The sequence below is a fragment of the Arvicanthis niloticus genome, chromosome 6 (assembly GCF_011762505.2).
Source record: "Arvicanthis niloticus isolate mArvNil1 chromosome 6, mArvNil1.pat.X, whole genome shotgun sequence".
Lineage (NCBI taxonomy): Eukaryota > Metazoa > Chordata > Mammalia > Rodentia > Muridae > Arvicanthis > Arvicanthis niloticus.
Window position 1 is genome coordinate 16,882,198 of NC_047663.1, and position 103,864 is coordinate 16,986,061.

The window sequence follows — 103,864 nt, forward strand, 5'->3', positions numbered from 1 at the left end:
AGGGATGGGTACTTGGTTCCCACCCAAAAGGCTGGGGGTGGTGCTATGTGTAGGGCCAGGCCCCACCCAAGTCACCCCCCCTCACCCCCGACTATTATGTTTATCCCAGACCCTTCCTCCTTTAATTTGAACACTGTGTCTCAATCACTAGAAGCCATTTTTAGGGGACATGTCACATATGTACTTTATAGCATAGTGACCTCTACCATATCTATATGACTGAGACGAGACCACGCCTGGTCCTCCCCTAGGCCCTTAAACCTGAAGAACCAATCTTTATGGACGTGGTCATGTGTACTTTGCAAAAGAGTTTTGATGAAGTCACGCCTAAAGCTTTGTTGTGCGCCTGGTAGTGAGGTCAGTATTACCAGGAAACTTCCCCCAGAAACACTGTACTTTACTTAAACATGTCTAAAATAAACTGCCCAGGGTCGGACTCTAGAGGGCTAAACCACGCTGGCTACTAAGTCATGTTCAACCAGATTTCGTTTTTGACTCTCTCAGATCATTACTCTGCTGGCCGTGGAGTTTGCAGGGACTCCTCTCTCTCTCTCTCTCTCTCTCTCTCTCTCTCTCTCTCTCTCTCTCTCTCACACACACACACACACACACACACACACACACACACACAAGTTCTTAAACCTATAAAAACAAAGAAGCAAATCCTGACTCTTCAATGACCTACAAAGCATTCTACTTGTATTTGTGTGTGTGAATGTTTGTGTGCAATGTGTGTGTCTGTGTGTGTGCAGTGTGTGTGTGTGTCTGTGTGTGCAGTGTGTGTGTGTGTGTGTGTGTGCAGTGTATCTGTGTGTACAGTGTGTGTGTTTGTGTGTCTGTGTCTCTGTATGTGTCTATGTGTGCAATGTGTGTGTGTGTCTGTGTGTCTATGTCTGTGTGTGCATGTGCTGGTGCATGTGTGAACACGTGTATGCTCACACATGTGAAGGCCATAGGCAGATGTTAAGTTTCTTCCTCTATCACACTTCCACCTTATCTTTCAAGACAGAGTATCTTACTGAACCCAGAGTTCAGAGCTTGGCTAGCCTAGGTGGCCAGTGAGTTCTGGGGATCCACGTTTCCCCAAACCCTACCCACATCCTCCCACATTCCAATTATGCTGTGTTACAGATGCATGTTATTACACCCAGCTTTGGACATGAATGCTAGGATCCTAACTCAGGCCCTCATGTTGTGTGCTTGTGCAAGCTGCAGTTCGACAACTGAGCCATCTCTCTACCCAGCTCTCCCCCCCCCCATCATAATGACATTAATATGTCTGCTTTTAATGGATGACATTAACAGATTGCCACAATGGCATCCCTGTCTAATGAAACATGACTCTAGGGTGAATGCAGAATGTCACCACGGGCTACAACGTACTCAGTCATTAGCTAGTTGTAAGAATTATTCAGGGGCTGGTAAGATGGTTTAGCTGGCTAAGTCACCACACCTGATGACCCAACTTTGATCCCTGGGACCCACACGATGGAGGAAGAGAACCACCTCCTTCAAGTTGTCCTCCAGTCTCCATACGTGGTACTCGCTCTCCACCACACACAAAATAACAAAAAGTATTTTAATTTTTAAAAAATTGATCAGATAAATTCCCAAGGAATTCTGAAGGCCTACCATGCCCACATTCCCCTACTCGGGAAAGCTACCAAAAGGCTTCCTTTCCTTGCTTAGTTTTTAAATTGTAATTAAATTTTATTTATCTTTATCTGTGTGTATGCATGCCACACATTTGTGGGTGCCCTTATAGGCAGAAGATGGTGTCAGATACCTGGTGTGGGAGTTACAGAGTTGTGGGCTGCCCGACATGAGTATCTAGAATTGAACTGGGGTCTTCTGAAAAAGCATTGAGTACTCTTAACCACTGACCCATCTCTCCAAGCCCCTGTTGGTTTGCTTTTTGAGATAGGGTCTCATGTAGCCCAGGCTGGCCATGAGTCTCACAATCTTCCTGCTTCCACCTCCAGAGATCTGGGATTACAAGATGCACCACCACACCCAGGGTAGAATGATTTTAACAAACAGGCAAGGTTCATGCCAGGCATGAGTGAAGGCAACACAATGACCTCCGATGATAAGAACAGGAACTCATTAGTCATGAAAGACTCAAGGCAAAATGACCCTGTCTAAGCTGTTTCGAGGGAGGCCACTAGGCACAAAGCTCTGTGGCCTGTAGAAGCTCCTGATTGTACTCTAACAAGGACCTAATTAGTTAGTAATCTGGGTTCCCTTCCTTCCCTCCCTCACTTCTTTTCTTCCCTCCCCCTCCCTCCCTCCTTCCTTCCCCTCCTCTGTCTCTCTGTCTCTCTGTCTCTCTGTCTCTCTCTGTCTGTCTCTCTCCCTCTCTCTTTCTCTCGTGTGTGTGTGTGTGTGTGTGTGTGTGTGTGTGTGTGTGTGTGTTAGCATTGGCTGTTTCAACACCATTGAAGTCCTGTGCCAAGTCCCCATGAACATCTCAGCCTCCTCACTCCTGACAGTTCACATTTTGCTCTTTATTTTGTTGTTTTTAAAACTTCACAGGCTTCACCTGAAATGCTCCACTTCAGTTTGCCCTTTGCAAAACTCTTAGATTCAAGTAAAGAATTTCCTGTGGCTTATTTGCAAATGCAAGTCAGCTCGGTGAGTAGAACCCATGCCTACTTAGGCTCCTTTCTTCTCATTTACCAGAGGCACTGTGAAGAAAGTCATGGTGATTAGGATGCTTCCTTCCATGGAAGCTGTTTCTTCTACTCAGGCTTCCACGGTTTTCCTTGGCCGCACTTGCTTTTTAGCACTGGAGCTGACCTGCTTTGTAATTTACATGTCAAGGTTAAGTTTACTCCTGAAAAGCTGACATCTGAATTGCTCTGTAGCTTCTTTATGAGCTGATCTTTGCCGTTGCCATTTTCTCTCAAGGGCAGGATGCTTTCCGTTCATCCAACTTAACTTTGAAAAACCACAAGAGAAGGTAGAAGGGACCAGGTGTGTTGGCGCCTGTAACCCCAGCACTGGGGAGGCAAAGGTGGGATGACCATGAATCTGAGGTCAGCCTGAATAACGCAGTCTTGATCTGCCCCCTCCCCCGAAAAAAAACCCCACAAAATAACAACAAAAACAAAACCCAATAAGTACTTGAAGTGTAGGAAAGTTTCATGCTGAGACGAGTAACTTCTCCAAGTCCTGTACTTTGTGTTATAGTAGTAAATTGTGCCTTGGAAATCGAAACTACCAGTTAATGTTTTGTCTTCTATCATCTTATTTAAACCCCACAGCAGACTTTTGGGGGTGAAACTTACATTTTTCCCCTTTAGCTCTTTAAATAGAAAATTAACGCCAGGCAGTGGTGGCGCACTCCTTTAATCCCAGCACTTGGGAGGCAGAGGCAGGCGGATTTCTGAGTTCGAGGCCAGCCTGGTTTACAGAGTGAGTTCCAGGACAGCCAGGGCTACACAGAGAAACCCTGCCTCGAAAAACAAAAACAAAAACAAAAAAAAAGAAAGAAAGAAAGAAAGAAAAGAAAATTAAGCATCCACGTCTAATACGTGCCAGTATGTTTGGGTTTTTTTGCTCTTTTTTCTTGCTAGTGAGCAACATCAAGCTGTTGGGAATGGGATTTTTACATCTGAGCTCTGGGTCCATTCCTTGTCAGGAGTCCTTGGTTGTGTCATCTCTGTTCAACTATCTCCCTTGAGCCTCAATATCCTCCTCTGTTAATCAGTAATAATTATCACTAATGACCATTACTGTTACCATTTTTGAGGTAGGTCCTTCGTCTCTAAGAACAAGCTTCCTACCTATCATTTTACTACTAGAGTTGCAATCCCGACAACACCCCCTCTCCCCAAACACACACACACAGAGTCTCTGACGGCATGAGACAGTTTCCCTAGGCCTTCACTTCCTCTAAGAACTGGGATTTCAGGTACACATCATCACATCCACTTTATGTGATGCTAAGGATCAAACCCAGAGCCTCATGCCAGACAGGCACCGAACTACATTCCTAGAAAGTGTCCCAAGCTTGGGGTCCTTAATCATATCCCTTCAAAAGGCAAAGACCACAGAAAGAGGGTCCATGCTATGTCCTTACCAGTTAGTGGTTTTCATAGGGAATCTTTGTTAGCCAGCTGAGAACAAGAATAGATTGTTGTATTGCAAGATGGCTCAGCAGGTAAAAGTACCTGCCACCGAGCCTGACAGCCTGGGTTTGGTCACTGGGAGCCACACTGTAGGAGAGAACAGACTCCAGCCAATTGACCTCCCCTTCCATGCACTGGGGCATGCTTACCCTCTCACACAGCCAATAAAAATAAGACGTAATAAAAATCTTTTTTAAAATACTAATAATAGAAAATGGGTTGGAAATGGAGAGCAGTGAAGGTCAGATGAGAAAGAGCCCGAAACAAAGACTTCCCCAAGGCATATTTTGTCTAGATTCTGTGTTGCTCAAGATATGCCTTAGAAGTTGGTGTGAAGGTGAGAAGGGGGGTTTGGGATGTACTAGAGCCCCAACTGGCCAGGGGCAACTCAAGGACAACACCAAGAAAGCAAGTCCAGGGGAACAAAGAAGGGCAGTCACGGTCCAGAGTCTGGGGCTCGTTTCTTAGGCAGTGCCATGTCTGAGAAAGTCTTGTTGGTGATTAAGACATGGGACCTAGGCTGCTTATGTGGCACTGGGAGAGGTGGGCCTGGGGTACAGCCAACAGGGGCTCAGAGTGTCCTTGCAACGTCTGTACATTAATCCAGTTCAGATACCATGGAGTCCTAAATTAGGGGCGGTGGTGATAAGAATAGAAAAGCTGACATACTGCCAACACAAAGCCACCACCTGATAGTGGCTTACAGGGTGCATAGAAGTCTCCTGGATCCCAGACATACGGAGACTCTGGGACACTGGTGAAAGTTCCACCAATTTCTATTGTCTATCTTCATTGCTCTCCACCCAGTCTAAAAGTCCTTAGGTGGCATCAGCCAGCAAGGTTCTGAGTACCTAAATATGCAAAAGAAATAGAAGACTGGAGGCTGCCTATTAGCGCATCAGTGAGAAATAAACAGCCTAGGAACAGGATGTGAACCAAGGACCTGGTGGGCACTGGTCTAGCCCTCCAAGCTCCTCTCTCCGGGAGAAGCCGGTAATGACCACTGCTAACTAAGGCTAGTCTCTGTTCTGAAGCTGATCGGGTGCCTCCCTCAATCGTTTAATTCTTCTCTGAGATTGGATCAGAACATTTTGCTTGAAGATCCCTGTACAACAACCATCTCAAGAAGTGCATGCAGGATCTTTTCTTCTTTCTATTTATTCCCTTTACTGTTTTATTTAATTTTTTTTCCTCTCCCATTTTCTAATCTCCATCTTATAAGAAACAACACTGAGTCTGGGCGTGAACACAGACAAAATCAGTGTCTATTCCTAGAGCATCTCTTCCAAGCCAGCCGCCATCACTGCTTTCCTTTCCCAACTGCATCCCTTCTCGTTCCCACGGCAACCGGAGGGGCCGCCCACGTGTGGACTCAGGACCCCCGGGCTGCAGCACTGCCCCACCCCCACGATCCACGTTCCCTCGCGACTAGCGGCACCGGCACCGCGCGAGGAGGGAGGCCCGGTTGCCAAGGAAACGGGAGGACGCCAGGCAGCCGCCCCCACCGTCTCCACCCCGAGAAAGGCCGGAGGCCGCGGCTGACAGCTGCCTCCCGGGAGGAGAAGGAAGAGGGGCCGCTAGAGGGAGGGAAGACGTGAGGCGTCAGGGAGGAAGAGGAGCCCAGGACCGGCCCCACGCACGATTGATGGGCGGCTCTTCTGCTGTGGGCCTGCCCACCCGCTCCGCCCCGCGGCCCCTTTAGCCCCTTGTGAGGGGCGAAAGTGCTGATCCCCAAGGTAACGGGCGCCCACCCCAGCCTTCCCAGAACTGAAGATCAACTTTACCTTTAAAACTTAAAAGATTCTGAAGGGAAATGAGATCTCTTAGCTCCCTCTTTTCTTCTGGCTGACCCCAGCTGCAGTTTGTTTCTACCTCAAAGGAACAGATTTAACAGGAGTCTAGTCGTTTTTTTGCACACTGGTAGCTCCCCCGACCCCCAGCCCCGCACAGCTACCTTGGTCTGCAAGACCAGGAAACAGCTTTTGAGTGTGGAAACGGTGGTATTATTAATGGTAGAACCCAATCGCTTGTCAAACTTGTGATGTTCTTTTCATTTTTCCAATTACACAGTCTCTGCTCTGGGCTTAATAGTCTGTGTATGTTAGCTGGGTCTCTCATACAACCCTCTACCCCAACCTTAATTTCCTACGTTAAATTGGAACAGTCTCTCTCTCTCTCTCTCTCTCTCTCTCTCTCTCTCTCTCTCTCTCTCTCTCTCTCTCTTTCTCTCTCTCTCTCTCTCTGCCACCCTGCCTCAAGCCCTCAGCCTCTGAAGTATAAAACGGGCCTAAGTCACTAAACTTATATTCAGAACAAGTTTATAAAGTGAGATTTAAAAAAAAAAATTCAAACTAAAATTGAAACAAGTCCTGTAATTCTTGTCATTACAAATTAATTCATTGTGGAAAAGGTTGGATTAAAATCTTCTGGAACCCTTCTTCCAAGCACCCAATCGTGGAAATGGAGGGGTTTCCAAACCTGAATGTCAGGTGGCAACACAGATACTTACATCTTGCTTCAAAGGAAGCTTCAGTATAAGGAGGTTAAATTTACATTTTGCTTATTTGCCAAAATCAAGACAGTATAGTTTCAACGATATTTCACAGAGAGAGCATAGAGAGAAAATGGTAAGATAGCTTATTTTAAAAGCACTTCTTTCGGGTCAGATTTTTTTTTTTTTTTTTGACAAATATAGTCACAGAAAAGGAGACGGCATGTACACAGGCGTGTACATGTGCATCTGTATGTACACACGTGTGATACGTTTAGAGAATGGAAACAAACGTATTCTGTCCTTATTCCTGTTCTTAGTCAGGGTGCCTCAGTCTGAATTCCCTGGAAATTTATGCTAGAGAGGAATTCAAGTGTCACAGAGTTCTTAGAATATTCCTCATTGAAATTTCACAGATGCGTGGAATTTTGAGGCCCGGCAGAATCACTTCCTTCCTCCCCCTGCCTCACATCCCTCCTCATCCCTGGCCCTTTCCCTCTCCTTAGCATGGCATCGCACACTGATCTGTAAAACACAAACTTGATCCAGTGCTTTGTCACCAGAGGCTTCCAGCAGGCGTACACATGATCATGCGTGATTTCCAGACCGAGAAACAGTTCAAAGGTGAGAACAGAAGACAGCACGGGTTGCGATCTCAGAATCACGCCATGCCCACGTTTTATTTTCTGCCCCCACACAGCACTCTAGCACCTGCCTTGGCTTCAAAGGGCCAGCTGGTTGAGTAGGCCCACAAAAAGGCACTCTAAGGATTAAGCATTTTCTCTGGATTTATTCCTATATAGTTCTTTCTATTTCTCATTCATTCTGGTCAGTTTTTCAAACTTATAGTGCAGCCTAAAATTCAAGTTCATCTGGAGATTGTTTAATCTCATAGGGTCTTGATACAGTTAAATAAGATACTACATGTGGCACCGTGGTGTTTCAACTGTTTTATTTTACAGTGAAATGGTGGGTGGGGGAGAGTCTCTCATGGACAATGTTAAAGTTCTTTGTTTTGCAGATGATTGTGAAGTCAGGAAGACTTAGCAAGTCTTTCAGTGGTACTGTTTTCTGCCTCTTGACTAAGAACCTTCCTTAAATTATACCACCCTGGGGGCACGATAGATTAACTGGCTTTACTGGGTTAACTTTGTACCTACAATGTTTCATCCAACTGGACTGTGGGCTGTGCCCTTCGTGGCCGTTAACATAGCTTCCTTATGAATCCTGATGTTCTCTGCCTGATTAATATTCAGACGGGCTTCTCTTCCCAACAGGAGCAGCAGGGGGTCCATCTTTCTGTTTTTAACCCCATCGGTTTTTTTTACTGAAAAAAGGGGGAACAGACTTCATTCTATGCAGGTACATATTTATATGAAAAGTTAAGTATGATCTTTGAAAATATGGTCCATGAGTGTCTGCTGAAATGTGCTCTCTCTCTCTCTCTCTCTCTCTCTCTCTCTCTCTCTCTCTCTCTGTCTCTCTCTCTCTCTCTCTCTCACACACACACACACACACACACACACACACAGAGAGAGAGAGAGAGAGAGAGAGAGAGAGAGAGAGAGAGACTTTAGTGTGTCTTTACTTGCCTCAAGTACCTGTTACAGTCATGGAAGTCTGACCAACACATTTGCTGATAAATATAAGAAATAACAGGCAATGAGGACAGAGCCACATGCCTTTGAAAGGGCAAGATGGGGAACCGCTCACCCAACCATCCCGAGTCCAAATGAAAGCAAGTCCAAACTGCCCTGAAGCATTCAAGAGAACATAGCAAAGCATGGTGTGTGGGGTGGTGGAAGAGTTCCACAGAGCCAGATCAGGTTGGGTCTTACAGGACAAAGATTGGTGTGTCAACTTGATTCTTATCTTGGGGAGAATTATTGGCTAGCTTTAATCGGGAGGAAGCATGATCCTATTTAGAAGTTTTATAAACTATGGAACTATCTTTGAGACCCTAAGTCTCAAAGATTCACTGTCTATCTTAAATAAAAATAATCCCCCTGGGGACCAGGAAACTCTCCATGTTGCTCAGGGGTAGATGATAAACCTTGCAAGATTTCATAACTCCCAGACACTGATGGGTCACCATGAGTCAGGCACAGGCTGACTGTCAATATCTACTCACACCAAATAAAGCAGAGGAGGGCAGGAACACCGCAGAGCACACACACCTGAGGGCTTGGTTGGCAACTGTCTCTCCTGCCAATCCTGAGGAGCTGAAAGAGCGCTATAGTTAGTCATTAAAATGTGTAGCAAGCCATGAAAGCTCCAGTGAATCATAAGCAGGAATTGGAGGTGGGTTTCCATGATCCTCTTGATGCGGTCTGGTGGTCTCAGTACGAACTGGGCTGTTTCACACTGTGAGCTGTGTTATATTATCGTCACAAATTAGAGCACACCAAGCAACGCCTACTGTCTTGAAATCAAGACACGTCTTCGCCAGCTGTTCATACAGCTAGTATAATGTAACTTCAGCCCCGTGGCCCAAAAATTGCCCTTGCTAGGGCTATTAACAGCCTCCTCCTGGAAATGCCTCTTCGGCATCAATGACCCAATACCCACTGGGTTTCCCTCCTGCCCCCTGGGGTCCTTTACAGAGCTTCTATTCACCCATCTTTTCCTTACATCTTGTGTTAATGGTTTTGTCCCCTGTCCAGCACCCACTCTGCTTGTACTTCACTTGTTACCCATACGCCAGCACTGGCCAGATCTTTACCTGTCCAGTCAGCTCGAAGCCTGCGTCTAACTGCTGCAGGCTTGACATCTCTATTTGCAGTGCTGTAGACATGTCAAACTCCACATTGTTCTCTTACAAAGCTATCCTTCCTGATTTCAGGTAGACAAAGCATTACCTCAGAGGTAACTGATGAAAGGCTCAATCTTATCTTAGCTGTGTCTCCTGATGGTCAGGATGCCCCCTTTTTGGTTAAACATTCTTGAAGATGTGGTTAGGTTATCCTCCTGTATCAGAAATGACAGTGTCTGCCTTACAACGTGATGTTATGAAGGTGAACTACATGGCTGCTCAGAGCAGCGCCTGGCCCACCCACAGGCTGGTCTGTGGGAGCTTGGACCCCCAGCCCCACCCTGTTTCCAATGTCCTGACATATTTGCTGCCTGAGCCTTGTTACCATCTCATCTCCTGTCCCAGTGGTGGTCACAACTGTGGACACCCAGTGGTGTCCATGTTTTATCCCCACCTCGTCCTCCACACTGCAACTTTAGGAGCCTTTTTTTCACACAAGTGTAAAGGGTTGGGAGATGGCTCAGTTAGTAAACATTAGGACTTGAGTTCAGGCTGTTCCCTCATAACCCACTTAAAAAGCTTGAGCAAGAAGAGACAGAAGGATCCCTGAGACTTTCTGGTCAGCTATTCTTGCAAAATCAGTAAGTTCTAGGCTCAAAAGATACCATCTCTCAAAAAAATAAATAAATAAAAATAAAAGGAAGAGTGACTAAGGAGAAAAATGCCCGATGTCAAACACTGGCCTACACACACACACACACACACACACACACACACACACCACCACCACCACCACCACCACCACAGACATACACACATAGACATACACAGACACACAGACACACACACACACATATGCACGTACATGTACGCACCCACAACCACACATGCACACATACATGCAAGCACACACACAACATGCAAGCGTTCATTTCCCAGGTGAGAACCTATCAGTAGCTCCACGTGTCTTCTCACTGTGACAAGGCTCCATATGAGCTGATGCCTGCTAACCCCCATCATTCTGCAGCTCTCCCCACCATCTGCCCCAGTCACCCTGCCCTCTTTCCATTTCTCACTTGCTCTTTCATGCTCTGAACCACCTTCTGTCCTCTCCCAACTCTTGCCTGACTCACAATTTATCAAGCCCAATGACAATGCTGACCCCTTGCCTGACTCGTGACTATCAAACCCAGTGTCCTGGCCTGACCCCTCCAGACAGAGTCTGCTTCCCTACAATGCCGTTCTTTGAAAGAACCCACACCCGGCTCTGAACTGGCAGTTAGGGTTGAATTGTCTAGCATTGGTTCTCCATCCTAGACTGTAGGCAATACAAAGGTGGGGCCGTGTCTGCCTGACTGGCTGCTTACCCAGCAGCTGCCAGTGTCTGGGAGCACAATAGTCATATACATGAATTTAAGCAACCCAGGGCTTACATGTTTGGTCACTGCAGATCTGTCTAGGCTCTTGGTTTTCTTCTCTGCCATGCATTAGAACTGTTTCTCAATCAGGTGTCTGTCAACATAACTCCCTCTGAATAACCAGGATAGGATCACTGAAGCCAGCTGATGAATGTCACTGTATTATTTATGCTTGAAACAGAAAGGATATAAGGACTTAGACACTAATTTTAAAGGGGGGGGGATGTCTATACCTTCCAAACAATGGTGGAATAGATTAATAAAAGAACACACGCAATTATACCCAAATAAATCCAAATATGGTGACTCATAAAAGCGTCTGTCACAGTAATGCTTATCTCCCTCTCATGCATAGATCAGGAACTAAGAACCATGTTGCATGAAGCGAGGGACAGGCAGAAGTTCGTCAGCGATGTTCAGTATCTACGGGACATGCAGCATAAGGTGGACTCAGAATATCAGGTAATTGCAGAAAACAAGGACTCTCCTGTCTCTTGGAGTAATAGAATTTGGAAGACAGCTTGGGTAAAAACACCACTCCCACCCACAACCCACCACTCACTGATGGACCACGAGAGGCCGTTTATCCCAGTGGTGGTCCCAGTTTCCTGTTTTACCCCACCCCATCCTCCATGCTACAATGTTAGGGGCCAGTGGAAAAAACAACCTAAATGTAGGGGCTAGGAGCTGGCTCAGTCAGAGAAGTACTGCTGAGTACACATGAGCACTTGGGGAGATAGTGCGCGCAGGGGCTGGGGCTGGGGCTGGAGCTGGGGCTGGGGCTGAGGCCCAGTGGATGAGCGCACTTGCTGCATGAACATAAGCTCCTGCAAGCACATGACAAGCTAAGCATGGCCATGCGCATGTTATCCCAGGTTACCCCAAGGGTCTTCAGGCCACAGACAGGGTCACCAGGGTCTGCTGGCCACCAGCCTAGCCCCAGATTAAGTGAATGACCCTGTGTCGAGGAAGGAAGATAAAGAAGACAGCAACACACCCCAATATTTTCCACTGTCCCACACATGTGTGTCTGGATGTGCACACTTGTGTGCACACACGCACATATACGCCATACACATGTTCATGCATCCACACAAATATTTAATGCAGCATTTGACCCACCACCACTCTTGACAAGAAGTGATAGTGGGGTTCATGTTTGACTGACTGAGAAACAAAGAGAGAGACCTTAAAGGGTTAACTGAGTTGCCCTACCATTTACAGAAGAGCATGCCCTTTCTGTTGTCATGGGTGCCAGAGGAAAGGTGGTTAGCACACTCACCAAGCAAACCTCTGGTCTCCGTGGCTACAGTGTTTGCATGCAAAAACAAAACTTATGGGAGCCTGAGGGGTCATGATGTAATTACCTGGGGCTGGCTTAGGACAGATTTGCTGGGCTGGGTTGTGGGACTCTTGGAGCATTTAGGAGATGTCACTCAACTCTCCCCCAACCCCCCTCTGAGAGAAGCTGCTCTGGCCAATCAGGGAGACATATCCTCAGCCTCCATGGAGCTCAGAAAGCTGTTCCTCCCCAAGGAAAACACGGCTCAACTATCAGGTTTTTCTCCTCCTTAGCAATTTCAGATAGAACTGAGCCGTGTGGGTCACCAAGGAAACCAGACCCGTCTCAGTAACCTGACTTCACCTGAACAGCACTCCTCTGCACCGAGGCTAGAAAGGGCCAGCAGTTTCTTCCCCCAGGTGCCTCCACACCCAGGAGGACTACAAAGGGGAGGAAATTTTCAGAAATTGAATAGGAATGTCAACTCACCGACAGATTATTACTCAGGGAATCATCCAATTTCCACAAAGCTGCCTCTGTCCCCCACCCCTACCCCGGCTGGTGAGTGGAAGCACTTGGTTAACACTGTCTCTACAATGAGTGCATAAGGCAATTATCTTGTTGTCAGTGGTCCCCGGTGAAGAAAATTACACAACCATGGTCCTGGGTCCACACTGGTTTTATGATCCAGGCTCACTGAAGCTGTCAGCACTGCCAGTTGTGTTTTGTTTCATTTGGTCATTCAAGCAATATTTAATCCACTAAATGCCTACTATGTGCTGAACAAGGTCCCTGATTTCCCAGCATTCTTCTTCTAAGTTTGGGAGGTAGAAAATGTGCACACAATGTGGCGTTACTTTAGTGACCGCTCTAGGTTGACACTAGAATGTTCCCTCGTGAGCCCGTGTGTTAGAGGCGTGGTTCCCTACTTGCCTACTATGAGGAGATGGGAAACCTTTAAGGGGCGGAGACTAACAAAAGTCTTAGATCTTTGGAGATATGCAGCTTCGGAAGGGATCTATGGGATCCTAGCCCCTTCTGCCCTTTAACTTCCTGGCCACTATGAGGTGAATGGATGCTGTTGCCATGGTGTCCTGTAGCTCCTCAGGCTCAAAGCTACAGGACCATTTCATTATAGCATCTGTCATGATCAAGGCTATGAGCCAAAACAGCTGTCTTTAAGCCGGCCTACCTCAGAAATGTGTTACAGTCATGATAAACTGAGTCAGTGGCTGATAAAATATATGAAAACCAACTGCCGCAGTGTAGTGAGGGGAAGGGGCCAGGCTCCCAGAGACCAGCACTGAGGGAGAGCGGCGTCTGAGCCTGTAAGTGATGGGAAAGAGCTAACCAAGCCATCACAAGCCAAATGTAAAGGCCCTGAGGCAGGATCTGCTTGGAGCCACCAGAAAGTGTCTAACAAGAGGAGAAGAGCTCTGTAGAACCAGCTCAGGCTGGCTCTCACAGGGAGAAGCAGGACATGCCGCCAATAGGAATCTCATCACTGTGAGAACACAGGACAGTTTTCGAGAGAAGAGACATGATCTGGTTTAGATTTTTTTTTAAATCACTTTGGCTTTTGTGAGGGGAAAGGACTGGAAGGGGCAAGAGAAAAAGCAAAAGATTTTGAAAGGAAATGTATGATTGACATTTAAGAAAAAGGTTATGGTGAATTGGCCCAAGTTTGTCGGCATGAAGGCGGCAAGAAGTGGTCCAGCCCAGAAGCTGGAAGCAGAGCAGGCGATGGATGGAGGTGAGCATCGGTGCACAGAGAGCGATGACTCCCGTCCATCAGCTCTTCTGGCCATCCTCTTGATTTAAAGCTTCCCAGTTTTTACCTCTCCACACTTCCAATTTCCTTTCAAACAAAATCCTGAGCCACCAGTGGGGGGCCAGCAGTAGGGGAGGCCTCTCAACCTCTTCCCCTTGAGGCTGAGGCTCGCTTCACAACCTTCCAGACCTCCCATCTCAGAGGCTAGAGTGATCTTTGTCCTGCTTGTGACCAACTGAGACTGTGGCCCAGCCCCTCGGTTGTCAGCCTCTGCCGTCCGTGGGACACTGTTGTCTGTATTTTGACCTCTCTCCCACTATATTGTATTTACTTGTGTATGTATTTATCTATATTCTATATATGAACTACCTACCCGCCATCTTGCTGGAGCTAGGATCCAAGGCTTCCTGCATGCAAGCCCTCTACCAAACGAGTACCCTCAGCCCACCTTCTCTTATTGGCTCAATCTAAATGTGCTGCAGTGTCCACCTTAAGAAACACGGAACAAAGCCTTTTGCCCCACATCAACAGCATCCCTGACTGCTTCCTGTCTGTCTCAGACTCCTGCAGCCAGCCTCATTTCTGCCTCCACTTCCTCCTCAGTTTGTATGTTTGTTTTTTAAGTCTCCTCTTCCTTCTCCCTAACCACTGTTGAGGTCAGGAGCCAAATTCAATGAGACCTTCGCAGTCTTGGTTTCCTGAAGGCTACTTTTCCTGTCCTCTTCTCTGTGGTGTCACGGTCTCCTGACCCACTGTCTCCCTCGTGTTAGTCTCCATTTCCCCTTTCTACTGTCTCCTCTTCTCCCTGCCCTTAATTGCTGATTCACAGAGTCCCATCCTTAGCTCCCCACCCCCACCTTTTCTGACATACAAGGTCCCCATCGGCTGTTGGATCTTCCTGGTTTTATCCATGATTTTATATAAATGTCTTGTACCCAGAAGTCTCCCCAGAGTGCCAGGTTCACGGGCACACCTGCGTATTGGTTATTTTCATCTGGGTATCACATGGGCATCACAAAGCCAACATGTCCACAGGACATCACATGTCCACAGGACATCACATGTCCATCCCCCTCCTAGCTCTCTTCAGATCAACCTCCCCCTCTCCTTCCTCTCTCCCACCCACAAAGCTTTAGCTAACAAACTCTGCCAAGCTCACCTAAGAGCACACCACCTTGTGGTACCCTTTATCTTGTGGCTGCCACCATGGCCCCAAATGCCATAATTTCTGCCCAGGACTGTCACATTATACTTTAGTGTTAGCTGGTCTGCTCCTATCCTGTCTGCTTTGTCATCTGCCTGACTTTTTGTCTTAATCTAAGCAGAGCATCCGCCCATGCTTCTGGAATACGTGAAGACCTTTAGTAGCTTCCCAAAGCCAGGATTCAGATCCGGCAAGGACCTAAGACAGTCTAACCTTAGCAAGAACTACTTCTTAACCCCAACCCTGGCCCCCACCCTCACCTCATCCACATTACTGACGCCCCTACCCCCGCTTTAATTGCATTCTCTGCAAGTACAGTTAGGATCATGATTTTAATTTAGAACTTAGAATCTCTATACTCACATAGTATCAGGATTCATTTTTTGTTTGTTTTTAAGAAATCACGGAGTGGCAATTTTCATAGCATAGAATTCAATCTGTTTTAAGTGTGCTAATGATTTTTGTTAGATTTGCAGCCAGTTTTAGGACACTGCCTTCATCCCCAGCTCCTCAGTACCTTTTTAACACCTGCAGCCGGAATTAGGATTGAACTTGTCATTTTCTTTTCTTTTAGACAGGGTCTCACTATGTAGACATGGCTGGCTGGAACTCACTCTGTAGACCAGGCTGGCCTCTAACTCAGAGATCCACCTACCTCTGCCCTGCCTACTGAGTACTGGCGTTTAATGTGTACACCGCCATGCCTGGCCCCACAATAATTTTAAAATAATATTTAAAAATCTGTCCCTTGCCTTTTTTCCAGAAAGGCTTTAAAGCTGTGACTTAAATAATCATTTGCAGTGCTAGGCATAGAGGCTCATGCTTTTACCTCAGCACTCAGGAGGCAGAAGCAGGCAGATCTCTGAGTTTGAGGCCAACCTGGTCTACAGAATGAGTTTCAGGCCAGCCAGGGCTACACAGAGAAGCTATGTCTCAGTCAATCAATCAATCAAACAAACAAACAAAATCACTTTCAGCTGGGCATGAAAGTGTACTTCTAAACTTCCAGCATTTGAGAAGCAGAAAAAGGGGGACCATGAGATCAACGTTCCCCTGGGCTGGTCTTAAGAGACTCTGTCAAAAAAAAAAAAAGGATTAATTTTATGACTCCAGTAACTAACTGTTCACTAACTTAGTCATCCAGCCACAGTGTATTTAGATCATTTACTAAGGATAGCTGTTGTGTTGGAAGTATAGTCATAACCTAATGGGTTACGTCCAACCCGCCTCGTGTGGCCATGTATAGCTATGGATGCAGGCAACACAAAACCATAAACGTATTTAAACATCGGGAGGTTATTTTAATGATTTTTGGTAACTTGACTGCATGGCTTTTGCATGTGAACTTTGCTGGGACAGCATGTCACATTGTCAGCAGGTTGCATGTGCCTGCTGCGGGTTTGGCCCATTGCACCCTGTGGGAATCCAAACGGTCCCCCTCAGTGCGGCCATCTGCTCAGGACACCTGGGATTTCCCGCTGCAGAATGGATACACACATAGGGGAAGACCTAATCACTACTCGCACCTTCCAAGTCATACACACTTGCCTCACATTCCACCCATTCTTGACTTGTCTTTAATGAACTGGCTCAAATTGAAGCCCTTAGGAACCTCCTAATTTTTTCTAAAGTTATTCCTGCTCTGTCCTAAAATACACCAAAGGGCGGTATGCATTAAATTATCAGGGCCTTTATAGGTCTGTGGGCTAGCTACAAGAAATGGCTAAACCCACCCGTAATTGTCTTGCTTCTGCTCCTTTCAGTGGCTGGGTGGGGCTCTTCTAAGAAAAAAAAAGGAGACAAACATCTATCTGTCATATTACACGCTATTTCAGAATTGGGTAGCCCGTATATAATTATATTCTATCTTAGAATTTGGCTCTGTTCTTCCAAGGGTGTTCATGTTTCTTCTCTCTCTCTCTCTCTCTCTCTCTCTCTCTCTCTCTCTCTCTCTCTCTCCCCCCCCCCACCCCGCTGTCTCCCTCTTCCTCAAATGTATTTATGTAACGGGAGGCAGAATTTAGCCTTAACCATTAATGCCCACTGGAAAAGAAGACAGAAAGATTACACTTGGCATTTCCACACAATTTTCTACAGTCTCTCAAATGTGCTCAAATTGGTTTCATTTCATGTCACTTACCCACCTCAACTCTTTCAAGTGCAGATCAAACAACTAAACAGGACATACAAATGTGTTGAAGGACATGGTGATAGCTTTTATACCTGGTGGCAGCAGGTGGCAGGGGAGAGGGACAGGTTAAGAAGCTCTGATCCGAAAATCTCAAATCTCAAATACTCTAGACTATGAAACTAGTCTAGCACCTAATATGATGCCACACCAGGAAAATTTGTTTCCATTCACAAAATTATTTAAAATATTATATAAAGTGCCCTCAAACTATGGGCTTAAGTTAAGGCACCTGGGTTTTTGTGGGTAGAGCCGGACTCATCTGCCAGAGATCTTGTCCTGTGATATATGCAAATATCCTAATATCTGAAAAAAAATTTAAACCTTTGTTTTGTAAGTGAACTTTAATAATGTCACAGATAATCACTAAAGCCCCCAACTCTGAGTTAGGCACTCCAGACCTAATAAGAGCAACATGGAAGAGCTGAAGGCAGTGTCAGCATGCCCTCCTCACATCACAGAGCTGACAGGCTCAGAGCAGCAGCAACCGAACAGCCGCCATTATTAACTGAGATGTAAAGTTGGGGATACAGTTCAGTTGGTAGAACTTTTGTCTAGTCTCCTAGTTTTCTTTCTGTCTCTGTGATACACAACACAGCTGGAAGCAACTAGGGAAGGAACTGGTTTGTTTCAGTTTACAGCTTACAAACCATCACCCAAGGAAGTCTGGGCAGGAACCTGGAGGCAGGAACTGGTGCGAAGGCCATGGGGGAGCACTGCCTCCTGGATCACTTTCCATGGCTTGTTCAGTTCAGTAACAGTTAATAAAGAAAATGCCCCATAGGCCTGCCCACTGGACAATCTGGGGGAAGTAATTCCTTACGTGAGGGTCTCTCCTAACATATGACTGACTCTAGCTTGTGTCAAGTTGAAAGAAAAAAAAAATCCACCAGCACACCTAGGATGCATAAAGCCTTAGGTTCAGTCCCCATCACTGCATAAAACCATGTGCAAGATTACGGGTAAACCCCATCTAAATCCTCAGCTCTCAGGCAACAGAGGCAGAAGTTTAGTCAAGATCATTCTGGGCTACATAGCAAATTCAAAACCAGCCTGAACTACATGACATCTTTTCTAAAAAAAAAAAAAAAAAAAAAAAAAAAAAAAAAAAAGTAAATAGTAATGGCCATATTTTTTTCTTTTAAAATTTAGGCTATTTTTATGATAGCTGTTTTCATATCAGAAGTAGACATTGCTCCTATGACACATGGCTTCTTGGGTCTTCAGGACCCCCATGACAGCAGGTAATAAAGAACCTCTGATTCTAACTAAGGACACAGAAGTCCCTCAGCTGGCTGGCTGAGTACCCTCGGTCCAGAGACCAGACGTGTCCCTCAGGGCAAGAGTATGCCTCAGGCCCAAACAGGAAGACTCTTTCTTTTGTGACCAAGATCATAGTCACATGCAGAGGCTGAGTTTAGAAATAAGTAAACCAGGAAGTGGGAAAATAACAATTAAAAGCCTGATGATGATGATGGGGGGGGGTGGGGGGACATTGAACCCTCCCCCGAGGCCAGTCACAGCTAAGGTCCTGAGAGATTCTTCTGCTTTCCTAGCCACCTCCCCGCACAGGGACAGACTTTCTGAGGAAGTGGCAATCCATGAAGCCTGCTGGCCAAGGTCTCTGCTAGGATGTGGCAGAGCCCGGGTTGGGTGTGTTTACCAGGATTGGGTTACAGTGAGTCACATAACCCACGCCATCCCCCACAGGCAAACTCTGTGACTTGCTCCCACAGTGGAAGCCTCTGCCTGTGCTGTTGTTAGAGGGCCAAGGTGTGTGGGGGGGGGAAGGCTCAGTCACCACTAAAGGGGAAGAGAAGGGAGCCCCACTGGTTCTCCCCAGAAGTCACCTGAAGCATTTAACTTCAAGACTGGTCTCTGATGCCCTGACCACACGTTCGAGACTCACAGGCATTTCATCCTGACAGGTGGAACACAAGTAGAATAATCCACAAGAAGGACAGTAAATTATTATAGTTTTTTTCCCTCCCCACCCGTAGATTCCACCTTTTCCTGCCACCTGGCCACTTGAGGACCCCAACCACAGAACCATTACCATCAGTGACTATACAAACAAGCAGACCATTCACATTCACAGACAGACAACACATCCTGGGGCAGAGGATGCCTGGGGTTTGACTCTTAGGACTGGACTTCTGGTAGTTCCGTTTCCGCATTCCTTCTCAGCAGAGCTGTAACTTTGACAGGATCAGTGTTTGATTCAAACAGAAAGATTGCTCGGCCATCTCAGGCTGAAAATCATTTTCTGCCCTGCCAAGGCTTATCTGGCCTCCCACTAATCCATGAGAGACAAGGAATCAGAGAGAATTTTTCTCAACACTGCAAAAACCAATCTATCCATGCTCTCCTCCTGATAGAGAAATATTTAAGTCATGTGTGTTCATGAGAAGAATTTTGAATAAGTAAAACCACCCAGCCTACAAGACTTGGGTTCAAAATCTTCCTCGGTCCCACCTGGGTTTGTTCACACTGGCCCCTCCACTTTCTGATCAGCAGCAATGGCCTAAAAACCCACAGGTGAGGTCGCCACTTACACCTGCCACTTTTAGAAACAGACTTTCATGTAAACGTCCCCCACAACAACAGGTGCTCTGATTAGAGGGCACAGTGGGAAGAGCCACACCCAGACAAACAGCTCAGGGCAGGATGGCTTAACTGGAAAGTCTCCTCTTGCTGACAACTTTGGCAGTCTGGGTTCGAGCCCCCGCCCCCAACTCAGACAGTGGAAGGAGAGAACTGACTTGTACCAGATGTCCTGTGACCTCCATATGTGTGTCATGTGTGCACCCCTATAAATAGTAAATCATATTTTAATGTTTTTTTGAAAGCTAGTCTACTTGAATTTCATAAATCTCTTCAGCCAACTTCCTTTAAGTTTACCTGGCCTTTTTTTTTTTTTTTTCCGTTGTTGATCTTATTTTTTGACAGGTACTGTCTAATATTATTTGGGTAACTCTCCTCTCTCTCTCTTTCTAGTGACTGTACCCACATATGTGTGCATGTGCGTGTGTGTGCGTGTGTGTGTGTGTGTGTGTGTGTGTGTGTTCCCCTAGAGCAGAGTTTACTAGTAGTTCTGAGCCACTCAGTGAGTCTAAGTGCTGGGAACTAATTCCAGTCCTCTGTAGGAAGCAAGTGCACTTAAGCCTAGAGTCTCTCCAGCCCCTTCTTTGGGTTTCTTTGCTTACATTATGCCACACACAGGCCCCGGCCTACTTCTCAGTCTCCATTTCAATGACTTAGTAACCGAATTGTTCAAAATAAAACAGACTGAGGGACAGCAGTAAAAACCAAGCCAATCACTTTGGGGTGTTCTCCCTTTCCAAGCCTGGTGGGGTGAGACCTCATCTTTCTCTAGGAATCCAGGAGTTCACCTGCTGCAGGTGACCAGCTGGTGAGCTGGGGGGCAGGGGGTTCACCTACAATTTCTTTGCTAGGCGCAGTGTGACTAACTCCTTCCAGGTGGTTCCAGGCAGCTTCTGTTTTACTACAGTAGTTCACGGCTATTCTTAACCTTGTAGCCTAACTGCTCAGGCTTTCCCCTGGCAGGAAACTGTGAATCCTACTGCATTCAAAAGGAAATGCTTCTTTCTTTCTTTCTTTCTTTCTTTCTTTCTTTCTTTCTTTTTTTTTTTTTTTTTTATAATGGAAGCAGAGAGAAAATGCAAACAGAAATCTTTCCTTTCTTACTAAGTCAGGGAGTGGGGAAATGGCCAGTCTTCTTCAGTAACACCATCTTTGGTCTTTACACCAGACTTCTTTAGTGACTAATTTGACCCTGGTAGGTCACAAATGAGAGAGGGTCACGGGATCTATGAGCATAGAAATGCTCCAAGCAGTTTTGTTATTTGGGAAGGAGGAGCAGGATTTTAAATATCAGTTAAAATCCCTGGTACCCTTGGATCACTTCAGTCCTGATGCAGAGGAAAAGTGTTTAGCACTAGATTTTATTTTAATTTTGCTAAGAAAAATGGTGATTTGCAGAGGGTGGGGCGGTTATTTTATTTTTATTACTTTGCATCTAGAGATTGATATTTTCTGAAGCAAAAGTGTGATTCAAAGCCAGAGTCAAATACAATTTAGATTAAGAATACATGCATACAAGACCAGCACAGTGATCACACTAGTTGTCATGGAAACATGGATGAGGGAAAGTATCACAAGGCCCCATTACTGGATGAAGAGGCATCAATGGCCACCGAGGAAGGGAGAATCCATTTTCTCTACAGATGAACTAACCCCCAGATAGGGAATCCAATCCCAAGTGATCAGCCCTCAGCACAAACACAAGCAGCACTAAATGTAATATATATGTGTGTGTGCGCGCGCGCACGCACACACACACACACACACACATATATCAAAGAAGGAGAGGTCATTCATTAATTTGAGAAGGGATGGGAGGGACTTCGGAGGAATTGGAGTGAAGAGAAATCAGGTGTAAATGAGGTGACTACAGTATACTAAGTATAACATTCACAAACACTATTAACATTTTATATTTTAGTAAACTACTTAAAATTTCTCTATCTATATAAATTTTTGTCATCCCTTATATATATGGGAATATATATATATATATATATATACACACATACACACAAATGGAATGACAAAAAGAGTAAGACAAATATAAGCAAAACACAATGTCGTACATGTCAGAAAATGTGATGATGAAATCCGTTTTTTTTCTGTACCAACTTTAAAATTGACAAAAGAAAAAAAATACAATTCAAGATGATAGAAAATTCGAGAAGTGAGAGGCGATACTTACTCTCTAAATTCTTACTGGCTATCAGGGGGAAAAGGCTGCAAAACAAAACCAATTATGAAGAAATAGGAAAATTATACAATTCAAACTGTGTGGATTAGCTTTGTGTTGATACACAGCAGTGCCCCTCTTTATCACAGGGTGGGGGGGGGGACCTTCCAAGACCACATTACCCCCCCCCGTAGAATCCTGAACCATAAAGGGTTTTAAATGTCACCTTGCCACAACCTAGACTTCCTAGAGAAGAGAATCTCAATTGAGCAATACCTAAATCAGGTGGGAGGGGGCAGTCTGTGAGGGATCGTCCTGATGGTTAATTGAAGTGGGAAGACCCACACTGAGTCTGGATGCCCTGTGTAAGAGTGAAGAAAGCCACCCAAGCAGAAGCAATCAGCAAGCAGGCTGGGATACTGTGTGTTTATTCTCTCTGCTTATGGCTGGATACGATCTAACTGCTGGAGTTCCTACCTTTATCTCCTCTCCCTGATGGACTACAACCTGGAATTGTAAGCAGAAGAAACCCTTGTCCTGTCCCATTAGGCACAGCAAAAGATTAGCAGTGTTACCTCGTCTTAAGAAGGAACAATTCTGGCGATACACTGTAACACAGTTGCCGGTCACTGCTCTTGCCCTTGGGGGCCATCATTAAACAACCCAAGGATTACTCAGCAGCAGTGTTTTGATATGCCACAGCAGAGCTGACAAATGCAGCAGCTATGAAGTGCAGGAGTGCAGCACACAGAGTGTACATATACTGGACAAAGAGACAATTCATGTCCAGGGCAGGAAAGAGTGGGATGGAGTGAGGTTTTTATCACATTATTCAGAATGGTAGGAGATTCAAAACTTATGAATTATTAATTCTTGGAATCTTCCATTTCATGTTTGTGGACCGAAGATGACTGTAGGTAACTGTTGAAGCTACAGATAGAGGCAGGCTACTGTGCACCGCTTCATTCCACTAGCAATTGATTCAGGGAAAGAGATGATGTCACACAGTCAGATCTTAGTGCTCAGCAGGCTGAGCCAAAGGAACCGTATTCTACACAGAGGGGGCTGTATAAAGCAGATGCAAGAAAAGTCTTCTCCTGTAACTAACAGCCTAGCCGGAGATCAGCCCAAGACATGGCAAGACTGGGTGCCACAGAGGGGAGTAAGACTGGATGACGTTGACATGGCTTTTGGAGCACCACCTTCCTTAAACAGGCAGCTGTTTTAGGGGCTGAAGAGATGGCTCCGCAGTCAAGAGGCCCAAAAAGTTCAGCTTCCTAATGCAGTAGGGAGGGTTCATGAACACCTGGGGCCGAAGTGCCAAAGGGACTCCGGGCGTCTCTGACCTCCCCGGACACCTTACATGTGCACATACATGCACATGGATATGTACACACAGACATACATAAAATAAAATCTTTTGGAAAGAAAGAAAAAAAACCTATTCTTTATAAAATGTCCCATAGTGTGTTTGTAGTGTGTTTATTGTTTGTATTTACTAGAGCAGTGGGTGGTGGTTTGAATCCCAGCATTTTGGGTGTTTGGGAGGAGGGAATGACACCTGATCTTTGGAGCTGGTGACAGATATTTCATGAACAGCTGGAGATAAATATCATTTTCCTCATGCCTCTCAAATTGGTCTTAAGCCTGAAATTGCCCAAACTACTCACAGACCCAGAAGAAAGAAGCTGTTTCTCATCGGTGTCGTGTGTTCCCTAGGCTTGTTTGAAACGACAGGAATACAAGAAAGAACCAAATGAGAAGAAACAGGAGCAGCTGTGGGGGAAAGACACAAGTGACAGGTCCCGGTTTTCAAGCGGGTCGTCATGCAAACAGGTACGGAGAATTTAAGTCTTTTGCGCGCGCGCGTGTGTGTGTGTGTGTGTGTGTGTGTGTGTGTGTGTGTGAAAACCAACTCCAAAAGGAACCTATTGGAGCTATGAGTTGGTAAAGAGCTTGCTTCACAAACCTGAGAACCTGAGTTCAATTTCCAAAACCCATTTTTAAAAAAAAAAAAAAAAGCCAATCATGGTAGTGTGTGCTTGGGACCCCAGAGCTGGGGAGCCTGAAACAGGAGGACTCCTGGAGCCCGCTGGCCAGATAGCCTGCCAGAATTGGAAAAACCCCAAGCCAGTGAAAAAGCACCCCTATCTCAAACCCCTGTCCCCCCAAAAAAGTATGTGATACTCAAGGTACAACACCCAAGATGTCTGTACAGCTGGCTACCATATGCCCGAACAGCTGGAGATAAATATCATTTCATACACATGTGAACACACATGGACACAAAAACTAATAAAATAGAAGTTCGTTGCAGAATCCGAAAGGCAAGGGCAAGGAAGACGTGAGCCAGGAGCTCCTATCCTGTCACGCCCAAGCCAAGGCATCCCTTGCTGGTCCCTGCTCTTGTCCCCTAATGGTGAAGGACCTGACATTCCTGGTCTAAGACATACATTGATCTTAGAGTCTGAGGCACTGGGCCTCCTCAAGTTCTGCACCATGTTTGTGGCTTCTGATCTAACCCTTTGCTTTGCTGACTCCAGCTTTAATTTACACGCAGAAAGAGAGCAAAAGGCAATGAAAACTGCATATATAGTAACTGGCAATTGTTTAGGTATTTTCATGTAACATGATAACAATTAAGAACAATGTAGTATTATAGCAATATTATAGTGTTCACAGAAGCCAGTATTCAAGTGTGAATACCATTGCTAATTGTAGTCAGTGTTTCACATGTATAAGCTCATTTCATTCATTTTCATATATATATGTGAATCTACCTATCTAATGTAAGCATATAGTTTTGTTTTTGAGACAGGGTATTATGTGTCTCAGGCTAGCCTCAAAAAGGCTATGTAACCAAGGCTGACCTTGAACTCTTGCTTCTACTTCACAAATGCTAGGATTATAGGCATATGCCATCACATTTGGCTTAGTATATACATATTAAGACATATAAACAGCATGTTGGTACATGCGTATAATCACAGCATGTTGGTACATGCGTATAATCACAGCATGTTGGTACATGCGTATAATCACAGCATGTTGGTACATGCGTATAATCACAGCATGTAAGAGGCAGGAGAATCAGCAGTTTGAGGCTAGCCTGAGCTAACAGCACCCCCACCCCACCCTAGTTTACCTTCTGTTGATATAATAAACACCATGAGCAAAAGCAACTCAGGGAGGAAAGGGTTTGTTTCATCTTACCATCCATCATGAGGGGAAGGTGGGGCAGGAACTAAAGCAGGGCCGATGGAAGGAAGGGTGCTGAGTACTGACTTATTCGATCCAGAGCTCACTCAGTTCCTTTATAGCATCCAGGGCCACCTACCCAGGGGTAGCACCGCCCACATGGTCTGACCCTCACACATCAACCATTAATCAAGAAAATGCTCCCCCCAGACCAATCAGTGGAGGCACTTTCTCAACTGAGGTTTCCCCTTGCCAGATGACTAGCTTGGACCAAGCTGACAAAATGCTAACCAGGGCTCTTTATGAATCCACGCATGAACACACACACACACACACACACACACACACACACACACACACACCCCTTGGCCACATTACAGATGACGGCTTGCTTCAAGTGGTCCTAAGGAGCCTTAGCTACAGTTTCACAGGCAGTTCGAAGTGGAGAGGGCATTCCATCCCAGACGAGCTGACCCCAGAGCAGTGTCTCCTGTTTAAGGTCTTCTCTGTCTAAGTATTTTACTTATTCCGTGTAAGAGCTGAAAGACCACAAACTGCCTCCAACCCTGGCTGTTAGCAAGGCGAATTGATTTAAGGTGAGTAAAATACCCCTTATGAATTCTTATTTAATATTTTATGCCTGAAACAGACTCCAGAGGAGGGATTGTCTCTTTCCTATCAGTGGCATGAATCTCCGAGACAGATCTTGGATACCCAATATCAATCAAGCTCTTGATTCCTTCTTTAATCTATGGTGTTCACACAGTAGTTATTTAATGTTCAAAGGACACCTTAAAAACATCAGTGATTGATGTTTATGGATGTAGCTGTTTCTCTGGGAGAGATATATACTCCCTATTAAGGGATATAAAAGCACACGATAAACTATCCCACCTACAGTCTGAAGGTGAAAGAGACCATCTCACCACATTGGCATCTGCCAGAACGTTTCTCCTGGGTCTCTCCCTGCTGGTCAAGGACTAAATATAAAGCCTGCTGCTGCTGACACCAAGGGAATGAGGTTAATCCAAAAACTAAAGCTGGTTTGGTTAGAGCAACATATTTTTAGTACTAAGATAAATTCTGGCACTTTTACACTTAGAATAAAAAAAAAATCAAGGACAGATACAAAAAAAAAGTGATGTAATTTTAAGGCAGACAGCAGCACTTAGCAGTTCTCCTAGACTGGGATTCCCAAACAAATGGACACCCGAGTCCTGCCGTTTCATACAGAGAGGGTCACATACTAGGTCACAGTCATGATTCACAACAGACAGTGCACACGCCTCTGGACCACTCCAGACTCATCCCTGGTGTTCCTCTCTGCCAGCCACAGGATAAGCTGCTGTCAGATGTCTGTAGCTCTCTCTTCCCCGACATAAAAATCACCCTTTCCACCAAGGTCACACCAGCCCCCAGACCACTTCCAAACAAGGGCATGGCTTCCCTTTAAAAGTAACTATGTAAAAAATGGCTTCTGTTGCCATAGACTACTCAGATCTGATTTTCTGACTCAATTTTATATTTACTTATAACCAACACAAAGTTGACAGCAGACATCACATAGAACTAACCATCTCTATTAAAAGGCCAGGAGGCCAGGCATGGTGCCACACACCTTTAATCCCAGCACTCGGGAGGCAAAGACAAGAGGATCTGAGTGCGCTAGAGGCCTGCTTGTTATACATAGCATGTTCCAGACCAACCAAGGCTACATGATGAGGCTGTGTCAGGAAAAAGGAGGAGGAGGAAGAGGAGGAGGAGGAGGAAGATGGCAAGGACAGGGATTTCCATGTTGCATTATGTCACCACACCTATGAAATAATACTTGCAAATCAATTTTAACTCTTCAAATAATATCTTCAAATGGATAGAATCTGAATTTTCCACAGTGGTTTGCACTTCTGCTTTACTCTCATCATTTGAGACATGGGATACTACAACATTCGACTCTGGACACACACACACACACACAAAAAAAAAAAACAGATGAAGAGCAACATGGGAGATGGAATTATTGATGTATGACGTGTGTGTTTGCATGCCTATCCTGCTCTGCTCAATATCGGAGCTGGGTACAAAAGAGAAAATGGCCCATGGTCCCTTAAGAGACTCAAAGCAGATGCAAGAAAAACTCCAAACTCAGGACCAAGGGTTCGTTTGAGTCATTCCCCAGATTTCTGCAACAGTCCAGTTGTTAGTGCCTCAGCCAGCACTGCAGTATCTCCAACCCCTGAGGGAATGCACGACTTATTAAATAAGCCTCTTTCTGAAAGGCACACAGTGCCAGGGGGTACTGGACCAACTCTTCCAGAGATCTAACATAAGAAAGAAGAAAGCTGGCATCTCCCAAAGGAGAACCAGGCCAGACAGATCCAATTTCCAGAGCCTAGCGTATTAAATGTCACAGCAGGAAAAACATCCTTGGTCAATCAGAAAAGGGCTGGAAAGAGAGACAAGTGAGATTCTGTGGTCCAAACAACCTCTCCCAGGGTGTGTGTGGGGAAGTGCACCCAGTCATTTCCTTCCAGAGATTGCAGAGCCTCGAACAGACACTCTGTTTTGTATCTGATTTGAGAAGCCAGGCATATCCCCTGTGAAAGTCAGTTGTTGAATGCATGGAAAATTTTCCGATGTTCCATTATTCTTTGAAGCCCACTCTGACCAAATTTTGACCCTTGAATCTTGGTTGTCATCACGGGTTCATTTCTTAACCCAGACTCCAGTTGTCGCACTTCTGATGAGCTTGGAACAAAGAGGCGTTTACCATCAAGTAAGGGCTCAGTGTCAAGCTATCATTTCCAGACACCCTCCTTGAGGTGGGCAGATCGTCTCCGAACAGAGTTAAACCCAGCAGCTGCTCCTGGACACACCTCCTCTTCATAACCTAAGGCTCTCTGGGTCTGCAAAGGTGATGTTTAAGTCCAAAGTGAAGCCATCTCTACCAAGCCTGCTGCTGTGATGCTCTTTAGTGAGGCACCTCCCAAGTCCAGAAAACGCAACAGAAGACCGTTCCACCTTTGTCACCCTGTAAGTTTAAGCAAAGTGCCTCAATCCTCCAAGGGGACACTTACTATATTATGCTTATCTTGCAGGACCATCGTGAGAATGACCTTTCTGAGAGATGAGCTAACATTAAATCATGTATGTAAACTTCCTTGTTAGCCAGTTCTACCACAAATGATGCCCCAACAGGCATCAATGAAGAAACAGGTTTTGTGGCTTCTAGAACATTTTTCTTCACCTCTGCCTCATGCCCGACCACATTTCTAAAAGCCAACATGATGTGGTCACTACTCATAAACCTCTCTAGAGGGTCAGAAGACAACATCATGAGCTGTTTTGAACCACTTAGAATTTATCATGGAGATAGACAGTAGCTCTACACACCCATCTAGAAGCTGGATCATTATAGATCAGTGTTCACAGAAGAAGGAGAAGTAGCCCTTCCCTCCACCCGCCCGTCACAGCTGCCATGACTGACCTTCCCTCCACCCGCCCATCACAACTGCTGTGACTGATGGAGTACCGAGATGTATTATTCTCTCTAACCTTAACAGAGACTAGCCATGACCTGATTTCCCCATAGAAGATGAGGGATGAGGCGAGGGGCAGAGCAGGGGGACGCTGAGGGGAGGCAGCAGGCCTGCATGAGGAGACTCAATGTGAGCCTTCCTCATCTTCTGGATCCCGTATTCTTGCTCAAGGACTGGAGACAAGCAGTCTCCATGAATCCTCACTAAGAAGGGCGATGGGGCGGCTGGAGAGACGGCTTAGTGGTTAAGCCCTCTGCCAGAGGACCAGAGTTTTGTTCCCACAGAGTTTTGTTCCCAGTATCCACATCAGGTGGCTCACGACCACTGATCTCTAATTCCCTGATCTGTAGGCACCTGTACGTTCATGGTGCACACATACACACGCACACAGGAATGTGCACATATGCACACGCACACTGAACACATATACAAATAAAAATAAATGAAAAGTGGAAAAAGATAGAATTCAGCTCAGCTTTTCCATGGGCATCCTTCCCTTTGCCGATAGGAACGGGGTTATCATCCTTCAACTCCCAGCAGCAGAACAACCAAATATTTAGATTGCAGGTCACAAAGACCCAGAATTATACTGGAAAATGGTGTAGGCAGTTTAGCTGATACCAAGAAGCAGCTGGTCATGGCCCGGGCCTGCTTTCTGTAATGTTTACTTCAGTGAGGTCACCCAAACCTCCCAGCAAGCAAAATAAGCTTCAGAAGGAAAAGCTGTTACCCAACATAAACACTGTAATTGTTTTGTCCATGAGAATCCATGCAGACTCGGGAGATTAAAAAACAAAGCCTCTTCAAGTAACCTGAAGTATCTTTAAAAGGGGGAAAAAAATCTGTATTGAGGCTGGCTCAGTGCCAACTGGGCAAACGTTCAGATCAGAGGTCGGACCCCAAGCATCCAAGTAAAAGCTGGGCATGATGGCACAGGTCTGTGGAGGAGGGTGGCTCTCCACCACTCCCTCCTCAGCCAGTCTAGCTAACTGGTGTTCTGCAGACTGAAAGACCCTGTCTCCATAAATCTGGTGGATGGGCCCTGTCGTGGTAGCGCACGCCTTTAATCCCAACACTTGGGAGGCAGAGGCAGGTGGATTTCTGAGTTCCAGGACAGCCTGGTCTACAGAGTGAGTTCCAGGACAGCCAAGGCTATACAGAGAAACCTTGTCTCGAAAAACAAAAAAACAAACAAACAAAAAAAACAAACAAAAGAAAAGTGAGATAGAATCAAGAGGATCAACAGTTCGAGGTCATTCTCCTTTATAAATAAGTTCAAGGCCAGCCTAGGCTATCTGAGGTTCTGACTCAAGATAAACAAACAAACAAACATGATAAAAAAAAAAAAAAAGTAGTAGGGCCAGAGAGATAGTTCAGTGGATAAAGGTTGCCTCTGCAAGCCAGGCAACTGGAATTTCTAGCCCTGGCATCTCCATACAGAAGTGTGAAAAGAGAAGAGACTCCAGAGTCCCCTGACTTCCACATCTTGGGGATAGCATGCTCTCATGCACTCACAATAATAAATACAGGTTTTACTTTTAACTGTATATGTGTGTGTGAACACCTCCATGCATGGATGTAAACTACATGTGTACCTGATGCCAAAGGAATCCGGAAGACAGCTTCGGATCCCCTGAAACTAGAGTTACAGATGGTTGTGGGCTGCCCTGTGGGTGCTGGGAACCAAACCTGGGTCCTCACCACTGAACCACCTCTTCAGTCTTTAACTAAAAAAATTCGCGTAATTTAAAAACAAACCTTTTTTTCAAATTGACTTCCACTTGCTCAGCAGCCACTCAGCCAATGCCAGACACAGTGGCTCATGAAGGTAAACAGCATTTCCATTGCGACTGAGAGTCGGACAGGAACACAACTGCCCCAACAAAACAAGACTCTACGGACCAGAAAAGAATCCTGTTTCCCAGAAGAGTCACAGCTGATAGTCCAGGGAAGGCTGGGACACTCTCTCTCTCTCTCTCTCTCTCTCTCTCTCTCTCTCTCTCTCTCTCTGTGTGTACACGCATGCTGTGTGCGCACTCACACGCACGTGAGGCGTATGTGTCACAGGTACTTTGCGCGGTTCCTTTCCTCACCTGTGTATCTAGTCATCCTAACCTTCCTGTGGAACGTTCACTTCTCATCTTTCAAAGGGCTCTCAGGTGGTTGTTCTCTCATTAATCTGTCAATGTCAGCCTGCTGTCACCCTGAGCACAGTCATGAAAGCAGCCACAGCTTAGAATATGACATCTGTGTTCCATGAGTCACACTTTTAATTTTCTCTGAGTTCTGCCTGTCCATTGTCAGGGCTCCTTGAGGGCCAGGCCTTTCTTCCTCCTGGCCCCAGGCCTGTGTGCTGACGACGAGGAGGCAGGCAACACACACACACACACACACACTCACACCACTCACACACACACACACACACACACACACACACACACACACACACACACACACGCTTGGGGCTTTTACATGCTGAAGGGCCCCACCCTGGGAGGCTGAGTCATCTCTGACACCTGGTGTGGTGTTCCTCTCAGCTGCCCTCCCAGCTCTAACACAGATCCCGCACCCTAGACGTGCACCTGGGCAATCAGTGGCTCTGCACACAACTTCTGCAGTTGACATCCCAACTGGTCCCCGCCCACCAACCAGGGTGCGCCACCGGGAGGGAATGTGCATCCCACAGTCTAACAAGCCTGGATCTGAGAGACTTTTCCTGTGAGTTGTTTACAATCTTCGCTGGGTTCATCAGAGTGCCTGAAAGTCCCTCAGTCTCAAGGGCTGGCTGAATGCATCATCTCACCTCAAACTGGTTCCTCTTCCTGAGTTTTTATTTCTATTCCAGCCAGAATTCTGGAAGTTGTCTTAGACCCCGCCCACCCTCTCCTAGCCCCGCCTCCTCACAGGATGCCAAAGCCTACTTGTCTTATCGCCTCTCTAGTATCTGCCTACATAAATTCCCTTGCTGGGCCCTATATTCTTTCTTTCTGTCTGGATTGTTGTAGTAATGGATTCTCTGGCCATCTTGCCTTTCTTTGCCTTCCCAGTCAGTCTAAGAGGCTGACCATAAGAGTGACACTTCTCTAGAAGCCATTGACTTAAAATGGATGACAGCCATTTAAAACCCCTCACTACTTTCCCCACTGTCCTTGGGATCATGATCAAACACCTATATGCTTATTGGCCTGACCCATACAGACATCTCTGCATTGACTGTCTAGGGCACCCGTTCTGGGGAGAATTCCCCAGGTTTTCTGGAGGTCCAGGGACAGCATTTACTCTTGTAAATTCTCAGAGTGCCCTCTGGCTCAGGCTCACCATGGAATAAGACCTGTTTCCTTAGACAGAGAAACAGAAGATACTGTTTATGGTTGTGTGTCTGGTGTCGGTTATGCAGTAGAAGCCTAGGGCTCATTTAACCGCTAATATGTTAGGAATAACCGCACCCTAATGTCAGAGCCATGCTGCTACAACAGCCAGAATGTGAACCCTCAGTTCACATGGACAGGAGAATACCCAGTGAACTGGATTGAAATTAGTGACCGAAGCAAGCCTGTGCCAGTATTCAGTCTTTTTTTCGTGTACCACTTGCAAAGGTTCAGTCACAACACTGCGTAAGTCCCCTTTGTCACAGGCAGGTCAGCACACAGACACAGAAACAGCAGGGTATGAAGCTTGGAGGTCAGAAAAACCTCAGAACAGCTCCCAAAGGGTTCCTCGGGATTCATAGGGACCTGAGTGTTAGCTGGTCCTTTCAGGAAACCAACCAGCCCGAATCGGATGGGCCTCCTGTGCTTAAGTTAGAAACTCTCCCTTTCTGCACACGAACCTGGGGGCTGTAGGTCTTCTGTGGCAGCCACGCAGAAGTGAAGAAGCAGTAACTATATGGTCAGAGGAGCTGGCAGGGTGCCGTTCATCCTTCATTTATGCATTTTGTCACAGTCCCACCAGGTGATTTAAAAATATGGCCTGACATTAAAATGGGGCAACTGTCAGTTTGGGTTGGGATGCCTCTGCAGAGCTGTCCGGCATCTCTCAGAAGATACGCAAATCAGCCTCGCTCTTCTGTGAGGCTGATCCTGCTGTGCAGCCGGCTTGACAGCCACACCAATAGTGATCCCAGCTGAAAGAAATTGTTGGTACCAAGAACTAGTGGCCTCTGACCCAAATAGTTCCCTGTGTTAATTGGACTTCGAGCTCAGAAACTGCAGAGGACATTATGATAAAACATCTTTCCTTCCCCCTGTTTTTAATACTATGTATCTCACTGTACTTCATTTTATTAAAATTATCTGCTTTTTAAAAATGGTTCCAATTAATTCCTGAAACAACAACAAAAATTTGTTAGAAACCAATTAAAATTCAGATATCGAAATCTTAAATTTTTTCAGTTGCAAGAGACAAGTATTCAGATGGGTGCCCACATTAAGTAGATTTTATAACACACAGCATTTCATCCTAAAATAGCCTTTTATTTTGTTTTCATAATGCTTCATTCATTTAAAAAATTAAAATATAATTATTTGCCAATTAAAAATAAAACAAATTTAAATTTTAAAATAATAAACTAAAATGCAGAAATTATAAATCATTTCAGTAGAGCACACTGCGTTAGGTACTAGAGTGCAGAGTAATGAATAAACCATGTCCCTCCCTCAAGTCACCCAGTGTGATTAAACTAAGACACCACAAAAAGCTGTAGCTCAACACAGTACCTGTCCAATCTAATAAAAATCTAGGGGAGCTGGCTGTGGTGGCACACACCTGTAACCCCGGTGCTCAGTGGGTCAACCTAAGCTACATGGTGGGACCATAAATGATTAGATGGATGGATGGATGGATGGATGGATGGATGGATGGATGGATAGGATGGAAAGATGGATGGATGGATGGATGGATGGATGGATGGATGGATGGATGGATGGGTAGATGGATGGATGAAAAGAAGGATGGATGGGAAGATGGATGGATGGGAAGATGGATGGGATGGAAAGATGGATGGATGGGAAGATGGATGGGATGGAAAGATGGATGGGATGGAAAGATGGATGGATGGATGGATGGATGGATGGATGGATGATGGATGGAAAGAAGGATGGATGGATGGAAAGATGGAAAGATAGATGGATGGAAAGATGGACGGATTGATGGGGTAGAAAGATGGATGGATGGATGGATGGATGGATGGATGGATGGATGGATGGAAAGATGGATAGATGGATGGATGGTTGGAAAGATGGATGGATGGGTGATGGATGGATGGTTGGATGGATGGAAAGAAAAGGATGGATGGATGGATGGAAAGAAGGATGGATGGATGGTGGATGGATGGGATAGAAAGATGGATGGATGGATGGATGAATAGATGGATGGATGATGGATGGATGGGATAGAAAAATGGATGGATAGGGTAGAAAGATGGATGGATGGATGGATGGATGGATGGATGGATGGATGGATGGATGGAAAGATGGATGGATGGGTGATGGATGGATGGATGGATGGATGGATGGAAAGATGGATGGATGGGTGATGGATGGATGGATGGATGGATAGATGGATGATGGATGGATGGATGGGATAGAAAGATGGATGGATGGATGGATGGATGGATGGATGGATGATGGATGATGGATGGATGGATGGGATAGAAAGATGGATGGATGGGATGGAAAGATGGATGGATAGATGGAAAGAAGGATGGATGGATGATGAATGGATGGATGGATGGATAGAAAGAAGGATGGATGGATGGATGATGGATGGATGGATGGATGGATAGATGGAAAGAAGGATGGGATGGAAAAATGGATGGATGGGATGGAAAGATGGATGGATAGATGGAAAGAAGGATGGATGGATGGATGGAAAGAAGGATGAATGGATGGATGATGGATGGATGGATAGATGGGATGGAAAGATGGATGGATGGATGGATGGATGGATGGATGGATGGATGGAAAGATGGATGGATGGATGGATGGATGGATGGATGGATGGATGGATGGATGGATGGAAAGATGATGGTATGGAAAGATGTATGGATGGAAAGATGGATGGATGGATGGATGGATGGATGGATGGATGGATAGATGAATGGAAAGATGATGGTATGGAAAGATGGATGGATGGAAAGATGGATGGATGGATGGATGGATGGATGGGATGGAAAGATGGATAGATGGATGGAAAGATGATGGTATGGAAAGATGGATGGATGGATGGATGGATGGATGGATGGATGGATAGATGAATGGAAAGATGATGGTATGGAAAGATGGATGGATGGATGGAAGGATTGATGGATGGATGGATGGATGGATGGATGGGATGGAAAGATGGATAGATGGATGGAAAGATGATGGTATGGAAAGATGGATGGATGGAAGGATGGATGGATGGATGGATGATGGATGGATGGATGGATGGATGGAACAAAAGCAAGAGAAAGCTCTACAGAGAATGATAATTTTAGATTTTAATGCAGATCCTGCCATGGGGAGTTAGAAGCAGAAGTGGTGAGCGAGCTGTCAGGTTACAGGAAATGTACAAATCTCTTCCCAAGAGCTTCCTTCTCTATCTTAGTGTTAGGAAGATGGCCTCTTACCAGCACCTGTAAGACTGCCCTGCAGGGCTGCTGTCTGTATGACTTTAACATCTGCCCCCAGGACCAGAAAAGAGGAGGGCTCTCCCCTACTGCTCCCAGAGCGCAGCTCCTGTATTTCCTTGGCTTGTGTAGTTGGAGTCCATCATCTTCTCCTCTTACCATTCCTTCTGGTCTCCTGATTACGCTTCCTTAGTCAGTGAGGCTCTGACAGGCAGCTGATTCTCTGCCGACCCCTTCCTGATCTCCAGACACATTATCTAATGACTTGAGCAGCCATTTAGATAAACAAGCCTCACCCTGGCCCCAGTTCCCAAAGCATCTCAAGTGCCTCCTCCTTTACACATGCACACGCACACGCACACACATACACATGTGCGTGTACACACACACACGCACAGGCACATCCTGCATCTTACTGTCATCGCAAAGGATCTCATGCATTGCTGCTAAAGAAAATGTCACCCCACTTTGCATGGGCTCACAGCCAGCAAAACTTCCAAGCATTTCTCAAAGCTGCCCAGTGTCTCTGCTCAACTCTAACCTAAAACCTTTTTCCCTGGTTTCCAATCCATCCCCTCTCCTACCTCACTCCTATTTCCACCCACTTCCAACCCTCCCTCCCTCCCCTCTTCCTGTCCAGCCCTTCTCTGCTTGCGTCAGCCAGCTCTGCAGAGGGCTTTCCCATCAGCATGTAGTCATGATCTAAAAAGAGACAGAGCAGCCTTCCTTTCCCTGCTCCCCTCCACTTCTCCTTCACACCCCAAGTTCCCCAAAGAATTATTTACACTGCCTGACTCCGTTTCCCACCTCCTACTCTCTCCTCAACCCACTCCAATCTGGTTTCCACACACGTCGCTCTCCAGAAATGCTCTTTGTCAAGTGACTTCCACGTCTCCCCACGGAGCAGCTTTGCGTGGTGCTGGCCACACACACACACACAACCACTCCCGTGGGGTGGCTACCGAGCCACTCTTGCCCTGGCTTCCTCCGAATCTCTGAAGGCACTTTATCCCCACTTCTCATCCTCCTCCACTCACTTCCTGAACCCTGGGATTCCTCGGGGTGTGGTTCTAATCTTACTCTCTCCCTGGGGTCGGGGGAGGGGTGGTTCTTAGCCTTTGAGCCACACACCCAGTGACCACTTTAGGTTCATTGCCTTAGAATTGCTTTCAGGCATAAAATAAGACACAGGCTTTCAAAGGAAACTGCTTTTATGGAAATAGTCATCAAAATATTTTTAGAAAATTGTGATTCGGTAATGTATGTGCTTCCTTATTAACACGTTAAATAACAAGCGATGGGAGAAGGTATTTTGAGACATCCGCAACAAATTTACTGAGCTGTGAAAATATCTGTGACTTTCACGGGTGACAAAAATCACAGGTCCTGCTCATACTACAGTGGCCAGGCACCTGCAGCTTAGCTTACAGGTGGAGATGGGTAGACTGTTACTGTAAAGATGTCACTTGTCACCACCCAAGCCCGTGCCACACCAAAACTTGTTCTCTCTGTGTGCTGCTTAGAGTTATCTCAGGAACATTGTAACTGCCAAAGTTGAGGGGTTAACTACCGGTGACCCCCAAATCTACACTTCCAGCTCAAACCCCACTTCTTGATTCCCAGATTTAAAACTCTACTGCAGTCTCACTCTCTCTCTACTTGGATGTCTGAAAAAGACACCTCAAGCTGATCGCAGGTCCCAGGCTGATCACAAGCCTCCAGCTTGGCCCTTTATTCTTTCTTCAGTGTATCATGGAAATCTGACAGTCTCCCCACCCTTCCCCCACCCCCGCCGTTTGAGGAGTTCACCATTAGTCCTACACATCTTACTTCTCCTGTATAATTTTGTTGTTATTGGTAGTGGTTTGGTTTCTGTGGCCCAAGCTATCCTCAAACTCCTCATTCTTCTGCCTCAGTCTCCTGAGTGATGGAATTACAGGTGTGTGCCTATGCCCCAGACCGGATGTTCTGCATAGCTGGCATCACCACAAAGCTCCTTCAGTGACCTCCCAGCCAGACCTCCTCCTCTTTTACCTGCCTCCAAATCCTGTTTTCCATATCTTAATATGGTAAAGTGGTGTTGACAAGCGAAACCCATCTGTATGCCTGCTGAAGCCACTTCTGTAGGTTTTAAAATAGGAACCAAACTTTGTCTTGAAAGTAACACAGCCCTGTGGAATGTGGAGGTGTTTGCTGCTCTGGCCCTGGTCTACACTGGCCTCAGCCTTTGAGCTTTCTCTGTCTTGCCACAGTCCACCAGCCCTTAGCCAAGTCCTGCCAGCTTCTCCCCTGACTACAGTAGAACCCTTCTTCCCCCTTCTCACATCTGCCACGTGTCCCCTCTTCCCATTTGTATCCCCTGAAATTTTATAACTTATTTAATAATGACTTTTAACGTACATGCACATGGAGACCAGAAAACAACCCCAGGTGTCAACCCTCCTTTGAGTCTGGTTTCTCTTTGGCCTGGAGCTCACCAATTAGCCTAGCCTGGCTGGCCAGCATACCAGGGATCCTCCTGTCTCCCCCTCCCCCATAATTGAGATCACAAACATACACCACACCCAGCAATGTTTCATAGGTTCTCCAATCAGAACTCAGGTTCCTTAAATTTGCAAGCTAAACACTCTTAAACCATCCCCCTAGGCCATTGGTTCTCAACCTTCCTAGGACTGTGACCCTTTAGTACCTCATGTTGGGGTGACCTCGAGCCATAAAATTGTTTTGTTGCTACTTCATAACTGTAATCCTGCTACTGTTATGAATCATAATGTAAATATCTGAAATGAAAGACATCTGAAATGCAACCCCCAAAGGGGTTCCCTCCACCCTTTAATAATGGTTTAATCATACAATCTATTTCTATTCCTTAAGGAGATTCACAACCATCTGTAAATTCAGTTCCATGGGATCTGACATCCTCTTCTGGCTTCCAGCACTATGTCTGCCAGATGAGCCCTTTCTCCCTTAAGTTGCTTTTGGCAGGGTGTTTAACCACAGCAACCGGAAAGGGAAGTAAGACACCTGATACAGCAGTTCTCAACCTGTGGTTGAGATCCCTTTGGGCATCAAAAGACCCTTTCACAGGAGTCAACTAGACCATCGAAAAACAGGGATACTTACGTTAACTGATTCATAATAGTAACAAGGTTGCAGTTGTGAAGTAGCAATGAAAATAACTTTATGGTTGGGAGTCCCGTGATATGAACTGGAGGAACTGTGGAAGGGGCGCAGCTTTAGGAAGGCTGGTCCACTGCCACCCATGCCCCTGGACTGCCCTGCACGAGTCTGTGCTCTCACTAGCTCCGACCTTCAGAGAGCTCCACACCTAAACACTCGGACGGATCTCAAGTGCTGACTGCTTGGGTTTTGTAGTTTACGTAGGGGTTTTGTGGTTTTCTTTTAAGTTTTATAGAGACTAAGAGCTATTTGCAGTGAACGATACAATTTAGAGTAAGATTTGATGAGTTCTGACAAATTCATAAATCTGTGTCCCCAGCACTGACTGAGTTTCTGACACCCAACAACTTTTTTGTTTGTTTGTTTCCTTTCCCAGCCAGCCCTGCCCTGGGGACCACCCCCCAACTTTGTCAGATAGCACTTTGCTCAGTCCACCTTTTAAATCTATTTTTGGAGTTTTGTTTTTGAAGTTTTTTAAATAGGGCCTATGTAACCTCAATCCTCCTGCCTCTACTTTCCTAGTACTGGAATTACAAATGTGTTCTACCCTGACCAATAAATAAATGTCTTTTTGATAGTCTCAGATCATTTTTAGAAATAGGTGGATGACCGGTGGTGGTGGCGGCTCATGCTTTTAATCCCAGAACTCAGGAGGCTAAAGGCAGGTGGATTTGAGTTTGAGGCCACAGAATAAGTTCAAAGACAGTAGGAACTACAGGGAGAAACCCTGTCTCAAAAAAACAAAACCAAAAAAAAAAGAGGGGGGGAGAAAGAAATAAACGGGTAGACAACGGCCTCCCATTGAGATGGCTCAGTGGCCTGAACTGTGGGCCCTGGGACCCTCAAGGTGGAAGGGCAGAACCTATTCCTGCAAGTTGTCCTCTGACCTCCAGAAGAGCACTGGTGACATGCTGCACCCCTTCATTCCCCGCCCGTGTGCACACACAATAAATAAATAAATAAAATGTGAAATCAAAATTAAAACAGAAATGGGTCAAGTATATATTTGAAATAAATTAGATAAATGGACCTGTGTGATCATAGTAAATTACATAAAAGTTGCAGATTAAAATTAAAACCTTATCCCCAAATGAAAAAGGTTTGCTTCTGTTTTTAAGATGGTGTTTACAAAAGTTACACAAAAAGGGCCATTCTCATGGACGTCTGCTGCAATGTTTCTTGAGGATGATTTAGGAACAAAAAGAATTTTAATCTCTGTGCTGCTTTTTAATCTAGTGAGATAAATTCCTGCTTCGAGGAACTTAAGGGCTTAACTAAAGAGCTGCTTAAATGCCCAGTGCGGTGCTGCTTCTCTTAGGAAAAACTTGAGAGCATTCAGCTCGGCCAATGAAAGAATTATGACATTCATCCATGGAGCCATAGATCCTAAAGACAAAGAACCAAGGAGAATCCATAAGTCTTATCTTGAAGATTTATTCTAAGTCAGATTTGTATCATAATCTGGGAAATATTTCACGTTTATTGCAGAATGAGACAAATGAATCAACACAGTAATATAATTAAAGAACAAAGATTTTAAGTAGGCAGGCTAGAAATCTAAAAGAAAGCCCACAGTGTTGATTTTTAATTAGAAATATTGGTATGAATTCATGATTTTTTTTTAAAGATATACATTTCTAATTTATTCCAGAGAAAGGACTTACAAACAATGCCGCCCCAGCAGCAATGGATTACACCTGGTTACCCCACACCAGCCTTTTCCTGTTCTCTTTTATTCTTTGCTTCTTTTCAAACAATCTTGCTACATTGCCAAGGCTGGTTTTGAACTTTTGATCCTTACTTTCTAATAACCTTCTCAAGCCAGTTGTCATGGGGGAGGCCCATGATTACAGCACTTGGGAGGTTTGTGGCCAGCCAGGACGACATGAAACTCTGTCTCAGAACCCGCCTTTCCCCCCCCCCCCCAAAAAAAAAAAACATACAAAGCATTCTCAGACAAAAAGGATTAGCATTTCTTGAGAAATATCAAAGGCAGGCAAGGTTTGTTAGGTCTCAAACCTGGAACAAATGGCTGAGATACCTATTAACATATCAAAGTGTACTCTGGCTGCTGGGTTCTCCCAGCATCCCTGTAGTCCCTACCTGTTACAGGGTCCTGCAGTACCTAGCATACCCCTACCTCTTAGCCTGAACTATCCAGCCCAGGCACTGTGCTGGGCTTTCCCTCCCCACAGCTTCTCTGGTTCCTGTATAACTCAGCTATTATGGCTACAACAGTCTCTTGGCCCAGGTTACCCCTTTTGGTGGGCAGCTCCTTTCTTGCTCCCACCTCGCACCCCCTCACATGGCCCAGCTCAGTCTGGCCCTGTTCACTCTGAACTCTCCCAGATGTCTCTGTCTCTGCCCCTTTCTATATTCTCCCTCGTATCTACAGTTAGCCTTCTCTACCGCACCTAGGCGCAGTCATGGCTTCCTCCTCTTATTCAAGGCCCAAGATGGACTCTAATGTTTTCTTATGCTAGAAAGCAAAGGAATACTTAAGAGACGGTAAAAAACGCGGCTTCAGTGGGCTCTCAGTCACCATTTTAAATCTAAGTTTTTATTTTTGTGGCTGGGAGTATGCCAAAGCACACACGAGAAGGTCGGAGAACAACTTTGAGAAGTTGGTTCTCTGCTTGCACCACGTGGGTCGGGGAATGAATTGAGGCCGGCAGGCTTGGCACCTTTACCCACTGAGTCATCTGCTGGCCTCACTTCCCATTTTAGATACAAAAATTTAAGCATCAAAAGTTTGATAGGACTGAATGAAACATAAAGACCACATTGTAAGTAAGCACCTAGATGGGGGGGGGGGGGGCGGTGTGCACACATGTGCACAAGTGTGCACGCATGTGGGAGGCAGAGGTTAGCGGGCATCTTCCTCAATTGTTTCTCCACCTTATCTTTTGAGTCTTTCACTGAACCTGGAGTTCAAAGATTGGCAAGAATTTCCCAAGGGTTATCCGTATCTCCAGATTTCTAGCACTCCCCATGCTTAGCTTTTTATGGGGTGCTGTGGATCTGAACTCAGGTCCTCATGTTTGTTCAACAAGCACTTTACTGACTAAGCGATCTCCTCAGCCCCAAGGGAGCACTCTGTGTGTGTGTGTGTGTGTGTGTGTGTGTGTGTGTGTCTGTCTGTCTGTCTGTCTGCCTGCCTGCCTGCCTGCCTTTGTCTCTGTGTGCATATCTGTCTATCTGTCTTTGTCTCTGTGTGTGTCTGTCTCTCCATCTGTCCATCTGTCTGTCTGTGTTTGTGAACACAATTGAGTTTGGGGGACATGTGTGTTTGGAGACCAGAATTCAGTGTCAGGGGTCAAGGTTTCTCCCTGTCCCTGGAATCACTGATCACCTAGGCTGGTTCTCCTCACATTTGCATAGCAATCTCCTCATCAGCTGATCCATCTCCCCAGTCCCCAGAAAACACCTTTTTAAGAAGAAGAAAGGTAACTAGTAATTGGAGAAGAAGTATAGACTTATAAAACCATTTTGCTACCTTAATATAAGTATAAATCTAAGCAAGGCATATCAAAAGAGGCTAAACTCACTGAGGAGATGAATTTTCGAAACAGACTAGGCTATTCCAAAGTGTCAAAGAATCATTCCCCAGCCGACCACAAACTACAAAGCAGAAGCATAGGCTTCTCACTTGGAGAGTTCTGAGAGTCTGGCTTTCTGCAGACATGAAACATAGAGTTGGCTGTATTTGGATAACCCAACAATGTGACTGCTGGTCCCGTGTAACAAAAAAAGACATCACTTAGCCTATAAATATCCCAAAAGATGGAATTGGATTTGGTTATCAGGAAACACCCAGAAGATACTGTATACAGCAGCTTGGCTGTACCTCTTCAAAATGGTCAAAACTACAAAGAAAAAAAGGGCAGAGTTACTCTATGCTAACGGACTAAAGGGACATAAAGTTCAACCATCATTCCGACAAGACAATCTGCAAAGACATCGTGGGCACACATGGGTTTGAATATGCTCTTTATATTAGATAATATTATGGAACTATTATTTTTAGGACAGAGAAGTAGTTTTGTGGCTTAGTGGGGGGAAATTTGTTAATAGGAAGTACACCATGAAGTGTTCTGTTAAGCTGGGTGTGATGGCTTATGCCTTTAATCCCAGAACTCAGAAGACAGAGCGAATCTCTGTGAGTTCCACAGTGGGTTCTAGGAGAAGCAGAGCGACATAGCGAGACCAAACAAACACAGACGCAAAGGCCTGTGTTGCTGCAGTGCTCTGCTAAGTGAAGCTGTGGGATACAGTTCTATTTTGTTGTTGCTGGGGAGTTTTTTGTTTTGTTTTGTTTTGTTTGTTTGTTTCCTGGTTGGTTTTTTGGTTTGGTTTGGTTTAGTTTGGTTTGGGTTGGTTGTTTTTTTTTTTTTTTTTTTTGGTGGTAGGGTGGGAGTCGAGACAGAATTTCTCTTTGTAGTCCTGAATGTTCTGGAACTCACTCTGTAGAACAGGCTGGCCTGGAACTCTCAGGGATCAGCCTGCCTCTGTCTCCTAAGTGCTGGAATTAAAGGTGTGTGCCACCACCGCCCAGCTCTTTCTTTATTCTGTGCCCCACTGCTACATTATGAATATGTACTTCTTTGAGTAATAAAGAAAAGAATTGTGCTTTATAAGAATAAGCTATGAAAACAACAGATTATTTCTTTGGCAGACTTGCAGAATGCCTTGACTTCTCCCAAGGACAGGAACACACAGAATAAAAATCAACATTGTTCTCTACTCAGCAATGGCACCAAGGACCAAATTCTTTCTCACTGACTCCCAGACCTCTGCTTGGATCTCAGAACTACTCAAAATATCTCTCTCTCTCTCTCTCTCTCTCTCTCTCTCTCTCTCTCTCTCTCTCTCTCTCTCTCCTCTCTCTCTCCACACACACACACACACCCTTCCAGAAACCCAGCAGGCACCACAATACTTTTCAGTCTCCTTCCATGTTCTGTGCACTGGCAGGTTGAGTAGGAAGTTTTTGGAGGGGGACTTCCATTTGATGACTGAGTCTTGGTTCTCAGAAGGTCCTCTTAGCTGAAACAAAAGGCATCATAGCAGAGGGAAATACATCATAGCAGATGAACACCCAACCCCAGGCCAATCTCCAGGGCTACTGCAGCACCATACAGAACCTATCCCTACCACAACCAGTGACAGCTCAGCTCAGCGGGTGATAAACTGAATGTAATCCTCAGAACTCACAATAGAAGGAGAGAGACTGAAGAGTTGTCCTCTGACCTACAACACACACACACACACACACACACACACACACAATAATAAACAAATTCAAAGCATGAAATATATGGCCACCACTAATGTCAACTGGACAATTGTTTCTGAAATTCATAAAGAATTAATTTATTTTATAAGAAATATCCCGGGGTTTTGCCAAGTAGTGGTGGCGCACGCCTTTAACCCCAGCACTTGGGAGGCAGAGGCAGGCGGATTTCTGAGTTCGAGGCCAGCCTGGTCTACAGAGTGAGTTCCAGGACAGCCAGGGCTACTCAGAGAAACCCTGTCTCAAAAACAAACAAACAAAAAAACAAAACAAAACAAAAAAAACAAAAACAAAAACAAAAAAAGAAAGAAAGAAAGAAATATCCAGGGGTCAAGAGATGGCTCAGTTGGTGAGAGCATTTGCCACACAAACCTGATGAGACCTAAGTTTGATTCTCAGAGCCCACATAAAGTTTGGGAAAACCCATTCCATAAAGTTATCCTCTGACTCTCCCTATGGCATTATGGCATGTGAATACACACACACACACACACACACACACACACACACACACCTGGCTGCATGTGGTGATAAGGCCTTAATCCCAGAACTTGGAGGGGATGGGGGGGGAATCAGGAAGGTCTCTGTGAATTCAAAGCCAGACTGTTCTGCATAGCCAGTTCCAGGCCAGCCCAGACTAGCCAGTGGGATCCTGTCTCAAAGATAGGAAGGAAGGAAGGAAGGAAGGAAGGAAGGAAGGAAGGAAGGAAGGAAGGAAGGGAGAGAGGAAGGGAGAGAGGAAGGAAGGGAGGGAGGGAAGGAAGGAGGGAGGGAGGGGTGAATGGATGGATAAAGAGAAAGGTAAGAAAGAAAAATATATGTATAGCATATGTCAAAAACTGTATCTTGTAATTTCAGTAGCTTCTCACTCTGAGCTTTCCCTGAGGGAATGGATGGATAGTAATCTCAAAGTAAATCTTAAATTTCACTCCCCTTCCCTCTCACAACTGATGATAATGAACTGAACTACTGAACCTGTAAGCCAGCCCCAAATTAAATGTTATCCTTATAAGAGTTGCCTTGGTCGTGGTGTCTGTTCATAGCAGTAAACCCTCATCAAGACACATGGATTCTTCTCATAACGGATTCTCATCTGACCCAGCACCGCTGGCAACCATGTTTTTAAGTGAGGGACAAATGAATTGAAGAAGCAGTTTGATTTGAGTGGATGATACCCCAGCCCAAATAAACTTCCAAAAGACCATCAGTTCAAATCCCTTACTATTATTCTGTATTAAAAAAAAAAAAATCAAGTAATGCCCTCAAAATCTGCACAAGATAAAGTTTAGCCTGCTTTACACTGTAACAACATCCGGCTTAGACCGTGCTTTACATTTTCTTGTATGTGGCTGTTTACATCCCGCCCAGAAGTCTGTTTATACCAGGCACAATTTGATGCAGACCTTGGGGACAGCACTCTTAAGTATACTCATGTCTGCACACAGTCCCCTGGACAACCTTCCTGGGTTGTCCCTGTTGACTGTCAAGGTTCATTGTCCTGACCATAGCTTTTCATAATCTCCTGAGTCTTAACTTATTCCCAACATAACAGACACACAATCTCTCTCTCTGGCAGCAGCCTGACAGCCCTCTTTGCCTCATCTGTCCTCCCTATAGAAAGTCCTGCCCCCATCTACACTGTGTCATAGGATCCGCTTAGCTCAGCCTTCTGTCACCAGCACATGGCAAAATCTAGCTGGGTGCACATCCGTCAGCCCTCAGCCCTGTGGCTCCAGGGAGGAATGAAGGGGTGGACAAGTGAGAACCAATTTTCTGGGTCTTGGAAAGGAGCCATCAGGCAAGGGTTGGAAAATACCACCAGGGCTCTTCCATGCCTGGCTCTTGAGTCTACAAATCTTCTGATCATGCCTGCTTCTTGTTGTCTCATTTCATGTCCTATAATGCCAGGTCTGGGCTTCTAGTCCCTCATGCACGCTGGGGGAAGTGCCTTTCCATCCCTCTCTTACCCTGGTTTCTCCACCTTCCAGGAGCTCTGATTTGAAACCTTCAATATGTTGCCAAGTGAAGTTAGGACTAAGGGTGTGTAGCTCAGTGGTAGAGCTGCCTAGCCAGAACAGAAGGCCTTGGGTTCAATCCCCAGCATAGCATGGGGAAAGGAGGGAGAGAAGGGAGGAAGGAGGGAAAGATAAACAAATAAATAAAGTTGTTCCCCATTGCCTGGCATTGACCTTTTCTAATTAACCAAATCCCATTAAGAGCCTTTCTCTGGACTTCAGAAGGTGCTGGTGTATTCTTCCACTTTATTGCACGTGGTGCCAGAAGCACACCACTTCTTGAAAAAACCTTAAACCCATGATCAATAACACTTGAGAAATAGTTTGTCAATAGATTTATTTGAGTTAACACAGCTTTATTAAGACATCAAGCTCTCAATATTAAAGTACCCTGGCATAGGCAGGGTTTTTGTTGTAGTGTTTGGTCGGCTGGCTGGCCTTTCAGTGGTTTGGTGTTTGCCTTTGAAAGACAGAGCCAGGTTCCTACCCTAGAAGAAAACAGCACTGGGCTGTGCCTCCACCTTCATGTGACATTTCAACTTAGGAACATATGGAGAAGAAATGGAAACTGTAAATTTCAAAATTATAACAGGAAAAGACAGTTCTCAAATCTACTTTACATAAAAATATTATTAGTATTGATCTGATAATCTCCAGATATTGTTAAATATTTGACATTAGAGCTTTACTATCTGAAAAAAAAAAAACTTAGAACAAATTTTCTTAAGACTGGATGAGTCTCAGCTGGCTAGCATGACTGTATACATTCTGTAGTCTGTAGACGACACCGGAGTGTGTATGAGAACTGACCTTCCTCTGTTCACAAGTCCTAGGTTGGGTGACATCCATCCAATAGGATTGCTTTCCTTGGGACCTTTAGCTTTGGTTTCAAGGTGGTAGCAAACCTCCAGGAGTCAGATAATTCTGAAAGTGGCAGAAAGTGAATAACTGGGTGTGGAACTTGGTATAGTCCACCATGGTACACGAATGCAGACTTGCTATAACTTATCACAAGTTATTCTGAGTCATAAGTTATAGATGCATGCCTTATCTCTCTTGATCATCAGGAAACCCCCAAATGTAGGAGCTGTTGTTCACAGATGAGGAAACCCAAAAGGATAGAAAAAGAATAACAACTTATGATCTATAATAAACTTAGCCCGTGTCACATGGTCACTGCCCCAAAGTCCCAGAGTCACACATGAGTGCCAGAGTGAGTTCCTACAGCCTCTCACACTCTCTCTGGAAAGATGAGCCTTCCCTACATGATGGCAGAGCCAGCGGAGGATGGCTAAGGCTATGAAGGGACATTATCAAAGACTAAAAAATAAAATGAAATAAAAATTAAAGTGCTGAAGTGGCAAGTTTGAAGTTGGTCAATGAGGCAAGAGGGGGAAGGGTCTACCCCCACATCCAAGAGCGCCATGGCCTTGCTATTGTGCCTTCTATTTCCAATCAACAAAAAAAAACACCCCTTCTAGGGGCAGTTTCTGGGCTCTTAAGAATGGTGCCCACCTAGCAACAAAGGCAGCCAGACCAGAAACCAGAAACCAGGGGACATACTCAGTACCTGGGGGCAGTCCCATGAGAGGTTAATTGGCCAAACTTTGTCTCACCTTCAGTATTCTAAAGAATGGAAGTCTAATGAACGGGTGGAGAAAGGATGTACGGGCTTAACAGCCAACCAGTAAAGAGCCCTTTACCATACCCTCCCAGGTCCCCACTGCCTGGGGCCAGCAAAGAGTTTCAGCCCTGGGGAGTTGGGGGAAGATGTGGGTGGATCCTCTAAGGTTGGCTGCAATATGGCTCTCTTTGCTGGAGCCACTATTGCTTTCCTGCAGGCTGGAAATAACAGGCTAAAGTACAAGGTCTTAGCCTACAGGCAGCCTGGGGAAGAGCTTTTGTCCTCAGCTCCCTGCTGCTCTGCTGGGGATCCAAGCCCACCACTCTGCCTCCTATCACCCAGCAGTAATGGCAGTCTCCAGCATCAGAATTAAAATTTGCCAAACACCCACTTTGCTGCGAATAGAGAACTCATCTCATGTTCAGAAATGACCTCATGATTCATCTTTGACATTTCAGAATCATTTTCAAAGATTTCTATTAAGTCACAGAACTGAAAGAGAAGAGAACAGTTGATTCATTATGCCGTCTCCTCTCTCTGTCCCTTTATCTGAGGGTGGCCTGTTTTTGAATAATGGATGGAGCAACAATAACTATTTGTTTGAAAGCCGCATCCAAAACCTAAATTTTAAAATAAGATTTGTCCTCACGGAAACAATGATCTGTCCACCTGTAGACAGACATACAGACTTCTTTCTGCCCAGAAGACTGACAAGTGTGTCCACCTGTGGACATACAGAGTTTGGCCCAGAAGACTGACAAGTGGAATTTTTTTTTTTTATAGAGTCCTGTTTCTCTTATGTTGCACCCAATAATTCAAAGCTATTCAGTGTATTTTTCTGAGTCAGGAGCCACTGAAATGAAAAAATGCCACAAATGTCAGCAATAATGACAAGCAAGATCACTAGGAACCACAACAGCTGGGGAGGCACCAGGGATGCTAATTTTTCTAGCGCTGGACTAATGCACCATGCAGGAGAACCTCCCTAGACCCAAAGGTGGGAAAAACCCTTAGGTTCTGCTTGTGACAGAAGGCATGGTCTCACAGAGCATGCTAGTGTCAGGACCTGAAGCCACAAGACTGTACTCAAATCACCCTTGAAGCCAGGGTCCTGACTGTCATTTACACTGTTTGCATCATTTCTTTGATGGGGATAAGTATGGTAAAGCATAAAACTGTTGACCGCTTGGATAATCTTTATTGCATCTGTATGCCTGGGTTGAGACGCTTTGACACTGAAGGAATTGTGACTTATCCTTGTGTGGATTAATACTGACTTCTTTGTAGAAGACTGGCTTGTGCAATAATTTGGATAACTGAAACTGAGATCTGACTTAACCAGTCCCCGCTACACAATCCAAATTTCTTTTTCATTGTCCAGCACATGAATTAGCATAAGGAACATTTTCCTTCACCTTCTTCTAAACAGTTCAAATATCAAACAGCAAACAATTTAAAAGCACTGGTTTACAAGTGTCTCCTTTCATATATAGCCTTGAGCATGAGCTGTTTATTGGTCATCAAATTATGTAATGGTCAGAAGCGTGGTATTCATAATATGCTCCAGCAACAGACTCAGAAATGCAGCCTCTTCAATATGTCCAACACAAGAGTCACTAGCTTTGCAGTTAGGTAGAAGCTGGTAGTCCTGATCCATCAAAATCTCCCTGACCACAGAGCGAGCTGAGTGGCAAACTCAAGATCTCTCAGAGCGAGGGGATAGGATACTGAAGGTTCACTGACATCAACTTGTGCTTCTGTGCCTAGCAAAGGTGACCACCCAGCCACTGACACTCACACCTCTTCTGTTTTCCACAGAGTTCCTGTGAGGAGGAGTCTTTAAATGAAGCAAGATTATCTACCAAAGCACCTACGGCTAAGTGTGAGCCCAGACTTCCAGCCATTGACCAAACATCTGTCAAGCAGAAACACAAAGGCACCATGACACTAAAGAAGGAGAAAGTGAGTCTCAGCAAACCCTCTCCAGGTGAGTGGCTTCCTTACTGAGCTCCGCCATAACATCCCAGTTTTAATAATCACAGCAAACAGGTGGGTTGGAGTAATCTGGGGCTTGCCAAGTACCCAGTTAGGTCTTGGAAGGCCAATGAGCCTGCACGAAATTAATTTCTCAGTAGCATATGCTCCCGAATCTTCAGGCCCAATTCTCCGAATCCTGTGCTCTTCCTTACAAATGCTGCCTCCTCCTCTTTGCTACGGTTCTTCTGTGGTGGGGATGGGGGGGGGGGTGATAAAGGCATTTGGCCCCAGGTACCAAGTTTTATTACTAAGCCAAGAAGAGCTTTCAAAAGCATCTGAATGACATTATTTACAGCTGAGAGCAAGAGTAATAAAGTCCTCCAGTCCCTCAGTAGTCCTCTCAGGGAGAAAGGGAACTTGATAAATCCTCCCTTTTGTGTGATTTGGTAAATAATTCACTCTTATGCTGCCTTTGAAGCAAAGACCAGTCCTCTGGTTGGGGCAGGAGAGACTCATCCTATCTAACAAGAAGCTCAAATGGAGGAAGTTTAGAATGCCCCAGGCTCCTCCCATCAAAGGCAACATCTGTGGGACAAAACTGTGTCCTCTGGGAACCACACACAAATTGGGGTAACTAGGCAGAAAGGTCTGCCTCCTGGGAAAGGAGCCAAACTTAACTGCTGAAGAATCCGTAAACAGCAAAGACCGCACAAGTCATTAAAATCCCAATCACAGCTTCTTCCTAATCCTAAATAGCGCTGTCATGCAACCAGTGGTCTGGTTAAGTTGGAATGCTTTGTAGAAAATGGCACCTTTCACTCAGATTAACCACCCACATTTTCTTTAATGAAGTCAAGATCAAATTGACTTCTAAAGTGGTGTCCTCTCGGGCAAAGCGCCAACTTGCTGCTCCTTATTTCCTCGGTGGTGATGGGTGGGGTGGGGGTGGGGTGATATGGGGATGCTCCAAGTCAATTTCTCATTTGAAAGACTCTTAATAGGAATTAGGTTTTTAATTCAGCTCTCTTAAGGCTAGAGTAGAGCAGTGAGGTCACTCTGCAAATACTGTGTTGCACTGAGGCTGGGTTTTAGTGTAAGCTCAAATCACGCGGCTCCGTACACTCAGTGTGATAGCCTTCTCACTAAAACCCCGGTGGCTATTTGCTTTGTCATCTGCAGCTAAAAGTCATTAAAATGAACCTTTGAGGTCCACTCTGTGATCTGGGTTGTCTGATTAATAATACAGATGTTTTTCAGACTGAGCAGGCTCCGTGTGAAACTCACAATACTGACAGGCAGGGAATTAATTCACGTTCCATTCTAGAAAACATCAAACTTGAAGAATTATCAGGCTAAAACCCACCAAGTTGATGGAAGGACATCTTTTTCACCAAACAGCAGATGTGACCTAGCAAATGTGATTTCATGCCACCATCTTTATTTTCCTGTTATGTGCTAGGCAGAGCCCACGACCCATAGAGCTATGAGCTGGATGGGGCCGGCTGCCCAGCCAGCACAGGGCTTTGGAGGTTAATATCAGTGCCATGGAGACCGAGTGAGAGAGTAGAGCAAACTGAGATGCAGCCCCCATCACCTCCCTCCGCACCCCCATCCCATCGCACCCCCTGAGTGCTTAACTACCATGCACAGGGCCTCAGATTAAAGGGGGAGGAACAGGAGGAGAGAGAGAGAGGCTAAGACTGGGTCCCAAATTCCCTAAGTTGGATCACAAATTCAAGGCCAGCCTGGGTCAGGAAGAAAGGCCTTGTCTCAACTAGAGAGAACAAGGAGAAAAAGAAAGTTAGATAATGCCAGATGGCGGCAGGGATGGGAACCACTGGCTTAACAGTGCTGACTCTTCCTAATCAGCGTTGCAAAGTGAAAGCTTAAAGATTTAACCTGAGTCTGTTGAGGAAAAAGTGGGAGCTGGGGGCTGGTGATAGATAGTGCATGGCTTAATTCAGATAAATACCTGCTATGACAGAACAGAAGATTTGGTTCCTGAATTATCTGGACGCTAATCTAATTCACCATCTGAATCCAGTTTCCTGCTTCACATTTCTAAAGAATTTAGGGGCGAGCCAAAGTTGGCATTATGTCACTAAAACTAATTTCCACATCAGATTTAAACAAGATAAAAGCCCAGGACACAGTGAAACCCCTTGGTGACATCTGCCTTCCAGGTTAGCCCTCCTTCTGTGCTGCGATATGCCAGGCTTTCCCAAATGAAAAATATAGCTTGAGAATTTGGCTTGGTTTCCCATAACTCGGCATAATGACAACCTGTATCTACATCCCTAGAAGCCTTGCTGTGCCTGAGCTGCACTGGAAACCCAGACATGGCTGCTGACAGCCTAAGCTCAGCCTGTGCCCTCTCGAATAGATTTCTCACAGAGAAGACTCCATGCTCTCTCTGAAGGTTCCCTGCAAGCTGTCCAAAAGAAGTCAGTCGTATGTTCCACATAGCTGCCCCCGGAGAAGCTGGACCCAGTGCTCTGCTTCAGCCCTCTCGGGAGAGTGGTACCCACTGCTCAAGGGACAGTGCTTAGAGATCACATGCCTGGACTCTCACCTGGGCATCCATTTCTTATTCACTATAGATCTTTTGCCAAGGAATTTCTCTGGTCCTCAGCTTTGTCACCTGTAAAATGGAGGGACAAAAGGGTAAAAACAGAATCGGGGTGCTGGGTAAAACATAAAGGCTCAATGAAAAATACATATTCTGCTGTTAAGCAGTGCTGACCACTCAACAGATTGTGGCATTCTGTTATCTAGCACAGGAGAGTCTATGGTAAGAAGCATCCACCCAAAAACTTCAGTTCCTGTGCCTAAAATTTGCCTTTTCCTCCCCTCAATGGATGTATTATCCTCATAAAAATTAAAGCTGTATCTTCAAAACTCTCTCACAGGGCGCTTGAGAGGTGGCCCAGTGTTTAGAAGCACTTGTTACTCTTACAGAGGACCTGGGTTTGATAGCCAGCACCTACAGTTGTAGCTCACAGCCATCTATCTATAACTTGAATTCTGGGGGCCACTAGCACCCCCTTCTGGCCTCTCTGGGCATCAGACATGTATAGGCATGGTGCATATTTACACATGCAGATGAAAGACTCCTACACGTTAAAGTAGAATAAATCTCAAAGAAAAAATAATCTCTTACATTTACAACATTCTGAACTTCCACCGCAAAAACATCAAATAGGAGAAAATAGATAACAGACTTCATTCCCCAAGCCAGAGATACCCATAATCTCCAAAAAGATGTGGAAAGTTTAGGCAGGGTGTCAAGGCACAGCAGGGTCTGACACGGGTTGGATCCAACAGTTCTCCGTCAAGGTGAATGCTGGTGTAGAATGGGAAATGAGCCTGGCAGGGTTGCACAGCAGTTCAGGATTCTATGAGACATAGAACACTCAGCCGACCCAAGGAGCACAGGTACAACATGGGGCCCATGGGGAAACTGTGGGGCTTCCAAGACCTTTCTTAGTTCCAGCCTGGCTTGGAAAAGAGCTGTGTCTCCTTCCCAGGACATCAAAGGCAGCCAGAGGTCATTGTGATGAGGGGGTTATGACGCCTGCTGTCCTGCAGTGCTCTCTACCCAGGGTCAGGCCTGCAGGCAGCCACTAAACTGGCTCCTGCTCTGTTTTTACCTGGAGCTTGAGCAGGAGCCCCTAGTTGTGTTCCAGGAAAATGGATCTGGATGCAGTCTTGGGAGCTTGCTTCCAAAACGTTGCCCTTTAAAACAAAGCCAAGCATTCGGAAGTGGCCCTCACTTATCATTCGGTTCAATGTGTAGTCATCACTGGATTCAGTAGGCAGGAGGAGCCAGACCTAGCTCGCCTTACCGTGCCTTATCTTGAAGACCTGTTCTTGTAAAACTCAGGAAAAGCAGTGAATTTAGGTTTCAAGAGATAAAAGTCTAAAATAGATGTGGTTGGTTTTGGATTGGGAATGTTTATTTAAAGAGCAGTGTGGAAGTCTCAGGGCAAATCCTAAATCTTCACAATTTGCCTTGCAAGTAAATGCTGTTGAAGATTTTTCTCAGAAAGGCCAAGGTTAATGGGCTTCTCAGCGAGTCCAGCAGTTGCCCGGCAACTTTCTAAGCTGTCTGTCCAAGCCAGAAAAAAAAAAAAAAAAACAATAACAACAACAAAAACAATATAAATGAATCCTCCTGGTTCTATAGAGCGCGTCCTAATTCTCAGCCCATTCTTGCTGATTACTTGACATCATGGCTCAGAATGCCAGCTCTACTCGAGAGCCCTACAACTGTTAGGTTAGCAACCTCCCTGAACGCAGTGCCTTGTCTGACAGAGCTGCAGTAGTGCCTACTTTACCAGGAAGACAGGAGGGTTAAGTTGCTGGCTACACCTCAGGGAAATATTGGTCCCCAGTAACCCCCCAGCTTATGACACCTACTCCCAGTGTAGTCTATGTTTCTAGGCCTGGTAGCTCTATGAGGACAGTGGTTGGCCAAAGAAACTTTGGTTTGAGATGTGAAAGGCATTGTGACTTAGTTATAAAAAGCTTTTATGTGTGTTGGTTTGTCAGTGAAGTCATCCATTTACCCAGCACATTAGGAATAAGGGTAGGCTGCTAAGTTACACACTGATAGTAGCTACAATATGAAGAAGGGACTGGTCAGGCAACCAAGGGAAGCTAGATGCAGCCAGGAACCATTCCCCGTGGCACATTCTGTGGGTCCGTGGTTCTAGGGAGGAATGAGAAGGGCTTTACCTGGAACAAACACAGAGAAAACAGAGAAGACATGAACTGGCTGTCACCTTGGTCTCAGTGAGGGCTTGTCTGGGTCAGGTTGACCTGTAGGTGTGTCTGTGGAGGACTATCTTGATATGGAAAGACTCAGTCCCCTATGAGAGGCACCATTCCCTAGGCTTTGGGTCCTGACTGTGTAAGAGTGAAGCTGAGCTGAGCACAAGCAAGCATTGAAGTGAGCATGTGTCCATTCATTCCTCTCTGCCCTTGACTGTGGATTACATGATCTCCTGCCTGGAGCTCCTGCCCCTGTCGCTTCCCTGCAGTTATGGACTGTAACCTGGATGTGTGGGCTAAAATGAACCCTTTTCCTTTTCCCACTATGTTGTTTTGGAGTATTTTATCACGGCAGGAGAAATAAAGCTAGGACAGAACAATTAAAATGTTTAAGGATGTAAGCCTGGGAGAACTTGATGAGTTAGTTGTGTAGCTCAGAGCAAACAGAGAAATCAAGGAGAACTCAGATATCCATCCAGGAAAGCAAGGACAATAGAGGTGGCCTTGCCAAGGCTCAGGAAGCAAGGCTCAGGAAATTCCATTCCATGGGTGGCCTTCACAAGGTGTAGCCCAGATAGCCAGGTGGAAAGGCCTAGAAGCTCTGGATGTCCTAGTCAGAGCACTGCCCAGTGCTAGTCAGACCCCCAAGGACCTTGGGAAGCTTGTGGTGGTTGAAACTGTAAGAACAGGAGTGGCAAGGGGCAGGGACAGGAAGTCTGGCAGATGACCACACCCAGTGAAAAATGTGAGAATTACCAACTGCTGCAATAGAAGGTTAGGAGTGGACCACATGTATTCAAATCCTCTCTAACAGGACATGCACGCCTCTGAGGGATGGAGGCTTCCACTGTAGGCAATAATGTCTATCTGGTGGTTACAGTTTTGATCATTCATTTTAGAATCAGAACTGATGTTAGCAGCAGCATTTCACAAAGGTGTCTGGTGATAAGACCCACTGTGGAGGCTTTTCCTCCCCACCTGTTAGCGTCACACAATTTTAATGAAATACCTGAGGTGACTGACTTATAGAACATGATTTGGGGGGACTGGTAAGTTGGCTCAGTGGAATAACAGTGCTTGCTACCAAGCCTGATGACTGAATTCAATCCCAAGGACCCATATGGTGGAAGAAGAGAGCTGATTCCTGAAAGTTGTCCTCTGACAGCGCCCTGCCCCCCACATCTCACACCTCACCACACAACACATTTCTTTTTAAGCTTACAGTTGATTTTGGTTCATAGTTTTGATGGTTTCAGCCCAGCTGCTTTGGGGCCTTCAGTGACTTTACTCACCATCATACACATCGGAGGGGTGGCTCTTGGGACAAAACTGCTGCCTCCCAGTCAGGAGGCAAAAGAGGAAGAGATCAGGGTCCCACAGTCCCCATTGAGAACAGACTTCTGTTGACCCGAGGACTTCCCACAGTCCCCATTGAGAACATACTTCTGTTGACCTGAGGACTTCCCACAGTCCCCATTGAGAACATACTTCTGTTGACCCGAGGACTTCCCACAAGCCTCTGTCTCCCAGTACGGACATCCTGAACATTAACTATTAACAGGCAGACCTTTTTTTATTTTTTTAAAGAAATATATATATATATATATATATATATATATATAGTCACTCTCTTCAGACACACCAGAAGAGGACATTGGATCCCATTACAAATGGTTGTGAGCCAACATGTGGTTGCTGGGAATTGAACTCAGGACTCTGGAAGAGCAGTCAGTGTTCTTAACCACTGAGCTGTCTCTCCAGCCCAACAGGCAGACCTTTAGAGGGCTCTAATCTGAACCTTAGCAATGTTTTTATGTCAGGAAGAGCACACATATGTGCGTGTGCGTGTGCGTGTGCGTGTGCGTGTGCGTGTGCGTGTGCGTGTGCGTGTGCGTGTGTGTGTGTACTGTCCTGACCAAGGTACACAGAGGAGTCACACAGCAGAGGATTAGGCCTCTTTCCCCAAGCCTTGCTCACCAAACACCAAAATTTACTGATTCCTCAGGTGTGGGTGAGCCGAGACTATATTTCTAAAACATTCCCATGCACTGTTCATAGGGCTGGTCTAGAGGGGACCAAGGCTACAGATAGCAGACATCACCTGCCTCATACTACAGATGAGGAAACGGGTTCTGAGAATATAAGCCACTGATTCAAGGTGACCTATCTGGCTGGTAGCAGGCATGAGGGAGTCACTCTGAATCCGGCCTCCGTCAGGCACACACGCTGCCTCCATCGAGATTGGCAGTTAGAGCGTGAGGTTAGTGAACAGTCATTAATCTCACCTGGATTCCTCTCTGGTCCACCTGCCTTCCTCCAAGCTTGTGGTTCTTCTCTGTCCCCATGAACTCACCAGGATCTCTCTTTCTCCTTTCTGCAGCAGAAAGGCCAGGTTAGGGTATGACTGCAGGCTGGGGGAAGGGTGGGGGGTGCAGCTGGAGAACCAAGGGAGAGAACTTGCTGGAAGGGAGACCCTGCAGGCCACCATCTGTTGCTGCCAGAACAGCTCGTTTGGCTGGCAGTGGGAGATGAGAACACAGCAGAAGCTTCCACACGGCTGCCTCAGGACGCCCGCTCGCTTGCTCTCAGGAGCTTGTCTGGGAAGCCCTTTCCTGCATCTGCCAGGGCTGCATGAAGCTATTGCCTGGAAATGGTTTGAAGGTGACGCCGCGTTGAAGGGCTCACTCCTGTATGACTCAAACCTGAGCAAGATGCCTCCTGGGCAGGAGCCAGGTCTACTTACACCTATGTCACCAGACACCGCACACCCACCCCAAAAGACCTCCCTCTTTTTGGAGTTTTTATTCATCCGCAGACTTTTTTAAATGTCCTTTTCCCATGAATGCTGCTTCTTGACTGCTTTCTTTCTTTCGTGCAGGTGACAGCAGCGAGCAGCCCCTGTTCTGTGTTGAATATTCCCCTTACTGCTCCGTCTTTGCTTTCTCCCCGACCCAGCAGCCCAATACCAGTTACTGCTGCCTCCTCCTGCCCCTAGTTCCACCAGCCTCCCAAGGGGCCCAGAGCCCTTCTACTTCCCTCCCTCCTGTCATCTTTCCCACCTTTACCAGCCCGCCCTCAGGCCCACCAAGCCCCTTGCCGGGGTCTCCAGCATCTCTCTGCTACTTCCCTGTCTCCCAACCGACTCCAGCCGAGACCCCTGTGCTGTGCCTACCTGGCCCCAGAAGGCCCAGTAAAATTTACCTCATGTGGTAAGTCACCCCTAGGGAGGCACACAGCACAGAAGAGTCAGGGAGTAGGGGACAGCAGAAGGCAGGTGGACCGGAGCAGGCCAGAGCAACACCTAGGGGGTGTGGTGTGCGTGAGAACAGGAAGAGGAGACAGTGCTGACACTTCCCTTGAGATGGGCGTCTACTAGTGGAAAAAGGGATGGATGACCAATAAAATTCCATCATCTCTGGAGATGCCTCTTTATTTCTGAACTCTTGTGTTGGACACTCTTTGGAACGTCATCATCACAACAGACTCTTCTGGGTCTGATGATACCCCTGGCCAAGGCTACCCCAGAGGGTGACGCCAGGCCAGTGGGTCTGAAAGCACACACTCTGAAACTGAGAAATCCAGCCAGGACCACGCTGAGCAGGGACAGATTAAAGGGCACAGTGAGTGTTTATGGTCCCCTTTCCTGCCGTCTTATTAGGCTTGCCTTTCCTAAAATCGAAAATTCCCACCTCCCGAGTTCCAAAATAAAACATATTTATGGCACATAATTAAGCTTTAATTAAGATCTCCTCTGGGTATGTGAGACAACACACACTTCCAGCACACTCAAATAGGCAAATAGACGCGACCTGTTATTTGTGCTGCACAGAAAGCTGCCTATTAAACCCAGACAACATCGGCTCTTGCAGCAAAGCTGTAATTCTTCCCAGGATCCAAAGGGAGCAATAAGCTTTCCAAAGAGGCACCGAGCGGTGGAATCTCGGCCCCTCTTAGGCACTAGGGATAGCAGTGAAGGTGGTAGTGGGAGAGACAGAGATTCAGAAGAATACATTTTCCTCTCTCTTGCTGTTTTCAATGTGCCCATCAGGCACTGGATCTGTGTAGAGCCGGTGACATGAGGATCTGGGCAGTTGACAGGTGCATGGGCTTGATTCTTAGTTGTATAAATATGAGACTTCTACTTTTTTCCTTTTCTGATCAAATTATGAAGTACCAGTGACAACTCCCTGGTAGTATCAAAAGAACTGAGAGCAGATACCTTTTATATAGCAGCTCTTTGGTCTCCAGGCTCATGGACGCTTGGGTCCTGGAAGAAGGCATGGGCTGTATAAACATGTATAAAGCATGAACAAAGTACATGCTTTCTTAAATCCATTGGCAGACAAGATAACAGAGTTTCTGGGCAAAAGAAATGATCTTCTTTGCCATCAGGTAGAAGGCTTGTCTCGCAGTTGAGCTATCTACAGCTTAGATTTCCTTCATGTGTACCTTGCCGTGATGAGATCCCATCCTAGAACGGTCCCAACAGTCTGTTCGCATAGATGAGGGGATTACAAACCTGGTCCACACGGTGTCTGGAACTCTTAAGTCTGTGTACATAAACTATGTCGTTGAGGCCACCTCCTTTGCCACTAAGTACATAGGCAGAGAAAACATTTCCCATGAACTTGTTTTCTTCTGAATCTCAAGGGTGCGTGCAAGGCAAAGATCCATAGTGCAGCCATATTAGATCATAGCCATGAAGGTCATGACCAAGATGTCTTACTTATCCTTGTGAACCCTCAAATTAGCATATAACCAAGACACAGGGGTATTTGTTGAACAAATTATAATAAAAGGACTTGCTATTTGCCTTTTGGATTTCCTTCTTTTTTTTTCATACAAGAAAGCTTATGGGAGAGAATCAACAAGAGCTACCTAGGAACAAGAGCTTGTGCATAAATTATTAACCCTTGAAAGCTCCAACGAGCTCCAGCATTCTTGTGGAAATGGCATCTGATTTACTAATGACGTATCTGCCAATCAATAGCTAATAGGCACCAGATACCAAATCAGGCCATGTATGTATACTGTTGCTAAATACTGCTATAATCTAACAAGATACTAATAATCCCATTTTACAGCTAAAGAAAATAAGGTTCAAACTGCCAAAAGTTGTTCGGGAGCAGGATACTGGCTCTACTAACAGTGGTGGGTTTTTCACTAGTAGGCCTGGCAAAACAATGTCTAGGTGTTCAGTTGTGTGTGTGTGTGTGTGTGTGTGTGTGTCAGAGTTTATGCACATTATGTGAATGCAGATGCCCACAAAGGCCAGGAAAGGGTGTTGACTCCCTGAAGCTGGAGTTAAGCATGGTCGTGGGGTTCCTAACGTGGGTGCTGGGAACCAGAGCCTGGTCCTCAACAGACTCAATTAGTACCCCTAGCCACTGAGCCACCTCTCCTGCCCCAGATGTTCAGCTTCACTTAGTTTGTGGAGAAGTCGATAAAACAAATATTAATAGCTTGGGAAATCAATCACGTAAAAGATCCAATGCTTTAAGTAAAGAAAGCAGCCTTCCAAATGTCAAAAGTAACTTCTTTTAGATCAAATGAGCATTTTAATTTAAAAATTAATTCTAATTTTAAAGTTCCCCATAGTTTGGGCTGAAGGCATCTTCTTAAGCCCTGTCAATCATTCTAGGCAATTATCATTACTCCTGGACCATGGCACGCAACACACAGGCTGGCTAAGAGACCAGCTTCCTTAAAGAATTTACAGTTTACTGAAAGAGAAAAAAAAATTAAGAAGGTTTCCAATATTTAAATATTAGAGATGATTTAAAACCAGAATAAAAGCACTGGAAAAGGTAGAGATGAAGTACTTGGTGGACATAAAAGCAGACCTTGAAGTTCTTAGGTTGGTGCTGGCTGGGGAGGAAGGAAAGGCCCTGTGGAAGGAAGGGTTTCTCCCCACATCACTGTGGATGGAGCAAGAATGGGTATCAAGGCTGTGAGTCATTTCACCTACTGGGATGTGGAAGATGGCAGACTCTTCTGCTGAGATCACAGTGACATCTCTCCAGGACCTTTGGGCCAGCTTCTAACTTGCTCACTTGGCCTGAGCCCCAGGCCTGCCCCTTCTTTCAGCTCTGTCTCTTCCTTGATGTATAAGGATATGGCCAGTGTCTAGGCCATGGAGAGAGCTCAGTGGGTAGATACTCACTGTGTGAGCCTGACCGTTTGAGTTCAATACCCAGAACCCAGGCAAAGGTGCAAGGGGAGAGCCTACTGCATGAAGTTGTCCTCTGACCTCCACATGCCAGTTCCACCTCTCTCTCTCTCTCTCTCTCTCTCTCTCTCTCTCTCTCTCTCTCTCTCTCTCTCACACACACACACACACACACACACACACACGACAATAAGTACAGTTCTACATAAACTTTTAAAATAGAATGCCCCAACTTCTGCCTCTGTTGGCTGAGAGTTTTGAAACAGATTTTGATCTCTAAGAGCTTGGAAGCCTCTGATGAAGGAGAAGCCTTTGGCTTCAGCCAACACAACTCCGGCTGCTGAGACACTACCACAGGCAGCAGACCCTCCCTCCCATCATCCTTCCCCAGGTCCCCTCTCAGAGAAGTCACATCTCCTCACAGCTCATGCTCTGTGAGGGACACAGTCTCCTTTCTAGAGAGCATCTTCTCTTGTCCCCAGTCTCTGGCTACAGACATAGCAGCATCTATTTGACCCAAGGGCCCAGGGCTGCCACCATCGCTCTCCTTCCAGGGAGTTCCCTGAGGGGAACATCCTCTGTCTCGAAGCACAGAACCCACTGGGGCCGGTGAGAAATAAGTTGGCCTGATCATTGGATTAAATTGGGTTTCATGGGATGCCAAGGAGAACTTTCATGCCTTCCTGAGTCTGAGTGGAAACTATTCCCCCAACCACAGACTACAGTCAGGAACGTAAATCCAGTTGTCTTCACATGCCAGGAGAGCCTGGGCTCTTGCACACCAGTCAAGGGTCTGTCCCAGCCTCACCCCTGTGCTGACTCCTGGCTACATCTATTTGTAAAATATCTGAGTGTTTAAAACAGGGATGAGCCAGGAAAATTCTCTTGGAGATGGAGTGCAGATGTTGATGATTTAACTGCCTTGTGAACCCAAGAACTTGTGGAGATGCTTGGAGAATTAGAGACTCTCCCCCCATTCACATGCACTGAGGCTGAATACATGTGAAGAAACTTGAAGGCATTCATGTCAACCAGAAACCTGGTTCCAAATGAGAATTATGAGAACGTGTTCACTGGGAACCTGGTCCACGGTGGTCACTGTCTTCCACGGAGGTGGGTGGGCATGCAGAAGGACAAAGATTCCCAGGTGCTTGGAACCTTCTCATAGGGTATATCTGATGCTAACATACAGCAAGGGACCCTGCTCCAAACTGGGGAGGGGGGAGCATAACTCCTGTACACCGAGCACCTCCTCAACAGCATCAGCACCCATGGGTAGGAAGATAGAAACCTTAGAGTAAAAAGAATGAGGAGCTGGAGAGATGATTCAGCTGTTAGAGCACTTGGTGGTCTCCCGGAGGACACAGGTTTGGTTCCCAGCATCCACAGTAAGTGGTTCCCAACCTGTAACCTCAGCTCCAGGTCATTGGATACCTTCTTCTGGCCTCCTTGGGCTTCACAAAGACCTATACTCATACATCTTGTTTTTTCCTTTAAATGATAAAAGGAAAAATTGCTTGTACCCCTTCCTGCAGGAATCACGGAGTCTATAAAGGCTTGGAAAAGTAGTCATATGATCTCTGTATTGCCAGTAGGGAAAGCTGGAACTTGGAGCGATGTACCCAGCTTTCATGACTGCAAAGGGATCAAACTAGATTTCCAGCCCCCTCTCTTCTCTGACTTCTTGGCTCTGATGCTCTTAACTCTCTTCCTCACCCCCACTACCTTCTACCTTCCTTGATGATTTTTTTTTTTTGATACAGAAAATGTTTGTCTGATTTAAAAAAAAAAAAAAAAAAGAAAGAAAGAAAAGAAAAAGTCACTGAAAAGCTTTTGCACCTTTCAGTGGCACAAGCACCAAAGATTTTATCAAGGAAGAGGAGGCCAAACCTGGGAAGATTGACAGTCAGCCCAGAAATGCACAGCCCAAGAGCATCTGCAGAGAGAAGCAGGCAGAAACCACAGCTGTCGACAAAGGCATCAGGACTCCTGGGAGCAGGTAAGGACTGTGGCTGCTACCGTGGTCCTCAGGGAGGACTGGCATGTGCTGGTATCTTATGGAGACTGTGCCTCTCAGCCGTCTTTGCTTTTGTGAGTTGGAGAGTTACCTTTAAGCAAAAATATTTCAAAGGTTCAAACATAAACGATTTGATAGCAGCCTTCAAGAGAGTGGGTGGAGTTGATCATTTCTCTCTCTCTCTCCCATTACACCAAGAGAATGACTGCCTGCTTTTGAGTGGACTCAGGTAGAGATGCAGCCCGCAGTTCTGGGGAGGTCCCACCAGGCTGTAGTGCCCACACACCCATCAGGAAAGGAGGTTTGATGTTCATGGGTGGCAGACTGCTCACCTCCCTTGGGAAGCTCTTCACTTGAGATCCAGGGCAACCACACCAGCAAGATCTTTTAATGTGTAAGAAATAGCTTCAAAGGAAAAGCCGGCTTCATTTCAAAGGAGTAGCTTAGTGGAGTCTTCCTCTCTGAGTTTCAGGCCTGAGCTGGCATCAGAAGGCCCACACCATGCCACCAGCTAACCCTGACACTCTCGCCTGCAGTGGTGCTTTCTTAAGATTCAGAGAACATGGCATGACACAGCCAGCCTTCCATAGGGGAAACCATGGGCAATACATGCATACCTTGTTATCAGCTGAAGACAGTTTAAGTGAGATCCATTTAAACACGATGTTGGACACATATAGAAGATTTAGGGGTGCTTGAATGGCTTGGAACTGGACGCCCCATGAGCCTATGATGGCAACCTAACCTCAGGGTCCCAGGGACAGAGTGTCTCCTGGAAGGGAGGGCATAAGTCTTAGAGCAGTCTGCAATTCTAAAACTCTAGTTTCCTCTGCCACTGAGAAATCAAGTTTAAAAAAGAATTCACACATGAACACATAAGAGAAAGGGGGAAGAGAGGTAGCAGTTTCGCCTGCATCCAGGTGACTAGTGACATATTTTTAAGTGTACCTTCAATAAATGTTAAGTTCACATGTAAGTTAACTTCAGCCTACCAAATTGGCTAAGGTTCTAAAATAATGGCTGATATTGGCGGGGAGTGGCACTAACTTCCTGGGCACTGTTGTGCCAGATGCTGGTGACACAGGTAGCTGGTGATCCTGCTATGACAGAGATGCTTCTCTGTCCCACCTAGAAGGGCAGTGTGGTGCATACTGTCTGCAAAGGAATTTGGCAACGTGTGTCAGAAGCCTCATCATGGTTGGGGAGCATGGCAGCAGGCAGACAGACTGGCAGGCAGGCAGGCAGGCAGGCAGGCTGGCAGGCTGGCAGGCAGGCAGGCAGCAGGCAGACAGACTGGCAGGCAGGCAGGCAGGCAGGCAGGCAGGCAGGCAGGCAGGCAGACAGACTGGCAGGCTGGCAGGCAGGCAGGCAGGCAGGCAGGCAGGCAGCAGGCAGGCAGGCAGGCAGGCAGGCAGGCAGGCAGACAGGCAGGCAGGCAGGCAGGCAGGCAGGCAGGCATGGTACTGGAGCAGTAGCTGAGAGTTCACATTCTGATACAAAAGCAGTCAGCAGCAAGAGAGTGAAACTGGGCTTGGAGTGGGCTTTTAAAACACCAAACCCCACCCTTAGTGACACACCTCTCCAGCAAGGCCACATCTCCCAATTCTTCCTAAACTGTCCACCAACTGGGAACCAAACATTCAAATATGTGAGTCCATGGGGGTTGTTCTCACTCAAACTGCCACAGACCTGGTTTTACAAGGTAAGATTGGGAACAAATGAGGGAGACACCAGACATCAACCTCTGGCTTTCACAAACACATGCACACTCATGCACATGTACCCATAACCACACACCCACAAAGATAGATAATATAGACACAGGTACATGCACACACACATACATACACACATGCACACACGCACACACATGCACGACACCCAGCATATACACATACACAGCAGTTAAAAAAAAAAGTTGAAGACATATTCATACAGTGTACCCTTCAACTACATTTATGACAGTATTCTTGAAAAGTAACAGCAACGAAGTATTTAAGGAAAGAAAGCAGAGTGTATACCGTGCTGTTTTGGTTTTGGTTTTGTTTTTAACAATGCCTCTAGATAAGGGTTGCAAGCTCACATGTCTTCGGGGAGCAGGTAGGTATGGGAAGAAAATACAAAATGGGTTTTGAGGCCTGTGGTACTTTACTCAACATCCAAACTCTGAGGCACAGCACTATTTCAGGGTGAAGATAACCTGGGGGCTCAGAGTTTTCAACTCACCCTTGAAGCCCAGCACCTGAGCAATGTCCAGCTGAGCTTTTGGTAGCAGAAGCCTGGGACCATTTAATCTTCTACAGTTCCTGTGTTTTCTCCAAGGATCATGGACCACATTTATAACCAAAAAAGGGGGCAGGAGGATATATTGTTAGAATCCAGGGCAGTGCTGGTGAAGTTCACGAGGAAGCCCAAGACCAAAGGCATCATCCTAAAGCCAGATGATACTTGTTCCAGACCTCCTGGAGGCAGCAGCGTGCACTCAACCCACAGCTGGGGCCAAGGCAGGGCTATGAATAGCACATCCCTGCCATACCAATTGAGTATTTATTTCCAGCCCACAGCTACTGAAATCTGCTCCCACTTTCTCTCTCTCTCTCTCTCTCTCTCTCTCTCTCTCTCTCTCTCTCTCTCTCTCTCTCTCACACACACACACACACACACACACACACACACACACACTTTGATTGAATTTTAAAGATGACCAGAAATAGTGGTGACACACTCCCCAGCTTGTCTGAGGAAGCCTCTGGAGCACAGCACACAGCTGAGACTTGTGCCCCAGAGGCCCGAGTCACACCCGTGACAGCTCCCGTGAAATGACCTCAGGGTTCCTGTTAGTTCCCAGCATCCTGTATTTCAGAAGCCGCCCAGCTGAGTCTCCTATCTCTCTCAATGGAAGGCTGAGCTATTGGCTCCAAGACAACTCCTCGCCAGCCATTTTATGGATGGGTGTGTTTCAGAGAGGAGAGAAGGTTCACAGCATTGTTTACTAATTTTGAAGGTCTTTTTCAAATTTAAATTGTGAAATGATCAAAAAGATCCTATACTTTGACTTCATGTCATATCACTTCTTTAAAAATTAAGGGGATGGGGGCAGCTGGAAAGTGTGAGGACCCGAGTTCAATCCCAGTAACGTGTGGGGGAGGGACACACACACACACATACACAAACATACTTTAAATCCAGGGCTGGGGAGCCCGTGACAGGCAGATCCCTAAAGCTCCCTGACCATCTAACCTCCAGGCCAAGGGAGAGACTCTGCCTACACACACACACACACACACACACACACACACACACACCACACACACACACCATAATTCAACTGGTTATATCACAGAGCTAGCTCAGTGCCCAGCTGGTTGGGCTATCCAAGCTCAGACAGCCGAATGCTCCAAGTGTCCTTGAATTGTTGACACATCTCTATTGGGGTTTATAAACCCCATGAGGGGCCCAGTGGGACAGTTTAACTGATTTCTGGAAGGGCTGATGAGTAAAGATTCGAACTGTGCTGCTGAGTGTCCCATGCAGCTAACAATAAAAGAAGCTTAGAGACTATTAGGACGTTAGAAAGTGGAACTGCGGATCCCCTGCAAGGCACCTCAATTAAAGGCAGTATTGACTTGGCCCCAGCGGAGCCGGAGCCGGCTGCTCCGTGGATTTGCATTTCCCCCAGCAGAGCTGTTATCAAGAACCTTTGGGGCCCCCTGGCATCCTGTCCACTTGACATAGAACCAAGTGATAAGGACAGCAGAGCTTCATCAGATCTGCAGAAGAGCAGAGGGGGACACAGAGGGGGTTGGCCATGTCAGTAGGGAATAAGAAGAAGGGAGTCACAGAAGCACTTTCAATTTTTTTACCCACATGGGGTGAAAGCCCTTACCACTTGCACGCTACCCAGTAGATCTCAATGTTGAGAAAACTGCAGAGCCTGCGGAAGTTTTTAAGGCATTGACCACGGTGTTGGCAAAGAGCAAAAGCCCTCGCAGGCCTTCGCTGAAATGCTCTCTTTCACTACTTACTTACTCACTTACTAGGACTCTGACCTTGGGGGAGTCATGTGACCTTCCCTTACTCTCAGTACCTTCCCTGAGAAGACGTGACTGCAGTATCTAACTCACAGGGCTGCAAGGCTTTCCTGGATGAACTGGCTGGGATGGTTTAACTGATCAGTGTGACTACTTGGTAAGAAGTGCTTAGCAAAGATTTTTTAATGTATAAGTGTTTGCCTGTATGCAGGAGTGTGTGTGTGTGTGTGTGTGTGTGTGTGTGTGTGTGTGTGTGTGTGTGTAGGCTGAGGACAAGGTTGGGCGCTACTGTCAGGAACATCACCCACCTCCCTTGAAACACAGGGTCTCCCAGTGGCCTGAAGCTTACCAGTTAGGCTAGACTGGCTGGCCAGTGAGCCTCAGGGATCCTCCTGTCTGCTCCTCCCCAGGTCTGGGATTAGTGTGTGTGCCACCCCAACCTCCCAACCCCCACCCCTGGCAACTTGACATGAGTTCTTGTGATTCAACTCAGGTCTCAGGCACACACTCCTACTGACTGAGCCACCCCCTCAGCCCTACAAAGTTAACTTTTGAATAAGCGATTTCACTGATAACAACTCGGACTCACTGGACATTTGACCAGTCCCTTCTCTATCTCCTCCACCTTAGAACCCCAAGGTGGACATTCTGGGGCAGCCAGATGTTATTCATTTACTAGAGGCAAATGACAAAGAAGAGATAATACTTTCATGCAAGATTTTATAACTTTTATTTATTTACACTAAGTAGCAAACTTCATCACAATCATCGTGTACCTGGCACTGGCTTCCAGAGCCTTCTTCCCAGTCTATCAAAACAAAATTGTACTTTTGTCGAGATTTTGAAAAGCAGTTAGTGGAGTAGGGATGCCATCGATACATCTGGGACAGATTTGGATGAGAAAGGACTAGTTGGTTTTGTATAGTCACTTCCGAATTGCTGCCTTTCCGTGTGCTGACTACAGAGAGGTTTAGCCATCCTTGGCCGAGCTGGCCTAGAACTGGATCCTGCAGAAAGAATCTGTGACTTCGTGGTTACCCCTTCTCCAGAACCAGTGTGAGGAGGGCCACAGATGTGAACCCACCCACCCACCTACATGTGAACTCACAGGTGTGAGGCCCACAGGTGTGAACCTACACACAAGCAGACTCACAGGTGGGAGGGCCACAGGTGTGAACCCACCCACCTACATGTGAACTCACAGGTGTGAGGCCCACAGGTGTGAACCTACACATATGCAGACTCACAGGTGGGAAGGCCACAGGTGTGAACCCACACATATTTGAACTCACAGGCGTGAGTGCTGCAGGTGTGAACCTCACAAAGGCGAATCCAGAGGCAGTAAAGAGAAACCCACCATGAGACTTCCTTCGCATGCTTCTGGTACCTCCTTGCCTAGGCCTGCATGAAGTTTCTTCTTTCTCTGGGGCTTTTTTCATGTTTTGCCTTTGATAGACTATCTTGCTTGGCAGAGAGGGGCTTTTTCCCATTAGTGCTTTTAACAGAATTGGTCTTTCTCTCACACAGACCCGGCTGTCCAACAAGAAAGCCTGCTGTGTGCAAATGAGACTAAGCTAAAGAGACCAGCTCGAGAGAGAAGAAACTCATCCTCACAGCTCATGAGAACGCCTGGGAAAGCCCTGGAGAGACAGAAAAAAGGAGACTCGAATGCTCGTTCCCAGAACGAGCCCCACACTACCCTTTCACAGACCTTCCAGCCAATGAATGGTTCTCAAGTGCTGAATGAGTCCTCGGGACCGCCATTCCTCCCCGCCACTGTAGTAGGACCAAGAAGGGCACCGTTTAGGTTCCATGACGAAGATTTTTATTCTGCCTTATCACTAAACAATGAACAAGAGAACTATGACACGGAAGAGGAGATTCACATGGAGGAAGAGCTCTTGGCGGCTGGGATGCGCTCTCCCCCCAGCTATAAAAGAAGCCGGTTTCTTGGGACACAAGCCGATCAAAATAGAAATGTGGAAGAAAATGCTGAAAATCTCAGAGGAAATTCTCTAAGATGGAGTGAGCCCAACCCTGGATCTCCACGAAAAATCAGTGCCACGGAGCCAGCAACAAAGCCTTCTCCTGGACAAAGGATGCTCCAGGATACCAGGCTACCCAGGGAGTTGGCTAAAGAGAACCCCAGTGGAGACCAAGATGAGAAGACCTCTGTTCCAGGGGACACCAAGTCTGATGGTGCCATCCAAGTCAGTGCAGAAGCCGTGTCCAGCGGTTGCGCCGTGGAAGACAGGTCTGCTCTTCACAATCACGAGAGAGACTGGCAACATTGCTTAAATGGTTCTCGAAACTCATTCGACTGCTTACTTTCTGGGAGACCCGCAGGTCCAAGATCATCCATGAATCCATCTTACAGTGCCCATGGGTCACTGTTCCACTCTGCTCTGATAGATGACATCCCAGCAAGCTTGTCCATGTCCTCTATCCTAGTCCCAAGTTCAGACTTGGAGGAAAACCTAAGGTTCAATGTCCGCCGGCCACTCTCACCTATCAGAAATAGGAACCCATTGGCCACTGCTGACACCCGCAGTGCTGACGCCCAGGGAACAGAGAGGGCTTCAAGCAGTCAAGCTCAGGAACCGCCATCACAGGCAGATCTACCAAGTCCACAAAGCAGCGCAGCCGTAGGGGATTCTGCCAGCTCTCCTACAAGAAGACATTTACAAGGCCATCTCTACATGCCCGGGTCCCTGCAAGAAAATATACCTTTTACTTTCTTTGCGGTGTCTGATTTTGCAAATCAAAATGATAACGGGACCAGCATTAGAGTCTCTGGTGTCATGGATCAAAAGGCCACAGAAATAAAGGCAGACCCTGAGAAACTCAGGAAGTTGCAAGAAAGGTAAGGAATTGTTGTAACTGTACACTCCCCTATTCCACCCCACCCCCACCCCAGGCTGAGATAACCATTGCTTTCATTAGAGAAACGTGGGAACTTTAAATCACAGCCATGTTCTTCCCTGACACGTTAAGGAAATTGATTATTTTAGAAAATTGTCCTTATTTTCTTAACCTTAAAAGATGTGTATATACAAAGAAGAATTTGGCAATCCCACTCAGTTTCATCCATATATCCCCCAAAGTATCTTTTTCCTTGAATACTTAAAAAAGACAAGGGCCAGCCACATGGTTCAGTGGGTAAAGTGCCGGTCTTAGGAGCTGAGTTCCATCCCCAAAACCCACACAGTGGGAGAGGATGTATCCTCAAGTGCCCTCTGACCTCCACTATTACACACACACACAACACACAAGCACGCGCGCGTGTGCACACATACACAAAAAGAGAGCGAGAGAGAGGATATGGAGGGAGAGAATATCTTTAAACAAATAATAAAAGGCACATTTCCAGGAACACAAGGCTGCCTGGTGGCACAGGGCTCCCCCTTCTCCCCAGCAATTAGCTGGGAATTTATTTTATTTTATTTTCTGAAAAGGTTGCTAATTCCCCAGAGAAGGAACCATTCAGCTCTTGAAGTTCACAGCTCTCTCTCCCGAGACTTCCTGCAAATCCAACCAACAGTTCTAGAATTTAAACCTTCCAAACAGTTACCATAGTTACCCCAGTTCTCTGAAGGGCGGGGCTGGAGTAACCAACTGCCTCCATGTTAAGTGTGCTCGCCCTCGCGCACGAGAGAGGAAAACAAGATCCTTTTTTGAGTTGCCCTTTTCTTTGATCTTTCCTTCCTCCTGAGGTGAGTTTGGGATATTTCACAGGTCTGAAACTGGATACTTTTTAAAGCCTTCATTAAACACTGTCAGAATTCTACCATCTCTTTTATGATAGGGTGTTTACTGTGCCCAAATCTTGGCTTAAGGATCTGGAAATTGACTCTTGGAGCATGCGCCCTCTGTGTACACATCAGTACGGCTCCTCCGCCTCATTAATTACCTTATTGATGTCCACTCGCAAGCAGGAAAATTTCACCACAATGAATTGAAAATGGAAAAAGAAGGGAGAGTAAAACAGATTGCATACACAATCCTCTTCAGAAAGAAGAGCTTGCTTCTCTTTGTGTGTGTGCATGTGTGTGTGTGTGCATGTGTGTGTGCCCATGTGTGCATTTGTGCCTCTGTGTGTCTGTATTTAACTGCATGTGCGTGCGTGACCATGCAGAGGTCTGAACATGACATCAGGTGAAGTTTTCCATCACTCTTCACTGTTTATTGAGGCAGGTTCTCTCACTGAACCAGAGCCCTCCAGTTTCAGCTAGTCTAGCTAGCCACAGCTCCTCCCCTCCCCACCCCCCATCCCCCTCTCGAGTTCTGGAATCACAGATGACTTCACACCTACCCTGCTAAGAGCTTTCTAGTTCTTTGTGTCTTTTCTTTTCATGGTTAAACAAGCTACAAGAAAACTGTCTACGGTTAAGACCAAGAGCTCTTACACACCCGTCACCACCAACCCCCAAATGTAGCTTCAGACAGACATACTGGTTGAACTCCAACCATCCCAAAGTGATGTCTTTGAACACAAAATCATTCCTTTTAAAATGCAAGTGCTTCTCTACATGGGCCTCTACATTAAACTTCTATCTTTCATTGAGTATTTGTTTTATCATGTACTCCCTTTCTCTGTATATAACAAACCCTAATATCATTTCAAAAGTGTCCATTTTAGGAAGTGTTTATAAATAAAGATTCATTTATTTTGACAAAGTAGGGCCAGCAACCCTGGATGGCCTTGAACTCACTCTGTAGATCAGGCTGATCTCCAAGTCATCAGGCTCTGCTAGCCTCTGCCTCCCAAATGCTAGGCATTCTGTGGAGTTTTTCCCCCCTTGTGAAGTGTCATCCTGAGATTGTCCCTGCTGGTCCACACAGCCACTGGCATCGTGCATCCTATGCTATAAAGATGCTGGGCAAGCCCAGAGTCTGTTCTGCTCCGTTGGTCTCCTTTGCCTTTCCTGACCGGTGTCATAGCGACCTAACATCTGCCGCAGCCTCCTCCCCATGTCCTTTAGAGCTCCCTTGACTACACACTTAAGAGTCTGGAATGACATTGAACCTATGTGCTGGTCCAGCAGTGCTGACAACTGGGAAACCTGGGTCTTGATTTTCATGGCTCTGCTCTGCTTTCGTGCCTTTATGCATATCTATCATTTGCTTTACAAAAGCCCTCTGCTTCATCTCTAGGTCTTTATTTGCTGTTGTGTGCTACTGAAATGGTATTTTCAATTCTAACTCTTTGTGGCTCATGTACAGAAATGCAATTGACTATAATTTTTATTTTCTCTGTGTTTTGTTAAACTCTCTTATTATGTGGGTACAGTACTTTGTCTGTAGATTGTTTGGATTTCCTATGTAGAAAATAGTTTTGACTGTGAATACCATTTCCATTCCCCTCATTTCAAACCTTGTATTTTTTAATGCTGTTTTAAATCTTACAGTATTATATCAATTTTTTAAGGATGGCTGGTTTTATATTAAATGTTCATTGCCTGCCGATGCATCTCCTTTCAGAGCATAACTGCACTTGCTTTACCTAGAACAGTTTCCAGAAACACACCTGTGATCAAAGGGACCACGCATGCCTAAGGTTCATAATATGCATTATAAAATTTCGTCTTAAGGAATTTCTAGGTGCTGGGGAGATAGATTAGTCCGTACAGTGCTTACTATGATTGTAAGAGGGTCTGAGATTGGATCTCCAGCATCTACATAAAACTCTAGGCAAGGACAGGAGACTCCCTGCGGTTTGCTAGCCAGCCAGTCTAGCCAATGGGTAAGCTCCTGGTTCAGTAAGAGACCCTGTCTTAAAAACTAAGGTGAAACAGATAGGACAACATGGCATGGTGGCACATGCATCTAATCCCAGCACTGGGGAGGGAGATGTAGGCCAATCTCCGTGAGTTTGAGACCCAACTGGTTTATGTAGCGAGATCAGGGCCAGCCAAGTTACACATAGAGATCCTGTCTCAAGGAAAAATAACAATAATAAAGTGGAGGCACAACGGAGGAAGACACCCAACATCAACACCTCGTCTCCGTGTGCACATGCACACACATGCACACACATGCACACACATGCACACACATGCACACGAAAACATACCCCATGCAAATAGGAAATTTTTTAAAATTTTTTATTGGATATTTTATTTACATTTCAGATGCCATCCCCTTTCCCCATTTTCCCTCCCTAGAAAACCCCTATCCCATCCCCCCTCCTCTTTTTTTCTTTTATACAATTTTTTAAATGTTAATCAAGGGCTTTATAAGTTTGGTAATGCTCAATAACAAGTTGCCCATACAATCAGAAGTGTAACCCAATACCCAACCTAGATATACCAACTACCTTTGACTGGTGGAGACACTCGAACATCCGCCTCCATGTCCCCCCACCTCACCTAGCTCCTTCTCTCCTTACTCCTCCTCTCCTTACTCCTCCTCTTCCTCTCCTTACTCCTCCTCTTCCTCTCCTTACTCCTCCTCTTCCTCTCCTTACTCCTCCTCTTCCTCTCCTTACTCCTCCTCCTCCTCTCCTTACTCCTCCTCTTCCTCTCCTTACTCCTCCTCTTCCTCTTCTTACTCCTCCTCTTCCTCTCCTTACTCCTCCTCTTCCTCTTCTTACTCCTCCTCTTCCTCTCCTTACTCCTCCTCTTCCTCTCCTTACTCCTCCTCTTCCTCTCCTTACTCCTTCCACCTTAGCTCCTCCTACATATGACCCTTTTTGTTAAAATAAAACTTTTCTCTCAAAATACAATTAGAGCATAACTATATCAATTTGTGTCAGTACAATACAAGACAGACCTAATACCCAGTCCATCATTTTGCAAACAGAAAATTTAAAGTTAGCTCCAACTGAACCTGATCATTCCTTACAGCTTTTGCATTTGCTGCCACACAAAGACCACTCAAATGTTCATAATTATTTTCTTCTAGTATTTTCATATTTTTATTTTATACACCATAGAAACTAATGATACGGGATATTTTTGTTGTTGTTCTCATTTGCATTTCTGAACATAATTCAAAGGCGTCAGGGGCCAGCTTTGAACACAGGAGCTGACTATGGCCTCCTGTGAGTTTACTAACTCACACAGCCAGCTTCCTCAAGGTGGCAAAGGCAGAGACAAGGGCTCAGCCTCTGCTATAGGCCTAATCCCTCATCCCCCTCTCCACCTTTTGTACTGATGGGAATTGAAGCCATGACCTTTGAACAAGCTAGGCAAACACCCACTGAGTCTCATGCTCCTCTCTCCTTATGTTTTCATTAGAGGTGCTGGTCCCTCCCACTGATCCCACACTTAGCCGAGGCAGCACAGGAGGCTATTATAAGAATGTGTGAATCAAGGATCAATAACTCCATCTGGAGAAATCCTTACAGGGTCAGAAGGAACGGTGGGCAAGCCCCAGAAGCCCAGGCAGACAAGGCACAAGGATTGTTCCTTCTTTCTTCTCCTCTGCACACCCTGGGAAATGGTATTTGTAGAAACAACAAACGTGGGGAACTCCTGGTCATGGGGCCTTGTTTTCTGTTTAGTCTCTTGGAGGAGGACTCAGAGGAGGAGGAGGGAGACTTGTGTCGAATCTGTCAGATAGCCGGGGGTTCCCCAGCCAACCCCCTCCTGGAGCCTTGCGGCTGTGTGGGAAGTCTGCAGTTTGTTCACCAAGAGTGCCTGAAAAAGTGGCTGAAAGTGAAAATAACATCAGGTAGGTGGGGACAGGAGACGCAAGTGTGTGGTGGCGAGCGTGTGGCGGCATATAATTAATCTAAGATGTCACAGTGTGGGCCTGGGAGACTTGTCAGAGGCTCACTGTCATGGAAACTTGCCCAAGCCCAGGATTCTTGCTTATAAATGCTGTGATGGGAGGATAAATGGTGTGTGTGTGTGTGTGTGTGTGTGTGTGTTCAAATCTGAGCTAATCTTGGAAACAATGTCTCCTGCTTGAGGCCTGCACAAAGCTTACCTCTGAGGAGAAATGAAAAAGAAGACATGGATTGGCAGCAGACCCTCAGCAAGCACATGACAGCCCTGTCCAGTTAGTAGCTACACCATCACCAGAGACCCTCACAAAGACACACAGACGCCTACTTCATTCGTGGTGAGGAGGGGTGTCACCTAAGAAACCAACCAGGAGCTGGGGAGAGGACTTCAGGGTTAAGAGTACTTGCTACTCTTGCAGAGGACCCAAGTTCAGTTCCCAACACCCACATCAGGCAGCTTGTAAAATCACCTGTAACTCTAGCTCCAGGAGATCTGCCATCCCCTTCTGGCCTCTGGAGGTTATCACACACACATGTGCGCATACACATTCTCATAAATAAAATCCTTCTTAAAAAATAGCGCAAGCAATTCTGCCTGTTTGCCTGATGGGTAAGAAGAGTGTCACTCTGATTTTCTAGCTCTCTATTAAGGAGCTTCACGTGTGGCAGTTTTGCCAGACAGATCTCATAGCTGGGTGTGAAGCCCCCTTCTCAAGTCCCCTAGGAAGTGACAACATCAATACAGACACATGGGAGATTGGCTGTAGTGTTCTTGGCAGAGAGTAGGTTTCTTTGCCTTTTATAATGAGGAAGAAGCTAAATTAACTAGGCTGGGGGAGGTTAACTGACAGGAGTTCCATTATGGTGGTCAAATAGGAAACCCCCACTATGCCCTTCAGACCGCCCTCCCTGGGATCGCTACTCCTCAGCCAGGCCCTAATTCTCCCCTCTTTCGTATCCTTATCTGTCTGTCTCTGGCTGGAGAGCAGGTCTAGAGCGTTACCCTGCCTTTATGGTTGCAGCTCTCTGCCTTTACCATGTCATTGAGGCAATCATCCTGACTGACAGTCTCCCTCCATGGGTGCATCTTCCCTTCCTCAGAAAGTAGAGAATCAATCCTTAAACACTTAAGTCCATGTCTACGAGCAAAGAACTCAATCTGAACTGGGGAAGGAGACGGTTGCGGGAGAAGACTTGGATACTAGTGACTGCCGTTGCTGTAGCTCCTCCCTCCCTGGGGAAATGCAAACATGCATCTCTTCACAAGGTCTCAACAACAAACCCAAGTATGATTCCAACTTACTGGAGAAACAGTTAAGTTTATTGGGCTTACTCACAGCGCATGAATGAGGGGTTGTTGGCAGGATCTCAGGTGACGCCAAAGCAGGTGCTTTGTAAAGTCTTCACTCATAGCCACATAAATGGACCCCCTCTTTGATTCACCTCCCCCAACCTGTATATGTTAGGATCTAGGACAGAACTGCATATAAATGACTGGGAGGAATGCCTGGAAACTCTGTGAGGGTCCATCCAGTGACTTCCCCACTGCCTGCTGTCAACAGACCACACCGGCCCCCTCTGTCGGGATGGACTCTCACAAGCAGGCACAACTGATCTGATGACCATGTGGCCATGTTGCTTAAAGAACCTGCATTCTACAACAGCCAAAAACAGCAATGGTTCTGTAGCATCTGCTTATGCCTTATGGAAACAGCACTGGTCCCGTTTTTTTGTAAGAACTGCAGCACAGTGAGCCCTCTCCTCCTTTTCCCAATGAGCCTGACTCCAGGCTGCTGCTGGCCTCAGGTGCCGCTGTGACTAGAATCCACACCTGGGCCTTTGCTCGCTTTCCTCCAGTGGGAGCAAAAGTAAATATGGTAGCCAAAGCCATTGCTGTGGACCTGGTACTCATTTCATTTATTTATTGCAGAATTATGTCAGGTCTGCAAGGGGTGAGGGAGAGCGTAAGTCCAACAGTCACTCCTGTTGCAAAGGCCTGGGTTAGAGAGGATTCACTTCCGTGTAGCAGTTTCAATTTTATGGACCATTATGTTTACATATTTAGATAGAAACAAGACCTGTTATTTAGAAGTCATGGAGATTTCACCTGCCTCAAGCTCAAATAATAAATGATCACAGAGGGAAAAAGATGTTCAGGACTCAGGGTCAAGATCATTTTCGTCCAGAAGATGACTGACTTCATATGAAAACCACTGAAGCTTGGAATTCATAACACGGACATAAGTTCAATCTCAAAATAGCACCTGTCCAAAGTGCTGGACACACACAAACAGACTCAGAGTTGTGTGTGTGTGTGTGTGTGTGTGTGTGTGTGTGTGGTTGCGAATGCTGAGAGAACTTCTGATCTACCCTCTTACATATGATTCTTACTCTTGATTCCAGGAGCAGATCTAGGCACTGTAAAGACCTGTGAGATGTGTAAGCAAGGCCTACTGGTCGACCTGGATGACTTCAACATGACTGAATTCTACCACAAGCACCAGCAATCCCGGGTAAGACACATCACTGCCACTTTCTCCCTGAGGTAGAGTAGGCAGAGGATCTAGAGAAAGTGCTCAATGGTTGAGAGCACCTGCTGCTCTTTAAGAAGATCTGGTTGGGTTCCCAGCACCCATAGGGTGGTTCGTGGCTGTAACTTCAGTTCCAGGGGGACGCAATGCACCCTTTGGCATGTATGGCTATCAAAGGCACACACACATGCATACATGCAGGCACACACATGCATACATGCAGGCACACACATGCATACATGCAGGCACACATTCATTCAGATAGATAAAATAAAGCTTTAATAAATAAGTGGGTTGTGATTTAGTTTGAGCAGAAAGCAACTTGATCTCTGTGGTCTACGAATTAGAAGAAGCCCAAGTGTGATTTGGATCTGAGTCTGTTTGGCTCACTTCTTTGAGAAGGTGTGCCACTAGACCAGAACACTGGAGAACTGAGAAGTCTTGCCATCCTGGGTTGATATCCACCTGCTATCAGGGAGACAAAGGGAAGCTGGAAAAGCCCATTGAACCCATAGCAACAGCAAGGAGTCTAGGCAGGCCCCATGTCCAAGTCTGCTGAAGTCATTTAGTAAGAACAGAAAATAAACGTAAGGTCTTAGAAATGGTCCTCCAACTAAAATATCAAGTAACCTGGGTAATGAGGACCAGCCTTCCCCAAGGCTAATACGCATGAAGTAAACGCTTACTGTGGGCTTTTTAACACCCAGGGAACTGGGGAATGGGATATGTGGAGAAAAATCTCCTGGGGCTTTTGGATTACATTGCTGAAAATGTGAGAAAGTTAATTAACCTCAGGTGAGAAGGTGATTTATGCCCAAGGCAAAAGTTAATCACTTAATTCTCCGGCTACCAATCTCTTATTTAGACCTACACTCTCCAATAGAGAAGCAACAAGCCACACGTGGCTAATGAGAAGGTGTCTAGTTCTAATCAATACATGTTGTAGGTGATAAATACACACTAGATCAAATACTTGATACAAAAAAGCAAAATATTGTTTAATTTTATACTAAATTTATACTTCCTGTTCTGGATAGTAATATGTCGACTTGACAAAAGCTTGAGTTATCTGAGAGGAGGGAACCTCCATGAGTACATGTCTCCATAAGATCCAGCTGTAGGACATTTTCTTAATTAGTGATTAAATGGGGAGGCCGCAGCCCACTGTGGGTGAGTGATGTCGTCATCATCGTCTCTGGGTTGGTGGTCCTGGGTTCTATAAGAAAGGAGGCTGAGCAAACCACAATGAGCAAGTCAGTAAGCAGCACCCTCCATGGCCTCTGCAGCAGCTCCTGCCTCCAGGTTCCTGCCCTGTTGAGTTCCTGTCCTGACTTCCTCCATGATGGACTATGGTCTGGAAGAGTAAGCTGAATAAACTCTTTTCTCCTCATCTTGCCTGTTGGTAATGGTGTTTCATCACAGCAATAGAAACCCCAAGACCCTGCCTTCATCCATTTTTCGATATTATAACATGTGTAAGGCTAAGCAACTTTATTAAGAAAACAGGTTGAGGGCCACAGGGGTAGTGGCTGTCTGTGCTGAGTACACACGAACACACACAGACACAGAGAGAAAGCTTATTATGTAAATCACATTCTTGGGTTCAAGGGCCTTTATCTAATGATAGTCTGCTTGCTGGCAGATTCCTGAAGCAGAACACAGTATCATATGAAAAGGGACAGACAGTGTGCATGTGTGTGCATATGTATACATCCATGTTCTGATCTTGCTCCTTATAAGTCCACCCAGGACACAGTCGTAGGTCTTCATCTGGTGTCTCATCTAAGCCTCTTCCCTCCCAAAGACCCTTTAAATAATAGGGTTAGATTAGCTTCCCAGCTACCTGTAGACTTTCAAGTTATTAGTGTTTTTGCTTGGCATAAGAAACAATTTTGGGGTGGAAAGATAACTCAGTGGTTAAGAGCACTGGCTGCTCTGGAAGGGAACCCAGGTTCGATTCCCAGCACCCCCATGGCAGCTCACAACCATCTGTAACTCTAGTCCTAGGAGATCTGATGCCCTCTTTTGGCCTCTACAGATAGCAGGTGTGCATGAGGTACACAGACAGACAAACACTCATATATATAAAATAAAAAATTTTCAGGAAGTAACACTTCCATACACGCGTGACTGCACTTTGGTCATATTCACACATGCTCCTACAGAAGTCTTTGTGCTTGTGATGCCCACTAGAGGAACCTGCAGTGTTAGCACACAGGGTTGTTCCCTCAAGGGAAGGGATGCAATACCTGTCATTCACCCAGAAGCCTGGAGCTGATGTGTTTTCTAGCCTTGCGTGACTAGAGACGTTTCTGCACTAGACCCTTGGTTTTCTCAACCTATAGATCCTATCCTTATGGACTTTACAAAGCATTTCAATGGATTCAAGGTTTATCTGTGGGTAGCTTACTTTGTTCCTTGGGGAGATGTGCATATGCTTTATTGTGCACGCAGAATTGAGTTAATTATCAGCAGAAAAGTTTCCACCAAATTGTGCTGTGTTTAAAAATGCCTAAAATAAACCACCTGGGTCAGACTCCCGAAGTTTGAAGCAGCGCTGACTGCTGAGCTCTGTGGAACTGAATGGACTTCTTGCCTCCTGAGGCTAGTCACTCTGCTGGCCATGAAGGTAGCAGAGACCCCTGTCTAACCTGACCTGACCTTTACTTCCTCATCCTGTCCTCTCCCCTGTAACTTCAATTTTTTTCAAACCTTATTTTTAATGATGGTTCTTAAACATTTTAACCTCCTTTGTAAGCCACCACCTACCAGAGGTAGTGGAAAAGAAAGGACTTGGGGGGGGGGGGGTGTTGGGGGAGGGAGGGGACCTGTTTAGAAAGGTTCTTTGGAGCAACTCCCGTCTGTGTTGTCTGGAAATCAGCAGTTCAGTTCACAGGTTGGCAGGCAGCGGAAGCTTGACCCAGTTGCAAACACTTCACGGATACACCTGCAGAACAGTTTGGTAGAGTCAGGTTAGCAACAACGGTGACATGACCTAGCAGAGACTGCAGGCTCGAGTTGGTGTCCCAGAAGGACACCAGGAGAAGTTTCCTGGCTGTGCCTCTCTCAGGGAAGTGAAGATGTACAAAGATGTGAGACCCACAAGCGTTGCACAGCTAACTGTCCCAGCAAGCCAAGCTCTGTCTCCGTCATTCCCTGACGGGTCTTATTTATACCCTGCAACATCACATGTCCTCCACGTGCCCTGCCTCAGCACGCACATCGAAGCAGCCTGAGGAAGCAGCAAGAAACCGCAGCACACCACCAGTTTTTTTGGTGTGTTTCTCTCTATGACGTCCTGACAAATGCGGCTCAACTATGCAATGTAAGGTGGACCAATACATGTGTGTCGTCAGCAAAGAATCCTTCATCACGTGTCCTTTCATGTGCTTGCTTTAGTAGAACATCCTCTCTCCTGTGTCTGCTTCAGCGAAACATTCCTTTCCTTCACAAGTCTGCCTTAGCCTTTCGCACTTGTGTCCACTTTAATGAAAAGTTTCTTCATGTTTGCCCCAGCAAAACACCATCCAAACAACTTTCCTCCCCCCCCCCCAAAAAAAAAAACCCTTAAAATTTCCACTTCACTCACCAGACAAGGTTTCCACTTCATCCTTCACAGCCAGTGTGTTACCCGAAGCTCTGTTTTGGCTCCTGGCTCTGGAGCCTAAGGTCTAAGGTTGAGCCCCCGTTACTTTGGGTCTCTGGTGAGAGCAGCACTCTGTGTAAAAGTACAGTGGAGCAAACTGTTCACCTTTGGAACTAAGAAGCAGAGGGAGAAAAAAGGTACTCAGCATTCTCCTTCAAGAACACATATGGCTAAGGACCTCCCCTAGGTCCCCCTTTCTAAAGGCTTCACCACCTCCCAACAGGGGACCAAGCCTCTGACACTTGCATCACAGAACGAGAGGTTTGGCTTCACAGAAGAGCCTTAGGCTAACTCTGCTCTTTCAGAGGACCTGGGTTCGGTTCCCAGTACCCATGTGGTGGCTCCTAACTGTCCAGCTCCAGGGATCACACTCACTCTTCAGACCCCCATGGGCACTTCATGTATGTAGTGTACAAACACACACACACAAGCAAAACACTCATACACATGAATCAATATAAAATTCCTTAAATGCAAAGATAGGACTTATACCAACCATGGTACAGGCTTTAAAGTACTTCATTCCATTCTTAAGAACCACATAAGAATGGAATGAAGTACTTTAAAGCCTGTCAGCCTAGGAATCTGTATCCAGTGGTGTTTTTTTCAAAATTGGAAGCAAATGGAGAGTTTCTGAAAGAATAAATTCCAAAAAAATAAAACTCATACTCTGGGGCCAGCGAGATATCTCACTAGGTAAAGGTGCTTGCAGCACAAAGCTGACAACCTGAGTTCAGTCCCCAGGACCCACTTGGTGGAAGGAGAGAACTGACTTCCAAAAGCTGTCTCTGCCCTCCTCCCGTGCGCTGTGGCACATACTCCTATATAGACTCCAACGAGTAAGTCAATAAATAAATAAACAAATAAATATCCCATTGATAATTTTGGAGTATAACCCCCCTGGAAGCTTAACACCCTCTCCACAAACACTAGACTTGCACATGTGTGTGCTTCATATCACAAGGCTTCCATGTATAGGGCTATACCATCTAGGTTTGTATAAGAACACTCTGATGGTTGGTCACACAATTAAATCACCTAGCAACACATTTCTCAAAATGTGTCCCTGGGCTTAAGCAACATATAGCTAGAATTATACATTGAAATGATGTTTTAGATATACTGGGTTAATAGAATACCTTGTTCATACTAATTTCACTGGTTTTTTAAAAACTCTCACATGGCTGCTATAATTTTTCAAATTGTGTATGTGGTTTGCGTTTGTTACTCAATTTGTATTGTAATACATGGTTCTGATCTAGAGGCAGTAATATTTATTATAAAGTAAGCAGTTAATAAATATTTGTCACATAAATTTTGCTTAGCGTTACCATTACAACTCAAAGCTACCCTCCCTTAAAATATATCCCCCCCCAAATTAATAACCACAATTGTGAAGCACATAATTTTGAAACTATAAAATAATTGTTAACCCAAAAGTCTCCCTTAGAGGGGACTTAATTTGACTCTTATATCACTAGCCTGTATCCAGGCCTTTTTCTGCAAACATTTTGACAGCTACATAGCAGGTCTGAGACCAGCATGAGCTACACAGTCTCTGTCTCCCGTAAACAACAGTAACAACAAAACCATGCAAAAATCTCCCCCAAGGTTTGACACCCCAGAAGACAGCTTGTAACCTTTAAGTTTGCAAGTCTTTCTCTCTGTTCAAATGCTGATACCCAAGTGTAACTCCAGAAGTTCCATTGGCCTGGGATGGGGACAGGTGTCATTTGTTTTCAACTGTGGGAAAATATCCATACTATAAAAGGTTAGCTTTCAAAGCTTTTATTGAGTACCCACTGTGTGTCCCACACAGTGCTGGGATATACTAGAGTACCCAAGACCAACAGGATTGCCTTCCAATGAAGAATACAAGTGAGCAGTATTGCATGAGGGTGGGGGGTGGGGGGGCAGGGTATCTTAGAAAGAGCTGTGGAAAAGCAGAGGTTTTATACTTGGTTCACCTGTGCATTTGTTTATTGAGTACACACTGTGCCCCAGGCACTGGGCCAGACCTCAGGAGTCCAGGTGCAAAAGGGCTGTCCACAGACCTTAGGCACAGTGTTCCCGAAACCCCACTTTTAGTTCTAGCCTCCTGCAGGATGTATTTGGTTTGCAAAATATCAAGGCCACCTGTGTTAGCTCAATTTACATAACGCCTGCAGGAAACAGGCGGAACAGAAGTTACCTGTCCCCTTTTATGAATTGGAGTCACCCTCACACTGCACAATTAAAATTGTTTACCTAAAGTCATGATGTCGATGGGCCTGGGTCACCCACCTCACCCAGGAGCCACACCCATTGTCTCCCAGAGATGCACCCCTGCCGTGTTTGCTCTGGCACTGGAGGGTCTTGGTGGCCTCTGGCCATCACTTCTCTGAGGTTCAGGCCTGATCCTGCCTCATCTCAGCCAAGGACAGATGTCCTGAGACGCATGCAAGCACCTAATCACCTTTAGATCCTGGAACACACTTAAGGCTTCATAAAACACGGAACCAGGCTGTCAGCTTCAGCCCTGTGTGATCTGGATGCTGACACTTTCCATCAGAGCCAATCTCTTGACCACAATGACTGTTAAAGGACAGGCAGGCTGCATGGCTCCTCTAATGAAGGTGCTAGTCTCTCAAGCCGGGCCACCTCAGTTCCACCCCAGGAACCACAAAATGGTAGAAGGAGCAAACTGACTCCACAGAGTTTTTCTCTGACCTCTACTTGCGTTCCATGACATGCACTCATGTACACACACACACACACACACACACACACCATGCACACACATGCATGCACACATGTACAGTCATTAGTTAATTTTAAAGAAACCAAGAGAGAAGAGCTGGGGGGAAGGTAATAGATACTAGACAGAGAGGCTGTCAGAGGTCCTGTCCACAGTGCCCATGCTATCTTGCCCTAGCGGCCCCACCCCGTTCTGCAGGCTGGTGACATGAGAGGCAGAGTGACCCAGATCCGGCCCAGGGTGGCACCAGTGAATAACTCTCCAAAACGCAGTTCCCAGGAGCCCTGGGAACAATTCGCTGCAGTGGATGCATGCTAACACACCTCTCTGATTGGCCAGCAGAGTCAGCAGCACGTTATGCAGAGGATATTTATGGTTTGAGTGACAGGTTCCCACCCACAGAACAAAGAAGAAACCAATCTACTAGAAGTGAGTTTTCAAATTATCTGCAGAAAACATTAGTGGGTATTTCCCATCTGCATGCCTCTGGGCCTCATTGAACCATAAAAAGTAACTTCCCTGAATGCTTTGACAAATCCAAACAGCCCAAGCCATTTTGTAGCTGGTTGCTTTGCCATTTCGTGCCACGGAGTCTGCTCCAAAAGCCCTACACCTGACCCCAACAAAGAGAGAAAACCCTCTGGCAGAGAGAGGGGTAAGATTTGGCACACTGAGAAGGCTTCCTGGAGGAGGTGGCTTTGGAAGGTAGATATGGATAAAATGGAAAATATCAATAAAAAAGCAAGATGCTTGTTTGGGGTAGAACTCAGAAGAGCACACATGCTTGTGTGCATGGGCAACACACGCATACACACACACACACACACACACACACACACACAAAAGCCAAAAATAGGAGTCTAAGTCTTCTGGACAGTGAATTTCAGTCCTGAAAGACAGACAGTAGAGAGGCCTTGCACAGTGACCTTGAGGCCACTTGTCACACCAAGAACCGGAGGTAGCCAACTGTACAAGGAAGGGCACATCGATCCCTGCTCAGCTTCTGAGTCTTTGCTGGCGGCCACTTGGTCCTAGGAGACTTGGATTCTGCTCCAGCTTCCTGAGCTGCCCTTTATCAACTGGGAACAGGGGGACGGCCCCAAAGCAGCTCTGCAGCTGCAGGAAGAAGATGGGCTGCCAGAGGAGGCCACCCTGTCAAGTCTATGCTTTGCTAACCTGAGTACTGGCAACAGTTCTGATTCTTCCCAGGGATGCTGTAAAGGGTCCTGACCTCAGCCGAGGATATTCGTCCCCTGTGGCTGAGTGGCTCCCTGAGCACAGTCTGACCTATCCTGGACCACCACCACCCATGGGATTTGGTGGCAGGACAGATGGGGACGATAGGGTGTCTCATCCCCCTTGTCCCCTTGCAGAGGGGAGTCCTTACTCGGGCTCCTGGGAGGGATGAGTGGGGAAGGGCCCTGGAGCACAACCAAGGAACTACAGAGCCAGGGGCCGGATATCCAGCCCTCCAACTTGCAGCTCTTGCTTCAAGCGCCAGGAAGAAGAAAATACAACCCGCTTGCCAACAAATGGCAGAAGCATTTGCAAGTACAAGATACAGAATACAAAACAGAGACAAGTATTTAATAGCCAGAGAGTAAATGCCTGGGACAAATGAGGCTCCCATAGGAAATGGCGCCGCTGAAAACTATAACAGTTATAGATAATGCCAGGCTGACCAAGAAACAACCGATATTCACGATATACACATGAAAACAACAGACCAAAGAAAGGCCGTGAGGGTTCCGGCACCAGCTGAGACCCTAGTGAGGTACCCTCTCTAGGGAGGCGAACAGGACTAGACAAGCAGGAGGGAGGGGCCTTGGGTGAGGTGAGGTCATCACTGAGTCCATGAAGAACTGTACAGGGCTGAGGTCCAGAGCCTGTTCTCTAGGCAAAGGAAGGCTAGGAAAATGAAGCACACCCATGTGGCAGGCAGGCTTGTAAAGTGTGGCTTCTGAGAGCTTTCCTGACCAAGACACCAACAGTCACACACACACACACACACACACACACACACACACCCCTCTGTCATTAACACCCTCCTGCCACCTGACATCAAAAACATCTCACACCAAAGTCACACTCAACCAGCCTCTCAGATTGGCCTCTGCCGTAGCTGTTTGTGACCAGAGCTCATTCTCTGACCTAGGGGCATCAGGTCCCAGCAGCGAGCCCTGAGGCGTTCTGCCCTGTGCCCACAGCAGGCGGTTCAGTGACTCAAATGTCCGTGGGATAGGATTCAGCCTGGCAAGTGGAACTTTCTGAGCCTCCTCCCCTGGGTGGCAGAGAACTGCAGGAGGGGCTGTGCTCTGCCACGCTGGGCCTCCTCCTGTTCTGTCTCATGGTCCCAGGCCTTCCTCTGGACTTGGGCTTCTCCACCCCACCCCCACCCCCACTTCCTCTACACTTGTTACCTTCCATCCTGTGGCTGAGCCTGTGAATATTTTGGAGGTGACTTCTGGACTCTCTCTTCCACGTGCAGGCACAGAGCGAGCTGATGAACTCGGGCTTGTACCTGGTGCTGCTGCTCCACCTGTATGAGCAGAGGTTCGCAGAACTCATGACTCTCAACTACAGGCGGGCTTCCAGAGAGAGGGTAAGTCCCGCTCTGGGAGGTGCATGCTGCACAGCTGAGGACACCACGTGACACTGCTTCCTAGACATGCAATCTCTTGCAGTCCTCGTGGTCACTTGATGAGGTCTGGGACTGTCACTCAGTTAGGTCTAAGACTTAGCCACTAAGCATATGTGCAGTGACCTCTGACTGAAGGCAGTTATAATCACATGACTCCTTAGTGTCAAATGCAAATAGCAATTAAGTGGTTGTCAGTGGTCATGTAAGTGAAGCAAGTCTCTGGGGCGACTTGCCCGCCAAATAGAGGTGTGCAGGTTATTGTTATTGTTAACAATTGTTATTGTTAACTATTGTTAAGGGTATGCTCTGTGAGGGTATGTGTGCAGAAGTACACAGAAGCCATGCAGCTGTGCAGAAGCAAGGCATTACACACTGGAGAGCTTGTGAGAGATCACACTCTGAGATATCAGCTCTGCTGATGTGTTTTAGACTGTAGGGTACTCTGTGTGTGTGTGTGTGTGTGTGTGTGTGTGTGTCCCTGTGTATATGTGTGTATGTGTCCATCCCTGCAGGCAAGCCAGGAAGTAAAGGTGTTTGTTGATAATGGCCCCTGTTTGGCAAGCAATCGTGTATGCACTGGAATAGCTATCCTTTAACAAGAGAAAGGGGCCAGAAAGAGTCATACAGGATGAAGGGAGAGGTGGACTTAAGCAAGTGGGTGGACCTTTGAAGACTCAGCACCTCAGCCCTTCATCAAATGTGCCTATGGCCACATGAGGCGAGAAGTCTGTGAGGAAAGGGAAGGAGCCCAGCCATGCCGGTGGCTGACCGCTCTGCCAGTATTGGGACTCCCAGGATGCTCCGAGAGGCTTTGCTCCTGATATCTGGTCTTGTTGGGGTATGGCAGGAGGATTAGCCAGTATGGCAGTGGTCAAGCCACTGGATCCCAGTCATCTGCCCCTGAACCCATCCTTCTTTTTGCTTTCTTCTTTATCCTTGTCTTCCTCCCTTCTCTGCTTCCCTCCTGTTCCTCCTCTCCAAGTGGACTGCAGACATTTTCCAACACCATCACCGCCCTGTAGACTGGAGCGCAACTATGCTTGACCCTGTCTATACAGCAGCAGCTCCATGGACTGTTGTGAGCTGCATGGAGCCATCCTATTAAAACACTGGATTCAGGGCCCTTAATCCCCACACTGGGGAGGCAGGGGCAGATGGAACTCTGAGCTCAAGGCCAGCCTGGTCTACATAGTAAAGCCTTACTTAAAAAACAAAGCAGCAGAGTGGCACGCGGCATGCTGGAAACAGCTCAGTGATCGAGTGCTGTCTAGTATGCACGGAGCCATGGGTTCGATCCCCAGAACCACACAAGCCAGGACTGCTGACACAGTCCAGCATCTAGGAGACAGAGGCAGGAGGATCAGAAGTTCAAGGTCATCCTCAGGTTACAAAGCAATTTCAAGGCTGACTTAGGATGTGAGACCCTGTCTCTAAAAGAGAAAATGTTGAATTTGGCATTTTTCCATTGGTCACAGCAATTGTAGGCCCATTTCAACTTTTTCCTAGGTTAATCTTTTTCCTCAGACCCTGAGTGTCCAATTAAAACAAAACAAAACAAAACCAAACCCAGGCTGGGTTTCTGCCAACCTGTCTTTGGAGGAATCTCACCCTCTCTGTGACCCAGGCCTGCCCTTCCTTAACCTCCCATGGTTTTAATGGTGACATAAATTCTTCATAGAAATATTAAAAAAAAAAAAAAAAAAGGAAAAGTACCGGAAGCAGGAAATGGTCCTTTGTTAACATTTCTGTGACTTCATTTTCATAATCCCATATCTTTTAAAGAACTTTTTTATTACACATTGAACTTCAAAGCATCTGGGTTGATGTGGGTCACAGATGGCCAGCAAACAGAAGCAACATCGACCAGTGAGGTTGCAAAACAAACATGCACAGACAGACAGTACAGGCTCATGGATGAAAATCAAGGCCCTACAGCATTGCATCTCAGGAAACTTCTGGCAAATCATTCTGGAAGAGGAATAAGCTGTGTCAGAGGCAAGCTGGGAACCAGAGTGGAAGGGACCAGTTTCTCACCACCAGCTCACAGTTAACTTGGGAAACCTTGAAACATATCTCACCCACTCCCAGCATGAAGCAGTAACTGGTTATAAATAGCCAGTGAAGAGGCTTCCACGGGGGCTGGAGAGACAGCTCAGTGGTTAGGAGTTGTGTTGCTCCTGCAGTAGACTCACATCAGGGGGCTCACAACAACCTAACTCCAACGGTAGGAGACCCACACCCTCTTCTGGCCTTCCTAGTCACTACACTCTGGTGCATACACACACACACACACACACACACACACACACACACACACACACAATTCAATCTTTTAAAAAACAAACATCCACATGAAAGCAGGAAGTCAGTAGAGTGTCAAATCCACTCACTTCTGGATTTTGTATCAGGATTCCCAGAACTGGAGTAGGTAGCCTTTGGCAAAGAAGATGGACTGAGTCAGAAGAGACACCTCACTCCTTCACTGGCAGGACTAGAGAGTTCTCCACAGCAGGCTTCTTACTTGTGTCTCCTGCAGGCTCTCAAGGGTGGTGACTGTCACTTCCTCAATGCAGCATGCACTGTGCATACCAGGGACTGAGACAGTAGATTGGTCACTTTCTTATCAGTGTGATAAAATACCTAGAAAAAGTAAAAGACAGACAAACAGACAGACAGACAGACAGACAGACAGACAGGCAGGCAGGCAGGCAGGCAGGCAGACAGACAGACAGACAGACAGCAACTGAAAAAAGGATTTATTTTGGCACATAGTTTGAGGGGACATATATCCAACATAGCAGGAAGTGTGTGGTGGAAAGACCAGCTTGTCTATGGTGGCGGGATCATGAGAAAACCCACTCACATCTCAGCTGACTAGAAAGCATAGCGAGATGAATACTGGCTTTTCTCTTTAACGTTTTGTTGTTGTTTGGTTTTTTGAGACAAGAGCTTTCTGTGTATCCCCAGCTGGCCTGGAACTCAATATGTAGACTAACCAGGCTAGCTTATGACCTCACAGAGGTCATCTGTCTGCTTCCTCCTCTCTAAGTTCTGGGAGTTAAGGTGTGTGTCACTATGCCTGACTCCTTTTACTTTTTATTTAGTGCTGGACAACAGCCCATGGCATGGCTCCACTCTCAATCAAGGTGGGCCTTTCTCTCTCACAGACACCCATGGTGAGCCTCAATAACACCCTAGGTGTCTCTTAATGCAACCAAGCCAACCATGGGCACTAACTCTCATAGATGAGACCCAAAGAAAGTGACTGTATGACCTGACAAGATACTCTGATGCCTCCCTTTCTTTGAGGATCTTAAGGGCAAGTTTAGAGACAAAATCCATATATATATATCCATATATATCCATATATATATATATTTGGGGTCCAGGAAGTCGCCTCACAAACCACAAGAACACTAGCCTCAGTCAGACATGAATAGTTTGTGGAGCATAGGCCCCAGGACTGATCCATTAGGGCCACAATCCAGGCTCGGGAACTGAGTTAAGATCCTATAGGGTTTTTAAGCCTAAAATCTATCAACATCTGTGCCAAGTTATTCCACCAATCAGAATTTAGGGATAGAAGGTTTCACTAGGAACATGTCTTTGTTGTACATTTATCCTGTTCCCATTGGTTGGGGTATCCAACTGTGGCAGGGGACTTGCCTTGTCTTTCATGTCTTAACTTGTTTACCAGGATGTCAGTTACCCACATACATATGTCTTTTTTCCAAGTAGGATGCCAGTTCCCAGGGGGGGTCTTAGGAACTTAAACTTTACTCAACCACTACTCAAAATGGAAGCCTTATTCCAAATAGTTTCTTATATTGGTGCCAGTGTCTCTCTTATGTTGGGGTCCATTACAGGAGCAGCTTATAGAAGCAAATACTACAAAAGCTTATACACAGGTGCAGGAAGTGCTGCTGGGTGGTTGGTTCAGGTACAAGCTTATTGTTAGTAACTACACAAAGCAGTTCTACTGACTTCTATCGTGATTGGTTTCCAAGGGCACAGAACATAACAGAATATATAATCAACCTGGGCATGAGAAAGTTTCCTAGTAACAACAGAAACAACATAGAAGAAAGTTTCCTTAAATATTAGCAACTGAAAAAAAATGGCAGGCTGGCTAGGTAACAGTTACCTAGGCCTTAACATCTTACCTAGGCCTTAACAGTAAAAACAAAATAATAATAACTGGAGAACCCACAGGTCCAGTGAGCACACAAAGACTGTGAAGTCAATACCACATCTTCCATAGCTGGGCCTTGGTAGGTTTCCAGTGGTCCCTGCAACAGACAGTTTCTGTGCTGTTTGAAGATAAAACCAGGCCTTCTAAACTTGTCTTTCATTTAGACACAGATGTTTGACTGCAAACCATGCACTGGGCACTTACATTCCAGGGACACTGGGTGCCAAAGAAAGCTACGGTGAGGTGCGTGGTTAGTCTTTATCAACTTGGGCATGGAACCATGGTTCCATCTCCAGGGCAGATCTCCAGCCAGGATCTGCTGCTGGGAAAGTCTGACCTTTGACCCAGCAGGGTGTGTCCTTTGCCCTCAGTCCCTCCTGCTTTGGCAAATGCAAAGGAGATGGTGCTTAGCCTGACTCTGAAAGATAGCAGCAGATGCACTGGGGTGGGGAGGCTGGGAACGCATGTCCCATGCAGAAGACATACGGCATGGAGATGTGGAAACCTGCACTGTCAGAGGATGTCAAGAAGCTGTGTGGCATGGGCTTGCAGGAAGTGAACCTGAGGTGTAGGCAGGCTGCAGGGCTGAAAGGCTGAGGGGCAGCTCTGGAGGCTATTGGACAGTTTCCAGCCTGGGCCTGACATCCTGGTATTTGAGTGATAAGGAGACACCTGGAGGGTAGGCTGGAATAAACCAGCTGTGTGGCTGTTACAATGGCCTAAAGAGATACAGTGGCCCAGCAGAGAGCATGGGTGATAATATTCTCTTCCTCTCTCCCCTGATGCGTGCTTAAGTGCTCCTGTGTGTGTGTGCTTGCATGCATGTGTGTGTGTGTGTACACGTGCACAGAGGTGCGTGCTTAAGTGCTCCTGCATGTGTGTGTACACGTGCACAGAGGACAGGCTGAAGGAACACTGATGTTATTCTATGAAGGTGCCCAGCAGAAAGGAGATCCTTCCTCAGGTGCCTGTGACAGGAGCATCTCCAGGGACCACAGGACCCCAGCAGCCTGGTTCATGCAGCCTAGCTTACCCTGTAGGCTGGTCTGAGTGGTGAAGTGAAGTGGATTTCCCTTTCATACTCACACAGGACACTCCATTATTTTGAGTCAGCTCCCCCAGAACCCCCATCATGGCCTTCCTCCTAGTCTGATTCTTGTCTCTGATCACTGGTGTCTTCAGGAGAGAGTACCCTCCCTTTGTCCTCTGCCAGGGTAGTGCCAGAGGTCAGGGAGCACACTGGCTGGCCTTGGAGACAGACAGGGTTCTGCAGGTCCATTCCGATAGACCATCCCCATATACAACTATTTCTACAACAGAAACTCTTGCCTCAAGGAGTCAAATCTACCCAAACATGGAAAGCCCAGGTTTGTCCTATGGTTAAAAAAGGATCTCTGCTCACTAGGACAGGGATTCCTAGTGACATGGGAGGATTGTGTATCTGTGAGCACCTGCTACAGAATCTCAGGGCAGAGTGACATGGCCTCAGCTGCCCAGAGCACAGGCATCCGAGGTTAGTACAGTTCTGATGTATAGTCCACAGGTAACCAGGACCTGCTACTCCAGATGAAATCTCATCCTTCCCCTCCCCATCCCTTGGACACAGAAAAGAATCTGTGGACAAGAGGTGCCTCCACCCAGGCCAGGGAGTTGACCAGTGACATTGTCCAGTGACATTGTCCAGTACTTCTTGTTTTGTCTTCAGCCTGTCACAAAGTCCCTGTTCTTCCCAGGGAAATAGCACCAAGCCCTCTGCAACGGGGCCCACATCCTTGCAGCCTGGCACAATGGGCTCCCATGGAGTACACAGCATTTCTTATTGTGGCATAAAATGCCATAAAGTCAGAACAAAGAGAGCCCAGGGCCTGGATGGGTCGGCAGCTTCCTGCCGAGCAGAGAATACAAGCGATTGTTTAAAAGCCAGTGGTGAGGCAAGTGGCCAATTAGCACAGCCTCCCTCCCCGCAGCCTGTAAATTGTGCTGGGACTATCAGAAAGGGATTCTGCTATTCAGATCAATTGCTGAAAGGAAGCTAGTCTGTTCACACTGCCAAATATAGAAGCCCCAAAACAGCAAAGGTGACCCGGGTTATCTGCACCGTCCTTGGGACAAGCTGATCTCCATCGGAGCTGAAAAGCAGCCCTGATCCCGAGCCCCTTGGCCAGTCACAGGGAGTTAAACATCTGTTGACAGTTGCATTGTAAAAACAATTCATGTCTCATTGTCTTCTCTCTCATAGTTGTCAAGAAATTACCCACAACCCAGACCGGAAGAAAATGAAAGTAGGTTTGGGGGTCCATCCTGTCCTGCCTCCTCTAAGGGTGTCTGCTAGGTTACTGCTTTTCTGTTCCTGTGTTGAACCTAATACCCTGGAAGGAAGTTGTGACCACCACCAAGGGGCAAAAACAACCCCATAAACCTCGGAAGCGTTAGGCTTAGCTGAAAATCAGTCAAGACGGTTGATGGGGAGCAGATAAGATTTTTTAATTCATCCTGAAACCCAGGGAAAGGGTCAGCTAGGCGGAAGAGAGCGCTTTCCTGGTTAGATCCTCTGGCATCCAGCCCTTGATGGAGGGTTGGTTTGGTTTTTTGTTTTGTTTTGTTTTGTTTTTTGTTTTTCCTGCCAGGATCCTGCCTGGGATTTTCCTTCCTGGATCCTAAAAGCAGACTGGTTAGCCATTACCAACGAGAGGGTTCCTTTGACAAGCAGGTGTTTTGATTGGGTTTTGATGCCATTAAGCACATCAAGTGGGTCTGTTGGATTCAGAGGCTGAGCAAAGCCAACCGGTCTCCAGCCTCCTTCAAAGGGGTTTCTTATTCCATAGAAATTCCCCCTGGAGACAATGAGCCTAATTAAAGCTGAGGGCTCAGAGGCAAGCCTTAAGGAAGACTAGCCACAGAGAGAATAAGTGTCGTAGGGAATTGGGGGGATGTGACAACTGGGTCTCTCTGGGTTCTTCAAGGAGACAATTTACAACAACCTGCCCTGCCCTGCCCTGCCCTACCCTGCAAGCTTTAGGAGAGTGATTCCCACGCTGGCATCAACAATCTCAAGAACGTATCCTAAACACAGATTCCTGGGCCCTCCCACAGACTCCACTCCAGCGGTGGGGTGGGGCTCTGGAATGTGTCTTTCATGCACAGCCCACAGGCAGGGTTGATGCAGCCCATTGCAGGGATGCTTTGTGGACCCCTCCCCTACCCGCCACAAATAAATACCTGACCAGAAGAGACACTGCACCAGTCCAAAGCTCCCCAGGGTGGGGCCAAGACTGCAACCCTAGGGAAGACAGTTTGCTATTCAGGGCACGCAGTCCTAGGGAACCAGGCTCGCGGTACTCAGAGATGGGGAAGGGCCTTCGTGTTACACAAAAGGAGCTCCTGGAGCCCCAATCCCTGCCAGCTGAGCGAGATCTCAGGGATGCCGCGCAGTCGCTCTCAGACCCCGATCTTGCCGCCTGGGTGCAGCCGGGAGAGCGGCTGTAAGGTGTCTAAAAGACCATTGTGTCGCTGCTTGCACGCACCACCTCCCAGGGACCGCACCTCGGCATCTGCGCACGGGTTCTCAGCGTGGCTTCGGTGAGAGCCTCCTGATCCTATAGGGACGTGACAGGCAGCAGGGCTTGGTCCTCAACTAGAAGACCTTCAGAGGGTCCTGTCGCCTCGGCCCAGCCCCGCCTCCGAGATGCCCGCAGCGCTACCCGGTTCGGAACCTGCGGCACCGGGCGCGTCCGAGAGCGTTCGGCTGGGCAGGGGCGCCCCCTAGTGCCCCGTGCGACTGCTGTATCCTGCAGCCTGCGGTGGCTCTCCCAGTCCTAGGGTCGAAGCACAGGTTCAAGCCTTAGCTTCTAAACGTGAGTCACAGGGGCCTGCTCTCCCTGGGAGAGTGTAAGAGCATCCCCAGGGGATTCTTAGAAAGGAATATCCGTTGACAGCTTGGTGGCCTAAGCAGACTGCGGTGAGTTCCAGCCCAGGCTGCATTGTATAGTGAAGTCCAGAGCATTTGTCTCCACCACCACCACCACCACCACCACAAAAAAAAAAAAAAAAAAAAAAAAAAAAAAAAAAAAGTCTCCACAATGAAGGGTATTTGTTCCCTTCTCTTCTCCGTTGCTCCCACGCAGATGGCCCCTCTGACTGTCTGCCACCGCTCATTTGCTATCTCAGTTGGGAGCTGGCCCAGCTCCAGAATCAACTCTTCACAGGCAGTAGGGCAGCCGGTTCTCTCCTGGAAACACAGGCCAGGTTCCTTCCACCTGCCCCCAGCCTACACTTCCCAGACGCTGGTAGGGAGGGGAGAGTCAATCCAGATTGTACGGAGCCCAAGACAAGAGGGACTAACACACTGCCCTCAATGGTTGACCACTGGCAGCCCTTACCCTGTCTTCCTGCCAAAGCCACTATCAAGACAAAAGTCAGGCATCAGAAGTAGAGCCAGGGGAGGCCATCCCTCCCCCTGGGCCATATTCTTTCTCTTTGGTCCCGACAGCCTGGCATGACTCACCTGGTTGGCAGCATTTGGTTAATATGGCCTGCCAGCACCGAGTCACAGCTGTGACCTGCCATCCCAGTTCAATCCAGGTAAACACATCAGGGCACAGAGGGTGGCACAAAGGGTGCCAGCTGTCTTGTGGCCCTGTGGTGCCCAAGTCAGCCATCTTACTGGGCACCGTTCCCTGAACAAAAGACCCCCATCAGTAACATTGAGGAGAGGCCATCTCAGGCAGATCCTTAGATGTGTGAGCCAACCTTGGACAGGGCTCTTGACACAGCTTCTCTGACAGCTGCTTCCCAGCTGGCACAGATGACCATCACTGGAGCCAAGACTAAGGCCAGGAAGCGGGCTCGTGACCTGCTGCTATGCACACAGGTGACGAGTGAACTCAGACAAGCAGGCGGGCCAACTCCACTGTGCTCCCAGCCTTCAGGGAAAGTGCTCTGCAGATGAGGAAGCCAAGAGAACTGGAGTGGTTGGGGCGTCCTTGAGTCCAGAAACAGAGCTGAGGGCGTCTGGGTGTGACCAGCCAGGTGTCATGTGCTCCCCACACTTCTGCTGTGGTAAAGTGTTTCTACGAAGTCTGGGAGCGTTTCCTCAAACCGAGACAAAAGCATCGAGAACATGAGTTTCTCCAAGAATAAGGAGAACCCCTCTCCTGTCCCATCTGTTATGCTTGGACCCTTCTGCCACCCCCAGTGCCGCCCTGCCCTGCTCTTTGTCACCACCATGCAAGTAGAGTTAACTTGGGATCATCATTCTGAGAGGAGAGAAGACAAGGGCCCTACCCACTATTTAGCCTGCAGACTTTGTCACCAGACTGGCATCTGAGATAAGATTCCTAAAGCAGCCTGCAGTCCAGCTGCCCCTGGCCCAGCTGGAGCCCTAGTGCAGGCAGTCCCCAGCCCCAGATTAAAGTGTCTGTCCCCCCACACTGTTCCAGGCCAGAGTGGGAGAAAGAATGGCAGTGGTGCCATGCCAGGTCTGCTGTGTCCTGCAGCCTTGCTGAGAGATGCTCTTGCTTTCTAGGTTCCGAGTCGGGAGATGGTAGTGAAAGCAGCGTTTACCCAGGCCGGGTCATCTAGCAAGGGAGCTGGCCGTGGAGCGTGGCAGAGACCTCTCCACCCTGAAGCCCTTTCTGTGTCCCCCTGTGCCTCCCTTCTTCCCTCCTCTTTACTGAAACTGAAGCCAATGTGTTCACAGTTACCATTTTCACCCGTGCCACACCTCTGGGGGTCTGGCTTGGGCATCTGTGGGCAGCCACAGGGACCATCCCAGCCAGCACAGGCAAAACAGCTGAGTCCCCAGTGTGCTACCCTGCTGCTGCCCCTCAGCCCAGCAGCCTGGGCTCCCAGCGCTGAGGCCCTCTGTTCAGGCCTCAGCCCACCCTGAGTGGAGTGGAGCCATGCATTCAGTAAACTGACTTTATTCTCCCATGTGTTTTGTGTTTGTTTCCTCCCAGGCTGACAGTCCTAAGTCCCTGTCCTTCGTTTCTGCTTGCTGCCCACCACCAGAGTCTGACACATCTCAGGCTCCTATGGGCTGGGACAAGAGGGTCCCACTTAGGATCAGCTGTAGGTGTGGACTCAGTCATCAAAGACCCACAAGACTTAGGGTGATTAAAAAGATCAGAGCTGGGTTGTGGGGAAAGTGTGGATGTGGTGGGGCTGTAAAGGAAGAGTAAGGCTCTCTAGCCAAGCCTGGTGGTACACTCCTGCAATCTCAGCACTGGGGCAGGGGGATTATAAATTGGAGGCCAGCCTCATGTATATAGAAGAACCTAGTCTCAAAAATCTAGAGAGAGAAACAGAGACAAAAGTAGGCTTTCAAAAAAAACATGGTGGGAAGCAGAGAGTGCCATGGGAAGATGTGCACTGAGTTGAAGCTACATCCTAAAGGCTTCATAGTCTGATTCCACTTGTATGCGGTTTCTAGAGAAGGCAAAGCCACAGGGCAGAAGGCAGATCTGTGATCTCTGGGAAATGAAAAGGAAACAGAAACTGGAGGTGAGTAAGGAGTCAGAGTGATGACGTGATTACAGTCACAGACCGGACAAATGCGTTCAGATTTATTGAATTTCATGTGTGCAGTGCTGGAGTGTGACAACCTGATTGTGACCCTTGTGCTTCCCTAAATGTCCTCAAAAATAGGGACAGGACAGAAAAAAGGAGGAAAAAGAAAAAGGTAAAATGAAGGGAGACACTTGCCTTGCATGCATGAACCACGGGTGTATCCTCAGCACCACATGGGTGGTTTGTGGTTAAGCCTCTGTGTGATCCCAGCATTCAGGAGGTAAGAGCAGGAGGATCAGAGGGAATTGGTGAGGACAGTCCAAAGTATAAAGGGGTGTGTGCGTGAGAGAGAGAGAGAGAGAGAGAGAGAGAGAGAGAGAGAGAATACCACAATGAACCCATGATTTATTGGTTTTAATTATTTAGATTTATTTTAATTATATATTAAGAAAGGACTCTGGCCAGCTGAGTATGGCAAACATGGCTCTGGCAGGCCTTGCCCTTCTCCCCCATTCCCTCTGCCTTGCTAAAAACCATTAGGTTACATCCTAAAGCTAAAGCAAGGTCCATTCCCTTATTTGGCCACTTCCTCCTCCTGAGGCTGACTACCAAGGTCCAGCTATCAAAGTATTTAATACCAGCAATCAGAAGCCCCCTCTGGCTCACCTAGTTAACATTCCAAATTAAAATTAAACACCTCATTCTAACACAGGGTTTCTCCTTTAACCTTTATAAACCACCATTTTCCTATGGGCCATGTCTGTCTCCTCTCCATCCAGAGACAATCCTTTGTCCCCAGGGGACAAATACCCCTCCCCCTTCTCCCTTGTTCCCTCCCCCTTCTCAGAGACCTCCTCCTCTGTCTCTTGTCCTTGTCTCTTATTCCCTGCCCTTCTGTCCCCTGGGGCAAATAAATCTCCTTCGTGCTGAGAACATGGTCTTGAGGGTCCTTTTCCTTACAGTATGCATGAGTGTTTTGCCTGCATGCATGTAAATGCATCATGTGTGTTCCCATTGCCTGCTGAGGTCAGAACAAGGAATTATAGACAATCTCGAGCCTCCACGAGGATTCTCAAACCCTGGTCCTCTGCAAAAGCAACAAGGGTTCTTAACTGCTAAGCCAACCTTCTAGCTCTAAATAAATAATACTTAGAAAAAAATATTTATTTGAATGACGAGTTCATTATGGTGTTATAATATAAAAATAAAATTTAGATTGAACAAACAAGATTTTTCCTGTCAAGACCCAAGATCAGAGATAAAGATGAGCAATGTCTTTGCTTGTTAGTAGATCCCCGACAAGCTACTGAAGTTGACGGTCATGCTTGAAAATAAAATGTATAGGGGTTTGAGTGATAGCCCAGTGGTTAAGGACACTAGCTGCTTGCTCAGAGGACTTGATGTTCTCTGCCGGCCTCTGCAGGTACCAAGCATGCATGTGGTACACAGACATAGATACAGACAGACTACCTACCCACCGCATTTAATAAACACGTGCTTTTAAAACTGTAAAACTAGCGAACCGGTGGTGGCGCAGCGCGTTCGAATCCCACTCCGTCCCGTTTGTCTCCTCCCGCGTCTCATGGGGAAAAAAAACTGTAAAACTAAGTTGTATAAACTGAGTATGGGGCAAGACTTGGGATGTAGAGGCAGGAGGATGAGAAGTTCAAGGTGAGGGCCAACAAGATAGCTCACACAATCTGACAGCCTGAGTTCTATCCCTGGTACCCGGTACCTACCTGTCCTGGTTAGTCTACATCCCCAAGACACACACTAGACTCACCTGGGAAGAAGGCGCCTCGGCTGAGGAGTTGCCTCTGTCTGTTCGACCTGTGCGCACGTCTGTGAAGCATTTTCTTCACTAATGATGAAGGCAAGGTCTCATCCTGCCATCCCTGGGTGGGCAGGTCTGGTGGTTTCTTAATGCAGGCTGAGGAAGCTATGGGGAACAAGGCAGTAAGCAGAATCCTCCATGGTCTCTGCTTCAGCTCCTGCCTCTCGGTTCCTGCCTTGAGTTCCTGACTTCCCTTAGTGATGGACTGTGACATGAAAGTGAAACTTGGAACAAACTTTTTCCTCCCCTGTGGCCTTGGTTTTATCACAGGGACAGAAACCTGACTATTACACACCCTAAAGGTGGAAGCTGAGAACTGGACTCTACAAAGTTGCCCTCTGACCTCCACACACATGTGGTACACGGATGCACAACTCCCACAATAATGAGGGAAAAAAATTTAATTCAAGGCCGCCTTCTACTATGTAACAAATTTGGAGCCAGCCTGGGCTACATGAGACTATCTCAAAAAATAATAATAATAAGTCAAAGTCCTATAGCACTGGAGATCTTGCTCATGTGTAGAGCACTTGCCCAAGGTCCTGTGTTGGCATCCCAGCACTGCAAGTGATGCATATCATGATGATGCTACAAATCCCAGCACAAGCCTGCAGTCCCGGCTGCTTCGGAACCAGAGGCAGGATTCTTTAGGCCCAGGAGGTAACATTTGCTTTGTTCTTAGCTGAGGATGAACCCCAGGGTCTCCCACATGCCCAGCTGCATCTCTGCACTCCCAGCCTCCAGCACAGGAAGTCTAGGCTAGATAACACTGCAAGATCTTGTCTCCAAATGAAAGTAAAATTTTACCAAGAGCTGACTAGAGGCCAAAGTGGCTGTGTCAACATCCTGCCAGCTTCAGTCTGCAGTAAGACGCGTTCAGGCAGCTCCACCCAGACCAGCAGGTCTCAACCTGTGGGTTTCGAACCCTTTGGGGTCACATAGCTGATAACCTGCACATTAGATATTTACATTCTGATTCATATAACAACAAAATAATCTTATGGTTGGGGTCATCACAACATGGGGACCTATATTAAAGGGTCTCAGCATTAGGGAGGTTGAGAAGCACTGCTCTGTCAAAGGTTTTCACCAGAAAATCATTGTAGGGCCAGAAGATGGCTCCATGGGTAAAGCACCGTGTGAAAGCATAAAGACTTGAGTGTGGGTCCCTGGCACCCACACAGAAAGCTGGACCTGTCCCCACCCGTCTATAATCTCAGCACGGATGTTTGTTCAGCCAGCCCAGGTTCAGTAAGAGACCCACTCTTAAAAGACAAGAGAGTGATGGGGGGGACACAATGTAGACTTCTGGATTTCACACGAGTGCACGTGGTACACACAATGGCACACACTAATACACATGTTACATACACATCAATAAAAATTTTTGGTTTTTTTTGTTTTGTTTTTCAATACAGGATTTCTCTTTATAGTAGCCCTGGCTTTCCTGGAGCTAGCTCTGTAGACCAGGCTGGCCTTGAACTCACAGGCCTCTGCCTCCTAAGTGATGGAATTAAAGGGTGTGCACCGCCACTGTCCGGCCCAAAAAAAAAAAACATTTTTTAAAAGAACACAGTTTATGAAAGCTATGGTTTTTTTCTATATAAAATGACTTCAAGAACTTACTCGGACAATCAGGATTGTTTCCACTGAAGTAAACCATGAGAGAGAGACTGAGAATTCATGCCTACCTCTGGCCTCAGGTATACTTTTGACTATTTGGTGCCCAAAGGGTTGTGTTTCTTCTGATCAAAAAAGCAGGGGTTGGCTTTCCTACTCATGACCTCTGTGACACACTACAACCTCCATGATGGGTTGTTTTTGGTTTTTGGTTTGTTTTTTATTTGTGGATAGAGGTTGCACGGGGGGAGATTAGTAGAATTGAGGTGCATGATGTGAAACTCACAAAGAAAAAGTTCAAAAAAAAAAAAAAAGGCAGGCTGGAAAGTGCTATTGTTCCCTCTGTGGATCACTGAATTCATCAGATTTTACTAGAGTGTGATTGAAGAACCCTGGGTAGGTCCCAGAACCTTCCCAGGCTTTTCACTGTTGGGACTTGATCCCAGGACCTTACGAATGGTAGGCAAGCCCTACTACCACCAAGCCACGAACACAGACCAAACCTGTAGCCAGCTTCACAACTCTCATACTACATCAGCTAAACATGCACCTGTATAAGAGCCCATAAGGAGGAAGCAGGGAGCCCAGAGGCACCTGGACAGAGGTTCCCACAGAGACAAAGTCAAGTCAAGTTGAAGTGAGCCTGTGGGCCCCACTTATGGAGCACTTCCTGTGAACTTACCTGGGGATAAATGGGCCCTTGACTCTTATCTGTAACCCTGACAATCAGCCTGTGTTATTAATGCTGTGTTGCCCGGAGGAAGCTTACCCTCAGGGGCTCAAGTAGCACTCTGAAGTCTATTAAGTCTACCTGTTAAGTCTATTGAAGAAGCCATGCACCCAACCCTTGTGTTCTGTGACAAGGAGAAAAGGTAGCATCCTCTACCAGCTCCGGTCAGGGATTTCAGGGCTCTCAGAGCCAAAGGGTACAGCAAAAGGCCTCCAGAAAGAGGACTGGAGAGATGGCTCAGCAGTTAAGAGCACTGGTTGCCCTTCCAGTGGACCTAGGTTTCAATCCCCAGCACCCACATGGTGGCTCACAACCACCTGTAATTTGTTCTAGGGGATCCAATTCCCATTTCTTGCCTCCATAAACACTAAGCATGTACGTGGTACACAAACATATCTGCAGGCAAGACACCCGTACTCGTGGCATTAAAAACAAAAAGCAGTGGAAGAGAGAAGAGAACAGGGCTTTTGATGGCTTGTGGAGCCCAGGATTGGGGAACTGAGATGGTAGGAGAAGGCTGTCTAACAGGGAGGGCCGGATGTTATTTAACATATATGAGGGAATGGGGACTATATGGGATACTATTTATATAATGCATTTTATATATGGGGACTTGGTCATCCTTGGATAGCGATAGCAGCAGATCCTGGAACAAACCCATTGGAAAAGCAAGGGGAGACTGTGTTTAATAACATTTTGTTGTCCTTCTCATGGAGAATACCATGCACCTTCTCCAAATTCCAAGGGAGGAAGGGCAGTGCAAATCTGCAGAAGCTAACAGAGAAGCAAAGTGTCAGAGGGCCAGGTGACCCCCCCCCCTTCCTGGCACAGCTGGATACCCCACAGTAACAGAAGGCCAGGTATCTTCCCTACAGACAGCTAGACACCCCACAGACCTCAGGGGTGTCTAGAAGTAAGACAATATGGATGGAACTAGAAAAGTATTCCTGCCTGGAATCCCCAGAAAAGCCACTAGCCAACTGATCAATCAGTATGTGGTTCCTCTGAATACCTAGCCTTGAACCTTGGTGCCACAAGGGCCTGGCAGTTGCTCAGTCCTCTGTCTAGTGTCTGTAACTGCTTGCTTTTCAGTCAAGGAAGGTTTAAAACCAGCTCCTCCTCTTCAGTGCAATGGAGCTGATTATGAAGGGAGCCAAAGACTGAAGTCAGCCTTTTCCTGGAGCCTCTTGGCAGCACCCTCCCAAGAAAAGTCAGGCCTGCAGGAAGGTCTGGGCACTTTCTTCTCATGCTGGGCCCCTCATGAACCCTCTTTAATTCCTCAGTGTCCTCTTCTGACTTCCCTCAGTGTCTCCTTTCCTCCCTCCCTCACAATGCTGGTTCTTTACCTCAGGTCTGCCAGAGACTCCTGCCCCACTGGTCTAGGCAGCTTGGCCAGGTTTGGGCAGCTCTGTTCCAGGATAGCCATGTGGTGAGGCTGGCTGGCTCCTTGCCCCTGTGGCTTCAGAAAGCTGCCCACTGGGCCAGGCCAGCTCTGCCAGGGTACCTGGGAGGAGGCCATCTCTGACTTGATAGGAGATTGGGAGAATGCTGTTCTCTGGAGAGCTGCCCTGTCTTTCCATTCATTCATGGATTCATTGAGCTGTCACTGAATATGCAGGTGCCCGAAGCTGGGCCAGTTCAGGTCTGCAAGTGAAGGTTGGGCTCTGTGCCTGGTAGACAGTACCCTTCGCCCAGGCCTGGGACAGGTCTCAGGCCATCTGCCACTCAGCAGGCTAAGCAAAGAACCTGGCACATGCTTTGTGATTACTGAACTGAGCCCCACCAGAAGATAGAAGTCTTTGTCACATGTTCTAAAACTAGAACTGGCTGGGAGCCAGAGGGCAAGTGGCCAGGTCCAGAGCCTTCTTCCTGACCCTTCAGAGAACTACAGGAACATTCCCTAACTCCTCACCTGGCAGATGGAGCCATCTGCAGGAAGGCTTAGAACATGGTCTCTTGGGAGGACCCAGGCCTAAGAGGCTGTAGAACAAGTGTGGCCTCTGGCAAGACTCCAGTCACCAGAGAAAGAAGAGAAAAATTAACATGTCAAGGATTGAGGGGTTTACCGGGCAGTGGTGGCACACGCCTTTAATCCCAGCACTTGGGAGGCAGAGGCAGGCAGATTTCTGAGTTCAAGGCCAGCCTGGTCTACAGAGTGAGTTCCAGGACAGCCAGGGCTACACAGAGAAACCCTGTCTGGAAAAACCAAAAAAAAAAAAAAAAAAAAAAAAAGGATTGAGGGGTTGGTTCATGTTTGCCCTGTAAGGATGTAGGCCTGAGTTTGGCTTCCCAACACCCACATAAAACCCAGGAGCAGCAGCAGCCTATGCTTGTAACTCCTGGGGGGTGCAGACAGGTAGATTTCTGGGGCTGCTGGCGTCAGCAGGCTTGCTTACCCAGTTTCTGGCATGTACATTCTCTCTCTCTCTCTCTCTCTCTCTCTCTCTCTCTCTCTCTCTCCGTCCCCCCTTCCCCCGCTCCCCCCCCCCCCCCCGTCTCTCAAATATATGGGTGGTACTGGACACTTGGACCTCATTTTTTTTCAGCTACTCAAATGACCCAACAGATCTCACAAAGTCTGTTTTACAACACTGTTTTCTTCTCTCTCAGGGCAATCAATGGTCAGCGGCATCCCTGCCCTCAGAGCGGCTCCCAGCAGCCTGTGGAGCAACCCTTGAGCCACAGCCAGCAGCAAAGCCCTTGGCTCACAAAGGGGCTATTCTGGCCTCAGTTTGGAGAGCAAATCACTTGAGGGTGAAGTGGGTTAATCATTAAGGACCTTACTCTGGATTGGCAGTCCCTTCCGCAGTGCCTGGCCTATCCACCTCCCATGCGTCTTGTTAGAGCTGCAGAGCAGGGACAGCTAGAAGAGGGTCGTGCGTGTGTCTGTGTGTGTCTGTGTGTGTGTGTGCGCGCGCGCGCGCAAGCGTATGCACGCATGTGCATGTGTGTGGTGTTGCTGTTTTTCCTGAAACAAACACTGGAAAGAGACTCGGAAAAACCATCAGGGCAGGAGGCTCCAGGGTGGATGGGGGTGGGGTGGGGATGGACAAGGGAAGGAGCGAGAGCATTCAATGAGTGTCATTATGTATCCTTTTCTATCCTTTAGGCTTTGAACCACAGGATGGCATTGCCTATTCAAAACAAGTAGAAAGAACTAAGATTTAAGTCACAGACAGGGCGAGCCTGAGAACACACAACGCCTTTAAACCGCTGCTCTCCTTCCGGGCCAAACAAACCACTGTCTTCTGAGGTCTG

The 103,864-nt window shown here is 46.7% G+C and overlaps 1 protein-coding gene across 5 annotated transcripts; it reads left to right on the forward strand.

Moving 5' to 3' along the window:
* The first annotated feature begins 5,478 nt into the window (after positions 1–5,478).
* On the forward strand, positions 5,479–95,846 carry Marchf10 (membrane associated ring-CH-type finger 10). 5 transcript variants are annotated; one of them, XM_034506899.2, is made up of 12 exons: positions 5,576–5,869; positions 7,902–7,986; positions 11,150–11,256; positions 23,739–23,855; positions 49,291–49,459; positions 62,238–62,390; positions 67,967–69,302; positions 73,944–74,113; positions 76,572–76,681; positions 85,571–85,684; positions 92,155–92,197; positions 95,440–95,846. In XM_034506899.2, exons 3-12 carry the CDS (start codon positions 11,167–11,169, stop codon positions 95,493–95,495), a joined length of 2,358 nt encoding a protein of 785 aa, XP_034362790.1. In that variant the 5' UTR covers positions 5,576–5,869; positions 7,902–7,986; positions 11,150–11,166; the 3' UTR covers positions 95,496–95,846. The 5 variants fall into 5 exon arrangements, with proteins under 5 accessions (XP_076791740.1, XP_034362790.1, XP_034362791.1 ...); XM_076935623.1 differs by lacking the exon at positions 5,576–5,869 and adding an exon at positions 7,062–7,248; XM_076935624.1 differs by lacking the exon at positions 23,739–23,855 and having other exon boundaries at positions 5,601–5,869.
* The last annotated feature ends 8,018 nt before the right edge of the window (positions 95,847–103,864 follow it).

Coding starts and splice junctions, on each gene's coding strand:
- Marchf10 (XM_034506899.2), top strand. CDS start 11,167: ATGTTGCATGAAGCGAGGGACAGGCAGAAGTTCGTCAGCGATGTTCAG. Junction 23,856..49,290: donor GCGGGTCGTCATGCAAACAG/GTACGGAGAATT, acceptor TGTTTTCCACAG/AGTTCCTGTGAGGAGGAGTC. Junction 85,685..92,154: donor GGCGGGCTTCCAGAGAGAGG/GTAAGTCCCGCT, acceptor TCTCTCTCATAG/TTGTCAAGAAATTACCCACA.